The following is a 119,392-nucleotide window of genomic DNA, read 5'->3' on the forward strand; positions in this document are numbered from 1 at the left end:
CATTAAGATGGTCGATGGTAATTTTGTGATCAAATATAAATTTACATCCAACATAAATATGACCAAATCAATATGTTTGTATTATTACTTTATCTGATAAAATTAAGATGATTCACCGTCAACAAAAGTGGAGTCGCAGTGCTCTGTTTTCACATTTATTACGGGGGGTTACATTGTAGCACTCCCTCCGTCCCAAGGAAGATGACCCATTTCTTGGGCGACACGGGATTTTATGCAACTTTATTTTGTTTGTGTGTTAAATGGAGAGAGTAAAGTAAGAGAAAGGGGATAAAGTAGAGATAAAGGGATTTCTATTTTAAGTAATGGGTCATCTTGGTTGGGACAAACCAAAAAGGAAAGTGGGTCATCTTTAATGGGACGGAGGTAGTAGTAATTAAGCAATAAAATAGGTAAAACCAATTTTAAAACCATACTCTTTTTATATAAATATTGTATAAGAAAGATTAGGAGTTGTGATAAATGTCGAACTAATTTTAAAGATCAAACTATAGACCAAATTAGAGCTATTAAATCTAATTTTTTGATAAGAATTCGCTGATGTGTAAATTATTTCGGTCTTCGTTACAAGCTCATTTTACTTTATTTTAGTAGGTTTATTACTTCATTTCAGTACGTAATACCTAGAAACTACAGTATGTTTTTACTTACTTCCAATAGGTTTTGAAATAATTCAACACATGCTTCATTCGAATTCATTGAATTGGTTTTTTACTTTATTCACTTTTAAAAATACAATTCATTATATTCTAGTAGATTTATTACTTTATTTAAAATGGTTAATACTTCATTGGACAAGGTTTTTACTTCATTCCAGTAGGACTTCAAATGCTTATACACATACTTTATTCAAATAGTTTATTACATCATTTTATGTGCTTATTATACCATTCAATTAGGCTATCACTTCATTTTGTTGTCATAGCTGGAATTTCAGGACGATCACAACATCGACGAGATGGTCTTGATGTCTCCGTCCGCGAAACATCCTGCATGAATTGGAATGAAGTAATATTTCTATTGGAATGAAGTAAAAACCTACTGGAATGAAGTTAAATCCTCTTAATATTTTATGACTTATTTGTCCTGAGCTGAAGTAAAATAGGCTTGTGATGAAGACGAAAATAATTTATACATTTGCCCATCTCATCCATAAAAAACTAGATCTAAAAACCCTAATTAGTCTAGTTTTGCAATTCTGCAATAAGGAGTGGATTTGCATATAATGGGACTCAGATGACTAGTTCGGATAATTACATATTTATAACATTATTTGTAACATATGAGGATTAGTTGATGCATATTAAAACTCAATATTAGTGTATGATATTATCTATTTTAGATTAAATAATCGATAACTAAAAATAAAAAGATCAAATAATAGCAGTGAAAGGCTGGCCCCTCATTGATGCAGTGCGCTAATTAACTTAGAAGATCACGATTTATATAAATTTATTTAATGGCAATAAGAATCGAGCTCATGGTGTTCCTCCTACTACATCTTTTTACAACTAATTTTGAGATCAAATAATTGTCCATTACGGCATATTCTGTGAAATATACTTTATTGTTAGTGAAGATTACAATTAAAAATTTACAAACTATGTATATTTTAATCAAAGATGTATTATAAGTACTGTCTTTAGATTTATGGAACTAATTTAGAATGTTAAAGCCTAAATGTGGAACAGTCCACACACATTGACTTTTGCATGTTGCCTAATTTTAGAAGTTGTCACCTATAATAATAATTAAGACGACAAATTAATGCTATTGATTCCATTGAGATTTTTCGTTTTAATTTATTTCAGAATGGAATAATATTAGAGTGATATTTTCGATTATAAAATGAAAAATCAGTATAAAATCTCACTGAAAGTAATGTAATGTAAATTAAAAGTCATCCATTCGACCAAAAGCCTTATGTTCGTGCTTATGTTCTTCCTTGCAATGTTAATTTATTTATACACCAAACAAGTAAATGTAGATTTATATGAAATTAGGTGTGTATATAAAAATTAAAATCATTACATTGAGATAATATAAATTGGAGACTCTATTGTGAGTATATGATTTGTGTGTTTAGATAGAGGCTCATATGAGAATCGATTTATAATTTGTGAATGGTAAACTATTTTTTGTCCTACAATTATAAAGATCTATGACAATATTAGATAAATGTATTGATACAAATAAAATGCCAAAAATAAAAGACTCGAAAATGCTTTAAGGACTACATTATATTGAATTGGATTTTTCATGACCTTGCATAACAATATAAATATGGAAATATTTTCTTTTATTTTATGTTTGTACAGAATTTGATTTGAGTCTTTTTTATTTTCTCCATTATTATCATTGATTGTTTGATATAAACACTCCTCAAATTCTCAAATTGAGTATCAGACATTTTGATATTTTTAACTTGCAACATTGAGTTTGATTAGTTTATACATCATATTCGGGATGTTCTAAATTATAAGTTTCTTACTAGTATGGAATGATTTTATTTTCTGTGTATTGCAATGATCTTTATTAATTTGATTCTTCTTTATTTTAGTTCCTTCTTGAATCTTGTTGTCGATTCCTTGATCTATGATTGTCTCGTTCCAACATGTAACACCATGGGTTGAAATAACAACAACAACAACAATAACAATAATAATAATAATAATAATAATAATAATAATAATAATAATAATAATAATAATAATAAGGGTTAATTTTCATCAGTGGCGGATCAGGATCCTAAAACGAAAGAGGCAAAATAAAATTTAAAGAAAGCTAACGAAGGGGGAAGGGGTGTCGTCGGAAGCTATCAGAAGGGGTGTTTATGGAAAATATACGTCCAGGTAGCGGGTCGCCGATGAGGGGCGATCGCCCCGTCCTGTCCCTCCCTGGATCCGCCACTGATTTTCATATACTCCTAGTTTTTCTAGACGTTTTTTCACCCCTTCTATTTTTTATTGATTTTAAATTAATGTTATCCACTGTATTTTTTGAGAATGATGTTATTATTATTATTGATTTCAAATTAATGTTATCCATTGTATTTTTTAGAGAATGATGTTATTATTAACTCAAACCTAATTAAAGAGATTGAGAAGACTAATGGCATATCTCAAGCTCGTGATCCTCTAACTAGTTCAGATAAATTGTCAACTAATACGGAATATTCCATGAAATATACTTCATCTAAAAAAAGGATTATACAGTTAATCTATAATTGAACTGTAAATGATCGATGTTATCATGTGTAAATATTTCAGAAAAAATTCATCTTAGTTTTCAACGTAGTACAATGTAATTGAAGATAGTACATGCCTATACTGTACGTCAATCAGGTGGTCCTATATTTAGAACAACAAACGCCGTCAGATTTAAAAAATACTCCATCGGTCCGCGAATAGGAGTCGCATTCCATTCCGGCACAGGTTTTAATAAATGTTAAGAAAAGTAGGTGGAAGAAAGATAGTGCAATATGAGTTCCACTTATATATATTAGTTTTAAATGATATGTGAGTGGAATGAGTTGGTGTAATGTGGAGCCTCTTTGCTATTTATGGTAATTATGAACCGGGACTCTTATTCGTGGATGGACTAAAATCGAAAAACAGGATATCTATTCGCGGACGGAGGGAGTATTTAATAAATAAATAAACTATTATAGTCAACGATTTATACCGCAGAAATTATTAAGTTAACTAATTAATGCGATGATCATGATTAGCACTATTAATCACACAATCCAATAAACAGATTCTCAGAGTATTGTAGCAAGGCATATTAATTGAGTTCACACAACAACCATAAATATAACTGTTAGTCGCTCAAAAGACAAAAATTAAGAAAATGAGAAAATAATTATGCATATACACCTTTCTTACTATTAAAAGGACAAATTAATGCTCCTCCGTCCCATAAAAATATGTGCATTTTTTATTTTCGTCCGTTCCACAAAATTATGTGCATTCCACTATCCACTGACACTACTTTAACTATCATTTTCCTCCTCTCTCTTACTTTATCATATCATTCTCCACTCTCTCTTAACTTTAGCAATATTGTCTTAATTCTCGTGACATACTCATTGCTTATATTTTTATGGGACAGAGAGAGTACTACCTTTGTCCCGCATTAGGAGTCACATTTACTTTTCTACGCTCATTTTATAAAAATGATAATAAATAGTTAAAATGGAGAAATAGTAAAGTAAGAGAGAGAATAATATAGAACGAGTGTAGAAAAGTAAATGTGACTCTTAATGCAGGACGAAGGTAGTATCATATTTTACACATATATTAGTAAACTATAACACAAAGTCGATTTGGATAATTTTACATTATTTTCTCTATTACTTTACTAGTGTTTCGCTATTTTAATTATTTATTCATTTTTATAAAATGAGTGAAAAAATAAATGTGACTCCTAATGCGAGACGGAGGTAGTATCATATTTTACACATATATTAGTAAAATAACACAAAGTCGATTTGGATCATTTCTTTAAAGAACACTAATTCTTGGGTCCTTTTGTTTCGCTCGCGACTTCTAAATTTATCTCAAGATATGACATTTCTATCATATTTATCTAGTCTTCTTTAATCAAAGCGTAAATATATAGATTTTTTTATAGTTAAATGTATATTCTTTGGAATTAGTATTAATTAATTTCAACTTATATGATTATAAATATGTAGACAAAACACTCATAGCCCCCAACAATTTTTAAAAAATAGGACATTTTACTATTTTTTGGATGTTTAACTTTAAATGGTATTTTAGAGAAATATAATAAAAAAAAATTGTAAAATTATATTTTTAGGTTCCTAATGTGAAATGTAAAGTTCGTCATTCATTATAGAAATGATCAATTACAAGATTGAAATCCGGCTACATTAAAACTAGATTAATAATCATATTTTCCTTATAGGGATTTTGCAATAACATTACTATCATTTTTCAGCGTAATCATATCTTACACGGAGTATGATGTGATGACAAAGGAGATGTAGCTGGATTTTGTTGTCGGTGTGAAATTTCAATTACTATTTATGTTCGTGATATTATAGGTCAAGTTTAAAGTTTATGGAATTTTTTTTTGGAAAATTTGGTGATATTATTATGCGTCAATCTTCTTTATTATAATGATAAGTTGCTTTTTGTATCTACACTTTAAATTCATAACAATTAATACACTTAATTATCCCATAATTTAAACTTTAGTTGATCACTTTAATAGAATCACTTTAAAATAGCAACGCACATTAAGTTTGCCATGTGCCAGTCTAATATTTTCCAACAAATGATGCTCTATTTAAATTTTGGTTTCAAGCCATTTATAATGTAAATTAACTTTTTTACAGGCAAGAAATAAAATCAATGATTGGGCGATTTAGCCACCCCGGCCTGCTCCACTCCAATGACAACTATTTGAAAAACTAAAATCGAGGTAAATATTTCAAAATGAGGTTCTTAATTATTTTAAACAAAAATAGTTACAATTAATTATTAGTATATTTTTTTTAATCTCATTTGTCTCTCTCTGAGTTTCGTTCATTTATATGATTCCGTGGTTTCTTAACAGAAAGACAATGAAAGAAAAACGGCATGCATCATCATATGCATTATCGATCTCTAATAGTAAGTTATTGAAATTATAATAATGTGTTTTAATTTGGTGGTTGTGCTTTCTAAGTCCAACAGCTACTCAATTAAAAAAAAAAATTAAGACTATAACAATACTAATCTAAGTTAACCATCTCTAATTGCCGCGTTGCCAACACTTTGACTAATTGAGTAGTACTAGAACTTAAATTTATACTAATAAATATTCTATTTCAGTGGCATCTGATAAATATAGATTTTATTAATTTCAGGTATTATAACAGTCGTATTTCATTCACATTTAATTGTTAAAAAAAGGTAATATATAATATATCTCTTACAATCTTTAGAACTTTATGGCGAAATACAACTAGTTTGAAATTTGAATCTTGTAGAGTATAGGAAACACAAAAGTATGTATCCATAATAAAACCTTTGCTTGTTCTATTTTCTCTTCACTCTGTTTATTTAAGCATGTAGTAGTATTTTTAAAAACTTATTCCTATAATATTTCCACTGCTATGGCATGAAAGAAAAGGACTGCATATTCAAACCTGTTTTTATTAATTTAAAAGTGGTTGACATTCACAATTCCAAACACTAAATTAATTTTGACAAAACCAATCGAAGAAACGACTTGTAATAGTAAATGGGGAAAAATATTCATGATGTCATTTCCAATTTGACATACAAATTTCAAAATTCAAACATGTTATCAACCTCTCTATTTGATTGTTTTTTGTTTAATTTTGGAGGAGGGAATGCAATTCATGAGAATATATATATGGATGATCACTTTATACTCTTATGTTTTTTATATAAAGAAATGCTTATGGCTAAATTTAACGAGTATAGGATAGCAGTATAAAAACAGTTCAAATATTTTTATAAAACAAAAAAATAAATATTTAAATTAAATTTAGGAAAGAGCATTCAGTAGTTTTGTCCATTACTTACGACTTAATTAGGAGAAAATAATCAATACCCCAAGATGTGGTGAGGTCTACAACATGATTTTATTCTTCCACCAGTATGATAATTGTGTATTAGCAAATGAAAAATAACTGAAAAACAAATTATTAGGAAAATAATGATTGATGAATTGTATATTATTCTGAATATTTATTTTCTAATTATAATGTCGCAATCTATCTGGTCATTTCGACTCTTTTATTACCTTTTCATATTCTAATTTATGATTAAGTTTCAAATAATATGAGATGGCATTATTGTTTGAGTCATGCAATATGAAGAGCTATTATAAAAATCAACGAGGAACGTTAAATATTTTTATTATACTATAGGTAAAACTAAAAGTCAAACAATTAAAAAACCATAAAATGACGGAATCAGTGATGTCACTGCATTGCCTTCGAAATTGGATTTACAATAATAGCGAAATTTTTATTTTAATGTAAAATGGAGGTACTTAATTTCTGAAACGTATCAAATATAGGTCTTGATAAATAATTCAATTAGCCAGTGAAAAGTAATATATCTATTTGATTTTATCAGTAACAATGGATGATCATATGCGAATTGACGATCAAGTTAAGACATTTAATCTTACAATAAAACTTTATGATTGACACTTATTAATAATGGCATGTAACATATATTCATTTCCTTTTTTTTAGATGACTATTTATTAATAAGAATATATACCAAGAAAGTTTAATTTGGATGTTCAATTTTTGAGTAGTATAAAGAATAAAGTTTGGTCAATAAGATGAAAAAGGAAAAAAAGAGTAAAAGACCTTGCCTGTTCTAATTTTCCTCTTCTTTTCAATTAGTTTTTTCTTCAAAATACTATTTATTCCTATGATAGAAAGTGACTCCATAAATCGTTTGTTAATATATTTGATTTAATTATAAAAAAAAAAAAAAAAAACAGAAAGGGTAATACTGTTTTTATTAATTTAAAAATGGTTGACATTCACAATTTCAAACACTAAAATAGTTTTGACAAAACCCATTTGACTTGCACAATTTGTGATTAAATAGGGAAAAATTCATCCATTAATTAATTTCTTTTATGAATTAACCCATACAAATGTCAAAGCTTAAATCATGGTTCCATCACACATAATTCAGGGGTGGAGCCAAAATGTTGATTTGGGGAAGCTAAAATTTATCAATTTTTTTAAAGAAAGAGGTACCTAACAAATAATAATGGAAAATCATATAGGACCTTATGGCAATATTTATAAGAGATGTTTCAAAATCGAGGACAAACAAAACACATATAATTGTATAATTAAGAGTATTTATGTAATTTTGTCACGTAGGTTCGAGGATGATCAAATAATCAATTCAACTTAAAAAATCATTAAAAGATAATTATGTGTGGATTGGGCTATCTATTATGGACCTAGTTATGTATATCGAACATTTGATTAAATCTGATCAATTTATCAATCATAGATTCATATCTATGTGACTCAAACCTAAGTTTCCTAAACTTATTAGTAAAAATGATTTGCAATGGGGTTATTGGGGTATTCCAAAAGCTAAATCAATTTTTTTTATTCAATCAAAAGCTAATATATCGATCGAGAAACAAAAAAACAATAGAAACCCCATCCTATTGTAAAAAATGCAAAGCCCAGCAGCCCATGTTAATTTCCATTTTATGAGCTTTTCATTTTGTTGTGTAATATACTTGTAATTCGAAATAGTAATATAGAATTGTACCTATGGATGAAAAGTTTTTTAATTCTTCGAATATTATCAATACATCTTGAGCATTAATCATAAAACTAGAAATATCAATATCAATTCATATGGAATATTAATCATATTTTTGTTATAATTTTTTTGATATTAAACTTACAACAGAGAAGAACAAAGATATCGAAATGAATTAGTTATAAGATTAAAGCACCAATAATAAATGGAATTAACTAATGGCTAATTAGTATTCAAACACTAAAATGTTCTCTTGCTATAAATTGCATTAGAAAATCACGGTAAAATCTCTAGCTTGGCAACCCTACACGTAAATCGATACATACAGTATCGAACTTGGTAAATAATTACTGGGTTTGTCTCATTTATGTTTTTGATTGCTTGTGCGCCTATTTTTTAATGATGGGATTGTATAGTTATGAAATGTATAAGAATTAACATCATAGTCAAAGTCTATTTAGTAGTAACAAATTAACATTCCAAACATAAGCTTTCAAATTTGATAGAACTCACAACAAACTTAACCACTGAACACAATACATCAAGGTGAGTACAAATCTGATGAGAATGTGACACAACCACTGAACACAACTAGATACACGATTCGATTCGATTGATTCACGGATCAATCGAAGAAAACAACATAAGTAGTTTATTTAGGATTAAGACACACATACAACATTAATCACACGGTCCCATTTTTGGCACTAGTAGTCGAGCAGCAGAACACACAAGCTCTTCCTGCATTCCGACAACCGCAGCAGCCAAATAATTTCCTGTGAATAACATTATCTTCAACTGTGGCTGGGAAACTCATGCCATTCTCTTTCAAGATAAAATCATTTCCAATTTGGATATGATTGGAGTGAGGACTACTAACATAGCACCACACTGCAAAACCCATAAGAAGAGCAAATAATATTGTGCTACCTCTAGACATTCTTGCTACCCCAAAACCCTATTTCCTTCTTGTTTTTCTTTGCAAAATCATGAAGTTTCTATGGGTTTATATAGACTTTGTATTTGTTTAGTTGGATTTTTGTTATTATATAATACGTGCACAACTAAATACAAAGGGGAACCAAATGAGGTCATTTATTGTCATTTTGTTTGTGTTTGTTATTTTTACTTTTATTGTACATTTTGGAGAAATGGTTTCAGCATTAACAGTAATAAGATGCCGTTGAAACGGCCTAGTTGGAATATTCTCTTTCTAATAGTAGTACTAATCTTTCACCAAGCTTAAAAAATCAAATTTATCATCCTCCCCGTGTCCCTGAAAATTTGTCACTTATTTCCATTTTCGTCCGTCTCTGAAAATTTGTTACCTTTCATTTTTACTATTTTTATAATGGATCTCGCATTCCATTAACTCATTCTCATTCACATTTTATTATAAAACCAACATATTAAAGTAGGATCCGCCTACTTAGCACTAACTTTTTCAACTCACTTTCTATATACTCCCTCCGTCCCATAAAAGTTGAGACAAAACTTTTGGGCACGGAGATTAAGAATTTATATTAAATAAATAGGAGAGATGAAAAAAGTAGGAAAGATAAGAGAGAGTAAAGTAATTGATGGAATAAAGTAAGAGTGATTAGATATTTTGTCTTTTATTAAAAAAGCAAATGACTCAACTTTTATGGGACGGACTAAAAAGGAATACGACTCAATTTTTATGGGACGGAGGGAGTATTATATTTCTTAAAACTCGTGTCGAATCAAATGATGACAAATTATTAGAGCATCTCCAAGGAGAGAGGTAAATGGAGAGGTAAACTAATATAACTACCATATTTACCTTTTTTTCATTAAAAATCATTATCCAAGGGGAGAGATATTTGAGAAGGTATTATATTTTTTCCCATTTTGAATAGGTATCTTTATCTCTCCATCAATGGAGAGGTAAAATCTTATAACTACCATATTTGCCTTCATTTCATGAAAAACTCTTCTCCAAGGGAGAAGGTATTTGAGAAGGTATCACATTTTATATTTTTTTAATGCATTTTGTACTATTATCATTTTATGTTTAAAAAATCATTTACCTTTCGGTATACCCTTTTCCTTTGGAGTATTTCTTTTTTAGAATAGAATATTTTACTTTTTGAGAAGACATATAGAGGATATACATTTTCTATATATCTTCTCCCATTGGAGATGCTCTTAGGGACAGAAATAGTAGTAATACGTTAGGATCAGACCCGCCGAAAGGTTAGTTGTATAATCGAAGGGAGCTAGTATTTTTTCCGTCCATAAGAAATAATCATAGTATTTTTTTGTAATTTGTATTGTCCGCCAAAATCAGTATACAATTTATCTATTTATAGTATGTTTTGTATCTCTGCTATCATTAAATACATTTTGATCACTTTTTTTCTCTCTTTTTATTTTATCAATTTTTGCATTAAAAATTTTGTGCATTAAAATTTCTATTGTCAACAACGACTATTTTTCTTATATACCGTGAAATACATTTTGATAGAAGCATATTGTTGGGTCTCGGTGGCACATTAGTATAATATTGTCTGCTTTGGGCAAAGCCCTCACGGTTTTACTCTTGGTATCCCCAAAAGGCCTCATACTAATGGAGTAGTGGTAGCTCATTTATACACTTGCAAGTCTTGTTCATTCTCCTATGTGAGATATGGTTTGCTCCCTTTCAATCCTCCCCTCAAACCAAGACCACCAGACCACACAGACCACATGTCTACCCCATGTTACAGGTCACCTGGTCACCACAGGTCTTGGTCGAGACCGTCACATCGGAGAACTTGCAAGCGCAACCACCGAACCCCGAGCCATACAGGCCTAGCCCTGAACCAGGGCTCTGATACCACTGTTGGGTCTCGGTGGTGCACGCCCGAACTCCACATTAGTATGATATTGTCCGCTTTGGGCAAAGCCCTCACGGTTTTGCTCTTGGGGTACTCCCCAAAAGGCCTCATACTAATGGAGTATGGGTAGCCCATTTATACATTTGCAAGTCTTGTTCATTCTCCGATATGGGATATGTTTTGCTCCCTTTCACATATATGAAAAAGTTCACTACTGATACTGAAATACACTTTGACGGTGTCAAATGTCAAGTGGCGATTAAATAAATATAATTAAATCATTCATAATATATTACTCCCTCCGTCCATGAAAATTCGTCCCAGTTTGACCGGGCACGGGTTTTAAGAAATGTAATGGAAAGTGAGTTGAAAAGGTTAGTGGATTGTGGGTCCTACTTTTAAAGTATTAGTTTTATAATAAAATGTGAGTAGGAATGAGTTAGTGGCATATGAGGTCCACTCCAAAAATGGTAAAAGTGAAATGAGACAAATTTTGAGAGACGGACGAAAATGAAAAACTGGGACAAATTTTCATGGACGGAGGGAGTATTAAATTTCTTATAAGAAAATAGTACTACAGCATGTTATTAGTATGGACAATGGCAAAAGTTGTTGCCAGCTGATTAGAATCATAAGTGCCGGTTTTCCTTCCGACCGATCACATCCTTGATTTCATTTTCCTTTTCAGCTATACCAATTTTATACCCAATATGTTTTTATTATAACAGAAATGCCACTCAATATCGTTGCCACCAGCTTTCTCGACAGTGGGATAGAACGTGTTCTTCATCAACGGCATGTTGATCAAGCCAGTTCCACACCCACAGTCGTCGCCGGGAAATAGCAGGATATATCCTACCATATTTTGATCATGTCCCATTATAAGAGCCCTCCGTCCCATTAAATATGCAACATTAGGGAATCGGCACAGGTTTTTATATATGTAGTGTTGTTTTGTGAGTTAATGAAGAGAGAGTAAAGTAAGAGAGATGAAAAAGTAGAGATAGAGATGTTTTCATTTTAGGAAACGTTTCATTTTTAATGAGACAAATTAAAAAGGAAAACGTTTCATTTCTAATTGGACAGAGGGAGTATATTTCTTTCCGGCACGAGTTTTAAGGAATTGATGGTTGATAAGTTAAGTGGAGAAAGAATAAAGTAAAAAAGAGTAAGTGTGTTGCTTTTACCTAAAAGAGGAAATGAGTATATTTCAGTGAGACATCCCAAAAAAATGAGTCAGTTTTAATTGAACGGAAGGAATGTATAGTTATTCTAATGAAATTATAGAGTGTATTTTAAAAGAGAATTTGGCGATCCCGTTTATAGGACATAGGAGAGGACATGATCATACATACAACTATTCACGTACATATTATCCAGTACTCCAAGTATATCTAATTAAAATGATCTTTCAATCCAATGAGTATGGTCGAGTGACATGAGACTCGTTCACATTTTTGTTTTAATTCGGACATTATCATGACTGTCAAAAAAAAAAAAAGAGGTTTTTTAATAAATATAAGTAAGTGGACTATATAAGAGCCCCAAATAGTAATATTTGGGCTGTTGTTGGGCTTTATAAATGTGGGTTTCCTATTTATTGGGTTCTAACGTTCAGTAGCCTTGACAAAATATTTGATGTGCCGACTTTAACTTTTAAGGGATGGTTTCAACGTGACGTCTGATATAAAGCAATCAAAGATAATGCTCTCACTAATTGTATTAACACTTAATTTTGTTTAGGACCTTTTGTTAAATTCTCAAATAAAAATTAATTAATGATTACAAGGAAGTTATGATTTGGGAGTTCAATCAGTCTCTCCCACACACACTTTGACACCCGAATTATTTATTACATCCATCTAAAAGAATTAAATGGAACTTTAAATGTCGATACTATTTGTTGGATGAAAGAGTCATAATTTTTTATTTTAGATCATCCACCAAAATTAATCTCTTATTTTTCTGATTTTGTTATAAAACTAGTGTCATCTCCTATCAAGACTATTTTTGTATGGTTATGGTTAGTATATAATTCAGGTTTCAAAGTGTGTCTTTCACTAAAATAAATAACAATTATGATTGCAATATGACAAATGCATCAATATTTAGTACTAACATTTACATAACTCATAAGTTAAATAAGAATATTATTTGGGCCTCGTTGGGCTTTGTTTCATTTGAGGAGTTGAGTCCAGTAGCCTTAACCAGATATTTGGTGGAGTAATTCTTTTCTAAACACAGTCCTAATTTATGTTCTTTATACATAAGACATTCATAATGAGCTTCAATAATAGTTTTAGAGATATTAGAATCAAAATAAAAGTATAAAATATAACAAATAATGCTCACATAGACCAAACCAATAAGTTTGAGAGCTTTCATTTGGAAGCCCCCATTTCTTGCTAGTTTTCCAGATGAAATTTTTTTATGAATATTTACAAAGCTTATTCATTCATTCGAAATTTTCGATAAAATGAATGTTCATATAGAATTTTTAAATAATCTATAGAACTAATAATGTTAATAATAGTTTTAGATTAATTAGGATCAAAATAATTGTATACAACAATGCAAATAATCAAATAATACTAATTAACATGGATAAAAAGTTTGAGAGCTTTCATTTGGAAACCCTCATTTCTTGTTAGTTTTCTGGATTAAAAAATGTATGAATGTCTACAAAGTTTGATTATTTGATTAAACATGAGTCACGCGATGAAAATGTATTTCCTTTTCAAATCTTTAGTATATACTCCATGAGATACATTATTCATTTGTTAGGACAATGTCACTAACATACACACACTTATGGAATCTTAATTCCTTCATTTCATGCTGACGTCAGCTCTTATGTTTCTCATATGGGTAAGCTTGTTTAACGATTAAGTGTGAATTATTAAAGAGCCGTGGTTAAGTATTATTCTTATTCTATCATCATAGACTTCATTAACACTAGATAAGAATGAATTTATTGAATGAAAGACGAGTGGTTGAGTAAGATTTGGTTTTACTTGTCCCATACTACAAAAATCGATCTAATTAGCTCTAAATCATCACATGTCATGTACTATTACTTCGAAATGCAACCATCTTCCTACGTCTCAATTAAGTTGAGTCATTTATTTTCGGGATATCCCAAGTAAGTCGAGTCATTTCCTTATTTGGCAAAAAAACAAAGCGTCTAATCACACATATTTTATTCTATTCTACTTTACTCTCTTTATTACTCGTACTGCTGATTATTATAGGTCATGTTTATTGTTATATATTGTTCGATAAATGTTTTTTTTCTTAAAAACATGGTATGTGACAATGTATCTCGACTCACTTCAAGGTGCTATGATCACACTATATCTTACAATTATCCATCTCACTCCTAGATAAATTCTATTTTAACTTTATCTCATATTATATCCCAATATTATCTATATACCAATCGCTACCTAAATGGATTAGTTCTCTCTTAACATAGTATTTTGACATGAGTTGATTTATAGATCAAATGAGATTGATCAGGATGAGTTGGTTAATAGGCTGGACTTTCTCTTATGATAATGTATAAATTTTACTATCTGATTCGTAACACAAGATTATTTCATTTTATTTTTCTAATCAAATGCAATTCACGCTATCAGATTCTAAATAAAAATGGATTGTTATTCTTATACCAATCAACTGACCTAAATCTTAATGTTTGAATATTCTTGAAATATGTGCGTGATACATATAAAATTCCAGATGATTTATATTCAAAGACATTTCTATATTTCACTAACATCTCTTATTTTTCAAAAAGGACTCAACCTTCAATAATTAAAAAGAAAATATGGCATGAAAGAAGGTTTGTTATTGAAAATAGATCAAACTTTATATATAAACTAGGCTTCTCTATATATAAGAAAATATAGGAACTCTTCAAACATACACATGTATATATGTTATGTGTGAAATTATTATTATTGCTATACAAAGAAGTTTTTTTTATAGATATGAAAGTGGATTTGTGTTTAAATGACAACACCTCTTAAAGTGACACTGCACGTATCCAGCAATATTATAAACGCTATACAACAATAGTATAAACGCTACACAACGATCTATAGATTGTTGTCTAGCGTATTGGATATTGCTGGCGGAGAAAAAAAATACTGTAAATTGTTGTCTAGTGTATTGGATATTGTTGGCCGAGAAAATTTACTTTTGAACATTTTTTATGATTGTTACATGACAGCTATTTCTCGTCCACGTGTACAAATGATTGGCTAGGAATGATGGTATGATGTTATTTTAGTAGGTGTTGTCATTTTAACGCACCCATATGAAAGTGTTTATTTAGTTTATAAATATAATATCTGCTAGTACTTATTATTGTTATAAAAAGAAAATTTCACAGCAAGAGTTTATAAATATCATGTATATATCCTACTTTCATAGAAAAATTTTCTTACATTGCCGTTCGTAACAAATGATTCAATGAAAATTGCATCACAGTTTTCTGCTCATTCAAAAGAGTAAAAAATATTTGTGGTCTTTTCCTTTGATAAAATAATTAAAATTTTCCCTCTCACACGTAGATAATTAATCTGAATTAATAAATCAAAATCTTAAAAGGAAAAAAGCATTGTATTCCAAATATATCCTTTAATTAAAACATATCTCTAAATATAATTTCGCGCAGGCCATCAGATTTCACACTCCCCAAATCAGATTGCAAATTATATTTTTTTCTTAATTGCCCAAAACAAAATCCGGAGGAGTAAATTAATTATTCACATTACTTTAATTATTAATTCGATGAATGCAATTATTTCACCTGAATTTTTTTTATCATTTCTAATTTATTGATGAGAGAGTTATTTTAATTACTTGGAAATTCTAAACTCCATATAATCCCCTCTCTATCTCTCATATCCCCTCTCTATCTCTCATTGTGATAATCTTGATAATCCGTATATAAATATTACCCTAATTCTACGCCCACTCAATTTATTCACTTCCTTTTCCATCAAAATATAGTGCAGTTGACAACAGAGGGCAGATCTTGCTGCAATAATAATTCGTGCATACACAATTTACTGATTTAGTACTTAGCGAATTAAGTACAGTGTGCAAAACCAAAGACTGCACGCGCTAAGTGATATTTCATTTTTTAATTTTGCAAATCAATTTTATTATGCATTTATTAATACATAAATTATGCAAACAAAACTATAGATTTTTGTTGTATCACAATTAAATGTTTTTAAATGCACATGACTACCTAATATCACGTGCTTATTTTCACAAGCATGACTTCAAATAGAATTAAATACTGAGTCCACAGTCTAACTTTTCAGTATGGATTAATTAAATCATAATCCTATTTTTTTTTAATTCAAAGAATTAGATAATACTGCCACACTCTCACTGACTCATATAAATATCTCAAAATTCCCTACATTTCTCATCACTCACTCACTGAGATGGCTCTCGACGCTCTGACCACCGCCGCGGCACCGCCGATCAGCTTCGACGACGACGTCTCCGACTGGCCGAAATCCAAGCGCCGCGAACAATCCCAAGACGAATATCTCGCCTTCTGCCTCGTCATGCTCGCCCACGGCGGCGCCGCTCCCTCATCGTACAAGTGTAGTGTGTGCGGCAGGGCTTTCCCTTCGTACCAAGCGCTGGGCGGCCACAAGGCCAGCCACCGGGCCAAGGCTCCGGCCGAGGAAATCAATAGCTCCGCGTTGAGCCCTAGCGGGAGGCGGCACGAGTGCTCGGTTTGCCATAAAATTTTCCCGTCCGGGCAGGCTCTCGGGGGACACAAGCGGAGGCACTATGAAGGCGTGATCGGCGGCAGTGCGGCCAGGAGCCGCGTCCGGGATCTCGACTTGAACAGTCTGCCGTCGGATGAAGAAGTACTGTAGAGTGTGCTGCCGCCTTTATTCCAATAGATACTCCCTCCGTCCGCTATTCAAAAACTCAGTTTGAGTCGGTACGGATTTTAAAAAATGTGTTACACAGAAATAGTAATTGGTCAGTCGTATTAAATATTATATAGAACAAAAAATAGTATTTTAAATTGTGAATTATCCAAAAATAACAAAATATATTACTCCCTCCGTCCCAAGGAAGATGACCCCTTCCTTGGGCGGCACGGGATTTTATGCAGTTAATTTTTGTGTGTTAAGAGGAGAGAGTAAAGTAAGAGAGAGTAAATAAAGTAGAGATAAAGGTATTTCCATTTTAAGTAATAGGTCATCTTGGTTGGGACAAACCAAAAAGGAAAGTGAGTCATCTTCAATGGGACGGAGGGAGTATTACTTTTGTGGATCGTTCTAAAATGATAAAATGAGTCGATATTAGTTAATGGAATTTGTTATTGTTGTGTCGATATTAGTTATTGTGTCAATAAAATGAGTCGATATTAGTTATTAATGTTGTGTTATTAGTAGTATTTCTTTGCTATTGTTGATTTGATTGAATCAATTGCAATATAATGAGTTTCATTGAAAATTTGAGGTTGGTGAGCATCACAAACATGCAACTATAGTATATGGAAGATAAAAAGAAATCGAAATTACTCTCTATGTCCCATAGAAATTGGCCATATTTCCTTTTTCGTTTGTCCGCTAGAGATAGTCACATATCCATTTATAGTAATCTTTTTCTACTTCTTTTTTATTTTTTCATTTTATGGGCTCACCATCTACTACATAATTTCAACTACTTTTTCTCATTTTCTTTTACTTTACCAAATTACGCATTAAAACTCGTGTCAACCCTAAAGGGTCAATTTCTATTGGACGGAGGGAGTACTGTATTGGTCAGTGACACGTCTCTTGAAAATAGGGAATTATTATGATATGCTAGAAGATATACTGAAATTGTTGTTGAAAAATAGAAACCCCACGTGATAAAATCGTAAGATGTTACAAGTTGTGTAGCCACCAATTGTGTGCCTCCTAATTTATTGTTGTTGAAATATTGATCAAGTAAATTTTAGGTACTTCTAATTCTCTTTTATTGCGCTTTACATGTCACCTTTATTTAGCTGCATGTGCTCTTAGAGCATCTTCAATGGCTTTAGGCCAGCCATAGACTAACCACAGACTGACCACTCTCTCTCCCTGCCATGTTATCAGCACTAAAATTCCACCTGTTACATCATCATTTTATTCAAATAGGCTAGCCTAAGGCCAGCCACAGGCTAGCCGCAATAAAAATAATTCAAAAACAACTACATTTACGGAATTAAACACAAAATACGGAATTAAATTTACGACACATATACGGAAAAAATTCGTTAATTTTATTTAAATAAAAAAAAAAGTACATTAACTAAAAATAAAAAAAATTACATAATAAAAAAAAATCCGGGCTTCCACACACGAGCCACCGCCCCACTCAACTCCTCATTAATTTATTAAAAAAATACATTAAAAAATGTTAGTATGCCTTAAATTCGTTATAGTTTGCCGCTAGCCGAACGGCCAGTCATCGAGTCAGGGGGTCAAGGGGGGCAACGCCCCCTTGCCATGGGGGTCTGGGGGCGCGGAGAGGCCCCCGGCCCGACGCTATGACATGTTTCTGTTTTAGGTCTTAATTTTGTATTGGGTCTAGCCCGTCTTCTGTGTGCCTATTTAAAAATTACATAATTAAAAAAATTCATAAAAAAATACATTAAAAAAATGCAATAAATAAAAAAAATGCATAAAAAAAATTAAAAAATAGCGCTGGCCGATCGGCACGCTACAATGGCCGCCAGCGCATCGGCGAGATCATCGGCCAGCGCTCGCAAATCGGCGTGCGCTTGCCTATTCTCTCGCCGATTTTGCGCTGACCGATTCCAATAGTTCGGCTAGCCGACCGGCTAGCGACGCGGATCAGCTAGCCAGTGGGCTAGACGCTATTGGAGATGCTCTTATATGTCTTCTACTTGTACAGTTGTACTATAAAAAAATACTTACTCTCTCTGTCTCCTAAGTTTGTTTCATTTTATCAATTTCGTCCGTCTCAAAAAATTTGCCTCACTTGGAATCTTAACAAACATAGACATTAAATACACCCTCAATCTCCTCAACGTGAGACCCTTATTTCACTACACACCTTCATTTAATACAAAGTCAAACAATTTCTTAAAACCTATGCCGGGTCAAATTGGGAAAAACTTTGGGAGACGGAGAGAGTATCTTTTAAGGACACAAAAATTGAGACACGAACACTTGCGTTGGAAAATCTTAAAAATTTAACAATAATTTAGGACGCAAAAGAAAGTGTCCCTAAATTAAGGACAGATTAACTTCATCTTTTGCTTTTTTAGAACGTTTCTATTTGCCCACTCTATTTTTAGTTGGGACACTAACAATAAGAGCTTTAGCAATGGGAGGCGATCAATCGAGCATATGATCGGCTTCCCCATAGGCCCCTCATTGTGGAAGAGGGGTCGATCATCGCCCCATTCCACTCCCCCATTAGAGTCGTTGTATTGGCCTTGGCCGATCCCATAGGGCCGTCGATCGGCCCTCCATTGTGGTGATAGTGCCGACGATCGGCCCTATGATCGGTTTTTCGAGGAGGAGGAGGAGGAAGAAGAAGTAACCATAATTTGTATTTAAACTAATTTTATTAATTCTATTGGGCTTATTAGTGAGCCAATAATTTTATTAAATAAATGGACTATAGATTGGAGATGGTCTAGTTTAGGTTTTCATCTAGTTAATTAATAAGTTGTCACATATTTGGGATCAATTAAAATTTATTTATTGTAGTATTATTTTTATATTTTAATTTAATTAAGTTGATAACATATTAAATATAGAAGTGAAAAAAAAATTAAAACAAAATATTGATGACGTGAAAATGAAACAGAAAGTGTGATAGGCTCTTCAATTGCAGAAAGATAGGCCCATAAGAAAAAGTGTGCAAAAATGTTGACGTGGAAATAAAAAACAAAAAAAAGGGACCTATGAAAGGGCTCCTCCATTACTAATGCTCTAAAAATGCTTTTTGAAATGTTAAGTTGGTAGTATATTAAGAAACATAAATTAGCGTCCTAGATTAAAAAATATTACTAACTGTTTTTTTCAGTGTTGTTAGTCTAAATATTAAATAAAGAGATTTTGAATTAAAATTGAGGATTAGAGATTTGAGTTCAGTATATTTTATGGCATGCTCAATTAAGAGTATTTTTTTTCAATTGACTTTATTTTCATTTTTTAGAGTGAAATGATTTTTTATTATTGGGAAATATAAAACTTGGAAGCTACAACTTAAGGAGAGTTTGACTAGTATTGAATGTCAATAATGAATAAATAAATTTGTGTATATATGTCTGAACGCGCGTTTTGTGAATAAATTTAAAGTATATATATTAATTACTTGTGGAGATTAGCAAAGTTGTTAAGCTGTCTCAAAACCAAATATACTTATTAATAAATTATTATATATAGCTTAATTTGAACATGTCTGTTTATCTTTCTACCACACACATACAACACGGAATGACAAAAGCATCAAGGATTTTCCTTCAAGGAAATTAAATAGGTAAATTTTCTCTATTAATTTGATAGTATTTATTTAACGAAGCAATTGAGAGTGATGTATACGTGGAAGAAGAATTGTGGCAAGGGACAAAAATTTATTTACTAAGTAGTAGTATTTCATTAATGAAGGGCCTATTCTTATAAAATTGGTTTTGTGACATTTGTAATTTTTATTTTAGTTATATGTATTAATATGTGTAGGATATAAATGTAAATTACTACTATAGTTTTTATTATAATAAAATCAAAATTTTAGTATAATCTGGTTCAAAGATGTGATACAATTAAGAGCTTAGACTTTAGATAATCATTTTGTTTAATGGGGAATAAATATTTCCCGTTATAGCTAGGTTATTACTCTTTTGTAATTGTTACTAAATTTTCTAAATGTATGAACTTTGTTAGTTAAACGGCATCTCTATTTAATTTTACATAATTTTATGAAAATGGCTAATTGGGCCATTTTGTAATGCACTTAATTAGAAATAAAAGTTATGTTTTGGACCTACAAGTTGATTGGGCTCAAATGATGATGCACGTTAAAACAGCAACCAGTCACAAAAAATCAGTAAATAAAAAAAAGAATAACTATAAATGAAATAATGCGAGTTTTAATAGAAATAATTAAATGTAGCGTGAACGAATAAATTATCCTATTTTAATAATAAATGGAGTATATCTTATAATTGGAGAAACTGATAAGTTATGTAATAGTACTAGTAAAACTGCAGAAATGATAAAGAATTTGATATATTGATGTAACAAAATTGTAAAAAAATTAAATAGTACTCCCTCCGTCCCATAAAAGTTGAGTCGTATTCCTTTTTAGTCCGTCCCAACAAAGTTGAGTCATTTCCTTTTTTAACAAAAGACAAAACATCTAATCACTCTTATTTTATTCCATTATTTACTTTACTCTCTCTTATCTTTCCTACTTTTTTCATCTCTCCTATTTATTTAATATAAATTCTTAATCTCCGTGCCCAAAAGTTTTGCCTCAACTTTTATAGGACGGAGGGAGTAGTAGTAATTATTTCCTCCATCCACAAAAGATAGAGCACATTTATTATTTTTGGCCGTCCACAAAAAATAGAGCACATTAATTTATGGAAAGTTTTCAACAAATAATAACTCTATACATCATTTCACTAACACTACTTCTCACTAACTTTTTCTTCTTCTCTCTTACTTTACCAATTCTACGTTAAAACTCGTGTCATACACCAATGCTCTATTTTTTGTGAGTATTTAAGAACGAGAGACTATGTACTTTCGAAAATTCAAAATGTTTTTAAATTTAATTTATATCATTATAATATGCAATTTGATTTAATTTTCTGATTCTTGATTTAGTTTAATAACTATTACCGTTAAGAAAAGCACATGTAATTGATCAATTATTTGACACAAAAACTTTAATTCCACTCTTAATGAATGTAGCAGTAGTAGTAGTAGTATATCTTATACTAGTAATTAGCAACCATCTAATCATAGATCTCAATTCTCATCTACGACACGCCTCTCATTCTATATTTCTTAGTTCTTTTTTAATTCTTTGCTTTGTATGATTTTCACTCTCTGTTTATTCTGTTGTCGCTTTATGCAGTGTATCCAGATAGACATTAATGGTATCTTAAAATTTAATATTGCAATATTTAAATCAAAGAATTTGAGTGGTGGGGCTGTGGTCCCTACTTTTCTATATTAACAAATCACAAAATATTTGGCTCTAAGGAACAAAATCAAATTATACATAGACTAAGAAATTGAACACGTAAAATTATAATCCTACTACTTCATCCGTTCATCACTAATAATTTTAGTATTGAATATATATGTGTTTTAAGGAGTGTGATTAATTGAGATTTTTTATGCTAATTGAGAAATGAGATGCAATATCAGTCACTTATTTTTATTAAATGAGTCGTCCAGATTTTGCTACATTGAAAATATTTTTAGATTAATTAAATATGAAAGAGCAGAATGGTAATATCATGGTACATTTTATTCAATAAATATTTATTTTATATTTTTAATTTATTTATTTTTTATTTTTTAAACTTTTTTTATTTTTTTATTTTTTTTATTATTCAACTACATATACAATTCATGTCAACTAAACACATATAATGTCAACTATGTGTACAATCCATGTCAACTACATACATATAATGTCAATTACATATACAATTCATGTCAACTACACACATATAATGTCAACTATGTGTACAATCCATGTCAACTACAGACACAATTCATGTGAACTACACACATATAATGTCAACTATGTATACAATACATGTTAACTACCTATACAATTCATGTCAACTACACAATATAACGTCAACTACATGTACAATTCATGTCAAAAAGTATTTATTGAATAAAGTTGTTGACATTTGATGTGTAGTTGACATGAATTGTATATGTAGTTGACAAAAAAAATATTAAAAAAATATAACTTTTTTAAAATTAAAAAAAAGTTTAAAAAAATAAAATTAAAAAAAGTATTTATTGAATAAAGTTGTTGACATTTGATGTGCAAACTATTGACGATAATACCCCCAGTTGACATAAACTACATGTTATTAATATTTCATTAAATATTTTGAATGAGTGGCTGAAATTGCATCTCAATTCTCAATTAGTTTAAAAAATCTAAACCTAAAATTGAAGATAGCTAAAATTCATAGCCACGCTAAAATAAAAGAAAATTAGGATTATTAATTATGAACAGAAATAGCATGCATACGATAAAGAGAAATATTAATGAGACCATAGTACCTACATTTGCTATTGAAAGTACTCACTTTACCCAAAAACTCATGGGCATTAAGTTCATTTAACTAAGTCATGAAAAATTGGAATTTTCAAATTTATTAACACGTCAACATATATAATAAAAACATATCGTTTTGTAATTTTGCTTCACGTAATCAATATATAGTGGAAAAAATAAGAATTAAAAAGTATATATAAAGAATAATTTAAATGCTAATACAATGCTCCAAGTAATGTGTGTGACAAAAAGTCAATAGACAAAGCCGTTGGATCATAGATCCAAAAATGCACATGCCGCCCTTGAGGGGAAAATGCATTATAAAAATATTAGTCTTCACCATTGAAACATGTCCCGACAATGTATTAGTTATCTTGTTATAATCAATTTATTAAATAATTCCACCATATAATTGCCTACCTCCGCAAATCTCAAATGTGTTTAAGTGACGCTAATAAATAAAGACTGAAATCACAATCCAATTGTATTTTTAGGCCCATTTGCCATTTAATTTGTTAAAATTATGAGATTCTACACAAAAATCTTCAAAAGAAACATTAATCATATTCTTTTTTAAGTAATTGCATATCAATTCGAAAATTGTTATCGTTGCGTGTTATATTGTTGCCTAAACGAGCAATATGCAAATGTATTAATTTGAGTAAAGAAAAATATCTAGACGTAGAAAATTTTATCAATGAAGTAGATACCTCTATAACATTCTTTTGCAGTAATTAAGAGGGAATTTCAAATTTAGGTTCGACATTTTTTATTACACTACTAATCTCTAAGCCGTCTGACATTTAAATCGACAAAAAACATTGAATATATGGAGTATTAGGGTTGTGATCAAATGCTAACTTTCTTAAGTTACTGACTCTGCTAACTCATCAACGCAGGATATTAAAAATGTCAATACACAGGAGTATTATATATGTGCCATTAATACAAGCAATTGATTAGATCAAATATTGTACATTATCAATACAATTCCAACATTAACATTTTACTAATATAAATCCAAACGACATATACAAATGAAGATTTATTCGAAATCAATGCAACAAATAAAAAAATCACAAGAAGTAACAGCATTGACTTGAGAGAAAACACACAAACATTCATTCACACATTTAATTTAATTTAATCGCACGCTTAATTAACTGTAATCATGCCCGCCTCCATGCGCCGCGCCGCCGCCGTGTGGGCCGCCTCCCTCTCCTCCGTGCGGATGCGCCGCGGGAACCATGACCGGCTTCTTCTTCTTCTTGGCCAAGCAGAAGAGCCCCACCGCGAGGAAGGCGAGGAAGAAGGCGCCGCCGAGGGAGACGCACACGGCGATGATCGTCGTGTGGTCGTGCCCTCCGCCGCCGCCGCCGGGAGGCGTCAGCACGCTGGGCGGCGGGAACGGAGTGATCGGAGTGTGGGGGACTGATGGGGATATCGGCGGGTAGTGAGGGTATGGATATGGTGGATATTCCGGCGGCGACGAGTGAGGTGGATAAGCCGGCTTAGGCGGCTTCGCCGGAGTTCCGGGCTTCGGCGGCTTTCCCGGCGGATATGCCGGAGTTTCGGGTTTTGGCGGCTTTTCTGGTGGGCTAGGTTTTGGTGGGTGGGTGGGTTTTGGCGGGGCAGCCGGGCCGCCAGGTGGCGTTTTTGGCGGGTATTCTGGCGGCGCGGTTGGTGGGGAGGTGGGTGGGTGGTGGTGATGGTGGCCCCCGCCGCCGCCACAGTGTTTTTTGTTGTAGCATGGTGGGGGAGGGGGTGGGGGGCTAGGAGGAGGGGGTGGGGGTGGGCTGTATGTCGGCGGCGGGGGCGGAGGAGGAGGAGTGGAGGGTGGTGGTGGTGGTGGAGGGGAGGAGTAGTAGTAGTTATCTAACTTGATGCTTCTAGTGGAGGGCATTGTGAGCTTTGGATTAGTGATTAATCACTTTCCAAATAGTTGAATTTAAAGAAGTGGATAATGGGATTAGGGTTATGGGAAATATATATATAGTATTTGTACACACCTAAACCACTATAGGAGACTAAATGCTTTGCAAGAAAAATCAAAAGCACTTATGTAAGCTATATGCTTTTTTTACCAACAAGTGGTGGTATTCAATATACTGATTGAAGACTACTCCCTCCGTCTCCTAAATTTTGTCACAGTTTGACCAAGTATGCGTTTTAAGAAATGTAATTTAGAGTGAGTTGAAAAGGTTGGTAGGATGTGAGTCTCACTTTTAAAATATTAGTTTTATATTAAAATGTGAGGTGAGAATAAGTTAGTATGTAGAATGTGGGACTATTACCAAAAAATAGTAAAAAGTGAAATGTGACAAATTTTATGGGACGGATGAAAATGAAAATATGTGACAAAATTTTAGAGACAGGTACGAGTAATATTTTTATTGATTTGGAATTTTTAATCTTGCTTTTGTTTCCTATCCCCACTGAAATTATATGATTGAATGAGCTGTATCCACATTCAAGTGGAGGTCATCAATTAATTAAGTAATAATCGGAGTTCATTAGTATTTAGTATTTAGCTTATATATCGAGTCGGACAACATCTCATTTAGACAGAGTTCTAATTACCACGGTCAAAAAATAAATGAGAAATCATTATTCAATACTCTCTGTTCTATTTTCAATGACACATTTTTAAAATAATTATTTTATCTAATTTATTCTCTCTCTACTTAATTGACAAAACAATATAAATTTTTGTGAAGAACAAGAAATGTTCCACCGGGAATAAAATGAATTGAGTATTTTTATTAAAAAAACAACACTTGGGCCGTAGTGTGTAGAATTGATGAATAGCCACAATTGAACATAATTAACTAGGGTTAGTTGGTTTATATTAACGAGTTAAGTAATATTACAATCAGTAATTTTATATTTCGACACTTGTGATATTATTCAATAAAAAGGAATGGAGTATATTCTTAAAACTTCAAATATTATGAAACTGTTACATTATGTAACATAAATCTCAAATAATTACGTTCGTGTTTTAATTTTTTTTGCAAAGCACATAAGTATTATAGTAACAAATTTTGTTAATAGGATACAAGGTGCTTCCTCTCTTGCACTTGGGTCTAACAACTTTGTTTTTAAACATTATAATGGATCCATGATGGTGTCACAACATATATAAATAGTTGATAATTAAAGAAAATGTTTAGTTGTTACACTAGGGCACGCTGGAGGCGTAGACCAAGGTGTTAAGTAACATGTTAATTCACGTGCTTGAATAATGGGTAGATAGGGGGTCAATTTTAGTTTGAAATATATGTTGGTCAAATTTATGCAATCTCAGCATTAGCTTGCTTGCATATTATCCAATTAGGTTGATTATTACTTGAAAAGAGTTACATGCATGTACTCATATGTTATTATCCACAAATTTTAACTTTTGAAATAACCCTCTTTTGTGACCTATTTTTCCCAATCATGATTTAGACTTTTTTAACTTTATCTTAAGACTAGCAGGTAACATCTCCTCCCAAATGATATATTTGTCGATAAGTGGGTTTTATATACAAATTTTTTAAATATTAATATAGTATATCAACATAATCCTTTATCTTCCTTGTAGTTTCTTGGTCCTTCACAAATTGTTGTGTTAATTATCATTTTATTTTAGGGGACAACACATAAATATCAATCATAAGTATTATTGGAGCGTATTTCATCTTGCCGAATGATGACTCCTCTACTCGACTCTTCTTTCGTTTCTTCTATAATTTCCAATTTATATATAATTTGCATCTCTCTGCTTTTTTTCGAGTTTGTAACTAGCATGTGTACTCGTTTCTAACCCCAAAACTCCACCATTTTCTCAAACGTAGTAAAAGAAAGTAACATAATTAAAATCCTTAAATTTAATATTTGATATGTAGTTATATTGTTAGAAAACTCCATTTCCACGGTGTAAAAGAAACATAATTAAAACCCTTAAATTTAGAGATTTTTAATGTAATGATTGATCCATCAGTATTAGTAGTATTAATTAATGATAAAGGCTACCCAATAGAAGTCATGAGAATTGGCTCCATTCGTGATTTGTTTATAAATATTCAATTCAACCACTATTGCCATTGATCATTCTGTTGCTTTTGGGTTATGATCAGAGTAGCTTTAACTTTAATTACTAATCACAATTAATTAGATGGTTTAAATGAGTTCAAATTAGGCAAAAATATAGGTGATCAAACGAGAAAATACATGAAAATGAATATGCCAGACAATAATGACAGTGTTTTCGTATACGCAAACGACGTCGTTGAGAAACATATCAACTATGGTGTGATATATGCGTTATACTATAATTTTTTAACATTGTAAATAACTTTCAAATGGAAAAGGTTGGAGGTTTTAAATTTAGTTCTGCAACAAATTAATTAAAAGGTTAGACATTAATTGTTGCATCATTTCAAATCTTTTGTTAATAATTTAAAATGATAAAAAGTTCTTGCTTAATAAATCACGCAGAGAATCTACAGTTTTTATAAATGTATAGTTAATGACTTAGTTTTTTCCATGTAATAGTAGTATAAAACATTCAAGCCAAATAGATGTCGAGCTAGAAATACAAAAACAGTTCTGATTAAAAATAATATAAATATAATAAATAAAATCTTCTATATATCTTTAGTTATTACAGAAACAAATGAGCATCGCACATGTATTGAACGTCCTGTCGAAACATTCGTCAATCATCATTCACCAAAGAGTATTTCACGACAATGTTAATAGGTGCCTCCTATCTTGATATAAAAAGCGGACAATAGATGTATTGGAAATCATCTACCCAAAATAAAGTGATCTAATGACTATAGATCAAAAACCAAAAAGAATAAAACATATGAACACAACTAAAATTTGAACCAAAGCTCTAAGTGCAACAATAGACAGTTTTCTAGCTAGAGTTTAAATATATCATAAGTTGCAACGCATAGCTTATTCATAATGGCTTAATTAGTAATTACAGAACTAACACTATTTAAGCTCATTCATAATGTTTAAATATGAAAAGCATCCAATTAACAAGCTCTAACAATAAATAATGTACCGTGCATTTGATCTTTAATTAATTAATGTCATCTTTCCTTTCTTAAAAAAATACATACAAGAAAAGCTAGCTAGCCAGAAATAAAAAAGTAAAATGAATGGGTATTAAAGAAAGGACACTTAAAATTTCTAAATTATCAGATTCTAGTTTTCATTGGTGTCGAAAGTCCACTATACAATAGTCGTGAATACGTGAGATTGCTTACATTGTTTTAATTATGAATTGCTTTAATGGAAAGTTAAACTAATACGAGTACGTTACATTTTTTTCTATTTTCGAAGACTTTAATTCTTTTCTGAATAATTATTTACAGAAACGTGTTTTAAAGGAAAAAGGTAATGGAGAAAGAATAACACGTAACCATTCCAAAAAATAATCAATTCGCTTCGTCATAGGCTCATAGCATATGAATTGAATAGTTTTTATTTCAATTATTTATATATTAATGACCTCAATTACTTGCGCTTATTAAATAGTTTTGATTGAGAAAATATAAATACTCTTTTATAAAAAGAGATTGAAGATTTTAGAAAAGATGGTTGTGTTGCATTTGCTAAAATTTATTTTAATTTTATAGATTACTTTAAAATTAAAAGAGATAATTTAAGATCATATCTTTCGAATACTCCATCCGTTCGTGAATAGGAGACTCATTTCATTTCAGCACGAGTTTTAAGAAATGTTAAGAAAAATGAGTGAAAGATAGTTAGTGGAATTTGTGTCTCACTCGTATATATTAGTTTTAAATGATATGTGAGTGGAATGAGTTAATTAGTGGAATATGAGGTCTCTTTACTATTTATAATAATAGTGAACTGAGATTCCTATTTGTGGACGGACCAAAATGGAAAAATATGATTCATATTCGCGGACGAGGGAGTATCATTTATGCCTAAGCCATATCTTATCTGAAGCTTGAAAGACCAAGCAATCCAGGGATGGATCTATGTGGTTGCCAAAAGGGGAAATGTCCCACCTAAAAAAAATATTTATGCTACTTTTGTTAGTTAATTTTAATTTTTATTTGAAATATCTTTATTTATGCCAATTCTTAATTCATTAAAATATCTTTATATATATTTTTGCCCCACCTATATAAAATTTCTGGCTCCGTCCCTGAAGCAATCCTTTGAAGCTTGAAAAACCACAACTAACTTTCTAGCATTGGAATTTTGATTACCATCATGCTTGGAACAAGAAAGTCCATATCATGTGTGTGTAGGTTGATCAAGTAGTAGAAAGATAATGCATGAGTCCAAAAGTCTCAGATTTGAGTCCTCTGATGACATGTCCTTTAAATTTATATTCATTTACTCATAAAAGAAAAGAAAATCCATACGCTTAAAAGATCTCTAGTCATTTCGAAGCATCATCTCATTTGGCGCTCATACGATCATATCTCTAACTGCTTAACACTAAATCATCTAAAATTTGAATAATATAACTGAACATCATCCATAGTTAAGACTTAAGTCCATATAACTCTAATTTTTTTAGCGGTTTTACTAGTTTTTAAATGTAATCATGCCATTTTAAGGGTTTCCTTGTAGGGATGGATTATGTTGAATCACACCTGAAATTGTATAAGCTTATATCATCTAGAACTCGTACGACTAAATATATATTGTGTAGTGATATTTAGACATAATGTCTTTATTATGGCAATGCCGTAAAGTCCAAAATTCATTTTCCATATATGTTTAGGGTGTACTAGTTACGTACTAAATATTCATGTTGGGTTTTGTAATTTAGTTGTAACTAATTAATGCACTTTATCCATTTCAAAATTGGTTTATTTTCTATGGATCGATCAATGTTTGATCGTGGTTATGATGAATGAGATAAGTGGATAAAATTCATTAATTCTTGTGTATTGAACTGGTGTCATCGGTTCTAGTTCCATGGTTAAAAAATCAATGGTTCACGATTTCTTCTTATTATAATTGAACAACCAATTTCACGACAGTAAAGAATAAAGTAAGATATATTATAATAAAACTTCGATCTATATTATTCTTTTTTTATTTTATTCTTTATTTATTTTAACAGTTGTTTATCATTTTTCTTAAATAATAGTAGAAAATAAATTGATAATATTAATACTACTGTGGAATGGATGGGGTAGTATTTTTTTACTTAGTAGTTTATTTTCGTTCTGTCTACATTATTCTTTTTTTTTACTTTATTTTTTCTCCATTTTAACTATTGATTATCATTAATCTAAAACGATGGCAAAAAATGAAATGACTATACTATTGTGGAATGAAGAGAGCGGTATTTTTCTACTTAATAGTAGTTTGTTTTTGTTATTTGCTACTCTAGTACTCCTCCGTCCATGAAATATTGTCTAAGTTTGACTTGGCACGGGTTTTAAAAAATGTAAAGAAAAGTGAGTTGAAAATGTTAGTGGAATGAGAGTCTCACATTTATATATTAGTTTTATAATAGAATGTGAGTGTAAATAGTTAGTGGAAAGTGGTGACCATTTACCAAAAATAGAAAAAAAGCAAAGTGGACAACATTTCACGGACGGGTCAAAATGGAAAAACTAGACAACATTTCATGGACGGAGGGAGTACTTACTATCCTCCCGTCCCACAATAGCATGCACTCTTTTCTTTTTAGTCCGCAAGGATATATATTTTCAAAATTTGGAAACTCTTTTCTCACTCATTCTAAACTAACAATACTTTAAGGGTTCGATTGATTGTCGAGAAAGGAAAATCTCAGATAAGTTAGTAATATGCTTTTCCATATTTTTGGGGCAGAGTTAGTAATCCCATGTCAGTGTTTGATTATCTACATTGTTAACTTAGGTTTGACAAACTGGTGTTTGATAGGTGATATAGTAGTCATTGTTCCCAATTTGCATTCCCCAAATTACCCTTGTTTTTTAGCTTAGCGGGAGTCGAAAATTTTCGAAATTTTCTTCCCTCCAATTTCAGCATTGCCTTCTAGAAATCAAAAACATACCTCAAATAAGAGACTCTCGGTGGCTTGTGGATGGGGGAAGAGGCGTAGATTGACGCTCAACGCTCCACTGCATATAATCAGGCATGGTTTCGATTCACTTATTTACTCTCTATAACGTTATGATAATTCCCGGAACTTAGTCTATGTTGAAGGGTTTCTGGTTTTAGAACAGCATATTTTTGTTTCGTAAATCGTCGACTGCGGTCTGTATTGTGCACACTATATGTTTGTTAATTTGCTATGCTTCATCTGTGCCTTTCTTTTTCTACAAATTTGGGGTAGTTGATTTGTGTTGGCTCTCAATCAAGGAATTACTCACCAAGTTTCTATTCATGACATTGTGTGGCGAGCTTGATTGATTTCATGTCTGTTGTTTCTTCATCCAGAATATTTATACATACTTGGTAATTTATGTCATTCGCTAAAATAAAATGTAGAATTTTGGAGAGGACCTATGGCAGACTCGCAGCAACGTGCAAATGCTTTCGAAAGGAATACAAGTTTTCAAGGTTAGTGTAAGCATTACAAATTGGGTATTTAACTGCTTTCTCATGGTGCCTTTTATGAACGAAGAATTGTCATTGAAATATGAGTATGTTGTACAGATAGCAGTGAGTGTGGTCAAAGTAAAGCAATGAAAGGAGATAGGTCTAGGCGTTGTTGGTCAGATCGAGAGGATGCTACGCTAATAGTTGCATTGAAGGAATTGGTTGCACTTGGGTATAAAGCCGATAATGGTTTTAGAGGTGGATATTTAAAACGTCTTCATGAAGCAATGAAAAAGGAATTTCCAAGAACCGATATAAAGCCCCATCCCCATATTTACTCAAAGGTCAGTACTTGGAAGAAGAACTACTCCTCAATTTGTTCCATGCTCGAACGGAGCGGGGTAGGTTTCAATGTACACGATGATTACAAAATAGAGTGTGACGACGAACAATGGTCTCAGATTGTGCAGGTACGAGCTGTGTATTGAATAATGAATAAGTTTATAATAGGTTGCTTACAAAATTTTGATCCAATGCTAGAATTCATATGTTTCAACTGTGGTCGTAATCCATCTTTATTTCAATATGCATAATGACTTTGTATTCGATCTCTAATATTAATTAGAAGGACAACAACGCGAGATACATGCGCAACAAATCTTGGCATCTTTGGGAAGATTGGAAAGAGATCTTTGGCAAAGATCGTGCTGTTGGTGCTCGGTCAAGAGGTGCAGCGGAGTCCGCTGCTATGATGAAGGCAACACAGGAGCAGCCCAATGGATATGTGGATGGCGATTACCATCCAAGCTTGGATGAACTATTTCCCGATGAAGTAGCAGCTAATGAAGTAGTTGGTGAACATGTCATCCCCGAGCCTGGGAATTCAAGCAACACTCATGGGGAGAGGTCTGCTCAAAAACCTGTCAACAAAGGAGGTAAAAAACGGAAATCTATAGACCAGCTAGAGTGTGTCCTTGACATCATGAACAAGATGAATGACAATACAACTGCACGGCTAGATACCTTATCAAAAAGGATAGGATATGAGTTCGAACAAAGTGCTAAGCGGGAAGAAGTCTACAAGCTGCTGGGACAAATCTCCGGGTTAACAATGAAGCAAAAATTCTACACATCTGCAAAACTTGTCAAAGAGCCGGAGCTGTTGGATCTCTTCAGAAGTATGCCTGAGGATGACCGCCCTGAATTTGTGGTTTTCATGCTGGAAAGTGATAACATGATATAGCAGTCAGATCGAATGGTTAGACTGTTTTCCATCTTTTTTTGAACATTGCTAGTGCAAATGGTGGAATGGTTATTAGGTTTTTTTGATGAAGGCTCCATGATGGGCTAAACATTCAACAATATGCTACCTTGTTTTGCTTTTGTGAAACTAAATGACTTTGTAGTTTTTGTAATTCTAATGGCAGTGATCAATGTTGCTTTTGTTTACCGAAAGTTTGCATTTTATGTTTGAGAATTTGCATGTTTGAGAAAGTTACGTTTGTTTTCCATAAGGTATCTTAATATGTTTAAGAATTTGCTTAATCTGTGGGAGCAAAAAAAATCCTCAATTTGACTAAAATTTTGCTTACCTTGTTTGCTTTTTGGGAGGAAAAAAATTGGTTTTTGGAAGCAAACAAATCCCTCAATTTGTTTTCAATTTTGCATACCTTGTTTGCTTTTTGGGAGCAAAAAAATTGGTTTTTGGGAGTAAAAAAATCCCTCGATTTGACTAAAATTTTGCAGAATACGAGCCTAAACACTGAAATAAGATAAGTTACTTTTGATCATCAATTCAGAATACAAATTTCACTGGTACTAAGTCCAAAAAACAACCTTCACATATGATAATTAATACAACACAGATAACATTGTTAAACTAAGTAGTAGCTAGACAACTGTGAGCAAATAACATACTAATTCCTGCGACACACATTAGTAGTCATCCATAACCTGATCCTAAAACATTTACTCGTTTTACATAAGTCAAAAACCAAAAGGGATCAGGATTAACACAATCTGATATCTAATGCTTAGTAGACGGGAATGGGCTGCACGAAGCACATGAACTACCTGCAGGAGATGTCCATTTTCTAGCAGCCGTCGAGGCACCCAAGCAGCATGGTGGATTGGGGACAGTTCCAGTTCCAGCAGAGGATGAATTCCGATCTATATTATCCACGTCGTCGGACATGAAGAGTTTGCGCCGCACACCTTTCCCCATGGGTGCCACAGGTGAATTGACTTCATCCAAATCCGGTGAGAACACGAGATTAACACCATTCGCGTTGTGAAAAACGTGAGGCGAGTCTGATATAATGACAAGCTCTGTCATTACTTCAGGGTGAATACGTTCAGTTGTGTCCGAGACGACGATGACCTCAGTACCATCTTCAGCCCGGACAAAATCTTGAGATGTGTCTGACACATTGATGACCTCTATATCATCTTCATCTTTGACATCTTTAAGGCCGAAACAAATTGTAAGCATTTCGTAGTGAGGCTCGTCGTGATAGTAGTAGGCCCCTGCGAATGGGTCTCTCTATGGTTGAAAACAAACATCAAAACGTTACAAACTTGATTTGCATGCAAACAAAAATAATGTAAATATGTAATATAAATCGATACCTTCAAAATGTCACTCCACACTTCCTCTCTGGCTACCACGATTTCATGTTTGACGTCCCATGTCGCGCCATTGGTTGCAACAACCTCGTTGAAAGTGTCATGACGTTTCTTGAGCACTTGCAGCCGTGTTGAGAGCTCGTCAGCCCTGAAATGAACAGCATTCTCCCTTGCGAGTATTTTTGAAGCTTCATTGATTGCCACTTGCGGAATGAACTCATCCTCCCATGGATATGTTTCTTTCACACGAGTTAATGCCAACAACAGCTGTGCATCAAGCTCAAACGTCCACGGCCGTTTGTAAAAGAAAAATTACTGAGGTGGAATGTGTGTAGGCATTTGAAACTGAAGTTTGTATTGGAGAATTAGGTGGTTTAGCAGTGAATAAGGGAATAACTTAATTGATGATTTATACACAATTTTCTTCACCTAACTGATTGCTCATCTTTAATGCATCTACCACTAATTAAATTAAAGCATGGTGACAAGATTCAATCACTCACACATCTGCAAAAGCTTTCTAGAGCCATTCTCTCTCATTTAATTTGGGTTGGAGTGGTAAGCAACCACCTATTTCAGTATGCATATATCCACTCAGCCGACCTAGTCCTAAGTGCATTCATTTCTAATTACTATTTTCGATGAGATATTGAAATTCAAAGAAATTCATTAATAGTGATATTGTAGTGGAATGCAGAGTTAAATAGGAGAAGACCCAATGTCAATGCCCACATTTCATCATCTCAACTACTCGGAAGTAATGGCACAGCCTCTTCAGCTGGATCCGAATGGGTTGGTGTTCCTTAAACTCAGCCTTTTTCTAATGAAAGATTTGATCCCTCATAACATTGATCATCACTTGATTGTACGCAGGATCGTCGATGATGCATACCCTGAAAAACCGTCCTTCCTCAAGCGTTTCAACAAGGAAAAAAACATCGACAACATTGTGAGTATTTATTTGCATTTGAATTGTTTACCTTCTACTTTTAATCCACAATTCAATCGAGATAATCTGAGTGCCGACAACAAAATATACTTCATTTCAGCAACAGAAATAATCTTTCCCTCATTTATTTATGAATTGCAATTTTATAGATCTTCTAATAAAGTTCAGTGAAATTTTGCATTTTATTAGTGAAATTTTGCCTTTTATTAGTGAAATTTTGCATTTTATCATATAGCGTATACCTCCCGAATTTGTCGCTGAGAATGGAAACTCTCTCCCCTTCCGTTGTCGTTTGGTGCTACCTAACAAACGCTCTTGGGAAGTCGTTCTTTTGAACATTGCTAGTGGATGTCATTTTCGAACGGGGTGGTCCGATTTCGTCCGTGATAATAACTTAAGAGACGGTGACACATTAGCATTCACTCTTGTAAGTGATGGAATATTTGATGTCAAACGCTATTTGGCAAGAAGTGGATGTCCTCCAAGGCGTGACATTGAAGGTGTGATAGAATATTCAAACTGCTTCTTAATTGTTGATCTTGCAACTAAATTGTATTAGCTAAGTCTTTGCATTAATCGTGTTTTAGTACCAGATAGCGAGGATGAATACGATGCGCCACACTCGCCAGATATTGACACATCTGAAGACGACGAGCCATCAGATACTGAACCTGAAATAAGCACAGGGTGCTCAAAGTCCATGAGCGCGTTGGCCTTAGCCGAGTACGACCATCCAACTTTTGTTGTTGTCCCCACTAAGTCAAGCATCAAGAAGAGCTTGGTATGTTTGATGCCAAAGTATTTAATGTTCTATGTTTGTTATCATTTGTAGAACACAAGTTGATACAGTTTGTCTTCATCCATGCAGGAGATCTCTGTCGATTTCTGGAGGAAACATATACGAGCATCAGCACTGAACGAACCCATATACTTCACTGCTGAAACTGGAGGAACATGGTTGCTTGAGCTTGCGCACACTGAGCGAAAGATTTGGGTGAAGAAAGGTTGGGGACGTTTCAAAAATGACAATCGGCTAGTTCCAGGAGTTCAATGCACTTTTCAGCTTGTAGATGTCAAAGAAATCCACTTCTATGTCCATTTCGATCGCTAGAATGAACTCATGTATCGTCATTATATATATCTACTTACTTTGTATCCTAATCTATTGGCGCTTGGAACCTTTGCACAATGTTCTATTAGGCCGAGTCTTACTAGCATAAGACTCATTTTCAATATATGGAGGCCTTGTTTTAAACTTGTTTGATGGTCATCTTCGACACAATTTAGACCTGAGAGTGATGTAATTGCTAATCAGTAGCCGTTAAGGCAAAACAGATCGAAACTAATGAAAATGGTAAATGACCAAAAAAATTAGAATTGATAGCAATTTATAATGGATCAGTAGCTTCCATAAAATTAACTAGTTCATATAAAATTATGTCTATTTCAAAGTACCATCAGGAATAATATCGAAAATCCTAAAATAAAAAATGAAAACGAGTTCTGAAGTAGTACAGTTTCATCAACAAATTATGAACTGAAATCAAGCCACATTTCAGCTGCTAAATCGTCTCTCTTCTTAGCCCATGCGGTGGTAGGTTCGATGCTCTGTATGAAATCCACTCGATCATCATCAGGATCAAATCGACTGCCATCATCCCCTTGGCTATCCATTTGCACTTCGAGAGGATCAATCTCCATTTGACTGCGAATGAAATTGTGGATCAAAAAACAAGCATTGATAAGATCTGTTTGCACATCAATAGGATAAAAGCTTGCACTGCGAAGAATCCCCCAGCGCATTTTCATCACAGCAAAGGCTCGCTCTATGATGTTCCGAGCCTTGGTATGACGCATGTTGAACAATTCTGCCGGTGTCTGAGGGGCTTCACAAGAGGGTCCCCATTCTTTCAAATGGTATCTAACTCCTTTGTATGGAGTGATAAAGCCTTCACTATTCGCATACCCGTTGTCGCACAAATAGTATTGTCCTGCGTAAGACAATACTAAGCTGTAGGAACATACAAAACAAGAGTGGAACTACTGACCCAAAAATTACCATAAATTATATAATACCTCTTGGTACTTTGAAGCCAAGTGGTCTACTGAGTGCGTCTCGCAATATCCTCGAGTCCCCGGCAGATCCCTCCCACCCAGGTAACACATAGACAAATCTTAGACGGCGGTCGCATACAGCCAATGTGTTGGTGGATATTTGTCCTTTCCTATTGCGATATCTGGGAAGATCTGTGGCAGGAACACGAACGTTGATGTATGTCCCGTCCAATGCTCCTAGACAACCCTATTGAAGGAGTAACAAAAATTGAGATGGATTAGTTCAGTTGGAGATAAGCATATAAGATTCAACCAACTATTAATTGACACAAATAACCAAACCTTAAACCACTTCCACCTTGCGTCGGTGCAATTTTCATCAACAGGTTCAGGTTTCACTAGCAAAATCTCATGAAGCTTTAGCACTCCATATAAGACAACGTGCAGGTAACGAGAAACGGTTTGCGATGAGCGAATGAAATGGAAACCAACCACACGAGTTTTATTGTGGTGAGCTAGTATACCCAAGAACATTGCTACCATTTCTTCAACGGTGACCCACTTCTTGTCCACAAGACCACTGACATCCTTCAATAAACGACATAGTCGGCCGAATGTGTTCCTATCCATGCGTAGATTATCTATGCAGGCCCGATCAGTTACACCAACCAATCTGTTGATATGGTGTAGATTCGGCGAAATGCGCTCGAGCAATGAAAACCTATTCGTCCAAAACCTTCTAGTTTTTTTGTTCTTCTTGGATATGATAATGGAGATTAACATCCAAATAACCAACATATTCAACCGATGGCTCGTAATTATCTCCTCTAGCACTAGCATGAAGTATGATAGCTCTTTTCGCCGACGTGCAACCTGAAGAACAATGCAAAAATAGAGAATTATTGATTTCAATAGCTAAAAATGATTGCCACAAAAATCATAAAATTGTTTCGTCCACCAACTGGAAACCATAGCAAGATACTGGTATCAACATAGGTTTTAAGATGCTCAATCCAAACTACAGGAATATTAGGATATCAATTTATTCAAATTACAAAAATCTTTCTATTGAAAAGTACAATTCAGAATTGAATGAAATAATAGTGGAAATTCGTGGAACAAGAGGTCAACAAAAAAAATTATATCTAACTTTCGATGCAATATCAGAACCTCTAATTGCGAAATCCATTTGTGAAATTCGATAGAAAATGGTAACGGAGGGAACCCTCTCCCTTCAATGCAATAACAGAACTGTAAATGCAAAATCGATTTGTGAATTCGAACAAAAATGGTAACAGAGGGGAACCCAAACCCTTCGACACAATATCAGAACCAGAAATGCAAAATCGGTTTCTAAATTCGACAAAAAATGGTAACAAAAGGAACCCTAACCCTTCGACGACATATCAGAAACATATCAGCAAGATCGATTTGTGAATTCAATCAGAAAGGGTAACAAAGGGAAGCCAATTGAGGGGAAATAGATAAACCTTAGTCTGAGTTTGTTCGCCCGTCATTTCTACGCAAACTCTCTTCACCTCTAAATCGATCGTCCGCTTATGGCCACAACTGGAGAAACTCAAGTGTTGGAGCTCTCACTTCAATTTGGGGTGAGGACACAACGAAGAAGAAGAGGAATTGAAGGACAAAATGGTCTGCAAAGTGCCCTAAATTCTATGTGGAAATTTGGGTTTCACACTATCGGAGGGGTGTTGGTGATATTGTCTATTCTGTGAATTGTAGATAATAAACTAAATTTTACCGGGTCAAGAAAACAAACCCGGGTCAAGTGGGTAGACTAACATTCCAATCAATCAGCTAGAAAAGCCCATATAACTATCTCTATCGGACTTATTACTACCAATCAATCAAGCCCTAATTATTTTTTCTTTATATTTATCTATTATTTTATTAATTATGCATTAAAACTTATATCCAATTAAAAGTGCATATTTTTACGAGACAAAAGGAGTATTACTCATTATTCACAAATTTATTGAATTAGAATGTTCATGACTAATGTTTTTGATAGTAGATATACGATTTGAATGACTAATGTTCATGACTAAGGGCATTATCGTCTTTCTCACTGTTTAAAGCACGCGTCTATATAATCCTTCAACTACAAAATATAGGGTATAAAAAGCCCCAATTCTCCTCCCTCTCTTTCTCTCTCTACTTTCCATCACTCTGCATCGACGCCCTCACACAACTCTTCTAGATTATCCAAACAATCATCGATCAAAATCATCCCAAAAATCAACTTTCTGTATGCTTGATTTTTCCTTTAATTCAATTCGGAGGGTTTGCGTGTGTGAATTTGCGAGTTTCGTTAACTTTAATTTTACATCTTGTGTAGGGACAGTGGTATCATTAGGGGAAAATGGCGACTTTCGAGCTGTACAGGAGATCCACGATCGGGATGTGCTTGACGGAAACTCTGGATCAGATGGTTTCTAGTGGAGTGCTGAGCCCGGAACTCGCCATTCAAGTTCTTATCCAATTCGACAAGGTTCCTATTTTCGCTGTGATTAGTGGTTCAATTTCTGCTAATTATGATTCACCTACAATGCGTTATGCTTGTGTTTAGAGATTCCTTGAATTGATTTGGAGAAACCGATGATTGTATTGTAAATTTGTGACGCGAAGTTGGAAAATATCAATGAAAGGCTGAAGTTAATAAATGACGGAGTAATAATTGGATCCCGATTTGGATTAGAGTAATGTGTTGAGAGAGTGAAGATGGGAATTATAAAAGGAGATTTTACATTAATGTGTTAGAGTGGAAAAGATCTGTTCAAACTTGGGCCTCATGGAAGTTGTCGCACAAATGGAACACTCTCCTACCAATCGAATCTAAGACTGGAAAAGAGTACAAATGGTACTGATTTATGAACTTGAAATATTCAGGAATAGGCTTCAAGGTAAATGGTTAATATGTTTGGTAAAATTTTCCTCCTTCCCTCCATGATCGTCTAATGGTGACATTTATTATCAGATGGTCGAGCAGTAAAGGGATATAAATATGTGTTTGTGACTTTGCAAACATCGACATAATGCTATCCTTGTGCATGTCACTGACTAAATCTTTCTTTTTGTATTTTTGCCCCCACGATTGCAGTCAATGACAGACGCTCTGGAAAATGAGGTGAAGAACAAGGTTTCAATTAAGGTAGAAAAGACAAGAGTTTCCTTAACTCTTTCCAATATCCATGCCTTTGTTATTCTGACATTATAATTGAAGTTAGGTTATTGATGGGAGGAGTTGATTTTGTGATGTTTGCGTGTCTGTGTTTTCCTCTATTTTTTAAGCTAAACTTGTTGGTTTAATTCTCGCATAGCTTTCCCTTGTGCATCTTTATTTTCAATAGGGATGCTCATGCTTGAAGGGTTTCATAAGAGTATAGTTGTTTATAAGATCATAAACATTTTGTGTCGAGAATTTGGTTAGAACATGAAATTTGAACAATGATTCTGAGTTTTGCTAATCTATCAAGATTCAAGAATGAGCTGATTCTGTGTACTCTCCCCTAGATCTAGTAGGAGGAGGAAGCTGTTCAGTTATGTTGCTCCTCTAGTCTTCTGGGTCAGGAGTGCAGGTTTTATAAACCATATCATATAATCTTATATTGAACACTCAAACTTTTGTTGAATAGTTGATCAAACTTGATTTAAAATGCTGGTCTTCTCTTTTTAGCATGATGAGGGATCAAAAGTGAGAATGGTGGATAGGAAATCAGAAGTAAGAGTGGTGTTTAACAATCTTTATTCTATATGAGTTAAATAAATTACCGTCATTACAATTGTAAGCATAACAAGCTAACATTTATAATAACACATTAAAATAGGTCAATGACTAGGTTTTGATGGAGATAAAAGTTGAATTACTTGGTTCCACCTATTTGGCATTACCAGTACAACCTATGTACACAGTTGCTTCCTTGTCGATTTAGTTCATTGAGTTTGTGCGTCTTTGTTGAACTATTCTTGCAGAATTAGTCCTGAGAGAACAAGTAAATAATTTTACCTCCTAGGGTGCAGTTGCACCTTTGCTTGGGCTTACTTTTTTAAGTGAACTACATAAATAGTCCCTGATCTTTCGGGAATGAACAAATTTAGTCCCTGGACTTTAAAAATAGCATGGGACATTCATGAAATTAGGGTGTAATCATATTCTTGGTACTTTTTCTTTTTCTTTTTCTTTTTACATATTTTGCTACTGAAATACCCTCCAAGGCATGAAGGGCATATAAGTGCATTTATGTCAGTTTTTAATGATTGAGTGCCACCCCCTTCCACGTCACTTCTTCTTTATGTTTTTTATTCTATGAATTTCTCTCTCCTTCTTCAAAACCTAAGCCTAAAATTATGCGGCTGCAATTCTGTATTATTTGTGATTGATCTCTTTTCTATTTTGACTGTATCACATTTGATTGAAGAAATACACAAGCAAATTTAATTAGGACAAAATACATTTATTATTAATCCATGATTACAGGTGTTGCAAATCCCCGGGACTGATTTGGTTATGTTATTGTTTTTAAAGCAAAATTACAAATATCTCGAGAGTGTTTGACTGTTTGTTCTATAATGAGTAATTGTATTTTTCCAATTGCCATGTATATTTAGTTGCTGGCCTTATTTGTTCTATAATAAGCAATCGTATTTTTCCAATTGGCATGTATTTTTACAGTTCATAGAATGAAAAACGTAAAGAAGAAGTACGTGGAAGGGGGGTGCTCAATTATTGAAACCTGACAGAATTATAAATGTACATAATGCCCTTCATACCTTGTAGGGTATTTCTGTCCCAAAATATGTAAAAAAAAGTGAAAAATACCAAAAATGTGATTACACCCTAATTTCTGGGATATCCCATGCTATTTTTAAAATCCATGGACTAAATTAATTCATTCCCGAGAGATCAGGGACTATTTATGTAGTTCACTCTACTTTTTCTGTCTTTTTGCCCCTTTTTTGGAGTCCATATTTTCTCATTTTCTAGTCTCATATTTTCTTTTGTTCTGCTTTGTATTCTGTTATGGATATCTCAAGAATCTAACATTATCCCTGCCTATAAACTTTTGCATCAGTTTTTGTTATTTTAGGAAATTATTGTTGTTCTGAAAAGACTTGAGTGACTTGAGTTGGGTAGGTTTTAAAGAAACATGTATCTTAGGCTGAACCTTCTGAGAAGTGATTTTGCTTTTTGAAATTATTTGGCCAGTAGCTGTTTTTCAATTTATCCAATGACCACTGAACTTTTCTTGTCAAATTTGTCTTCAGTGATGTTTTTAGTTCTTGTATAATTTCTGTTTTTTGCTGTGTTCAGTATAATTTGAAACCATCTGCCTGAAACCTATCCATGTTATAGTTTTCTTGTCTTCGAACTACTTTTCCTTCCGGTAGTCCTAAATTAAGTATTGTACTGAAATTGCAATTTTTTCTTAATTGGTCAGTTGTCTACATAGTACATACTCTCTGTTTTGATTGATGATTTTTTAGTGTTGACAGCCTGAGTACAGAATTTCTAACATATTTTCTTCGTACATTGTTATCATTGTTGCGGTCAGCAGTACACACAACTTGGCACCATAGATTGCAATGAATTAGGTTACTAAACTTGAGCAGTCCTTGCTGACGAGCTTTATAGCTTTAACGTATAAGGGATGATTCCGGTTTTATATATACGTTATATGGATTTTTGTCCAACAACTTGGTGTCCATGTTCTTTCTCATGGAACTGCTAAAGTATGCATATATGCAGTCCAGTTTTCCGTTTGTGACGTTCGTCATGTTTTACAGGGGCATCTTCACACCTACAGATTCTGTGACAACGTCTGGACCTTCATCGTACAAAATGCTCAGATCAAGAGCGAGGAAGGCCAGGAAACTGTCGGGTCTGTCAAGATAGTCGCGTGTGATTCGAAGCTGCTGACTCAGTGAAAGGACACAAGGATGGAATTCCTATGAAGTTCCATTTTTATCTGCTTTTACTGATGAAATGGGCCTAAAGAAAAGAGAAACTTACAAAACATGGGAGTTATTCGATGGCGATGACCGCGGTGGTGGCGCCGTGCAGCCATAATAAGATGTACACTGTAATGGCTCGTGCCTTGTAATCGACCTCTCTTGCTTGGGGTTAGACTTCTGTTTTCTTGAGTGTTTTTTTTTATTTGTATATCTTGTGAATTTCAGGTGTTATCTTTACTTAGATTGGGAACTAAATGCACCTTTCCACTTGATTGGGATATATTAATGTTAATTGTGATTAATTGGTTGATTGAAAAATATTATTGTTAATTACTTAACTGTGATGTGTATTGACACGTAGAAGAAAGACAGAGATAAAGGGCATGAGTAATCGACAAAATTGTGATCCTACCTAAAAAACAATTAGGTATGTATCTGAATTAAACATTAGGATTGACCCTTTTCCCCCAATCTTAATATTAATTTATGTATGCAAAATTGCAAATACTCTTCTATAGGCTTAGTAGAGATTATGAATATGATTTGCCTTTAAAATCAATTATTATAGTGTTGCTTTTTCGACCTAATCATGTATAGATTATGTTTATGCATACTTGATCAGTAGTCTTTTAGTGCAGTAGCATTTATGTTAAGCCCAATAAAACTTTTACTAGCGTACTTTCTTTTCAAATCAAAATAAAATTTTAATTTAACTTATAAATGTTTAATACATTATATTTTTAAAGTAAAAGTTCTATAATCTGAAATCAAACTTATACTTTTTTTATTAATCATTTGAATTTTCCTGAAAAAAACATTAATGAATGTGTGTTTTTCTATTACGTTAGGAAAAGGCTACGTGTTTATTGCTACTGTAGCTATTTGTTTTAGACTGTTCATACGCATAACAGCCTTTTTATTAAATGTCACCTCTACTTCGAATTCAATTTTGTCTGTAAACCTAAAGCAGGAATGCAGAATTATTCTACTTATTTATTTTATTTCTTTATTGTTTGATGGTGGATAATCATATGAATGTCTCCATCCATGGAATATTGGATCATACTATTTATTTGGACAACGCATTAATTGAGTTAAGAATTTACAAATTTAAGTCTAAACTTTCGAGTTTATGCTAGCTATCAGATTAATAAGATTAAAAGCTACATCAATTTAAGAGTACTATATGTCTTTTTTATTCCTAATGGTGCTTACACTAATCTTGTAAAGTAATTGCACCAAATCATTAGTACTAGTAATAAACAAACGTTCAAATATTTTTTATGCATGGAACATGAAAACTCTAACATGAACTTATTAATTAATTACTCCCTCCATCCCGGATAATTCAGGTCACTTTGACCGGAAACTGGTTTTAAGAATTGTAATGAAAAATTGGTTGAAAAAGTTAGTGGAATGTATATATTAGTTTTATAATAAAATGTGAGTAAGAATGAGTTAGTGGAATATGAGGCTCACTACCAAAAAGAGTAAAAGTGAAATAGGACAAATTATGTGGGACGGACCGAAATGGAAAACTGAGACGAATTATCCGGGACGGAGGGAGTACATTACACTGAATTAAAAAGTAATTGTAATTGAGCTATAACCAATGTACAATATTTGTTGAGTATAGAGTCCAGTAATACAATTGTTTATAAATTCTATTTCTATGCATGAGCTATCACATTCTATCGAAGATATAATACTTATACCATACGACTCCCTTACTAGATGAACGCATAACTTATAAGTTCAAATTCTAAAGATTTTTTTATATAATTATTTTTACTGCAAATACAACTACTTTATAAATGGAATATATTGGATATGAAGTGTTCTCATAATCACATAAATCACTATAGTTAATTGTCACATGCATTAGCGGTGTGGTATGGGTAGCTAACTTATAAAATTGGGAATTAGGAATAATGTAGTCAAACTACATTAAATGTATCTGCAGATGCCGTTTGAAATTTTAATATTTGAAGCCTTGACATTCATCAGATCTATTCCTTTCATTTTAATAATTTATTGTACAACCAAAATTTCTTGGATTTGGGACTAATAAGTTGCCTGCAGTATTTTGATCTTTTATTTATGCTCGCTTTTTTTTTTATTGACGTCTAGGATTTGTAGGAATATCCCTAGTTCCCTACTACCATTGGTAAAATTCTCAGGTTTAGTGGGAGGTATATCCTAATAAAATTTTCTGATGATAAAATATAAATGTATGGTATATCATTAAAAAAAAAACATCCATAAATTTTTACTAAAATGGTCATAAGTCACAACAGCTCCAAATTTAGCAAACTAGTGCAATAACCAATTACATTAATTGATGAAAATTATTAATTAGATTAGAATCTAAGATATTTAATCATACTATAATCTATAAATATAATAGGTGGATGAGTCAGACATTTGTTTGACTTCATAAATATATGGTAGGAGTAATAATTAATATACATGTGTTCATTCATACAAGAAAGAATAATACATTGGAAAAGTGAATATGATCATGATAAAAGATATTTTTTTGACCGTTGTGATTTTCTAATGATCAAATCCAACATCCAATCCAAAGTATTTTAAATTTGTCGTTAGGGTGTACAACGTGAAGATCAAGCTGGGCTTCTACCATTATTATTAAGTTACATTAAAATTAGATGAAACGCACTTATTATGCACGATGAAGAAAAGAGAAATTGTTCACAAGAAATCAAGAATAGTATAAGGATTTCAAATCAATATAAATGTAAAAGAATAATCTAACTAATTCAGATAAAGGACTATACAAATTACTGCAAGAATCAAATCTTCTTTCTCAAATGTCTCTCTAGTTGCATTTGTGGCCGTTTTTATGAGTAGGAATACTCTTCCGTTCACAACACTAGTAGTCTTCCGTTCTATATCTTTTACCAATCTCTCTAACATAAACGAATTATCAAATTTTTGTAAACTTTACCGTTTAAGTGAACTATCACTCCATAGATGTACATATAGAGAGAGTAGTATGAATGGCCATTTATTTTGACTTATTTCATTTGTATTTTATTTAAAAAAAAGTAGATTAACTCATTTGATTTAAATTTGATCATTCAAGTGGAGTTTCTTAAATGAGTGGGCTACTGTTGAGGTTTTAACCTTTACCTTTTCACTTTGTCCTTGCTCATAAATGAAAAAGGGTAATTCTGGGGAAGAAAGGCTTATTCCAGCAAAACTGGTGAGCACATAGCCAGCAAAATCCCCATTTTCTTTGTTGGTGTCTGTGCTAAAAAGATTCATCTTTTCGGCCTAGAACTCAGTTTCCAGCACGCGGCCTCATTTATTTCTCCTCACATTTGCTAACCACCGCATCTTTATTCACATTTTGATTTGATTCATTATTTGAGGTGGGTTTCTTGTGTTTCTACCATTGGGTTTTGTTGGGGGTTTACATGGAGAGTGCCTTTTGGGTTCTGTCTGTTGACTTCATTCTTGAAATTTATTTAATTTAGTAGGAGTACTATATTTTGGATTCTTGCATGATTTTCACACCACATGGTTGATGGCCTTCTGATTATTTCTTCTGTTCCTGAGATTATGATTTTTCATTAATAGAGTAGTATTGTTGAAGAAAACCTATGTACTAAGCGATCCTTCCATTTTTATAATTACAGCCTCAGTGAAAATCTATACGGAGAGATGCTCATTGTCTACCGTTTTGGTGGTTGATTCATCTGATACCGAGATGCTGTTTTCCGTTGCAGGTTTTGAACTGTCACAGTAATTATAGTGCACATGTTTTATGTTTTTTTCTGATTTCTTTATGAGATTTGGAACTTGAAGCCTTTTATGAGCACTAGGATCCCTTGTTGTTTGTTTATGCATATTTTTGCCTGTATATCTTTATGCTGATTAAAGAAATAGGGAGAGAGAGAGAAAGTGAAAGATAAAGAAATAGTAGGAGGGTGGCTGGGTGGAGTTAGATTGGGTGTTAGTGGCAGCTATCTCTGGTTTTGGGGAATAATTTAGTGTGTAAGCCTGTTGGTGATGTCTCCTTTGCTCACTAGGTGCTTCCGGACTCCGTGGGCTCTGCCGCCGACCAAGGAAACAGCCTCCTCTGTAGCTCTCTTCCCATTCAAGTGATCCATTTCTTTAAAAACTCTGAATCTGTATTAAACCCCCATTCCATATCCTCTCTCTAGAAAGTGAATAAAAAGTTGCTTCTTGCCCGGTTGGTTGTCAAGATTCGGTTGCACGAAGCATTTATCTTTTCGCCTCTTTTAGATCCCATCACTTTTTCCCCTCTACAACTTCAAGAAATTGGCTATATTGAGAAAATTGGTCCCCACTCCTGCATTTATCCATTTCCAGGGATTCTCTCCTCGATTCAAGCCCTGTCGGATCGTTGGAAATGCTCGAAAGTCAATCCGGCCTAGTGCATTTTGCTGTATTCAGTTGAGTAGTGTGGAAGCATTGTGGTGTTCTTTCCCCCTTTTTCTTCAAGTATTTGGGTGAGAATAGATCTTCAAGTCTGGCAAGATGAAGTTTATGAAGCTTGGATCCAAGCCTGATACGTTTCAGACCGATGGGAACAGTGTCAGGTTAGATCTCTGCCCGTCTTCCTCTTAAGTTCGATTTTTGTATCTTCCTTTGAATGATTTTGTATGCTTGCTGAACTTATGTGAATCTTTTCTTTCTTTTCTTTTGTTTGGCTTTGTATTATATGTCTTTTCCTGTTATCTTTTTGCTGTCTCCACTTTCTATCTTTTAGCTTTTTGATGGAAGGTGAAAGTATGAAACATTGGGCTAATTCAGTCGCTATCACCGGATTAGTAAAATCATAATGGTTGTTGGTCAATTTCCACCCCCTCTTTCTCTCCTTTTATGTGTACACAGCAATATATTTGTCTAAGTCGCCGTTCTTGCTCCAAGAAGCTTTACTCTTTCCTTTTGATGTTTCTGTGCATTTGCCAACTCGAAAAAGATTGTTTATGGGCTGTATCCCAAGTTTTTAAGCTCTAGCTTCGTCCCTGTTGAGTTGGATGATTTATTAGCAGGACTTATTTCATGGCTTTCGACAATTTTTTAGGACAAATATATATAGCTTTTCAACTGAAGCTCTCGACCCATCCCCGGAAAATGCATACACAACTGAATTATTTGATGCATATGAAACCGAATAATGACTATGACTATTTTAATAGTACTTCAAAGCTTCTTGAACCATCGTGCTACAGTCACTTTCCTTTTGTGAGTGTATTCGTGAAGGTGGTGATCGACTTAAGAATATCCTAATGTTAAAACACTCTTATCTTGCAGATATGTGGCTAGTGAGTTGGCTACCGACATTATCGTTTACATTGGCGATGTTAAGTTCTACCTTCACAAGGTATGGTGATCTTACAAATATGCGAATGGAAATTATGTCTGTAATTTATTCGTTAATGCTTGTATTTATAGGCCGATCATCTATTTTACATACTACTATTACAGATAACTATGACATCAATACTGATTTTTGGCTAAAATGAAATGTGCAGTTTCCTCTTCTCTCTAAATGTTCACGGTTACAGAAGTTAGTTTCTTCGGGTAATGATGGAAATGGCGATGAGGTCAATATTGATGATATTCCAGGTGGTGCCAGCGCCTTTGAAGTTTGTGCCAAGTTTTGTTACGGGATGACTGTAACCCTAAATGCTTATAACGTTGTTACAAGCCGTTGTGCTGCTGAGTATCTCGAGATGCATGAGACAGTAGAGAAAGGCAACCTCATCTACAAGGTCGATGTTTTCCTCAACTCGGTGATTTTCAGGAGCTGGAAGGACTCCATCATAGTTGTTCAGACTGTGAAATCCACGTCCCCGTTGAGCGAGGAAGCAAAGATAATCAGCCAGTGCATCGATGCTATCGCTTCCAAGGCGTCCGTTCATGTATCTAAGGTAGATTGGTCCTACACATACAACCGGAAGAAGATTGCTGAGGAAAATGGGAACGACCCCGGCTGGGAAGCCCTCAGAAACCGAATGGTCCCGAATGACTGGTGGGTCGAGGACTTGTGCGAGCTCGACATAGATTTGTTCAAGAAGATCATCATGACTATTAAGAACAAACAAGTTGTATCTAGTGAGGTGATCGGAGAGGCTTTAAAAGCATATGCTTACCGTAAACTACCCGGCTCTGGCAAGAACGTTATCCAACAGAATGATCTGGCCAAGTATCGCAACATCTTGGACACCATCGTGTGGTTGTTGCCCGCGGAGAAGGGCAGCGTCTCGTGCAGTTTTTTGCTCAAGCTGTTGAAAGCGTCCATCTCCGCTGACTCAGGAGAGACGGTCAAAATGGAGCTGGCGAAAAGGATAGGGCGTCAGTTGGAGGAGGCTTCCGTCACTGATCTGTTGATCCGAGCTTCTGACGGGGAAGAGACAATGTACGATGTCCATGTGGTCACAAAAATACTCGAGGAATTCGTGACACGAGACAAGAACTCCATGGCCGAGATGGAAGTTGGTGGTGAGATTCAAGATATGTCGAGCCCCGTTAGGCCCGGGATTCTCTCCGAAGCTTCGAAACTGATGGTGGCAAAGCTTGTAGACGGCTACCTTGTTGAGATTGCAAAGGATCCTAATCTACCACTAGCTACCTTCACCGGGATTGCAGAGCTCGTCTCGGGCTATCCCAGGCCTTCCCACGATGCTCTATATCGCGCCGTTGATACATATCTCAAGGTAAACATTAAAAAAGAAAACCTTTGCTTTGTTGCGATACATTAGAGCGAGTTGTTGAAAATCTTGTGTGGAACGATGGCGCAGGTGCACCCCGGGATCAGTAAGAGCGAGCGAAAGAAGCTATGCCGGTTGATGGACTGCAAGAAGCTCTCCGCGGAGGCGTGCATGCATGCCGTGCAGAACGAGAGGCTCCCTCTACGCGTGGTGGTGCAGGTACTCTTTTTCGAGCAAGTCCGGGCTTCTGCTTCCTCCGGAAGCAGCACCCCGGACCTACCCAAGGCCATCAAGGAGCTCAACTCCAGCTCCTACGGCAGCTCCCGGTCGCAGACAACCAACACCGACGAGGATTGGGACGCTGTTGCCTCGTCGGAGGAGCTCAGAGCGCTGAGAGGCGAGCTGGCCTCCCTGAGGGTGGGCAACGGAGCGATGCACGAGAGGAGCAACGGGGAGAGCAAGATGAACGGGAACTCGGACAGGGCCGCCATCAGCAAGATGAAGGGTCTGATCATGTCGAAGAGGATCTTCTCCAAGATTTGGTCGAACAAGGCGGCGCAGGCGGAGAACAGCGGGTCCGATTCATCGGAGAGTCTCGGCTCGGGCATCCACGACGAGGCGAAGTCAACGCCGACGAGGAAAGGGAGGCATTCTGTGTCTTAGAGAGAGGAAAGATCTGGTTTTTGCTTTCTTTTTAATGGATCTTTCTTTACAAGATTAGTTTGGATTCTAATTAAGCGTCGAATTTAGCTTCTTGTAGTCTTAATTCTAGTGCAGTAAATGCTGTTTATTACTACTACAACTTGTGCTCTCAAAACAAGCTAGAAACTCGTTTTTTCTATAACAAATTCATGTAAAAATTTCTTCTAATAAACTCATTGCTGACTCAAAGTGGAACATTTTATCGTGGACGAAGAAAGTACCAAGTTTCGACTGCATTGGTCTACTTGTAAAACTAAAAACTCATTTCGTACGATAATACGAATTTTATTTTGTCATTTTGATATTTTCATCATTAGAAGTCTCATTTTATTAGATTCCACCCTCCATTAGCCATTCATACTTTTTGTAAAATTAATATATAAAAATGCAACATTTCACTTATTTTGGTGATATGTCTAATGTAAAATTGGATTAAGTTATATCTTAACTTGGTTTACATATAACGAGATTACTATTTAAATCAAAACGAAATGGGAAAATTTAAGGTAGAATCAATTGAGAAATATACAGCGGTAAATAGTACTGCTACTATTTAGTTTTACAGTTTTAGATTTACTCGGTGCGGTCAAAGTAATTGATGCTATTTTTCATGCGCAACGGTTGATGAAACTTGCGCGAAAAACCCCAGAATTTCTTCGGCAGCTAAAATTTTTCCAGAAATCGCTGTCAATTCTGTTTCCCTCTCTGAAATTCTTCGCATTGTGGTTCAGATTTCTATCGCAATGCACCTAAACAGATACATGCAAAACATTTTGCGGCAAATTTCGCGCTAGATCCTTTTTTGGTATTGATTCCTCACTGTGAAGCTTCGCGGTTCCAACAACACCGTTCAGGTGAATTTCCAGTTGGATTTTTTAATTTTCGTTCTATTTTGATGTTTTATTGCTGAGTGATACTGTAGATTTCGGTGATTTCCATTTTTAAGAACACATTGTGGTTTTTTTTCGTGTATGTAGTGAATGATTTGATTTTGTGATATATGTAAGCACGTTTGCTCAGCTCAATGTACCATTTTATTTTCGATTGTCGCATTATGCAAAGGCTATTTATCATAGACATCCTTCTACTGACTTTAGCCAATAACAGTAGGCCTACATCTATCGATTCTGATTTGCTTATTTAGTCGGTGATTCCCAAGCCATACTTGATAGCACTTGTCATATTTTGCTCTCTCTTAGATGGAAGAGACGAAAAATGGTGCAACGATTGATGCCTCTGCAATAATTTTGAGCATTGATGAGTTCAAGGTGAGGGCTAGTTTGTGTTTTGAGTGTATGTGTCTTGATCACTTTTACGTGAACTGCAGCTGATTCGGCTGCTCTTCTATGCGCTCTCCTGTATAATGTAGGGTGACTTTTCATTTGATGTACTGTTCCGGAAGTTAGTAAATCAGTTCTTACCATCGTGTTTAGAAGAAATAGATGCTTCTGAAAAAGCTAGTGTAAATGATGTTATGCCACGTGGTCATACGCGAACGCATTCAGAAGCTGCGAAATTCTCGGTAGGAATATCAAGTCCGTTGTTTCCCGAAGTAGATGCTCTGTTATCTCTATTCAAGAATTCGGGTATGCAGTTGATTGATCTTAGAAAGAAGGTAAGTTTCAACATAGTACTGGGTTATCGGTTTCTTTTACTTGTTCGCCTTTCTAACATTCATGTGTGCCCAAAGATTGATGGGAAACTCAACAATCTCAAGAAGGAAGTAGCAAGTCAAGATTTTAAGCACCGTAAGACACTTTCTGAGGTCAGTTGTTCTAGCTCTTTTATTGCATGTATTACGCATGTCCTTTATTGTAGAGTGGTGGCTCTTGAACTTTTTTGCTTAATGGTTGCACTTTTCTGTTTTTGCTTCTTTCTTCATGCGGCACACAGCTCGAAAAACGTGTTGAGGTCCTGTTCGATAGTTTTGCAAGGTTGGATTCCCGCATATCGAGCGTTGGCCAAACTGCTGCTAAGATTGGGGACCATCTTCAGGTGAAACCATATGCAACTCTACATGTATAGATATTCGTTTATAATTTTTATTTGATGATTGCCATGTAAAGCTAATCTAACACTTGATGCTACTTCTTCTATTGCTGTTTCACTTACTTCATTACTTATTGTCATCCTTATTGTCAGAGTGCAGACACCCAGAGAGAAAATGCCACTCAAACAATAGATCATATCAAGGTAGACTCTTTATAAGAAGGTTCAGATGTACCTCTATGTGTCTACACAATTGTGTAGCCATAAAAGCCTCTCGGCTTATGATGATTAGCAATGTCGACACCATCTTGAATAGTGCTAAGCGATCTTCATCCTGCAGTACCTGATGGAGTTTAACAGCAGTCCTGGTGACCTAATGGAACTCTCACCTTTATTCTCAGATGATAGCCGGGTATCTGAGGCTGCATCAATTGCTCAAAAATTGAGTAAGATGAAACCCTTTTATGGGAATCTGAGATTAGCAGTTTTTTTTTTTAAATCTGAGCATAGAAGTCCTTGGTATAATAAGTCTTCTGTAAATTGAAAGCCATCTCCTGTAATTTAAATCATGTTCCTTTCTTCAGAAACTTGTCATATGATTTGAATAAATCATGTCCTGGAACTGAGATAAACCTCTTATTCATGTACTGTGATTTATATTTCTTTCTTGATTACAAAAGTATGAAAATTCTGGTCACTTCTGTCACTATAGGATCATTTGCCGAAGAAGATCCTGGAAGACAAGCCATGACTGTCTCAGGAAATGCAACAGCAAGCAAAGGATTGGAAGTTGCAGTTGGTAATCTCCAGGAATATTGCAATGGTATGATTTTGTTTTTAGTTGACTGATCTACTTTTGGCTATATGAGCCATTTAACTTGAAATTACTGAGGACTTCGAGCCTATGGTTGTAGCATATCCTAGCGTAACTGTGCTTCAGAATCGGGTTCGATCGACAAAGTATATAAATTTTTAAATGAAGCTCACCGCTTGAATTCTGGTTCTTGAAGCACACATTTAAATTGAATCTAATATCCCCCCTTTGCTTAGTTTTGATTATTGGTTTTTGTTCTAAATTGTGTGCAGAACTGGAAAACAAATTGCTGTCCAGATTTGATGTAGCCACGCAGAAAAAGGATCTGTGTTCAATGGCACAATGTGCAATTATTTTGTTGCAGGTGATTTGTTCAATCAGGCGGGCAGAATGTTTTGTTGCAATAGAGCATTGTCCAAGATTCACGCTAAGGATTTTCATCATGTCTATAAAATGACAAAGAAGCTGAAAACTTTAAGAAATCAATTAGTGCAATCTGTTATCTATTTATTTTTTTACCTTTTAGGTGCTATTATCTTCATCACCTTCATTGTTACTATTGTCATATGTTTATATTATTTCTTTCAAAGGATTGGTCACTGGTCTTGTAGATTAAGATATGTGCCATTAAGAATGTCTGCATTGTAGGGTGTTATCTTAGCGACATATGCATAACTTATGTTGCTTGATTGTGTAGCTGAAATACTACTAGTGATGTCTGTATTCAGTTCAACAGGGGTACTAGTGTTATGCAACATTATGTGGGGTTACGTCCAATGTTTGATTTGGAGGTCATGAATGCTGATGTCCAAGTGGTTCTTGGTGACTCTGGATCTCAACCCATTCCTAGCAATGTTGGGCAAGGGCTCTCTTCATTGTACAAAGAAATTACTGGTATGAAAAACTCCACCTTGTCTCATGAGTTGGGATAGACAACTCATTTTGCTTTTGTTACTACTTTCTTGCAGATACTGTAAAGAAAGAAGCAGAAACCATAACAGCAGTATTTCCTTACCCCAATGATGTCATGTCGATATTGGTTCAGGTATTCTGGCTGATTGATTTTTCCATGCATTAACAAGACCTGGCTATTATTCTGGTTTGATTGAAGTCATTGATAATTTCAAAATATACTGCATTTTTTTCTGACGTCTCAAATATCTTGCATATATTTCTCAAATATGCATAGATCATAGGATATCTGGTATCTACATTATTGATTTTTTTTTCACATAAAGCGTGTCCTGGAAGACCGAGTTCCTAATCTTCTTGAGAAGCTATTGCTGAAACCATCTCTTGTTAATCTACCTTCCAAGGAAGAAGGAGGGCTTATATTAGTGAGTCCCATAAGCAGCTGGCAAATTCTATTATGTTATGAGTTCAGAATTAAAAATATTAACAATTTCCTTATAACCCTCAGTATCTGAGAATGCTAGCAGTGTCATATGAGAAAACGCTCGAACTTTCTAAGGACTTGCATAGCGTGGGATGTGGTGACTTGGATGTTGAAGGTACATAATATAAAGTTATTGAGAGATTTTCTACAACATCAACTATCTTCAGCCTCTGACTTGGGAACATATTTTTTCTGTTATGTGCACATGTACAATTCTATGTAAATTCAGGAAAAATAAAAAAGGTTTGATGTTCCTTTGATTCTTTCATCATGGTATTTATGCTTGTGTTGAATCGACTCTACTAGATCACATGTAAGAAGATAATAATTCAAAGGAGAAAGTCATGTTCAGAATATTATAAGAAATCAAGCAATCTATTTATCATTGGACACAACTGTATATTGGTATACCTTTTCTTAATGACAGAGACATAATACGATAAGATACAATGTCTAACTGAAGGAAACTTTTTATGCAGAAAATGCTAGCATAAATTAACTGTTGAATATCTTATCGTGTGGCATCACAAGAGATATTTATTGGAAAAAACAGTTCCTTCTGCTGAAAGATATTATCTGCTATATTAACAGATTCTGTAGATAGCACATTGATGAATTTATAATCTTCATCTTATCTTTCTATGCAGGCTTGACTGAGTCACTTTTTCTTCCCCACAAAGATACATATATAGATTATGAAAAGGTTTCTCTTAGGCTACTCTATAAGGCAAAGGTCCGTCCTAAACTATGGATCGCCATCTTTGTCTTCCTCTCATGCTTTAGAAAGACAGAGCCTTCTGACCTAGTGGCTATTATCACAATTCATATACTCACTAGCTTAATGCTTTGTTTTTTCAAATGGCTGTGAAAATGAAAATGCTTCAGATGGAGGAACTAGGAATTGAGTCCTCGTCCTCTGAATCAAAGGGCACAATTGGGCGTTCCAAGGGAGCATCCATTGCATCTTCTCAACACCAGATATCTGTCACCATTGTTACAGACTTTGTACACTGGAACGAAGAAGCCATATCCAGATGTACTTTATTTTCAACACAGGTATATCTGGTTCGACTGTTATTTATTCTGATATCAATTACATAAATTTGAGAATTTCTTGCTGGTATTTCTCGAGTACAAACATTAAGAGATAGAGAGAGAGTCCATTATGTGATTGCAAAAATTGTTCCATAGCTTTAAACTAATAGTAGATTATATCTTACTATCGTGCAGGAAACTATTCTTGCAGCTAACGTTCGGCTCGTTTTCACATGCCTCTTGAAGCAGGCGAGATTATCAGTCTCTTGCAGTACTCTGAATTCTTTTTGTAGGTGTCTAAGAAACTATTTTATCATCTTCTTATTCCTTTTTCTTCTTTAGGTAGGTCAATATATAACAGAAGGCCTTGAAAGAGCGAGAGAAAGCCTGGCTGATGCTGCAGCATCTAGAGAACGGTTTGTTCTAGGAACTAGTGTGGGTCGAAGAGTTGCAGGAGCCACATCTATAGTAAGGACTTGATACATTTAGCTTTCTTGAGTCTTTCGATGGTTACAATATGCAAAAATGATGTCGTATTTGCAGATCTTGTTCTTGAACTATTTTAATGTTAGAATTTTCATGGTATTATGTAGGGAGAAACTGCTGCTGCAGCTGGAGAAAGTGGTTTTAAAACTTTTATGCTTGCTCTACAGCAGTGCGGAAGTAGTGTGGTTGTTCTTCAACAAGTATGTCATTTTGCTTGCAGTCGTGTTTCTTGACTTTTATTATAGAACTTGTGCCAAATCTTACTAGTAAGAACTCTGCTTTTGCAGTTTTTTGCGAACTCCGTTTCTCAAATCTTACTGCCTGTGGAGGGTGCACATGCTGCAGCCTGTGAAGAAATGGCATCAGCAATGTCCAGTGCAGAAGCTGCTGCCTACAAGGGGCTCCAGCTGTGCATTGAAACAGTGATGGCTGAGGTGAGTACTAAAATTCTCTCCGGAAGTGTGATATTCTTGTTTTCTAAGAATTGAATTTTATTACTCCCTCCGTTCCTTTATAGTTGAGTCATTTTTCCATTTCAGGAAGTTCCCTCATAGTTGAGTCATTTCCATATATAGTAACTTTTTCTTCTTTCTTACTTTACTCTCTCTTACTTTATTCTCTCTACTTTATTCACTTTTTACTTTATTCTCTCTACATTTTTCTCTTTCTTACTCTTTTATCTATTTATTTAACACACTCAACATTCATTTCTTAAACTCCATGCCGAAAAGTTCCGCCTCAACTATGAGGGAACGGAGGGAGTACCTTTTTTACATGCCTCTTTTGGTTTACTTAGATATTGTTTTATTTGACTATTGAGTTATTGTAAGGTTGATCGTCTGCAATCAGCTGAACAGAAAGCTGCAGATTTCCGATCATCTGACGATGGCATTAGTCCGGAGCAGCGACCAACAAATGCTTGCACTAGGTGTGAAAGCTTAGTCATTTTTTACCTTGTGTATATGATGTTCAATTTAAAGTTTGTTCTTTAGGCAGCATACCAGGAATATATTGTATGGCAATTATTAGATTCCCATTTACGTGCTTTTTTTCTTGTTCTTGTCTTTCTGAAAGAGTATTTTTTTCAATTTCGTCACATTCTCGGTCTACTCTTGTCCGATTTGCTTCTATACTAAGCTCTGGTTTCTCTGCCCAATTTCAGAGTTATTGCCTATCTATCCCGGGTACTTGAGTCTGCTTTCACAGCTCTTGATGGTTTGAACAAACAGGCATTCCTCACTGAACTGGTAAGGAGATTGTTTCCTTGTAAGAAGTTGAGAGTGTTCTGGTGGATGTGATGGCTTAGCTTACACTTGATTCATAGCAGCCCGGTGATTATCGTGTTTTAAAACTATAGTGTAAATTCATTGTATGTATCTCTGAGATTCTTGACATAAACAGAGCGAAAATCTTGTTTGGCACTATTCAGTAAAGATGTCTACTGACCAATATATATTCTCTGAAGTGATATTGGCTTTTGTTTTGGATCGCAGGGTTGTTAATTGTTATATGTTGCCGAACTATTGATATATTTCATTTCATTTAGCTTTCATTCCCCTAATATTGATATAACCAATTACTTAAATAAATGAAAATAATGTTTAACTCATTTTTTTATTTGAAATTCATTAACTGATGTGGTAAAATAACATTTGAAACGGGTGATGTTACAGGGAAATCGCTTGCACAAGTTGGTAATGAGTCATTGGGAAAAGTTCACTTTCAACTGGAGGTAGTTCTTGATCTCTTTTATAATTCTTTTTATATATCTACTGAAGCTTCATATGTGATGGTGATTACATGCCTGAGAGTGACCTATAACTGTAATTTTGCATCAACAATATTCCACGAGATAAGTAGGAGGGAGATAAACATATTTGGTTCCTGAAACTTTCTTCCCGCTGTTTCTATTTATTTATTTGACTTAGTGATGCAACGAAGCATGGTTGGCATAGCTCGTATAGTAGTGAAATATCTCTAAGAGGACATAAGCCACCAGGGAGAATCTCTGATAAAATGTTGGAGAATTCATCAATGGAAGAGGGACGAGCTACATGATGATCAAGCGAAAACAAGAAACACATACGAGAGATATGCAACCATCATAGCAGCTCAACTCAACTGTCACGATGTCCAACAATAGGGGCCATGCATCCATGGGAAACAGAACTAAAATCAGCTTCACCCAAGGAAACTTGTAGGAACACACACTGAACCAAAGTAAACATAGAAATAGCCGTTTGGATCCATGATAGAGAATATGGCCAAGGGTTGGGCTTGGTGGATAGAGATAGTTGACATGATGTTCTTGCAGGCACCTGAATCAATGATGGCGAGAGCATGACGTTGGATGTAATCAGGAACAACCATGGGAGTGACACACACCCATCCTAGACCACCACTTCTTTAAATATTTAAGAGATGGATAACCAAAATATTAGTAGGAGGATTGACTTGGCTAACAAAGTATATCTAAACTAATCTTAGTATCTTGAAAATTCATAATCTTATACTCTGTAAGAAGCTCAAAGTCATAGTTGAGTAGATAGATTGATCGTGAAAATAGGAACCTTTACCGTGAATGAGCTTGAACGGGAAAATAATACTGCCCTGAGCTCCATAGGGTCAATGCATATTGAGAGGGCTCTATATTTGGTCTCATAGAGTCGATGTCTGCCACACGCTAGCCCTATGAGTTAGCTACATGATTCATTCCTGACTGTATTTTATCTTGTGGTGAGACGTGAAGTTGCAACTAACTCCCACATTTTCTTCCATTTTGACTAATGTAAAAAAATATGCAGTGGAGGACTGCAGCTCAAGCGTGACATATCGGAGTATGCAGACTTCATTCGGTGTTTCAATGCTCCTACAGTAGATGAGAAATTCGAGCTGTTGGGCATGTAAGTGAATTTTTATGTCTTCTTCTCCAACAAGTTAAACAGTCCCGTATTTACCATTTTCTCTTCATCCTGTCCGTCCAGCCTAGCGAACGTGTTTATTGTCGCTCCTGAAAGTATTTCGTCGCTGTTTGAAGGAACCCCAAGTATAAAAACAGATGCAAAAAGGTATGACTCAGGGTGTCGGATTCATAACATCAAACTGCATCGTCTCATCTTATTCTTATTATTAGTTTGTGGATTGCAAATTCAGGTTTATTCAGCTCAGAGACGATTACAAGAGTGCAAAGCTGGCAACTAAACTCAGTTCTCTGTGGTAGCCACCTCTAATCAATGCAGAAATAGGGTCTATCGTTTTTATATTTAAAGCTATGATTGTGTGATTCATTGGTGATAACAAATTGATTATTCACACATATTAACATGTTGAATACGAACTATGCGAAAGCGGAAAGGTGTTCGTGTTCATGTTCATGTGTTTTGATGAATTCCAAAGTAGGGTTTGATCGTCTTCCAAGTAATTATATGCTAAAAATAATTATGTTGTTTCCCATTTATAGTATATGTTTACTTAGGACCATAACCCCTTACTTAGAGAACGTACTTGATTTTATTGACTCTAATTTTCCTAGCAACAAAATTGAAGTTGTCTAAAATGATAATTGTGCAATAAGTCTCATAATAATCGTTTAACCCTTCAAATTTAAATTGATTATAGGAGTAACAGGGAAGTGATCAATTGCTGACTAATCATTTAATTGCTAACTACAACTAATTTAAGATCATAGGATTTTAGAAAATTTGTGGTCTATAATTTGTCACGTGTAATTTCATTTTTATTAATTAAATGAAAAAAGATTAAAAAAAACTACCAAATTAGGGTTTTGAATTAAAATGTCAATATAGTGTTTTGAAAATATCAACACAATGCTTTGAAAATGTTAACACATTGCTTATATTGACATTCTATATGTATTATATCGATATATTTTATTACTATGTTGACATTTGTGTTGTACGAAAAAATTAAAAAATTTTGAATTTTTTTTCAAATTTTGACGTCGGAAAATATGCAAGTGAGAACTCGTTAGAATCCATATGAAATTATCTTTAATTTGATATATGTTGTGCGGAAAAAATAATTTAAATCGAGAAAGTTATATACGTTTTAAAGTTTTGAGATATTTTTCAAAAGTTAATTACAACTAATTTGTTGTAAATTGACGTTAATACCTTATTAACGTTTTTTGTTGATCGTATTGACGTTTCGAGGTTGATGATCTAGACCCTTAATTTGAATAACTAATGGCTATTATTTAGTTATAGTTAGTAATTAAATATTGAGTTAACAATATAACATTCCCTAGGAGAAACATTGTAGTAATAATCCATTACTTTCTCAGTATGATATTTTCATTTTACATAGAGTAAAGACCAAAATTGGTCCTGAATATATGGTCATTTTACGATTTTGGTCTTAAACTTTATCTTTTGGATTTTTTGGTCATGTACATTTCAAATCGGAACGCAATTAGTCCTTGACTAACTGTTTAGTTAAAAACTAACGGTCAATGGATTTAATCCCGATTTTGACCAAATTAGACTTTTAATTCTGTTTTTTACTCACTAATTAATTCCTTAATTATTTTAGTAAATATTCATTTAAAATCATATCGTGTTATGATTTAGGTTAAAGCTCAAGAAAGAAAACCCAATGGCTACTTTCACAGACAAAAACCTAATGGCTCCACCAACTAGCAAGACAAGAACTAGCAAGCATACCTTAACATTCAACCTAAGCCCGGCAATAGATTGGAATGCAACCACAAGAGATTTTGATAAATCTTCAAAATGAAGGTGGGTGCTCACAAATGGAGTCTTTGTTCTTCAACAATATTCAAAGTCTAATGGCAAAAACCCCAGACATGGGTATTTATACAAGAGGATAAAAGTTCTAAAAAAAGAGAGACAAAAAGCGTTCAAAAACGCAACTCGCACAAAACGCCCGGGTCAGGCGTTTTCCTTGCCCAAGTCGGGCAAACTCTATGTAGTCGGGCGTTTTGCTTGTTGGACTGCGCGGCTTTCGTAAAACGACCATAACTTCCTCTTCCGGGCTCCGATTGAGGCGTGTAAGGTACTCACGCGAAACTCTTTTGACGATGAAGACAATGGTAGTCTTAGAAGATCATTTAGACACCATCTTGATAGGTATATTGATGTTTGAAACGAACTCTAGCTCCGGTGTGGTTTATTGGATGTCTTCATTCCTTCTATTGGTTTGGATTCACGTCATTTTGTTTCTCATTTTCTATCGACGCGTATACTATATGTTTACTTGGGACCATAATCATTTGTTTACTTGGGACCATAATCATTTATTTAGAGAACAAAATTGGAGTTGTCTAAAATGATAATTGTAAATTGTGCAATAAGTTTCACAATAATCGTTTAACCCTTCAAATTTAATTTGATTATAACGGAGTAATTCATTACTTTCTCAGTGATCAGTGTAGTATTTTCATTTTGGGATATTGGCATCTAATATCACGAAACTTTTAAAAAATTAGGTTTTTCCCACGAACTTTAAAATTGGCAAATAATATCATGAACTTTACCTCTTGTCTGTTTTTTCCCACGAATGAAAAAATTCTTCAAATAAACGGATTTTTTTCATAAGTTCTCAACAACAATTTTGAGAGCTTCAAGTTTTTCAATCTTTGAAGATAGTTTTTCTTGAAGTACACCTCCAAAATTGTTTTTCAATCTATTAAAATAACATGAATTTTTTTATTCGTGGAAAAAAACAAACAAGAGGTAAAGTTCGTGATATTATTTGCCAATTTTAAAGTTCGTGAGAAAAACCCAACTTTTTGAAAGTCTTATGATATAGATAGGGGTGTGCATTCGGGTTTCGGTGCGGTTTTTCGCCCAAACCGAACCGAACCCGAAAAATCGAATTTAGGCTAAAATCAAAACCGAACCGAAATCGAAAACCGAAATCCGAAAAACCAAAAACCGAACTAAAAAAAACCGAATTAAACCAAAAAACCGAAATTATATAAAAACCAAAAATCCAAAAAAACGAAAACCGAAAACCGAACCTAAAACCGAAAAATCAGGACAGAAAGTTTCAACAATTACAAACCATAACATTGATAATATCCATAATCTAGAAAGGCATCAACTAACAAATACAAATATGAAATCCACATTCTACAATAAAATTCATCAACCAAAATGTCTTCAACTGAAGTTGTGGAGACGACAGCGTGAAGCTGTCGAGAGAGACGTCGGCATGGTGCGTGAGACAAACCTTCTGAGTTGGGCCGGAGCTGGCCGATGGAGGGGCGATAGGCGAGGACGACGGCTTGGAGTTGGTGGTGGATTGGTGGAGGGGTTAGAGAGAGAGAGGAGAGCGGCGGATCTGTTAGAGAGAGAGATCTGAGAGCGGCGGATATGAGAGGAGAGCGGCGGATCTGAGAAGAGGGAGGAAGGGAGGCGGATTTGTTAGAGAGAGAGGAGAGCGGCAGATGTGAAACAGATTCACAAACGTGATTTTTCAACTTTCAATTTAGGGCATAATTTTGATTATAATTAAATAATATATATATATAAATAATTAAATATAATTCGGTTTTCGGTTATTCGGTTTTATTTCCAACCAAACCGAATCGAACCGAAAAACTGAAATTTTTTAAATTTTAAAACCGAACCGAACCGAAAAACCGAACAAACCGAACCGAATTTTAAATTTTCGGTTTGGATCGGTTCGGATATTCAGTTTTCGGATTTTTTGCTCACCCCTAATATTAGATGCCAATATCCCTTTCATTTTTACATATATTGGCAGCTTTTCTTTCTTCCCTTTTAGTTTTTTGTTTGTTTGAAGAGCTGGACAACTTTTGGAGATTTGTCATCTAGTGAGTTTACTTTTGAAACAGGTTTCATGTCAATTTTTGAATTGAGTTCCTGAGATTTTCAACACTTTGTATTTGTTTCGGAATCAATTCCATTAATGCATATCACTACATAGGATTTACATATTATTAAGTACTCTCTCCGTCTCCGATTAGGAGTCACACTTTAACCAGATACAGGTTTTAAGAAATGTAAAGAAAAATTAGTTTAAAAAGTTAGTGGAACGTGGGACTCATTCTTTTATATTGGTTTTATAATAAAATTTGAGTGAATTAAATTAGTGGAATATGGAACCTACTTACTATTTATGGTAAAAATGAAGTGTGACTCTTAATTGAGGACGGACCGAAATGAAAAAGTGTGGCTCTTAATCGAGGATGGAGAAAGTACTATATAACTAATATCAATATCTAAAAATCGAACTCATATTATACTAACTTTATGCATTCATATTCGTTCACATTTCTTAAAACCTAAGTTGCCAAAAATAAGACAATTATCAGTAGACATAGGGAGTATGGTGTAGTATTTTTTAGTGCATGTACATATGTTGAAGGAAAATTTTATAATCACCCATCCCTTGTAGCAGTGGACCTAGTGGTGACCACCCATCAACCCAACCCCTAATTAAAGTATACTTCCATATTTACTATTTCTCTCCACCAGTTTCTGGAAACTACATAATTACATTTATTACTCATTCTAGAAATTTGAATTCCCACCCATATTAAATTACTTGATGCAAAATGAAAAGTAGCATATACAATTCGGACTAACCAAGAATTTCTTAACAACAATACAAAGTTAGAATATTACATTTATATATATACAACACTTCTCCACATTCTCCATGAGAAACAGAGAGAGAAGTGTGCACTAGCTAGTTAGTGAGACAAAACACTGTAATATTAGATACCTTTGAGGTAGACAACAGGAGAAACCAATGTGTCACCAAAAAATACCTCCGAAGATTAGTCGTCAGTCGTCTGGCCTGTCTCGATCACCTCGGATGCTGCCTTTCACTAGGTCTAAAAGCTCGACCGATGTCACAGTTAGCACGTAGAATGCGCAGTCAGATACAATCAGTAGCTCTATCTGTCTTCGGACATGCTCTTCCGTACACGGTTATTACACTGTACTAGGTGTGTTCTTAGATTACTTTCTTTAACCTGTGATGTTTAGCTCAGGAATGAATCATCAACGATTAACGATGTCCATGACTATTCTCGGGTTTAAGGGCTCATACCTGCATGGCTTCTAAAAGGGAAATGTAGTCTGTGCATTGCTCAAGCAAAGCTCTCTCCTTTTTCATTACTTTCGCCAGTTCACTCACTAAACAACTCACTTCCTCGACCTGAGAGCCATTCGACATAAATGTGAGACTTCTTCGACACTTCTAGAATCGCTAAAATGTCAGATTTTGAAGAACGTAAGAGTACTGAGATAAGGGAGTTACAGTTGGGAGAAGCAAATATGCTGAGTTTGACATTGCTTGCATGACTTCAACAGCTGAACTGATAGCTTTCTGCAAGCTTTGGATGTCAGCCTGCCAAAAAAATCATTTCATCATTCGACTGGCCAAGCTACAATGCAAAAGTTTCGTACACAGTAAATGCATAACCAAGTTACATACGGTGGCTCCTCCGCCAACGGGAAGACGAAGAGTGCTAGCCTTCAAAGCTTCAATAGCTCCGACCACAGAAATCAAGTGGTTTTCATCCAAAGATGCCCAATCCTCCAAAAAGGTCATCTAAATTGCACGAGACAAAAAAAACCACTTCAGATATTGAAAACAAAGATGACCTACTTATTTGATGCCCACCGTCCATGAGCAAAAATACATACACGTCGATTTGGGACCGTGTGAAATGGATGATAAGTATTACTACATATAGATAATTTACCAGGCATGACATGTACACCACCTACACAGCTAGAATGTGCAAATGATCAATAAATGACACAGAATGGGGAAACTGTAAATAGAGCTTACTTGTTTTTTCAAAATGGAAGCTAGTTTCAACTTTTGTCTAAGCAACTGCAATCTGTGTCTTCTTTTAGCGACAGTATCACGTAGATCTGAGCTCGTTATCCATGCGTTCCACAGATTCTTCTGGTGAAGTCAGAAGGTTTTAGCTAATAAATTTCAGAGGCTAAATATAATTTCAGGGAGGCGAAATCAAAATTTATGCAGTACTCAAAGTTGATCATCATACTCCAAGATGGGAATCCCTTACACACTAGATTTGGTCTACCCTATAACTGAAGGAAAACACTCAAAACCTCAAAGAAGATATGCCTCAAAGCTCAAACTACTTGGTATTTCAACAGCACTATCTTTTTATGCCATTTTCAAACTTTCAACATTTCTTCAGTCATTCAATTAAAGATGATGCCTCAAGGCAACACCATCATCCAAGCCAAGCCAGAATAAGCACATTTACATGTAGCACCAATCCAAATATTTGAGATTAAAAAAAAAAAGGATATAATCCACAGAGTGTAACTGATACAGATGAGATATGGTCCCAGTTAGGCAGATCTGCATACATATCTTATGATTTAGTTGCATACTTATCTTTGTGATTTACTTCCTTATTTAAGTAGGATTTGATTTTATCTTATTTATTTCCAAGATCAGTTAATTTATTTTTATCAGGATTAGGATTACTTTTCTGATTGCAGTAGGATTCATTATAATTTCATATATAAAGGATGAGTCAAAACATCTTGGGAAAAGATCAGAGATAGAACGGTATTAGACCATGGCCTCCTGTGTACTTTCAGTTTTAAAGTTTGTTTCCAGTTTATGTTGTTGTTCGTCAGTCTCCAGCCTTTACTCTTATCAGTAAAATCCCACATTTTAAGCTATGTTCACCGTTATCTAGTCAATTTTGATTCTATATAGACATGTATTATAAGGATTTCTAAACTAGTCTGTTATTCATTACAGCCTATAGAGGAGCATTACATGTAAATAAAGCAATTTATACAAACAAGTATTCTCTCCCTCTTGATTTTTTACTATTCACTGTATAGGATTTTAAACCAGCAAAACAATTTTTTTCACATAGATATCATTAAGAGCACCATCCACAGGGATTATAAGATGTTCGATGTAGGTTGTTTTGGCTGCATTCCTGATATTTGTCACAAGATAATGCAGAGCTATTTATAAGCCCTACATTGTTGGCAAGTGAATAATATACAGCACCTACAAAGAAATAACTACAAACAGTTCATTGATCTCTTATCGTTCCATCCGCCTATCAAGAGCTTAAGAGACGCCATCTCTTTTATCATGAATTAATCCATATCTATCATGTATTATGTCAAAAACAAAAGGAACGTCTGCTGATGCAACAAAATGATAGAGAAAAGTATAAGAAGAAGATTCTGACCTCTGCACTGCGTTTCTGTACATGCAAGAACGCTTCAGTTCTAGCATTTACAAAGCGCCACTGCAAGTGCCGGTTGTACAAAAGCCTCAAAAAATGAGCATCTAAGATTTTTCTCTCCCCAACTTTCCCTCTCTGTACATCAACAGCAAAACTAAGAACCGAGGGCGTGTCAGTGAAATTGTTGTTAATGGTGCTAACAGCATTTCTGATGCGAGATGGACTATATCCCCTGGATGGAGACGTTCCCACAGGTGTCATAAGCTTGCTAGGAGATGCAGCCCTAACACTACCACGAATAGGAGACGACATTGTTCTTGGGGATGACATAATTGAACCGTTACCACTATACTTTTTCAACTTAGGGGGCACAATCAGTTTAGAACCAGGACTTGTAGACAAAGGTGAGCCGGGATCCTGCAGTCTCCTAAGACGGCTGTTAGTTTCTTGCCAAAATTTAGCTGAAGCAAAAATTCCACGAGGGCCATTTTTCCTTTGGGAACCAGGGCCACATTCTTGAACTTCTGAAGTGCTACCAGATGAGACACTATCCGAATCAGACGTGGTGAGGTCACATGGCATCAACGCCTCATTATTAACTGAATTTCCATACGGGGATCGTTGAGCCACATTTGGAAGCTCAGAGTGGCCCAAATCGAGACTCGCCCTACCACCAAGCGAAGACCTCCTCTCATCAATCATTGAGTCCTGTAGTGATCGAACAGCATTCCCAGATCCACTCAGGATACTGCTCTCCTCAACACTGCCACTACAATCCATACTCCTCGAAAGGGGATTCATCAACCGATGCCTAGCTGGCCACCTGTGCTGATCAGCAACCTTACAACTCTCTACCTGACCACCTACAACATCGGCCTTCCCCCTCGAAGGAGTACTACCCCTCCTCCTCTCCGGAGTCCCCTTCCTCACACTACTCAAATTAGGGGAAGGAGGAGCCACCTTAGTCTTACTAATAGGCAACGAAAACGCCTCCCCTTGAAACGAAACAGACAAACTCCTAGTCGAGGTCACAAGAAGCTTAGTGGCAGCTGAAACACCACCATTCTTAGGGTCAAAATCAGGAATCAAAGGCCTGGCAGCCACAGACCGCCTCCGGTCTACAGAAACAGACCTCTTAGAGGCTAATGCCGGCGTATTCGCCATAGGGGTGGGGTTTCTTGACACCACAGGCGAGGGGAACCTTCTAGAAGAAGAGGAGGAGGAGGATGAGGAAAGTGAAGATGAATTGGAAGTTGAAGTGGAAGAAGTTGAAGGGGACATGTATCTAGAAGAGACAATTCTTGATTTGGGCTTTTTGGGATTATTGGAAACCCCATTGCTGTTATCTTTTTCAGAGGGCAACAATGGGGGCCTAGTGGTTTTGGGGTTTTGGGGGTCGGTTGTTGAAGCTGCTCCAGAAACAGCAGCCACCATCATCACAATTCAAGAAGGGGAAACACACACAGAGAGAGTGTAAAGACGAGAAATTTGAGGAAACCCTCACATTTTGATTCCAGTAGAAAGAAAGAGACTTACACAGAACCCTCTTGTAATCGGCATTTCAAGATCAAGAGATCCCACTGTAGCTCAAGAAGGCGTTATGGGTATGCAAAAGATTCCACCTTTTTTGCTTTCTTCTTCTTCTTTGAATGTCAGACGCCGCAATACAGCAGCCCATCTAATTTAGGACAAAAATATGAACAATGGTGCAGATGGGTTTGCTGCAAGAATTATAAGAAAGAGAAAGTGTGTGTGTGTGTGTGTGTGTGAGAGAGAGATGAGATTTGGGAGCAAGGAATTCTTGGGCAAATTCAATCTAGCTGAATTGGATTTAGAGAGAAGTGTTGGGGAATCTTAAAATCATTCTCTAATAATACTTTTTTGCACTTTTTTTGTGTTTTAATAATTAGAACTTCTAACATTAATGAAATTTGGATCCACTTTAACATATTCTTCTGTCTATAAAATGTTTTATTTTTAATTTATTTGCCTATCAAAATTAGCTTTTCATTTTGAGTTGTCACTAAATAGTCTTATTTCTATTCATGAAAACTTTTACTAGATTTTTTCTCTTCTTTTCTATTTTACATTTTATCTATTTTTTCATTCTCTCTCCTTTGCCAGATAAGCACATTAGAGCATCCGAAGCGGTGGCGTCCGTCCGTCCGTCCGTGCCGCTGAGCACGAGTTCGTCCGTCCGCCTCTGCGAGTTGTCCGTCCGTGCCAGCGGCACGGTGCTGCTCTTAGCTAAGAGCACGTCCGAACCGCTGAGCAGCCTTACGTGGCGGCACACGATTGGCCAACGGCAATTTTGTTTCTTTTTGTAATTTTTTTAAAAAATTCGAATTTAATTTTAAAAATCATTTTTTAATTATAAAAAAAATATTTTCCCACTTCTCAATAAATTATATCCGTTTTCTACACACTTTTAATTTATTTTTCAATTTTTCCCTCCAAAATTCACTTTTTAATTATGTATTTTTATTTTTTAGAATTTTAATTATGTATTTTTTATATTTTAATATATTTTTATATTGTAGAAATATTTTTAATAATTGAAGTATTTAAATTAAATAATAGAATAGTGGGACCCTTAAGCTTGTCCTTGCGGAAGAGCACGGATGTGGGTGTTGTGCTCTTGCCTAAGGACAAGAAGTAAAAGTGGATCCAGGCCCACTTCCGTGCTCTTATTTAAGAGCACGGATGAGGATACTCTTATAAATTACGAATTGTTTTATGAGTCTTAGTCTAATATGAGTATTGTGATATTTAGTTGAGTATGTGGTCTATTCACTTAAAAGAAATAGAAGTAAATAAGATTTTTAATCATGTACCTATTAAAAATGAGATTTTTATCATGGAAGAAGGATTATATTTTAGTGAGGGAGAATATATTTTGACCGACTTCTTTGGTCTATACCAAGTCTTTATTAGACACTGATAGATGTGTCTCAACTTAAACTTTGGAATTAAATAGATGTAACAAAACTATGCCTCCTTTATAAAATATTTAAGTATTTGTTTGTATTAAGATGGTGATTATGACATTACATTTACCCACTATAGAATTTTTTTTCTCATTTTTCAGTGTATCACTCAATATTGACCAATTACTTATTTTAAATTTTTCTTTATTTTTTGAGTATTTAATAAGTAGTAGTACTATAGTATAATAATGTCAATTAAGGTGGTATATAAAAGTCTATACATATTTTTTCTATTTATGATAGCCATTAAGAAACTAATATATTTAATAGCATGATATGTGGGTGTACTATAAACACATACCTTCGCAGTTGAGATATATATTCATTATTTATACATCATTTAAATGTAAATTTATATAGTACTACTATGTGATTAATATTATTGATAGTACATACACAATATTTTTCTGACTACGTACAAACTTGAGAATTAAGATGATTCAATATGGGTAAGACTTGACACTTCTGCCCCCTCTACAACATTTTGTTACTTAGCAAAATTTCATTCACCTACGCCTAGCTAGGCATGGTCTTTAACTTTAGTTAATGAATTTGTCGATGTATGGGACATAAGAAAATTTAAAACAAAATAAAATTAAAGTAATGTTTTTGCTGTAAAACTTTGACCCCAATGGATTTCTCACATTTTTTATGCAATACCTACTAATATGATGCCACTAATAGGGCACTTAACCCAAAAAAAATAAATATGAATATAGAGCTACGGTTAATCAAATTGCTGCCGTTACAAATAAATTAAGCCATAGGGCATGAATATATTAATCTAACCTAATAAAAACCATTACACATTAGTTTCTACAAAACATATATACCTAAAAAATTGATTTTGATTCCAAATCTAGGTCAAAACCAATTTGGCCAGTAGTTAGTAATAATATGCTTTTGTCAATATCATTTATTAGGTTAGGTTTGAATGTAAGAGTTTTTTTCAATATTTGGCCGAAGTTATATAAACAAACATAGGGTTTTGATCTTGCAAAACTCAATTTTAATACAAAACACGAAATCAATATACGAAGGTCATTTTTGGTCATTGTTAGTTGATTTTTAGGTCATTTTAGTAAGAATGGCCTAAAATGATCTAAAAATAACCTCAAACGCGGATTTTATAAAATGACCTAAAATTGATTGATATGATCTTCCTTATTTTTGGTTAATTATTGACAACCGGATTGGAAAATCTCATGGTCAGGATTTGACCTGTGTTTTGTATCGAGATTAATTTTTATTCTGATCACTTTCCAACAAACATATACTCCTACTCCGTATTCTTTTTTTAGGGGAAATAGCAAACATACGTAACACAACAAAATCAATAGTTACATATATGATTGAAACATAGATTTTTTAGTGAGCTTTGTGCAGGCCAGATACAAAACACGGGCTATTCGGATCGGTAACATAGCTACCAAATGCACAAATAAACCTAGATTACTCCCCTTATCTAGTCCTAATATAGCTACCAAATGGTCCCTAAAGGTGTAACTATTGAAAAGCCACATATCAAGTGAAAATAGTAACTATTCAAATTTCAAAAGCTAAGTATAACTTAGTAATTAATAGATGGATGGAGATTCTAACCTGACGAAGTTGAAAGTTATATCTGAGGGAGGGTGTGTTCTTGCAAATACATTGACATTTTTGTTGATATATTTATACACATAAAATACAAGAAAGTTTTAACCGTTATATATTTGTGTGTGTGTGAGATACATAAAAGTGCCCAAAGAATGAGGGCACGCATTAGATAGGTATTTATATATATATATATATAGGGGCACACTAGGGTGCCACCATAGTTAAAATAACACCATACCACCAATATAGTCCGTTAGATCTCATCTATGGACGCCTAGGATTAAGTTTCGTGAAAAAACACGGGTTTGCAGTCTACTGTAATAGATATTGCAGTCTACTGTATTAGATATTGCAGTCGCGGTAAACTGCAATATTGTTGTGGTACGACTGCAATATTCAATGAACAGCACTGCAATCTGGTAACGTAAAATTAGAAATTTCCTATTTTACCCCTCCGTGTTTTTACACGTGGCAGCATAACAGGCACACGATTTTTAGATCCAATGGCCTAAAATGGTGGTATGATGTTACAATAAAGAGGGTTGTTATCTTAGTACATCCCTATATATATATATATAGGGGAGCATTAAGGTCCTATTGTCCCCTTAGTGTCTATTTCCTTCTTAATATCAACCATTAGATTAGTATGATGGACGGACTAGATGAAGCCTCACAAAATCATCCCGTGTTGCATTATTAGGTTCATTCTGTGCATTATATGGGTAAAATTGTAAAACAACCATGAATAAAAACGGCAGGAGCGAGATTTAAGCAATCCTTCCATATGCTCACTCTCTCTCTCACTCCAAACGTCTCTTCCCACCAGCCCACGATTCTCAAATCGTCTCTCCCATTTCAAACTAGGAAAAACCCTAGCCGCTACTCAAATTGAGAGACACCACCACTCCTGTCGATTTTTCACCGTGAAAAGCACAGCTGATCGACGATTCATAGTTCTAATGTGATTCCTTCGCCGCACGATGATAGATTTAACGTCGACAACAAGGCGGGTTTCAAAAGTTCCGATTTTTGGTAAGAAACACTTCTAATCGTCAATTTTCGCCATTAAAACAGTGACGATTTTGTCACACATTTGGTCGACATTTTTGAAAATCGCTACTATTTGTTCATGTATTTTTGTTTTTTGTTCATTATTCAACCTTTTAGTAAATTCGAGTTCTGAATTTGGGCTACGATCGATTTTATTTATCCCAAATACTCTTACCAAAAACGTCGTTTTTCGGCGTGAAAAGCTCCGTCGTTCGACGATTCGTAGTGCTGAAGTTCCGATTTTTAGTCGCGTGGGCTGATTGAGTTCCGATTTTCAGTCGCGCAGGCCGATTGAGTTTCGATTTGCAACAAGGTGGGTTGCTAAAGTTTCAATTTTTGAAATGGTGTTCACTATGTGGGCTACTCTTTCCATTACAGATGATTTTGTTGATTATTGTGTTATATCTCTGATTTTGGTCTAATTGGATGTAGGTATTGAACTGATTTCGTTGCTGTGTAGTACAAAACATCAATGGCGAAACGAGGAAGACCCTTCAAGAGTCAACCAACACAATCTGAAGGAAAATAGTTTCCCATGTTCTGATGCATGTTTCGTTGATTTTGCTACATTATTGATGATAAATCGTGAATTGTAACTCTGTAAAGTATGCATTACTGTCAATGGTGAGTGTTTGATGAATTGGTTTGCATATGAAACGATTGGTTCAAAACGAGAGGAAGCATTATTAGGTGGTTTACATTATTTGTATAAAACTGTGCATTATTCAGTTTAAAATGTACATTATTAAGTAATTGATGTTATGTTTTGAAGTAAAAACCTAATCTGTACTATTTTTAAAGTTTGAATCTTTGCATTATTTGCCAAATTTTTAACATTATATGTTGACATTATTATTCGGTTAACATGCATTATTATGTTGATATATTGCATTACACAGTAGAAATTTTAAATTATTGAGAATTGGTGTATATCTATGATATTATTATTCGGTTAACATGCATTATTATGCTGATATATTGCATTATTCACTGATCCGTGCACATTATTAGATACTATTGGTACATTATTTACCATACAAAGTCTTAAATGCATTAAAAAATAAAATTTAATTCATGTTGTGGTGCTATAACCTAGCCCCATGGGTTGCCAAACCCAATGGGAATGATTCAAACTCTATGCCCTTTCTAAGTGGGTACTACAACCTAGCCTCATTGATTGCTAAACCCAAAGGACATGAATTCAATTTCCTTTCAACATTATTCTCATCAATTTGTGCATTATTCACTGGGCCGTGTACATTATTAGATACTATTGGTACATTAAATAACTAAAATCGTACATTACTTTCTGCAAAATTACGAGTTGTCCAGTTGATATAAAGACGCTGCAAAAATAATTAAGCTAATCAACTATTATATTCAAGATTAAGAAAGGAAAATAAATTAATGCAATATAACTACCAAATCATGGGAGGTGTGAATTATGGATGGGAGGCGTGAATTATGGAATGAAAATAAATGGTCAATATGTCAACTTCCTTTTCTACCCTTTTTCGAATTTTTTAATATTTTAATTAAATACAAGTGGCTCTATTTTGGGCCATTAGATCTTTAAATTGAATGGCCAAGATTAAAAAGAACAATAGAACAATAAATCAAAAAAGGATATGAATACATCCCTATATATATATATATATATATATAGGGGTGCACTAGGGTGCCACCATAGATAGGATAACACCTTACCATCAATATAGTCCGTTAGATCTCATCTATGGACGTCTAGGATTAAGTTTCGTGAAAAAACACGGGTTTGCAGTCTACCGTATTAGATATTGCAGTCTACTGTATTAAATATTGCAGTCGTGGTAAACTGCAATATTGTTGTGGTAAGACTGCAATATTCAATGAACAGCACTGCAATCTGATAGCGTAAAATTAGAAATTTCCTATTTTACCCCTTCGTGTTTTTACACGTGGCAGCATGACAAGCACATAATTTTCAGATCCAATGGCCTAAAATGATGATATGATGTTACAATAAAGAGGGTTATTATCTTAGTACATCCCTATATATATATATATATATATATATATATATATAAAAGAGTGTGTGAATGTGTGTGATGCTGTATAGGATGCATCGTCACATTCAGTCTCTTTCTACCTCTTCTTTTTTTTTCCCTTGCTTTCCACGCATTCCATGGATATCCATTTCTTCTTTTTACTCTTTTATTTACAATCTTTTTAATTAGACTAGATAGTCAAATGCATATTTTAAACAATCATCGGTTATACAAAAAATAGCATTTAACTAACCATGTAATTCACAATTAAATTTATTTTGATACCTTCACGAAGTAATAAATTAGGATTTGATCCAACTGCCTGGTTTTCATATAGTGGTAGTAGTTAAGTCATTGATCACATAAAAAAGCTATTATCAACCAATTTATAAAATTAAAAAGCATCACCATAATTAAAGAATTTCTTCTAAATAAAAAAACGCATATGACAAATGTGTGCAACACATATTTTTATAATAGGATGTCGTAGAACTTAATTATGTACTAGTATTTTTTAAGCACTCATGACAATCCAATAATTAATTTTGTTTGCCCTTAACTTTGAATTTACTTTTTGATGCTTTATATATCTTCTAACAAAACCCTCTTTTAGATCTTCATATGATTTAATATTCCATTTTTTTATTGCACGTTACGAATATATATACTTTATTGTGATAGTAAATGTAAATTGTGAGTTTTGACTAATTTTGTAAATCGATTCGATTTTTATAATATTCAATTTAGGTACCTTACCAAACAAACCTAACTAAATAAACATTTCCATGATGTATATCCAATTAAATATAATAAAAAAAATTATATGACATGGATTACGATATTTATTTACGGTTCCTATGCATTCCCTGTCAAACACTTGTCTTTGTTGATAATTGCATGAATTCTTGTCTCTCTTATATACATCGCCACTTTCCATATTTCGATACATGCCACATTGCAAGCCCAATAAATTATTAAAATCGAGGGATAGATATTTTCCTTCAATATAAATTTAGGCCACTATTTGTTTGATCTAGAAATTTCCTCGAGATTATGAAGTTATAAACTCTAATCTAATTTGATTGTCATCGAATGACATCGATCTTTTTATATAGGACTATTTACTATTGGTGAATATGGTATACAATGTAACTATAATATAATTAATATTGATTTGCTTCGAAATTCAAGATAATTTATAAAATAAAGACAAAATACGTAAATACTAAAATTACGTGATTCTATCTATATGACTATAACCTTTTGAATGAGATAAATATGTAATGGAGTATATGATAGAATTGGAGATAATAATATAACAAAACTCAACTTTGGCTAAATTTTGATTTTGAATATTGATTTTTTTTCAAAAAAATACACATTAAATTGTTAATTTTATTATTTTGATAATGAGTTGTATACTTGAATATATACCAACCACATTTAATGTGTCACATTGAAAAAGAAAAACTATATATACGCAAACTCCTTAATTTATCTACATTTATTTTGTCGATCAATTAATACCAAAGAATTAAATATAAAATTAAATATAAGAGTATATTAGTAAATAAGTTTGACTAGCACTAAGAAATGAAGTGAAATTATCTAATTGGACGAAATGCGAACTAGTGGAAGATTATTTCCAAATGTTGATGCTAAGTTTAGTCATATTGTAAATGTATATAACACATTAAGCAAGAGATTCATCACATGGCAAAATAAAATAGTATCTCTATATATAGATTCATCATAACTTCTCTATCTAACTAATTTCTAGACCAACGACTTGCCAACAATATGCAATTAGTTTAGATTTCATTCCTTTCCAATCAACAATTATGTAAACACATATATATACATCGTATATATACATGTGTTATAGAGCTCATACACGTAGCATATGTATTTCCAAACCCCCTCCATTGCAAAATAAATAAAAAATATGTCAAATTTCGTTATTTATAATTCTATTTTTGATAAGTGTGGAATGGACTTTTATAATATATTTTGTGAAATATTTGACGGTTTGTCTTAATTTCAAATTGAAAACATATATATAGACGAATACGTAGTATATATATGTACTTTAACAAATGAAAATTGATTCATAAATTTTACACTACACATGCATGCACTTCCTTGATGGGTCAATATCTTAAAAGTTTGGTAGTTGGAAAATTCGATGGCATTTGACTTAAGTAACACTTGCTAAATTAAATGTGATAGTTAAATTGTGATTGATTAGAAATCAATGACTCAAAGTGATTTATAATTCAAGAAAATTGTGTGTCGTAACCACTCAAACTACTGCCCCTTTTTTGCATTATTTGTACAGTATTTTTCTTTAAGGAATGTTTGGCCGATTATGTTTATGGAGTATAAATGATTGAAAATGGTGGCACTTCATTGTTTTCAAGCTATCAACTTTTTTATTAAGTTTTCCTTTAATTAGATTTCCGCGAAAGAGGGTATGGAATCTCACTTTTGAAGTAAGATTTATGTTCAAACGAATGAATATATCATGCCAAGTCACTATCACAGGTATCTTTAACTTTTCTTAAAAAAGTATTGTGTGCAATACAATTTTCACACATAAAGATTCAGTAAGTAGCCTCAAGAAAATTGTGTTACGTAAAGTGTACTATAATACATAGTAGTACTTAAAAATTTAAAGTTAGTGTGAAATATTAAATTTCAGCTAAAGTTTATAATTTTAGAGATCAATATTCCTATAAAAGTTGTATTATTTGTCCCATTCTAAGTGGGCGGATGTCGCGGATGTAATTTGGCATGGAATTTTATGTAGTGTTATTTTGTTAGTAAAGTAGAGAGAATAAAGTAAGAGATAACGAAAAAGTAGAGAGGGTGATATTTTCATAATTAGAAATGAATTATTTAGAGTGGAACATCCAAAAAGGAAAATGGTTCACTTAGAGTGGAACGGAGAGAATATAATATTAGAATTTTCAAATAAATCGGATCAGATTGGGCCACGATCGGCCCACCATAAAATAAAATGGGATTGAGCTAGAGTCATCGGTTAAACCCTGAACCCTATTGATTCAATAACCTTATATTTTACTTCCTCCATTCCATAATAAATGTCACCCTTTTCCTTTTAGTTTGTCTCATGTTACATTTTGTTTAGATATAAATGCCATCTCTCACATTAATGGAAATATACTATTTTCTCTCTCCACTTAACATAAAAAAAAAACAACAAATCTCATGTCATTATCCAAGTGTGTCATCTATTGTTGGAAATTAAAACAACTATACATAACTTTAAGAATATAAACCATTTGATTATGTAAATTCACGATGCATTCATATTAATTGGTGATAATGAAGAATAACCATATAGGATGAGTGCTAGGTGTATTTATTCAATAAATGCAATAACTCATAGGAGTATATAACTGGGACAAGTTCATAGTAATAAAGATCTAGGATAACAACCCAGGTTGAAAGTTGATGGTTCGATATGAATAAAGTTGGCATCCTTGGAAAAAATAATGAATTTGTCAGTAGGTTTTAGGATCAAGATCTTCAGTAAAAATTTCATGGTCATTTCATACCAAATAGCATGATGATATGGTATACCTCACTACTAATTTATTGAGAAACAAAAGTAAAAAAAGTCTCACATGCCACATAAATCTAACTTCAATACATTATACAAACGGCTCCATTAATTAATTTATGGAGGTAGCATAATCCTAGTATTAGATATGGAATGGCTATATCCTAGAATTCGATACTCCAATATCTCTCTTATAATATAAAATTATTATGTGTATTGCATTTCATTCGGTCTTATCATATCATACAATACAGATAAGAAATCATCTCCAAATTTTTCATCTCCAAATTTTCTAGTCTTAAATTTTATTTCTACAAAATTTTTGTATATATGAATATAAAACAAAGACAAATATTTTTACCCATCAAATCCTAAAATAGTACTACTATCAAACAATTATAACGTGAAAGTTATGTAATAGTATGATTACTTTTTTGTGGGCAAAACGTTATTATTATATTATGAAATTAATTTACATATTCACGCCAATTCTAGGATATTATAAGATAAATATGGGCGTATCAAATTTATGATTTTTATACTATTATATGGCCATTCCATATCTAATACTAGGTCTAGGATTATGCTACCTTTCATAAATTGATTATTGGAGCACCGTTAGTTTAGTGTATTGAAGTTAAATTTATGTGGCATGTAAGATCTTTTTTACTTTCATTTGTCAATAAATTAGTGGTGCATGTTATTTGTTTTAAGTAGTTGGGTGCAAAGTGCTACAATCTAGTCATTTTACGAACGAAACAGACTTAATTGAAAGAATAAAAATGCCTTCCACAGCCCAGAACATAGAAACCTACCCAATCCAATTTTACTGTATATATTCAATTTTCAAGAATGTGGAGTATATATTGTGCTTTCCACTAATAAAATTAAAAGCAAAAATATTGTCAAATTATAAAGAAGCACACAAGTTTTTTGCGAAAAAAAAGAGGGTCCAATAAAACAAAAAATCTCATGGTTTACCATCTAATAAGAGTTTAAACATGGTTTATAACAGTCATCCATTCTTGAATAAATGGCTACCACTAAATAAATCAAAACGACCCTCTGCAAAGTCCATGCCGGAACAGTCTAGCGATACTGCAAAAGGAACGAAGACAGATGAGCATCAAGTGTCATCATCTTAAACAGAGAATCAAAGAGATAAAAAGGAAGCCAAGCGCTGCAAATACAACAAGTACCTTAATAAAGCCAATTTCCTTAGCATTGCTGCGGAAGCATTGCCTGCAGCACATCAAACCATACTTCCTAATAATTCCATGAGGGTTCCCGCAAACACGGCTGTCAAAAAATAAATTATAGTAGTTCAACACAAATTTGAGGTGCATTCACTTGCGGTCTCTCCCTCTATGTGCACTCATAAGAACCATCACGTTTATTCATAACAAAACAACTATCACTTCTCACTGATTGTATTGCAAGGGAGATAGAAGTTTTTTCCTACAGATTTTGCTGAAACCAAAAAAAAGGACTACATTCACTTCCAAAGGCTCACTCAACAAAATCAGTAGTAGAAACCACCAGAGATAGTCAGCTCTGGGATATAAAATAAGTTGAGTTGAGTTTAGGGGGATATTTTTTTCTCCAATGAAGTGTACATTTAAAGAGGCATATTGCCAGGTTGTAACTTGCAAGCTAAAAGCATCTCTAGGGCTGCATCAATTTTAAAAAACATGTCACTCAAACCTTGTGCATAATTACTATGTAAAAAGAAATTGCACCAAACAGAAAAGTAATACTACTATGAAGTAAAAACCATTCCACATAACGTCTAAACGGAGCAACAACTACAGAGGAATTCTTGCTTTCTAATGGTGACTGCTCAATGCCAAAACAAAACCACAAATAAGACTCATGAGTTGAGAATCTCGTGCCAGAGATGAGCAAAATTGTTCAAGTCTGCAAATAAATCCCATTGCATTTGAGAAAGTATGCTGCACAATTGCAGCATTTTTACCACATCAGAATAATGTTGGAAAACATTTTGGGATTTTATACATTGTTCATGTCAAAATTTCTAACAAATTCATATTTTATTTCTCCATCTTCAATCAGTATAAATCAAACAACATTCGTAGAGATACAGCAATTATCATAAAAACTATTCCTAGTCATGAATAATTTGGTGCACAACTCAATATATAAAGCTAGCTACGTTTCGTCTTCAAATAAAACAAAATCGAAGAATTGCATCCCCAATAAATTTCCCCGATTACAAGAGCAAACCAACAAAAACAAAAAGAAATTAAAGCATAATTAAACAAAAAAAAACATATAGAAATAGGAAATTATGCCGGTACCATGTGCGGGATCCAGGGCCATAGGTTTTTGGGTGAGAATTCCAGATGTTAGAGTGCCCCATCTTCCTCTCTCTCTCTCTCGGCAAGAATTAGGCTAATGAATCTGTGTTACAATGGAAAGAGTCGGATGAATTTATAATCCTGCAAACTAAAACCCTAATGTTGATTTCGAAATAACGAGATTGGGGGGCATATATGGGTCGGCCCACCTCCAACCATATAGCTTGGGCCCTGGCCTGGCTCAGGGCTTTTATTTCTATAAATTCAAACCCAGGTGTGGATTGTGTAGAAAAATACTACTCCCTCCGTCCCCGATTAAGTGTCACACTTTTCCATTTCGGTCCGTCCTCAATTAAGAGTCACACTTCATTATGACTATAAATCATAACTCAATTCACTCACGTTTTATTATAAAACCAATATAAAAAAATTGGTCTCACATTACACTAACTTTTTCAACTAACTTTTTTTTACATTTCTTAAAACTCATGCCCGGTCAAAGTGTAACTCTTAATCAGGGACGAATGGAGTATCTTTTATGTATTTTTTTTTTTCATGTACTTTTAAGATGTTGATGACTTCCAAATTTACTTTTGATTATGTTTGCTATGTCCCCTTAGATCGATTTATGTAGAAAAGGATTGATAATTTTGCATTTCTTTGATCGACAATAAACAATAATAATATCAATGAATAGCTTGCACCAACAATAGTGACACAGTTACTCTTCATTGATTTAAGGCTACAAAATTCAGTAGCAATATTTATCACACTCAATCTTCATTTTGCTCCATTGCTGAAATCCATGATGATCCCTTGCAGGTCACATGCGCGCTGCTCGCATTCTAGCTTCCCCCACCGAGCATCAACTCGTTCACATGGAAACACAACCTTGCCTAGGCTGCACCGGAGTCAAGAACTTTGTTCACAAAACTATGCCAAAGGTCACAAAAGGCAAGATGGGATACATAGATGGCTTACCTTCTATTAACAACGTTATGCGCATAGCATAACCATTGGGAGAACTCATCATGCGATCCAGCCATTACAGGGTTCGTTCTGCATAAGATGTATAGAAACATTATTTCTAATATCCGTATTTGGAGCGCGATTAGTCAAAACAGAAACTCATCTGCTAGAAACAGAAGACACTAGCAAGAGTTGAATTGCTTGTAATTACAATTTGCAGAATATGTCTATCTGGCATAAACTTAGAGACAGCAAAGCCGCGTACACAACTACTATATGTTTTAGCAGCGTAGAAAATGGAGATCGTGACAGAGGTGAGTGGTTTAGGAGATACGATGCAATGGCTAATTTCCCATGTAGGTAGCAAATGTCGCTAAACATATGCCAAAACTCAAAAATTTTCCCTTGGTCTACATAATACAATATGTCAAAATGAGAGAGAAAGAGAGCAAGTATGCACCTTATAACTTCTTTAAAGTGATCTGCACATTCCTTACAAGGATACATGCGAGATAATATCTCCATCTGCATAAGAAAAGGAGAGCAACATGATCTACGGGGAAGTAGTGAATGGATTCATATCACTCTTGAAACATCTCAAAATGAGATATCGAATTAAGAACACAACAAGTTTTAAGCTCTGAAAAAATATGTTCAAGACAACAATATTGCTTGACATTTCATCAAAGGGACAAAGCTTATTGACGAATCAACACAGTTGAAAATAAACAAGGCACAAACGAACATAGGCTCTACACCAATCCTTGCTAAGACTTGAAAAAACATACCAGTTCTTTGACATCTTTCTTCTGTTGCCTGGTCGGCTTATCCGGGTACTGAAAAACGTAAGGGATAAATCAAGTAATAGACAACAAAGGTGCAGCCTTCCCCAAGAAATGCTGAAAAGGGAAACCTTGTTCAACAACAGAAATTGAAAGGGTGGAAAGAACCTGAGCTGCTAGAGTGTGGAGAAACGTCCATGTAGCTCTTCCAAGTTCTTCTTTAGTTGTTGGGCCTGATGCTTTTCCCTGTTCAAAAGCATACAAAAAATCATTCTTGTTCAATCCAATCAGCATACAAGAAAAGTAACAACACACACAGGTGGAATTCATCATGTTCTTGTAAAAAAAACATGGATTATGGTAATCTATCGAGATTCGTGACTCTACACCATAACTTATAGTTGCTGCAAAAAGGTCCCATTTACACCAAACAAAACAAAATGAATTTCATTCAGTACTTTCACCGAACAGATGGACTGCAATGCGAAGTTCGAAACTAGTTGAACGAAGATGCTTGGAAATAGTGAAAAGGCGAGACCTTGATGAGAATTTCGGCGGGTTGGCGAGTGTGATTTGGCGTGGACAGCGTTAAAAGAGGGGTCTTGTTTCTGGGTTGCGAGGATGAAGGATCATCTGTGCGCGGGAAGAAGCGAGAGAGATTCGTCTGAATGCACTCCGAAACTCTGTCTATTCCTTTTAACAGAAGTTGTACCGGATTTTCCGACATAGCTATCGAATGGAATGCACAGCGTTAAAGATTGCAAATTTTCTATTAATCATACTCCATATCCCATTCTTGCAGTTAAAATGAGCTCCAACTATACTCCAAAACTCATCCCAAATTGTAATTTTTTTGCGTTTTTGAGCAGGAACACCCCATCTCTGGTGTAAAACTGTAGCAAACGCTAATTGCTTTTTGAATTTCAGAAAATTACAATAAAATCCATCTTGCTTTGTGTATTTTCGGATTGAGCAAGAAAATGTGTACCTGATTTATGGAAAACTTGTTGTCTGCAAAACTGGAGAAAGAAGATAGAGAAGCAGAATGGGGGAGAAGACCGAATGCAGAGAAACGAACGCGATTTAGTTTAGAATTTCTTTTAATAGTTTAATTTATATTTAAATCAGTTAAATACGGCGCTTTAGATTATTTAATTAAATTTGGAAAATTATTTACACAGTCTGGTGGGGTTAATGTGTAATTAAAATTAATATGTAGGTAAGATTGAAAAATTACTAAAAAGTAGGTGAATATGGAATATTCTTTTGAATTTGGATTTGGTGTAAATGGTTGGAGTAGAATTACTGTTTGATGTGACCAAACTGGAAAAATGGGTTTGGGTTTGGGTTTGGGTTTGGATTTAGGGTTAGGGCTTAGGGTTTGGTGCAAATGGTTTGGGATGTCCCAAACCATTTACACCAAACTCAAACTCATTCTTGAGTATACGTCACATCAAAAAGTAGTTTTACTCCAACCAATTACACCATATTTAAGTTTACACCATTTTTTAGTATTTTGTCTAACAAAATTTTGGAGTAAACATCATATTTGGTGTTATTCAATTGAAAAACCCAAAAATGGATTTGAGTTTGGTGTATAATTAGAGAAATTATCTACACTAAAAATGAGTTTTGGTGTATTATTGGAGATGGTCTTAGAGCATCTCCAACCATTCCACTAAACTCAAACCCATTTTAGTGTAAATTTTACACTAAATATTGATTTTGCTCCAACCATTTACATTAAATTCAAACCCCAAAAGAATATTTCTCACCCACTAACATTTTATACTTTCCAATCATACCTATATGTTTTATCTAAATTACACACTAACCTAATGACACTTATCAATAACTTAAATTAAATTAAATAATATAATAAGATTTATTAATTAATATAAACTTGAATACAATAAAAATACTAGTACTACAAAAGTTATCAAAAGGTATAAATAGGTTAACTAAAATTCAAAATTAAACTTTATTTAAAGATACCACTAGTATATACATTAGGTATCGTTTTAATTATTAATGTTTAACCGTTGTTTGTTATAGTACTTGATAACGTATATAGTTTGATATTATGCATTAGGCATAATATTAGCTTAAAATTAAATATTTTTTGGTCAATTTTTTAAACTAAAATAAATCAATTCTTAATATAAAATTTAAAAGCTATCAAATTATGTAGAAATTTAATAAAGCATAACTAATCAATATTAATAGGCATAATATTTCTATTTGTTAATTTAGAAAAAAAAAACGTGTGTAGCTTTTTAACTAATAAATAACATGTGTATATACTAATATGGGCCAGCCCACTAATTAATTATCAACTAAATATTAATAGAATAAAATTAGGTTTTTTTTCTATCTTCTTCTTCAGCCGCTGGAACAGTGCCGGTAAGTTTTTGTTTCTGTGTATTTTTACTTCTCTCCCTTCCCCTCTTTCTTCCTTGTTCTTTCTTATGTTAGATAAATATAAAATGATTTGGACTTGAATGTAATAAAACAAAATCTGAAAAGTTTTTTAGTATACTTTTAGTGCAAACCTAAAGATAGGTATTTTTTCTTCAAAAACCTATGGCCATGTTTGGTTGGCGGAAAATTAAAGTTGGCAAGGAAAATAATTCCTGAGAAAATGAATCCCGCGGAAAATTAAAGTTGGCAAGGAAAATAATTCCTGAGAAAATGAATCCCGGGAATATGATTCCTAATAACTTTACTTTCCTATGTTTGGACAATATCAAAATTTTGAATTTATATTTAATTTAAACACCAAACTAAAAATATACTTATCATTTTTTTTATTTATAAAATAAACAATATTGTAAAATTTTTAATAAATTTTTAATTATAAATAATAATAATAAATATATTATTATATTTATTATTACGATGAATAGTTTAAATATGGATTATCCATCATAATATATGCTAATATAATTATAATTATAATTACATGAGTATTATACTCATTTATTACAATAATAAATATAATAATTATTATACTATAATTATGTAGTAATATTTACAGATATTGTAATTGAATTAATTTTATAAATTAAAATTACAGTATGACTTTATTGATTAATTATTAAGTTATAAAATATAATAATTATTTATTATATAATTTATAGTATATGATTATATTTTAATTATTATTAATTACTATTATGAATTATTATAAAATATAATTATAATTATGATTAATTTAATTATAGTTATTTATTATAGTGAAATTAAGTATGATTTATAATTTTAAATTATTGTAATTAATAATAATAATAATAATAATAATAATAATACTCTTATATTGCATAAATATGTAAGAATCCTAAAATTGGGAAAAAGAATACCTAAGAAAAGTTAGGATTCAGAATCCTGGAAAGTTGTACTGACTTTCCTTGTTTTCGGATTCTGATTACTTTTCCAGTTTGATTAAAAACCGAAACAAACACAGGAATTTAAAATTTAAGGAATCAGATTACTTTCCCACACAGAATCCTGGCAACCAAATGTGGCCATAATGGGATTGGTTTTGCAGTATTGTTGGAGGTATTATTCTACTACATTTTAAGTTTGACAGTACTGTTGGAGATGGTCTTAGCAGTAGTATTTGAGGTTTTGGTCTTTTAGATTCAAACTAAAATTCAATGGGAATTTAGATATCCCAATCAAGAATCTTCGTTTAGTACATTTTTATTTAATTTAAATACATTATTTTATGGAGTAATTAAATAATCTCATTCTGAAATCATTTTATCATTTCTACTTTCGTTCTCTCTTTTCTAATTCTCTCTCCCCAATGAATTTCGACAAGAGTTGTCTCCTTTTCGCTTCAATTTCGGAAAACATAACTTTTGAAACGACACATGTGTTTACTTCAAATTTGGTAAGATCATATAAATAAAAATAGAAAATGATTAAGCATATTTAGTGGAGATCCACCTCGTTAGACAGAGAAAATTTTCTTAAATAATAAAGTTTTTAATTTTAAGGGATAAAACTAAAATGAAAATAGTTTCATGTCATCATCAGATATTTTTAAAGCTAAAATAATTTAAATTCAAAATATATTTATATATTATAGATATACTAAAATTGTATTATAATTATAAACTAACAAATATAAAACCTTGTAGAACAATTATAATTTCTAATGGTATTTGGTATTCTTAGATTTACGGATTTTAGGTATTTAATTTTTAGTTATTTATATATTCTTATTCAAGTTTGAATTTTCATAGTTCAGATCAATGACAATTCAAATTTTCATAAAATTTTGAGTACAGAATTTAGTAAAACATCATATATGAAATCTTAATGTTCACCTATATGAGCGGGTACAAGTGCCAACACCCGGACATCATTCTTGAAGTTGTTGTTGATCAACGACTTTGAATCCGATATGCTTTATTAGGCGTGGTTTGGTCGAAATAGGACTGACTTTATTATATGTGTTTTAGCTTAAATAAAAACACAGTTCGAAGCTGATTTTCATTAGATTAATGTGAATGCCCTAAGAGTTCTAAAAAAAAGTACTTTGTTGGTCCACTTTTTTTAGACACGATTTACTATCAATAATTTTAATATAAAATTTATAAAGTATGTGATATAAAAAATGTTGAATTAATATTGAAATTAAATAAATAAAAGAAAAAGAGAAAAAATAAAAAATATGAAAATTGGTGAATAGTGTTACTAGAAATGAAAAAAGAATTATACTCCATCAAATTGTATTAATATAATTCATAATATTTGTTTGATAAATCACAGAGTTAATATTGACATTGTACAATAATTTGTTAGTTTTTTATAGATAGTATGCATTTGTACTGTTTTTCTATATACTTTGAGATTTTTGTATGAAAGTGTTGTGTGTGCAATATCATGTCTATGTGTGCGCGCACATATAATCTGTTTATATTTGCAATCAGTGTTGTGCATGTAACGTATGTGGGAGGTGTCAAATTACACAACTACTTTAAGTAATATTTATTTTGACTTATATAATTGAGAGAATTGTAATCAGGATTCAATTTCAAATCCGTATAATATCAAATTATAGATTTTAAATTAAAGAGATTAATTTCCAATTCACACCCAAATTCCATGGATATAATTGATACTAAAATGTATTTTATGTAGTTGCTCCTAATGATTTTGAGGAAAAAAGAAAGATGAAAAGCATAGGAAAATAATTGGTTAATTAAATTCATTGTAGTAGTATCATGAAAATATGTTAGTACCAAAACTTTAGCGCCACTGAGTTGAAAATTTTCGATTTTTAGACTTTGTAGCTAAATGTCATAACCCAAACACGGCCTTAAATTCCACGAAAGAAGAGCAGTAGTACACGATTCTGTTAGGAGTGGCGAAGCCTACATTAGTTGTACCGTGTTTGGCTTGCTCTGTCCCTAAACTTTGATATTTACCAACAGAAATTGAGCTCGACTTCGGCCGCCGAGCAAACACCCAAAATCGGAACAATCAATCAACAATTCGAGCACAATTCAACCCCATCGACGACCTCTGCTCTGCCAAATCAGGTTCAATTTCTCATTCCCGTCGATAATTCAATCCGATTTCTGGGGTTTTTCCGTCCGTCGTCGAAATGTGAACTGGATTGGGGTTCTGATTCGAGAATCGTTATTTGTTTGTAATTTGCTGACATCCTGAGCTTTTCTTTCTAGTTCAATTTGATTGGGTTCGGAATTTGATAATTTGTTTTTGTCTGTTATATCTTTATGTCAATGAGTTGGGATTGAATTGCTGATCTCACTTTTGTCTTGTTTTCATTTAATTTGATTAAAGTTTATGTTAATGTTAATGTTGTAGAATAATTTGCCAATCAAAAAGATGGGGTTTTGGTGGGGAAATTTGAGAATCTGTAACTATTATTCGTAAAGCAGGGAAAAAAATTTGATCTTGATTTGATAGCTTTACATGACTTTGATTGAGCTGATCCATATGTCGGTTGATTATATTAGCATTTTAAAACTGTGGAAATTGATCATATTGGTTCGTTTTCTGGTATGATTTTTTTCGTGTGAGATGCAATGTCTGGAAAATGGGGGTTTTTTGGCTATGATTTTGCTACTGTTTTGTTGTGTGATAGTGATGGCGATCTGTTGTTTCTGTACAGTTTGAACTGAAAATGGTGGCGAGTTTTACTCGTGTGGACACGCTCGAGCTGAAAGATGTTATCTATCAGAAGATTGGACACGAAAGAGCGGATAAGTACTTTGATCAGCTGAAGAGATTTTTAAGTTTGAAGCTTAGCAAAGTCGAGTTTAACAGGAGCTGCGTGCAGACGATTGGGAGGGAGAACGTTTGTCTTCACAACAGGCTTATCCGATCCATTGCCCAAAACGCGTGTCAAGCTAGGATCCCACCTCAGAAAGCTCGAAAAATTGAAGGAATGAGTGTCAAGGTTGCAAATGGTTACCAGAGGAACAGTCTGCAATCGTTGTATGGTGATGCTTTCCCCCACTCGCCTCGCAAATGTAGATCTCCTGTCAGCAGAGATCGCAAGTTGAGGGATCGCCCAAGCCCTCTGGGCCCGCTGGGTAGGAGCCCTAGTCTCACGTGTGAAGAGACAGTCACGAGGACTCAAGAACAGCAGAGTGGAACAGAGTTGCAATCCCTCTGCAGCAGACCTCCAGTCAATGTCGTTTCAGTGGAAGACGGGGAGGAGGTTGAGCAATGTGCTGAAAGCCCCGATGGTGGGAGGTGGTGGAGCAATGTCACTGCTCCTTTTGGCGTCTCAGTTGGTCCGCGTGAGGCTGCTGGTTGTAGCTATAAGGACGGTGAGGCTTGTGAAAATCGGGGGGAGTTGCCTGATACTGTGTCTTTAAGGAGACGTTTGCAGAAGAGGCTGGCATCGGAGGGAGTCGGGATCTCTCTGGAATGTGCAGACGTGATAAACAACAGCTTGAATGTATTCTTGAAGCGAATAATCGAGCCATGTGTGTCGATTGCTTCAAACAAGGCAGCTATGTCTGGTAGATCTAAGAATGTGAGTAGTGTGCTGGATTTCCGGGTTGCGATGGAATCAAGCCCTCGTCTGCTCGGGCCGGATTGGCCCGTCCAGCTCGAGAAGATCTGCCACCACGCCTCCAAGGAGTAAAAACTCCAGTTTTGAAAATGGTAGTTGCAGAGAAGAGTGAGGTTTGATGAGGATGCAAAGCTAAAGTATGTTTGTTACTGGCTTCATATACAGATAGGTTCTAACAGCATTGATCATTAGTCACTAGAGTTTGTAGTATATAATTTTTTTGGAGTTGTTGCTTGTAATTTGTATATATATTTTTTATAATGAAAAAAGCCTCCATTTGTGCTGTTGTTATTCATTCAAGATTTAGAACCAATTTCACCATTACAAATTTATATCCCAAAAAAAAGTAGTTACATTACTAAATACAACAAATCATAAATACAACTACCTACAATTACAAGTCTACAATCATAAATAAAAAAAATACCCTCCACAATTGGAATTTTAGATCACTTTTGTCATTATCACGATCACGTGTGGTTTGCATGCTATTGCACAAGACTTAAAATCATTGGTTGTCGCTATCGGCCATGTGTGATTTGCAGGCTATTGTACGCCGCCGGCTTTGTTTAGGCTTGCCATGTAAGTCATGTAAATAGTCCATAGGTAGGAGAAGGAGTTGACCACCAATGGCTACCATATATAGATGAAAAACTAGGTCAATTTCAGTTTATAAGCTATGGAAAATGAAGATGATGAATCAAATCACCAACCTGTAAATGAACAGGGATGAATTTGAAGGTGACGAAGTCGCAAACCGGCCAATACATTACCCCATTCATCATCGTAGGAACCAAATCTCGTCTCAATCTAGCAACAATCTCCCCAGCATTTTCACCTGCAAAAAATCCCCAATTTTGAAATTTCCCACTCAATTTTGAAATTTCTCAGGTGAAATTGAATCTGAAATTACCTTGAAGAGCAGCGTTCACAGAGAAGAAGACAACAGTCATGGCAGGTCCGTACACAGCCTGCCCCAAACCGATCTTCTTCAGCGTCGATAACACATCGCGCTTCGGGAAAACCGCCGACATCAGATTGTACCAGTAATGCAGCGACGGCCCCAATATCACCATGCCGTAACCTCCCATGCGCAGAGTTCTCACCAATTCATACCGTTGCTCGATTCCCCCCACAATCGTCTGCGCGCGATTTTGAGATTTGAATTTTGAAATTACAGTTTTCAGAAGGTGTAATTGAGCGATCGGGTGAGAATTAGGGCGTTACCTGGGAGGTGATATCGGCGGCGGTGTAGATGAGGGCGGCGGTGGCGCTTTTGGTGGCGATCGGGCGTGATTTGATCGATTGGAGGTACCAGCGGACCAGGCGGAGTTGCTGGAGGGAAGACGGTGCAGTTGGAGGCTCCGAGTGGTTAGGTTTCCGGTGATGGTGTTGGAAGCGGGGGAAGCGTGCGGGGCGGCGATGGAGCCAGCTGGCGGCGTTGAGCGGCGGCGGCGATGGATGATCGGTGATTGTGTGGTTTAGTGTAGTTTTGGATGAGTGGTGTGAGCATTGAAGTCTGAGGATGGTGATTTTGGATAATGAGGCGGCCATTGACGCCGGCGAAGGAGCAATGGCAAAGAACGGGAAACGTGTTGGAACGGAGAAGAAGGAAGGCGTGTGATGTGCACGCTCCGGTCTCAAATTTACAATAACTCAAACAACAATCATAAGAGAGTATTTATACAAGTCAGGGAAATAGCAGTTGATCTGATTTGAATTTTAATTATATTTTCAAAATAAAAATTAATGACAAATAATATGCTAGAGACAAGAGAATATGTATTACTCCCTTCGCCTCAATATAATAGATGCATTTTTTTTTAAAATGTCTCATCGTAATATCACATTTTTATATATAGAAATATCACACTCTTTTTTTTATTTCCTTATTTCCTTCATAATTTATTCTCTACCTTCACAGAACACCACTTTATAAAATTTTATGCTGAATTAGAAATATTTTACTTGGAACGAAGGAAGTATTAATGACGAAAGAAGTATTAATCATATTTTCATGTTGTTGCTTAGATGGAAATTCTAGTTAATCCAACTATTCAATAAGTATTTGTTAGTATTCAGTCTATAAATAGTAGTGGTGGTCTCATTTATGAAAGATACACATTTCAGTTTATAATTGGTAAAATATAGTTAAAAAAGCGTTAATGTGATTACGTAGGATATATTAAATTAATTAATATTAATAGTGAAATCAAAATGAAAAATTAAGATTAGTTTTTCGTGGGAGTGCTTTTATTTTTTATTTTTTTGTCTCTACAAAAGAAAAGAATAGTTTCCTATAATAATATATTCACTCCATCCATTTGTTCATTTTTAATTTGACGTAGATTTTAAAAAATATTATTTTCTCCGTCCCAAGAAAAAATATTACACGTGGGATGGTACTGGATTTTAGGAGGTTTTGTTTTGTATGTTAAATGGAGAGTAAAATATAATTTTATATTCATGTGATAGAAAACATTTTTTAAAAAAGAGAAATGTGACATTTTTTGTAGGACAAATTAAAAAGAAAACTGTGACATTTTTTGTGGGATGGGGAAAGTATAAAATATAGACGTTGGGAAAAGTTAGTGAATTTTCTTTTAAAAATATGGATAATATTTTGTAGAGGGAGATTTGGAGAGGGTATACTATTACAAATTTGTTAAATTAATTTAATTTTCATATGGTGCGACGCGTGGATGAAATAACTCCCGTGAGACAACGGTGTACGGAGCCAGAACCCACACTCTTATGCCACGTGTACCAAACTAACACGTAAGTTAGTTAATTAGAAAGCGGAAGCCCATATTTTGACCTGAGTATTCAAATTTGACACGTTAAATGATAGAGTTGTTATTTCATTAACAAAACATAAAAATGATTAATAAAGGGGTGTCTGATTTTAGTCAAATGTAAGAATTTAATTTCACTTTCAACTGCGCATATTTACTTATATTAAAATAACTAAAACTATAGGGCCACCTACGATTCCATTTTTGTAGAATTGTAATCACCGGTTCTTGAACCGGCTCCTTGAATAATTGCAGGTTTTGGGTTTACTACTAATTTATTATGAATGTATTCTCTTTGGTTACAAATTTGATACTCTCTGTGTATAGCCAAATTTATTAAAGTTTGTATAACAATGTGCGACTGAACACTCAAAATATTTTTTATGTAAATCGAGAGAAATTTTTTTTATTAGGGTGTTTTTTAAATTTCATGTTTGATTTTTTTGGGAATACAATTTTCTTATGATCAAAATTTGATGAATATGACCTTTGAACAAAATTCACACAAAAAACCGATAATTTGTCTGAGGTTTTTATGTTGATTGCATTTTGCAAATTTACAACCAGCACTCTGTTAATCTATTTCATGATGAATAAATCATAACTTATAGAAATGTTACAATAGGCAATACATGTGTAGCAGCAACATTATCTTAAAAAAACATCCACTTTTTTTCCTCCTATAATCATCCTTGGTTTAGACAAACTTATGTTTGAGCCTCTACCTTTAGCATCCGAAGTCATAAGGCGCCAATCCTTTCAACTCGGGGCCGTTGAGTCTGTTGTTAGCAAAGCTGCAAATTTCATAAATTTCACTTAGAAATAACTTCGAATGCAGATGTAACAGAATCAATTCAATCCATTTCTATCAATTAGACGCATTGGATTAATCATGTGTTCTAGAAAGCAGAGTTCATTGCACCTTCTATTAGATGAACACATGTAACGAGATGTGCAACAAGAACCGGATCATGACATATTACAATTCATGTTAGGACAATCGAGAAAATGGTATCAACAACAACAATTATTTTCGTTCCTACTATATGATTGCATCAACAGGATCCAAATGGTAGATTATGATTCAAAATCAGTTTGATTAGCCTGTTTTTTAGTATTATCAATGGCAAGAATTGGATTCATTAAATGTTCGTTCTAAATTAATCATACGACAAGGAAGTATGCGTATCAAATCATGAGCACTACCCTTCATACGGAAGGGATCAACAAGAATCCTACTAGTTATCAACAAAAAAGAAATGGTGAATCTAGTACCTTTCCATTGGAAAACTTCCAAAAGGGCCATCAACCGGGATTGTTCCGCAAATATCATTATTCGAGATATCACTGCAAACAGTCAAGAAGCAAACATAAGGCAAATACCCAAGTCATTTCTCATCATCAAAGGGCACGAGAAGGTGTACTCACAAAACTTTAAGGTCAGACAGAGTGGTGAGTTCCCGCGGTATTGATCCTGTAAGCTTGTTATCATTCAGCCGTCTGCGAATTCACAAGAAAATCAAACAACTACACTCTTTAATCTACACTACAATCTACACTTAAGGTATACTCACAAGAATCGGAGAGACTTCAAGTCAGCAAAGGACTTTGGTATCTCCCCTTCAAATTTATTCCCATAGAGGTCCATGCTTATGAGATTTCCCAAATTTCCCAACTCCTTGGGGATTTCCCCTACTATGTTGTTTTTGTACAGTTCACTGCAATTAGTGTCAAAATTTCTCCCTTTATCATGGTATCAACACACAATCAATAACAACTAAACAATCTTCGATGTTTTCAAGAAAATCATTAAAAGTAGGATCTTGAGTACAAACAAGAATATCATTATAATTTGATGAAGAGTAAAGGCCAAAACTGGTCCTGAACATATGCCCATTTTATGATTTTGGTCTTAAACTTTATCTTTTGAATTTTTTGGTCCTGTACATTTCAAATCGGATCACAATTGGTCCTACACTATCAATTTCGTCAATTTTTAAACGGTTTTAACCCGATTTTGATGGTTTTAACAGTCCCATGCGGGTTAAAACCGTTTAAAAATCGGGTTAAAACCGTTTAAAAATTGACGAAATTGTTAGTGTAGGACTAATTGTGATCCGATTTGAAATGTACAGGACAAAAAAATTCAAAAGATAAAGTTCAGGACCAAAATCATAAAATGGACATATGTTCAGGTCCAATTTTGGCCTTAACTATTTGATGAATGAAAGTATAATTGAACAGAGTAATTAAAAGGGTTGAGATTATTACAGATATTTCAGGTGCTTGAGTTGACCTAGCTCAGGTCCCAAACTCCCAGAAATCTTGGAATTTCCCAAGTCCCTACAATCAAGAAACTAGATTCATCACAAACCGTTAATCATAGGATAAGAATGGAGCTTGAAAACAGAAGATCTTACAAGCGGACAACGTGGTTGTCGGAATCGCAGGTGACATGAAACCAGGTGCAAGGATTGACAAGAGTTGGATCCCAGCTTTGAAGAACGTTTGTGGGGTCAGAAAGCCTGCTTCTCAAAGCATAAAGCGCGTTTCCTGGGAAATTTAACTGAATTAGGAAAGCCCATCAAGAAAAGCAACGACTTTTGTTGATGAATTCAATCGAAAGAATTGGAATTGGGGAGGGAGTTGGATTACCTTCAGAGTTGGTGGAGAGCGCGGGAGAGAGGGAGAGGAGGATGAGAGAGAGGAAACAGTGAAAAGCAGCCATGAGAGAGAGAGAGATCAGAAGGTGGGAATGGAAAAAGGAGAGGAAGAGTGGAGTTGCAGGGGCAAGGGAGCCAATGTCGGTTGGTTGAAAGGTTCAAAATTTGAGATATTGGGAATTTCCATTTCTATGAGACGATTGGGTTGGATGGGAGGCGAGGACGAGGAAGGAGTGGAGTGGAGTGGGGTCCCACATTGAAGTTGGATACTGACGCCGATTCCACTTTCGTCATTGGTCTCACCTCTACAGCAAGTCACTCATGGTGGGCCCCCCTTCTCATCCAGATTAGATTATAAAGTTAACTACTCTCATTCATGTATATCATTAATTAAATGAGTTCAATAATAATGGTTCACTTTTATCTTGTGAATTGATTCGAACTTGATGACTCGAACACGTGATATTTTGGACAAAGAAGAGGCGTCTTACTAAATGTGCGTTTCATTGTCTATTTTGTCTACTTCAAATAACAAAGTCTTTCCGGAGGTGATCTCTTTCTTAGACCATAATTGATTCTATGAAATGTTGTTATATATATACGCTGAATATAAAATAATGTATAAAAGATACTAATAAAATTAAAATAATGCTAGAATGAGATAAATTTTAAAAATGATCATATTTGTTGAAAGACAGAGTACTTGATGTTTGGAACTTGGAATATACTTGTGTAGTTCCTTTGAGTACTGTATGTTCAACCCTATTATTGTACCATTATTCTGACGACATATTCGACCTTTTTTGTGATGTATGAAATGCAAACCACTACGGTGAAATTAAACAATAGTATTGCCACAAGATTCAAGTAATTAGCCCCCTTCACAAATGATCAATTACATTGCACAGAAAACACAATGGGGATGGTCTTAAGCCTCTCACCTCCAAAGAGAGGGTAGAAAAGAATTTCAATATTGACACCCATATAAAGAATTTGGAGTACATAATAACTTGATGCTTGCCTATGAGAATTAGCAACCAATGAGTCTAGCACAAAGTTGAGGAAGACTGCACCTCAATATTCTTCTCCTCTTCTTCAGCTTCAAGCCAAGCAGCCTTAACATGTGGATAAAAGAGCCAAATTAGTAAATCAGTAAGAGAAAACTACAAACCAATGATAAATGGAGATTTAACTACCTTGTCTCTTTGAAGCCTCGAGACATGAGGGCGCATAGAGTTTCCTAGGCTCATGCCTCCCCATGCTGCTTGCAGCTCTCGCTCCCTAGCTTCGCGACGAGTCACTGAATGTCTGATGCTGCTATCCCCTTGTTGCTGCTGCTCAGCAGCCATTTTTGCCATTTCCAGCTTTGACTTGTGCTTCACTAGAACTTGGTCCAAACTGCTTTCCATTTCTCTACCAGCGTCCTTGCGCTTCGGTTTCATTTGCATGCTTTCATCTGCACAAAATTCTAGTTTCTCCTTTTCCAGTCTTGACACATGCTTTACTAGAACTTTGTCTAGGCTCTCATAATTTGAGCCGTTTTCTTGGCTTTTTCTTTGGAGCTTTTGAACTCTAACTGTGTTTCGTTCCTCTTTCTGCACCAAGTGATCTGATTCTGAACCAGTTTGTGCTTCTTTCCTCTTAACAGTATTTCGGTTCTCAATCATGTTAAGGTCTACATTCTCTTTGCCTTGGGAATCCTCATTGGTACCAATAGGGATATCTTCTGAACTTTTAGCATCTGATGGATGACTGCTTGTCTTTTCCATTGGCTGCAATCTGTTTCTGTTCCGAGCTTCTTGAACCTCCATTTCAAGCCTTGTCAAACGCTTCACCAAATATTTATCCAGGCTAGGAATATCTGAGGCATCTTGTTTTGCACGGGGTGCTCCTCTTGATGATCTACCATTCCTCCTTGCTTCTTCGATCTCCTTCTCAAGTTTTGATTTATGCTTCGTCAGCACACTTCCCAAGTCTGGAACCGCTGCGCCATCATCCTTGATATTCGCTTTAGACCTCAAACTTGAATCATTGGTAGAAAGAAGCTTCTCATCATCAGCCCCTTTGCTTCCATCACTAGCTTCGGTTTTTCTGGCATTTTTGGCTTCTTCGATCTCTTTCTCGAGTTTTGATTTATGCTTCGTCAGTACACTTCCCAAGTCTGGAACCGCTGTGCCATCATCCTTGATGTTCTTCACTTTAGATCTCGAACTTGAATCATTGGCAGAAAGAAGCTTCTCATCATCAGTCCCTTGACTTCCATCACTAGCTTCGTTTTTTCTGGCATTTTTGGCTTCTAATATCTCTCTTTCAAGCCTTGTCAAGCGTTTAACTAGAAACTGGCCCAGGCCAGGAATTTCTTCCTCGACAGCGCCCCTAGAACTCTTCGTTGCTCTTCCACATACAGACGACCTCCTTGAGACTTTGGGACAAGGATTCTCAGTGTTTTGAACGGCCGAGCTGATTTCTGTTTCAGCCAGTGCAGCATTTAGGCCACTAGTTGCAACTATGGTTGCAAGAGAAGCCAGCTCCTCTTCTTTTAAGCATTGAAGTCGACCAAGCATCATTTCGACAATATTAGTCATATTAAACTTATCCGACTCTGGCCTTTTTCTCAGCTTTGAACTATCCTTACAGGATCCTGCTTCCGCATCTGAACCGGCATCATCAGAATCACATTCTGAAGTGATTGCTGACAAGTCATCCAAGTCAGGGTTCTCGCTGATTTTGTGCAACAATTCCTTAAACTCATCTTTGTTGATAGAGTGGCAATTTGCAAGCTTAACGAAAGCAGCTTTAACTGCAGCAGCTACTTGATTATCAACAGAAAATGCAGTTTCAAAAGTTGCTGAGACCTTATGGGTGGTTGATCCACCTGTACCAGAATCCGGTGTACCATTCATGATCACACCAGCTACCCGTGCAGCTTCCAAAGCTTCGGCAGCAGAGAGTTCTGCTTTTGATAGCTGCTCTTCTGCTTCTTTACTTTCAATCCTTTTTTGAATAAAATGATATAATTAGAACCAAAGTTACGTACAATACATACCTAATACAAATCCATCGCAAAAGGGATATACACCATACCTGGCTGCCTTAAGTATACGACACCATGATGCTTCCACCATTGCTGCCTTTCTTGCCTCCATTGCTTTCTGTGCAGCTTCTCTTATTGCAATCTTTTCCCTCAACACCCTCGAGTAATGGGGATTTGAATCCCCTAGAGTTTCAACGAGAGTCAGATGCATACCATCTACTTCCTGTGATAAGGATTAGCCTCAAATTAAATCATCTTTATCTGTGAAAAAAACCTTGGTGGAAAATAGATAAGTCAATGCAGCATACCTGAAGCATTTTCAGTTTCCTCTTCAGGTAAGGCTCCATCTTCTTCCGTGGGAACCAATTAAGGGGAGAAGTTTTACGACGAGGAGGCTTAGATATTTGAGATGTGAGTTTGTTCAGTGCATTTGAGCTAGACCTCATCGCATCCTTTACTTTATTCTGAAACACACCGGGACACAGTTAGAGAGATGCATATGTTCTAGTCTTTACGGGCAAAAACTAATCGAATTAGCATTCCATTTGTTCATAGTTTGCAAATTAGGGGAACTAACTAGCTAAACTTGTTAAATTTCAAACAAGAACATACAAATGCATATGTTAACATTACTTCTGCCAATTCTAGTTCATGGAGTATGAATGCTACCAAATAAAGATACTCATATGTTAAACAGAGGATTTTCCACACAGTGTAACCCTTTGACTGAAATTAATGTGTGAACTGTGAAGCTAATCAAACACAATTATACAAAGATATTGCATTACATAAATCCCCACATTCAATACAGTACAATTTAAATCAAGCATGCCAAAACAAGAGAAATGAATTAACAAATTATCAATAGAATTGGGGAAATAAAACCTTTCCAAGCTTAGAAGCAGACGTGGTCGACTCCTTCGGACTGCTATCTTTCTCAACACAACCCATGTCAATGCATCCAAGATCCATTTCTTTTTCCCCCAAATCGCCAATTCAGTGATAAACCGAAATAATTTTCTCAGCGATCGGCGCTATTCAGTATCAAATTAAAAATTGGCGGCGGAAAGAAACGTAATTGCAGAGATGTTGGAAAAGGCAGAAACGATGACAGTTGCTTGGGTTTTGGAGTGAAGAATTTGAAGAACCAAAAGGGGGTTTTTTTTCTCTTTCCTAATTTTTTTGCTGTGTGGTTATGATCTGTGAAGAAGAAAGTAGCCGTTTGAATAATTTTTGCAACGGTCGAGAGGATATTATTATTATACGGAATCCGCAGAAAATAAAATTTTAAAAATGTTTAACCAACATTTTAATATAGAGAACTAAGCCAAAAATAAGTAAAATACGTATTAGGATTTGTAAACTGCGATTAATACTATTATCATAAAATATATTTTCAAATCTGTATCATTTCACTCAGTTGCGATCCACTTTCTTTCTTTTTTTTTAATATCTCAAAACTTAAAATTGTACTCTACTGTTTATCTTTCTTGATTCAAATTATTTTTCACAATCAAATAATTTCAAGGTAAAATTTTAATTTTGTATGATCACGTTAGTTATTTAATATGTAAATATTTATGCATGTTTGCTTTATCACGAGAGGTTTAAATATACTTGTAGTGTATTTTCAAACTAGTATAACGCCCGTGCGATGCACGACTTATTTTATTTTCATATAGTTACGTTAATTCACCATTTACACCAAATCTAAACTCAAGTTTATAATAAACTAGTGTTAACACCTGTGCTATGCACAGGACAAAATATAGGACAATTTTTTTTTAAATAATGAAGATATATTAACTTAAAATAAAGAATATGCAGTAAATAAGTATAAAAATATATTTACAGATAAGAACTAAACAAAATAAGTATTTGAAATATTATAAAAAACAAAAAAATATTTGTAAAATTGTACTTCTCTCAAGTCACTCTGAATGAAACATTTCATATTTTTGCAAATGATAGTATTTTATTTTAATATTTGATATGAGTGTAGTATAAAATAAAAGAAATAACAAAAGAGGAGATGTGTAGATGAAATAAAATAAGTCATACAAATAAAAGAATAAAGAAAAGCAAACTATTTGAACGAATAAATAGTTCACCAGTTTCGATTAACAAAATCAACTCAACTATAACTATGTGTACTTCTAGTATTCAAATAGATTAAAGTACCCACACTTCATATATATAATTATTAAAAAATCACATAACTATTGAAAAACAAATATTTATAATAAATAATGACAATTAATAAATAATGCTCAAAACATTCATTCATCAAAATAGAAAGATAATATCATAAACCAATAAATTATTACTCTACTAAATTATAATTTTATGATATATAAAATATAGCACTGAAATTAAACTCTATTCGATTAAAATGATTATCAAATTTACAAAATTATATACTGTCAAAATCTAAATCATAGAATCCAATATAAGCCCAAACAAAATAGCCCAAATAGCAACAAAAATCAATATTCATCAAACCCTAATAAATCACTATGGTTTTAAGCGGATTCCTTATTTCATTTCCTTCTCTCTCGCCGCCTTCCCTCATCCGCCTGCACAGCCGCGTCGCCAGCGAGCGACATCGGCGCTTCCCTACCTTCCCTCATTTCCTTTTCTCTTCCCTCTAATCGGTGGAACAGCTGAACGCCGCCGCCGGACACCATCTCAGTTCCGCCTACCCACTAAACACCAGTCTCCCGCTCGCTACCTCTCTCCCTAGCCGCCTCGCTGCCTTCCTCCCTAGCCTGCACAGTCGCGTCGCCGGCGCTTCCTCTATCTCTTTCCTCTCTTCTCACCTTTCTCTCTCATCTCTCACTCTTTTTAACACTACAGCCACTGCTGCCGCCTGCTTCCACGCCGGGGATGACAGTTGGGACTTGGAGCTGTCCCGACTGCAATAAAAAAATCAGATAATTAGTCCACTAACATGGAGATTCAATTAATGATATGAATATATATAACTGTTTATTCTTATTTGAGAAGCCATTATTGTTCAATAAAAGCTGCCTTTTTTCCATCCAATAGTTGTCATTTCTCAAAATGATCAAAAGGCTAAACAAAATAGCTTCACATTTTCCCTCCAAAAAGGATAAAATTGTCTTTTCACCAAACTGTCACTTTAGATTAGTAAGATATCATATTAAATAGTAATTTTATTTCAACCAACCAACCCCGAACTCAAACTCTAATTCTAACTTATAATCAAAGTCAAAAGAATAATTATTTTTTCATACATTAACCCAACAATTATCAATAATTTATATAAATTAAAGATTAATTTGTATTATAACTTTATTTATTAATATATTAACACATTAAATATTTTCTCTATAGATATATTTACACATTAACATTTTCCCTTTGAGTACTATATCAGATTATGTGATGCATGCATACTACTATATAGTTTAAAAGATATATTAAAATAAAAATAAAATTATGTTATGTATGCAAGCTAAATAGTTTAATAAATATATTTAAATAGAGAAATAAAAACAAAATGATGATTTAATACTCATTGCGAATTAACAATCTTAATCTCGATTAATCGAGAATTAGATTGTGTGATAATCTTATCGGAGTCGACGACAACAACAATTATATCTAAAAAATAAACACTAAGACAATGTTAATAATAAACAAACAAACAACAACCACAACAAAAATAATAATAATAATAATAATAATAATATACTAAAAAGTTCATTTCCATCAACATTTTCAATCCGCATTTGATAACAAATGGTAATGGTATTAGACAAATTAACTAAAAAAACATAGTAAGATAAGAAACAACATCATACTATAGGATATGGAGAATACGTTCTAAGAAAATGACATTTGATTTGGCGTCATATCTAGTCATTTCAAAAATACACACACACCGGACTCTAATATCGGATTTGGTATTGATAGTGTTAGATCATCAAGATGGAATCGCAGAAAACACCTTCCAATAAGCCTTTATATATATATATAAAATATTATAAAATAAAACTTTCGCATCCAACAAACCTATACGTTACTCCTACTAATGGGATGAATTATAACCTTGTATTTTAATGATAGAGTCTACCCCATATTAATTTTCATAGATGTAAGTGCAAGGATAATCATGATCACCAAGGGGAGTGATCAATTGTTAACTCATCATTTAATTGCTAACTACAACTAATTTATGGTCACATGATTTTAAAAAACGTGTGGTTTACAATTTGCCACGTGTAATTTTCGTTTTTATTAATTAAATCGAAAAAGATAAAAAAAACGCCAAATTAGAGTTTTGGATGAAAATGTCAATATAGTGTTTTGAAATATCAACACAATGCTTTGAGAATGTCAACACAAATTTAGGATTGACATTGTATATGCATTATATTGACATATTATCTTAGCTGCATTGACATTAACCTGTGTACGAAAAATACGAAAATTCTTGATTTTTTTTTTCAAATTTTGACGTCGGAACATATACATGTAGTATATCGTTGGAATCCTTATAAAATTATCTTTAATTTGATATATGTTATATGAATTTAAAGTTTTGGGATTTATTTTAAAAGTTAGTTATAACTAACTTGACATTAATACCCCTATTGATTTTTATTGGAATTAATCCTATAGCCTTATTGACGTTTTTTGTTGATCGTATTGACATTTTGTGGTTGATGATCTAGGTCTTTAATTTGAATATCTAATGACTATTATTGAGTTGTAGTTAGCAATTAAGCATTGAGTTAGCAATATAACACTCCCCTGATCACCAAACACATAGATTTATTGAAAATTTTGCCGAAAATTTATAATTATTCGAATTCATAACCATAAATTATAAATATTTAAAATTAAAGCCAAACTCGCCTTTTATATACGTATAGATATAGATTTGCTAGTTCACTGCTGTGGATTAAAAATTTTATTTATAAGACGATGTTAATAATGAATCTATGATCAAATAAAAAATTGAATTGTTGAAGAAACATCTTTGAATTGGAGATTGTTAAAGTTAGACTTTTTATTTAGCGCAACACTTGGGTTAAAAACATCGTCTAATGAGAAAGGAACCATTCCAAATATCATTTGCATAAAAATTACAAAGAAAAGTGAAATTGTTTGGTATGCAGCAAATCACTAAGATGAACCTTTTGCTTTGTCTCTAATCCATTTCGTAGCCACCCACTTTTCCCCCTTCACAACAGGGCAGCTTCCGTGAAGCGAGGTCTGCACGTCGCCACAGAAAACTACGAGTGAGATAAAACTATATATACAATCAAACCGGATTTATACGGTGTGTAAACATCGAGTTCCAATCACATCAACACAGAGATAGCTTATGTTCCCCAGCCAAGAATAGATACGAGGAAGCATGGCCTTACCGGATCTATTGTTCCGTTTGGGTATAAGGAATAGAACAGAAGGCCATCTCCTCGTCTTGGCCTCACCTTCAAACCTATGCAACCCTGGTAATCATATCCTTGATTCATGTTTGACCCATTCTGTTATCAGCAATCATCTCATCAGGTATATCAGAAATTCAGATTTAACAAAAAATTTTAAAAAAATGAGAGAGAGAAGAATGACTATTGTTGCTATACCTCAAATGGGAACATGGTTTCTCCGCCTTCTTCTACATCACTCAAGTATAATAGGAAGGAAGCAACCTGAAGACAAAGTGAACATAAGCAGTGGTACAATGTATTTATGTCCTATTTACCACACAGCAACTTCTGTCCTTTTACATACTGAATTCAACAAATTAAAATTGTTGCGCTGCATTTCTTTCTCTCTATCGATCTAAATGTGGTGTCAAAATTGCAAATTAAGTGAACCGTGGTGATTCATTTAGCAACTAAATCCTAAGATCTATTATAATTTGGTGCTACAACAAATGAGCCATTCAATATTGATGTTCAAGATTTAATATCAATAGCTATCTCTTTGCAAAATGCCAGTAAGAGTTAGTTTAGCTGACAATTGAAAGAAAATGGAATGCTAAAACAAATCTTGTATATTTGACAAAACATCTTCGCGGAAGTAAAAGTGACAAAGTTCATTCTCGAAAGGTATGATGATCCATATGAATGTCAAGAGTCACCTATTGAGTCAAGACACACTAATTAGCATAAAGTGATAGCTCGGGTTAGACACTACGTACCCGTTGGCTCTTCAGTGGGCCATACTCTGCTGGGTTAAATGAGTCATAGTGAGATACATATCTTTGGTCCACTTCATACCGCAGAACATTGAAAGCCTGCAATATGGAGATATGCGACTATCTCAGATATGACCTGTAATAGAAACCTTATCCTTTCAACTTTAAAGTCAAAGAAATTAGGCATACATAATGTTGCACTTTCATAGCCAAACTTCATAATTAATGATTGTATATTATCTTTTTAAGAAGTCATGCGACGGAATAGTGTCGTATTACTTCTACTCTTTTCTCATGGATAAGAATTGAGATTATAGTGATTACTGATTTGTAAGAGACCAATAGACTTTTCATGCTTTTGAAATTAAGAGCATTAGGAAAGTGCTTGGCATAATGAAAACTAGGTAACCTGCCTCTCCGTGATTCCTTGGTAACATAGTTGCTCTAGCAATTTTCTCCTCAACAAACTCCAAAGTTCCTGTACTGTCTTCTGATGCACTAAGGAATGCGCCGGAGCTGTGAAAAAGGACAAGCATATATAAGTACCAATAGCTGTAAGTTGCGTGAATAAGTAGATTCCGCTATTAAGATAGGACATGCAATACAGCTATAAATGAAGTGGATCACTGGTACAGTCATAAGTGAAGTAAATCTTGTTTGTGATTAGTGCAGAGCTGACATGTTGATGCTCCTAAACCTGATTTGTAAGAACACACATGAAACATGTTTCTCCTACTGTGCAGATTTGTGAGGTAATGGTCATAATATGCAGTTTATTTTCGAGCATAATGATAGAGACCAAAAAAACTATCCAAAATATACAGCACGGGGGTGCGCTTATACTAATCTTCAATTTAATTGATGGAATGGTTCAATTTGAACTTGTTTTATCATCGAATCCCTCAAATACTCAATCACATGTTTTCTCAATCTAATCTACTACTATTTCACAAAGTAAACACCCCGAAAATGTTTAAAGACGGATACCTTGTCCGAACACCCTTTGTGCTCTCGGCAGTCTCTCCCTCACGCAGGGCAAGAGACGATGGTCTGAGCTTTTTCTTAGCCCGTTCAATTATATTTTGGCACTGCTCATCCGAGGCAAAATTAGGAAAATAGACAGCCCGTGGTCTCCAACTCAGGACCTGCACTAGCATAGGAACTTCATTTAGGAGAATATCCCTATAATCTCATCTTCAATACCAAATTACCAGAATTCCGTTTCTCATTCTTCCACAACCACAGCCATTAAACTAATTGCTGGAAGAAAAAAACAAACAAACAGAAGCAATTGACTTTATTCCCGCCGTAGTTCACACACTTTCTAACTAGAAGTGAAGTTTATCAACATTTGGGAGCAATTTTCCCTATCATAAAGGAATAGATCAAAGATCCCAAGCAAGGTAAATCGTAATTGAACATTCTCGAATGCAAATAATTGAGTAATTGACACTTGAATTGAACCTGAAATGGGATAGAATTGATGGAAGAGTCCCCACTTTCACCATGAACCATGGAATCCCCTTCATCATGTCCAATTTCTTCAAGCAATTTATGCCTGGATCCACCCCTATTCACATCCTGCAAACAATAATCAAACAATTCAAGCATCCACAAACACAATTACGCAGCGAAATGCGGTTTTACCTGAGATATGATGATCGATCCGAATAGACCAGCAAGGAAGAAACATAAGCAAAGAAGGAAAACAATCGGCAATGTTAGGTTTGACTCCAACCCCAAAACCCTTTTCCCTCTGTATTTCATTGTTGAATTGGAGATTGGCCTCCAATCACTTGCTATACGTGCATAGGATTTAAGGGTTTTGGCTAAAGCTTTATTGGAGATTGAAAGGCAAAGTCTTTATTTGTTTTAGCTTTGTTAATGGCGGGAGAATTTGCTTGTTTCTGCATCAAAACAAGATTTGAGGAAATTTCATGATTGAATAATTGTGATCAACGTCGTGATGTCGAGAAAAAATAAGCAACAAGACAAATTGCCAAAATTCAACATTTTGACTTTTTTTTTTACTATGTACGAGCTAACTAAAATTGATATCCCCCTTCTGCATAATATTTTAATGCAATTTTATTTTAAAAGAATAAAATTAAAATTAAAATATTTCCATTTTTAATAACTAAGTCATTTTACTTGAGAAAAAGCAAAAATGAAAATGAGTTATCTATAGTAAGATCATTACTACTTGTATAGTTGTGGTCCTATACTTAGTGACGTATATTTGCGGTCCATATACTTAAAAGTATAATTTTTTTTATGCATGTTTTAAGGGTTTTTTTTCATTTTTTGGCACCTTTATTATAAAACTAACATCCCCCGTCTCATAATAGATGACACATTTAGATAACGACATGAGATTTTAGAAAATATTATTTTTTGTATTAAGTGGAGAGAAAAATAATGCTTCCTCTATTCTACACTAGTGAAAACATTTCTTTTCAGCACACAATTTAAGAAAAATTATTTTTGGTAAGTTAAATAATTGAAGAATAATGCAGAAAATGAAAAATGTAGAGAGATGAATAGAGAATAAAGTAAAAGATACTAAAGTAAGTGAGAAAAAAATACTTTAACTCGTAATAAAAAGGAAATTACTCAATTGCTATGGAACATATAAAATATATTTATTTGAGTATAAGAGAACTTTTTTTTAAAAAAATAAATGCATTACAGTGAGATACTCCCTTCGTCCCCAATTAAGAGTCACACTTTCTCATTTCAGTCCGTTCCCAATTAAGAGTCACACTTCATTTTTTTTTATCATAAATGGTAAGTAGGTCCCACATTCCACTAACTCATTTCACTCACATTTTATTATAAAACTAATATAAAAAAAGTGGGTTCCACATTCCACTAACTTTTTCAACTAACTTTTCTTTATATTTCTTAAAATCCGTGCCCGGTCAAAGTGTGAATCTTAATTAGAGACGGAAGGAGTATTTATTATGAGACGATAGAATATATAAAAACATGATGCATATTTCATAAATTTTTTCATCAACTTTCTTTTTACATTCATAAAATCTGTGGGAACTTAATTTGAAATCCTAAAATGTAGTTGAGGCAGTTGAGATTGAAGAAATATAAAATTAAATAAAATAAAAATTATATCATGACGTTAGATATAAAAAGACAGAAACCCTAGAGGCCATAACTCATATAGAATTGCACCCCCTTTCTTCTTCAAGCAATTTTCTGAATCTCTACCTCCCTTCACCACAAAGCTGCGCTGCTACTTCTTCATAGGTATTTCTATCCATTCTCTTTACTTTTTAAGTTCTAAGTATGTTATTTAGTTATTAATAGAAAATCAAGTTTTATATTTTAGGTGATTTAATCACCAAGTACTCCACATTTTATATTAAGTCATAAAATCCACAATATAATTATCGATTATCTCCAGAGATAAACAACTATCTAGTATGTATTGTTGATCAGCTAAATCCTAATTTATCACATCTGTAGGAGGGACGTGGCTGCACGCTCGGCCACCCCTGCCACGCGCCGCTCATCTCTCCGCAGCGGTGTTCGATCCACCACCTCCGATCAATTCATTGGTAAGTTCTAATTATTAAAACCTTTTTAATTTAGATATTACTGGCTTGTTGCATATCAATTGTTTGTGAAGCAACATGTATTAGTAAAATTTGAAGGCTTCCTAATCGAGAACAACTGACTTGCTTCAACAAATTAGGTGAAACAGCGGCTTCGACTCATACTCTGTCTTCTTCAATTCGTTACTTCAGAGATAATGGTAGCATCTTTGATTTTGGGTTCGCTCGATTGGGATGGAGGAAAAGTGGGATGATCATTTATTCTTTTGGTATGGGAGGTATTGGAAAAGGCATTGGGCTTTGGACCGCATTCTATGACTACAACAAGCATTCCGTTTCAGCTCGGGCAAAAGGAGACTATTGCAAGCCTTTTGGATCATGCGGAGTTTCCCGAGCACTTGATGATGGAGCAACCGAAAGACGGAATGTAATCTAGAAATTCTTGGGTCGATCCGACGGTATATGACCTTCCATGAGCTATTTCATCTTCGTACATAACTGCTGTAACAACGTGAGCAACACGGAGCCGTCAAAAGAGATCACTGCCGAGAGGAAGTTCTCTGCCAACCGGGCAAAGAGACTGCCGAGAGGAAGTTCTCTGCCAACCGGGCAAAGAGTTTTCCTATAAGGAACCCTGTCTTGCGCATCCTTCAGAAGGCATGCGTTTGCTACCCATTCGCCCGCGTGGAGCATGGTAGCGTTATTAGAGACGAGCTATTCCTGTTGTGGCAGATCTTGTACAGACAACCAACTTTGAACTTGGGTCACTTCATGATCAAGCATCTTGAGCGGGCTGCGAAGAAGAAGAGGACCTTGTGTGTTAGTGCGGTGGTAGCTGCCATAGCCCTCCATCTGGGGTGCAACTTGAGACAAAAGGCTGGAGATCACTTTCCACTCCCCAACTCCACCACCACTTATATCCACGGGCCGTAGCAGAGGGAGAATTGGTTGATGAACAGTTCGGCCCACCGCCAAATCACACCAAGGAACCAGGCCGGGCGTTTTGCTGCAGCAAACCAGGCATTTCAACGGCGCCAAAAACTTGACTCGAATTATTTTTAACACGAGAAATACCCGCAAGTGTACGGAGCTAGTGTAGTTGACATACTTGGACGCTAACGGTGAACAAGACTCGGCACGCAATCGAGTTCATCACTTTTCAGCTGCGGAATACCATACACAATATGCCGTTAGCACAAATTAATGAGATATTTGGAATCACGGGGGTAGTGTCCAAGATGCCCTATGAGTTCAGCCACAGTACAGACAGGTTCTGGCAGGAGATCACGGGCGAAAGGAAGTTTTCTGCCAACAGAGCAAAGAGCTCTTCCATCCGGAACCCTGTCTTACGCCTCCTTCAGAAGGCATGCGTCTGCTTTCCCTTCGCCCGAGTGGAGCATGGGAGCATCACTAGAGACGAGTTGTTTCTGTTGTGGCAGATTTTGTATAGACAACCAGCTCTGAACTTGTGCTACTTTATGATTAAACATCTAGAACGGGCCGCGAAGAAGAAGAACGGGACGTTGTGTGTTGGTGCGGTGGTAGCCGCCATTGCCCTCCATTTGGAGGTGCCACTGAATGGCATGATAGCCGACGTTGGTGAAACGCCGAGCCCGTTGTTGGACATCACGTTCTTAAAGAGAACGGTTGTGATCGCCTCGGACAAACATGGCCAAATCTACTTAAAGCAAAAGGCCGGCGATCACTTCCCACTCCCCAACTCCGACACCACTCATGTCCACGGGCCGGAGCAAAGGGATAACTGGTTGATGAACAGTCCAGCCCACCACCAATTCACATAAGGGAACCCACCCGGATATGTGGCGAGCCCGGGGCCAAGCGGTGATGAAGGAGCAGATGGAGATGAGGAAGAAGAGGACGAGGAGCATGAAGAAGCACCGAACCCAACAAAGAGGAGGAGATGGGGCCGAGACAAGTACCTCACGATGGAGGAACCGTGGGGTGAGGATTGAGGAGGATGTTGTGCCATCAACAACAGGCTGGACAGTGTGGAGCTGAGTATGCAGCAGCTGCAACAGAACAATGACGCTCAATGGGCTCAGTGGCACCAACAAAGCAATGAATAGCGGGCGAACATCAATGCCCAGTTTGAGAATTTCTACGCCCAGTACGATGAAAGATGGGCCACTTTTGTGCAGCAGCAGTAGGATTTCATCGTCGCTTGGCGACCACCTCATCACCCGCCGAATCAGTAGAGGTCCGCTCCAATTCCACATTCTTTCAAACTTGTTCTTGCCTTGGCTTGTAATAAGTTTGGTGGGTGTCTAGTGGAACTGGGTCTTTTTCTCCTTTCCCCTCTCCCTACTTTGTGATTCCCTGTGATGTAACTTGTGGTGATTTGAGTGATTCTGGCATGTACCCTAATTTGATATGATGGCAGCTTATGTGGTGATGGTAGAACAATTTCTTTTCTTTTATTTGATTTTTTTATCTTTTTGGTGTCTACCTTTTGTGTGATATTGTGTGTTTTTGTGGTCCAGTCTTTCCTTGGGTGAAATTGAAATGAGAAATGGGTGAGTTGGCAAGATGAACTAAGCATGTTTGTTGGATGAGTTGCCTTTGATGATTATGGTTAAAATGTTTGCGAAAACTTGTTGATTTAGCTAAGTGACTTGTGTTTCCTATTTGTGATTTGCCTAAAGTGAATTGCTCGTTGTCTTGTCTATTGCCAAAAATTACCTTGTGAGGATTGAGACCACCTCCTTTTCTAAAAAAATATGTGTGATTTTTCATCAACTATGTTATATGTCTCTAGAACTTGCTCGCGGTCTGTTTGAATCTGCAAAGTGGTTATAGTGATAGGAGAGGACGTTAGGTCATCCTTTGGAACTTTATCTTAATCTTGAATCAAATTGCGAATCATAATCCTTTGCTAGCTTGTTTTGAGCTTAAGCCTTTTTCTTTGATAGCCAAAAATATGGGTTGAATCTTTGTTGGGTCATAGGAAAAGGAATTTTTGGGAAAAGGATAATGTTGTAGGAAAAAAAAAAAAAAAAAAAAATGAATTGAAATAAAAGACATGCAAAGCTTGTAAAAATTTGAAAAAAAAAGAAAGAAAGAAAGCAAGCAAGAAAGAAAAGGAAAAAGTATGGTTTCGATTGAATAAGGAGGTTGAGTTGAGATTGAATAAGAGTGGTTAAAGTGGTTGAAAAGTAAGAGAAGCACAAATACTCATATATTACAAATCCCAACAAAAGACCATTTCCCATAACAAATCTCAGAAAAGTAAGACTTTGTCGAACTTCTTCCTCTCATCCGGTCCTCACTTATTGAAATTCTCAAGCAAAAACTCCTCTAAACTTCGTCTAGCTTATGCCTCCAATTTTTTTTTTCTTTTTCTCTCTTTTAATATATGTATTTTTATTCTCTAAACTTCGTCTAGCTTATACCTCCAATTTTTTTTAAGCAACGCCAACCCCCTATATATGCTTCCTAATTTGTTGATTGACACTTTTGAGAGTGAACTTAACAAATCAATAACATTGGAGAACTTTTTAGGCTAAGAGGGTTAACTAGGGATAGAAATATAGCACTTGTGAAGGGAGGAACAAAGAGAGCCTAACGTCATCTCCTAAACTCACATTCAGTATGTAGACTTAATATGATCGGGAGCAAGTTCTAGAAACAACAAGAAGTAAATGATAAAATCACACTGAAATGAATGTTTGGCTCAAATCTCACTCGGGTAATAGCATGAATCAAGGCAAACCAAGCAATTCGTTACTTGTGCACATATTACTCAAACTCTTAGTCAAAGACATGATAGCTTAAAAGATGGATGATGTTTTTATCATTAACAACTAGTCATTACCCCAAGAAACAAAATTCAAACAAGTTCAAATTCAATTCCAACTCAAAGCATTTAGTCACAAAACAACTAATCAACTAAAACATCAAACTAAAAACCAAAAGCAAAACGAACTACGCAAAATCCACAACAACCTAATCCCCCAAACTTATTCCGAGCAAAGCGAAGAATAAGTTCAGAGAAAAGTTGTGAATTTTGAGGGGTTAACAAACAAAAACATAGATAGAAAACCTGGTTGGGTTGCCTCCCAACAAGCGCTTTTGTTTAACGTCGTTAGCTCGACGTCTCCAAGCTTTGTCTACAAGAACCACTCGATCTCGGGAGCGATCGACTCTAATGGTCCTCCGAAAACAATGTGTGTGTGAGAGCACAAACACAAATTAAGCTCGGATTAGAAAACAAAATTAAAATAAAATAAAAACAAATAATGTCTAAACTAGCAAATTCAAAATCTTCAAGATATCAAGCTTAGAACTTAATTAGTCCCCGGCAACGGCGCCAAAAACTTGACTCAATTTATTTTAAACACGAGAATTACCCGCAAGTGTACGAGGCTAGTGTAGCAATAAACAAGTATGAGTATCGTATCCACGAAGACAAATTGTGTAACTCAAGTACCACGAACCGATTTTGACTACTATCTAGAGAATCCGGAAAGGTTGGTTTTGATTTTGAAAAACAATTAAACATAAACAAGATAAAAACACGCAACAAAAGACGAGTTTCAAATAAGAGAACAAGGTAGAGCCTTGGATCCAACTACAACGAACACGACGTGAACAACTCAAAAACTTTGATTACCCATTTGAAGTCTCTAGGATTACTAGGAAAGCTGCCAGTCTAGACTAAGCCCTTTCTCGAGTGCATTTAACCAGTTGATTAATCATTAATATTGAAGTCTCCTTCTAATACGTCACAACTAACTCCTTAAAACAAAAGGCTCAAGCCCTCACTCTAGAATTCCTTCTCTCGAATGCAAATTATCTAGGTGTTGTTCATTCTTTTATCAATCCTAATCAGGTATCTCTCGATTTGTGACATCCCTAACCCAAAACTTGCATCATTTTACATATTGATATATTTTTATTTATCTTTGCAATTTATATTGTTAGTTGTCTAATAAATAATAAATATATATTGATACTTAAATAAATATATATATATATATATATATATGGTATATACGTATATTACATAACTATTGAAAAGTATAAGTGTGTGTATGTGTAATAATGTGAATTTGTGTATGGAAATATAGTATTACACGTCAAAATGTGCATGGAAATTTAGTGAGTATATAGTACAAGTACTTATAGACGTACTTATAATATAAAATATAGGGGAGTGATCAATTGCTAACTCATCATTTAATTGCTAACTACAACTAATTCAAGGCCACATGATTTTAAAAAACGTGTGGTCTATAATTTGCCACGTGTAATTTGCGTTTTTATTAATTAAATAAAAAAAAATAAAAAAAAATGCCAAATTAGGGTTTTGGATGAAAATGTCAATATAGTGTTTCGAAAATATCACCACAATGCTTTGAAAATGTTAATATAGTGTTTCGAAAATATCAACACAATGCTTTCGAAAAATACGAAAATTCTAAATTTTTTTTTTAAATTTTGATGTCGGAACATATGCATGTAGTATATCGTTGGAATCCTTATAAAATTATCTTTAATTTGATACATGTTATATGAATTTAAAGTTTTGGAATTTCTTTTAAAAGTTAATTATAACTAACTTGACATTAATACCCCTATTGATTTTTATTGGAATTAATTCTATAGCCTTATTGACGTTTTTTGTTGATCGTATTGACATTTTGTGGTTAATAATCTAAGCCTTTAATTTGAATATCTAATGGCTATTATTGAGTTGTAGTTAGCAATTAAGCATTGAGTTAGCAATATAACACTCCCCATAAAATATATATGTATGCATTTGGATAAAAAGTTGCATGCATTAAATAAATTGCTATTTACGTTTTGATTACTACGTTTCTTATATTATTATTTGTGTAGTTTACGTGTTGCATATTTAACTAAGGATATGACACTTGTACTTATGACATTCAATTTAATTAGTATGAGTCGGTAAAATAGCCGACGTATATTTGTGTACAAATATGTATATTGTTTATCATTTGGAAAGAGGAAAAAGGGTTTGAGAGAATTTAGAAAAAATACAAAAGTAAAGAGAAAAGTGTTGGATCGAGATTATAAATTAAAAGTTGGAATCAGGAGCTCAATAAGTTTATCTATCTCTTATAAGGTGTGTATAAATCACACTTTTCATTTTACATATTTTATGTGCTTCTTTGCTAGGTGTTAAATAAAGTGAATAATTTAATTATATAATGTGACTCTGATATAATTATGTGTTATTTGATATAGATGGTGGAATATTGTATGGATATGTGATTGGTGCAATGGATATATTTTATGTATTGTAAATGAATTATATGATAGAAATATGTAATTGGTGAAATTGATGTATTTACACATGATTTTGGAATTATTTGTGAATTATATGATTAAAGAGGATATGTGACGGTCTTGCACTGGATCTGGAAAAAAAAATATAGAGGGACCTTCGGGTCAAATACAGAGGGACCTTCGGGTCATAGAGGGACCTATGAGTCCAATTACAGAAGGACCTTCGGGTCATAGAGGAATCCCGGACAGATACCAGGCTTGATTTGTCACAGAATAATAAACTGAACAGAGTGGCACGTGCATATGTATATGGAATTAATTTTAATATTTGTTGATTATTGTTTTATATATTGGTTAAAGAGTATGTTTGATATCTGACATGTGGGATTAAAGGTAAGGTTTATATACACTGAGTTGTGGCTCATATAAACCACTAATATTTTTCAGGAACAAGATATCTGTGAAATTATTCGTTGACGTGGGTCAGAGGAACTCCACATGTTATCAGGGTCGGCGGCTGACACGTTTTGGCAACCTTCTCCTCCTCATCATTTTTTTGCATTTTAATAAGTGTATGGTATATAGAGTGGTGAGAGGGTCCCACTACGGTTTAGAATGTTATGAAATATGTAGTTGATAAATGTTGATTTTTGAAATGATATAATATGTGCGTTTTATGTACTTGAAGCGTGGGTTAATTTATTTAATATTTAAAATTTATTTATAGTAAGTGCATATGTCATAAAGGTTGAGGTGTGATACGATTACTCAAAACTAGGTCAACAAACCAATTGGTAGCTAATCAATTGAATTGAAAAAGCACAAGAATGAAACAAAGAAATCACAAGAGCATAGGTAATCAAAAGTCCTTGAATTAATCAAAAGTGTTCATTGTAATCTTCACCAAATCTCTACAAAAAATTTAGCTATTCATATTCAATGCAAATTCACAAGAGAAATCCATAGAAAGTGAATTGAACATAGGAAAACTAATATAGATACTCCCAAAGGTGAATTGAATGGGCAAATTGTCTTCGTCTTCAAACTTGTTGATGAACCAGACCTTTTTTCGCTTCAATCTGCTCTCAAACGTGGAAACTGCTTCTGGGGTGTGTGGAAAGTATGCTGGAGTCGAACCCTAGGTGCTATTTATACCCATGGTGAAAAATAGAAGAAAATCAGTGCACGAGCTAATCGCTCGGCCGAGCGATTTTTAAATGAAGAAACGCCCGACCAGGCGTTTTTCTTGAACCGCGACATTGCACAAAACGCCCGACCCGGGCGATTTCTGAATGAAAAACGCCCGGGGACAGTGGATTCGCCCGCTCTGGAGACGCAAACGCCCGGCCTTCTGTGAAGAAACGCCCGGCTTTATGCAGTGAAACGCCCGACTTTCGGTTTTGGTGCCCTTTTCGCCCGTTTCCACCTGTTGTGACTACAAAAACTCGACAAACTCATCAAAACACTAAAGTAGGGGATCATAGATGAAAACTCAAGTAATGTGACATAAAACACTTAATTATGCACTTTCAAACATCCAAAACACTTGCTAAACTACGAGATTATCAGTAGCATAAAACAAGTAAGAGTATCGTATTCCACAGAGACAAATTGTGTAACTTAAGTACCACGAACCGACTTTAACTACTATCTAGACAATCCGGAAAGTTTGGTTTGATTTTAGAAAGCACTTAAATATAAACAAACTAAAAGTACCCAACAAAAGATAAGTTTCAAATAAGAGAACAAGGTAGAGCCTTGGATCCAACTACAACGAACACAATGCGAACAATTCAACAACTTTGATTACCCAATTGAAGTCTTTGGGATTACTAGGAAAGCCGCTAGTCTAGGCCAAGCCCTCTCTCGAGTGCACTTAACCCGTTGATTAACAATTAATATTGAAGTCTCATTCTAATACTTCACAATTAACTACTTAAAACAAAAGGCTCAAGCCCTTACTCTAGAATTCCTTCTCTCGAATGCAAATTATCTAAGTGTTGTTCATTCTTTTATCAATCATAATTAGGTATCTCTCGATTATTCAAAACTAGGTGAGCAAACCCAATTGATAGCTAAGCAATTGAATTGAAAATGCACAATAATGAAACAAAGGAATCACTAGAGCAAAGGTAATCAAAAGTCCTTGAATTAATCAAAATCGTTCATTGTAGTCTTCATCAAAACTCTACTAAAGATTTAGCTACTCATATTCAACTCAAATTCACAAGAAGAATCCATAGAAAATGAATTGGACATAGGAAAACTATAAAATACTCCAAAGAGTGGATTGAATGACAAATCGTCTTCGTCTTCAATCTTGTTGATGATTGTGACTCTTCGTCTCTTCAATCTACTCTCAAAACCTTTGAAAAACTCTTATGGGGCGCGTGGAATGTCTGCTGGAGTCGAAGCCTAGGTGCTATTTATACCCGGGGCGAAAAATAGAAGAAAATTAGCGCATAAGCAAATCGCCCGGCTGGGCGATTTTAAGTGACAAAATGCCCGTCCGGGCATTATTGTTGAACCTCGGCTTTACACAAAACGCCCGACCCGGGCGATTTTCCATGGGAAAATATGCCGGGGGACAGTGGATACGCCCAGCCTGAGCGGCAAAACACCCGGCTTCATGCAGTAGAACGCCCGGCCTGGTGTAGTAAAACGCCCAGCCTGATCTTTGGCTGCTGTTTCGTCTGTTTCCACCTGTTTTGACTACAAAAACTCGACAAACTTATCAAAACACTAAAGTAGGGGATCATAGATGAAAACACTAAATTATGTACTTTTAAACATCCAAAACACTTGATAAACTACGAGTTTATCAAAGATCCATGGGAGATGCACTCTCTTTCAAATGGTGGAGCTATATCAGATGTAGTCCTCCTCACGGAGATCGCTGCAGGGATCAGAAGCCTTCAACTTGGATAGGTTTCCCAGTGAGTACAGATGCAACAATGGCAAGAGGATAACCTCCTATGGAGGGCCCAACAGGAGTCCCGATTGGACTATTATGGGACTCTGATACAGCAGCCGCGCCCGCGCTGCAGACTTAGGGTGATACTAGATGGGAGGAGCACCTACTAGGTGAGGTTCTTGCCATGATTCATTTTTCTTATTTGAGGACAAAAAAGAGTTTAAGTTTGGCGGAGTTGACAAACTCATGTTTTAACCGGTATAATTAGTGTGTTGAGGTGTTAAATGGCGCATTTATCACTCGAAATTGTCTATGTCCAACAATTACTCTATATTTTGGAGTTTATCCGTCAAATGTTATGGACCAAAAAATGATAGTTTAACAAAGTTCGCAGACTAAAAAAATGTTCCATCTAAATGAAAATAAAGTGAACTACATAAATGGTACTCCCTCCGTCCCATAGTAGACATCACACTTTCCTTTTTAGTTTGTCTCACAAATGTCACATTTCCTATTTTAGAAAAAGTTCTCTCTCACATCATTTATAAAATTATATTTTCACTCACCACTTAACACACAAAATAATATCTCCTTAAATACCGTGCCATCTCTCAAGTGTGACATCTACTATGGGACGGTGGGAGTACTTGAATTATGAGGTTTGCTTACAAATGATCTCTGAACTTTAAAATTATCATGGATAGTTGATAAGACTCGTTTCATGCATTGGTTTTGGGTTATAATTCTGTGCATTTGGGGCGCTAATCTGTGTTTCTGAGTTCAGGTGCGTAGTAAATCTGCCGGACCTAGGAGTTGTTACCAGACCTGGCGGATGCAAAAGTGATTAAATTGAAGTAAAAATCAGAACTCGTCGTTCGGACCTGAGAGAATTAAAAGCTGGGGACATGAGCAGAATGGAGCATGAGCAGATTATTCTAAAAGAGTCTTATTCAAGGGCAAAAGCGTCTAATTACCATAAGGATACCCTTGGGATCAAAGCCTCACATATATAAAGAGCTTAACCTTGAAGAACAAGACAACCACTACTACACACTCTTAGCTCAAGCTCTTGTTCCATTCCTTAGTTCCACACTTCAAATTTCTCATTTCACTTGCTGCGCACTTGGAGATGGAGTGATCCTGGCTACCGTCGTGGTTCTCGTCATTTTGCTGTTGTGTAACACCGCCTTGTGATGGCGAAGAAACAATATTTATCTCGCTTTGTTTAGTTTACTTTTGGTTTCAAGTACTTGTTGGTTTTTAGTTTCATAACTCTAGTTCTTGCTTTGATCTACTGGATTTGAACCTATTTCTCTTTATTATGGAAGTTTGTGTTGGCTTTTGTTGGATCTCACAGAGTTGATGTTTATTTCTTGCTTTTTACTTTCGGTCTTGTTTATCATTGGATGTTTGGAGCTGATATCTGTTGGTTTGTTGTTGGAGGTTGTGAATTTACGTATGGAGGTGTTTGGATTTGTTGAATCGTGGTGGATTTGAGTTGGAGTTTCGTGTATCTGGTGTTTGTTGTTTACGTTGTGCATGATTATGGATATTTACTTTCTGTTTCTGCATTCTCTAGGTCCAGTGGCGTAGATCTGATAGTTTAGGCTTTAATTTATCGTTTTAAGCTTAGATCTGAAGTTTGCTATGTTTTCATGATGTTTAATGCTCTGTTTTATTTGCTATTCTCGTTTGATTCCCGAAGAAGATGAAGTTGTTTGTAGTTAGAACCAGATCTGCTTTTGTCAGTACTTTCTGCATATGTACTTTGCTTTTTATGCATGTTCTCCAGACCCTGTCAGTACTGTCTGCATTGTATTTTTACTTTTCTGCATGTTTTTCCAGACCCTGGTAGTTTAAGGAAACTTGTCCCCACTTTTCGCTTTATTCCTGTTTGTCCAAATTAGGAAAGTCCATCTAGTTAGGTTAACTTCAGTTGTCTTAGAACTTTTAAAATATCTCATTTCTCAAGGTCATGCATGTTCCGTACGTTCTCATTTCTTAGACGCAGTAGGTAGAGTAGAGTAGTTTAAGTCTCTCAGACCCAGTAGTTTTAAGTTCTCGACCCACAAATTGCGTGGCAGCAGCCAACCCCCCTTTTCCAAAACATCCTCAAATGCAGTTTCGTAACACATTCGTCCTCGTGGGATCGATCCTTTACTTCCCTGCTAGTTGTAGTATAGTGGGTTGAGGTTTTGAAGAAATGGAATGCACCCAACGACCACTGTCTGATAGTTTCATGATCTTCTAGCCTCTGAAAGCTAGTCGAATCCTCTGGACCTGTTAGATTGAGAGATATCACACATCGCACTGTACGTCTACTCTAAGCTCTTCAATAGTCCCTAGACTTGCGGGAAATTTCATCCATTGTACTTTTTTCACAATTTGGCCTATTTTCCCACCGAAACTATCCCTAGTGCATAGAGGGCATTTTTGGATTGCCATAAAATTGAGATACCTGGTAATATATATGACATTTTTTCTATCTCTCTAGCATTAGATATGATGTTTTCCCATAGCCTGAGTGTTTGACATCCCTAACCCAAAAACATGCACTATTTGCATATTATCATATTATATTGTCATTGCATATCATATTGTCATTTATATTACAGAAATATTAAGTGTGCCATAGAGAATATATTTATTTTTATGAT

The 119,392-nt window shown here is 34.5% G+C and overlaps 11 protein-coding genes, 1 long non-coding RNA gene and 2 pseudogenes across 21 annotated transcripts; 7 read left to right on the forward strand and 7 right to left on the reverse strand.

Moving 5' to 3' along the window:
- The first annotated feature begins 16,617 nt into the window (after positions 1-16,617).
- On the forward strand, positions 16,618-17,064 carry LOC125220601 (zinc finger protein AZF3 pseudogene; annotated as a pseudogene).
- Positions 17,065-32,271: 15,207 nt separating this feature from the next.
- On the forward strand, positions 32,272-33,227 carry LOC148933882 (uncharacterized). The gene is made up of 2 exons (XM_089067001.1): positions 32,272-32,454; positions 32,610-33,227. The coding sequence occupies exons 1-2, from the start codon at positions 32,272-32,274 to the stop codon at positions 33,225-33,227; spliced, it is 801 nt and encodes a 266-aa protein (XP_088923127.1).
- Positions 33,228-39,751: 6,524 nt separating this feature from the next.
- On the forward strand, positions 39,752-43,904 carry LOC125218449 (transcription initiation factor IIA subunit 2). Its single transcript, XM_048120119.2, has 4 exons — positions 39,752-39,882; positions 39,973-40,125; positions 40,735-40,785; positions 43,419-43,904. Exons 2-4 carry the CDS (start codon positions 39,997-39,999, stop codon positions 43,557-43,559), a joined length of 321 nt encoding a protein of 106 aa, XP_047976076.1. The 5' UTR covers positions 39,752-39,882; positions 39,973-39,996; the 3' UTR covers positions 43,560-43,904.
- Positions 43,905-46,701: 2,797 nt separating this feature from the next.
- LOC125223005 (phototropic-responsive NPH3 family protein NPY2-like) lies at positions 46,702-51,095 on the forward strand. 5 transcript variants are annotated; one of them, XM_048125948.2, is made up of 6 exons: positions 46,702-46,812; positions 47,249-47,338; positions 47,642-48,175; positions 48,894-48,963; positions 49,115-50,299; positions 50,384-51,095. In XM_048125948.2, the coding sequence occupies exons 3-6, from the start codon at positions 48,114-48,116 to the stop codon at positions 50,954-50,956; spliced, it is 1,890 nt and encodes a 629-aa protein (XP_047981905.1). In that variant the 5' UTR covers positions 46,702-46,812; positions 47,249-47,338; positions 47,642-48,113; the 3' UTR covers positions 50,957-51,095. The 5 variants fall into 5 exon arrangements, with proteins under 5 accessions (XP_047981905.1, XP_088919438.1, XP_047981904.1 ...); XM_089063312.1 differs by having other exon boundaries at positions 47,946-48,175; XM_048125947.2 differs by lacking the exon at positions 46,702-46,812 and adding an exon at positions 46,819-46,981.
- A 482-nt stretch (positions 51,096-51,577) lies between these two features.
- Positions 51,578-60,089, forward strand: LOC125223760 (exocyst complex component SEC10b-like). 2 transcript variants are annotated; one of them, XM_048127047.2, is made up of 25 exons: positions 51,579-51,849; positions 52,195-52,263; positions 52,365-52,610; positions 52,686-52,760; positions 52,889-52,990; positions 53,138-53,188; positions 53,325-53,430; positions 53,697-53,807; positions 54,071-54,162; positions 54,527-54,692; positions 54,767-54,843; positions 55,037-55,135; positions 55,219-55,309; positions 55,842-55,927; positions 56,080-56,250; positions 56,425-56,478; positions 56,572-56,697; positions 56,823-56,915; positions 57,003-57,149; positions 57,546-57,643; positions 57,878-57,962; positions 58,389-58,447; positions 59,520-59,618; positions 59,700-59,783; positions 59,869-60,089. In XM_048127047.2, the coding sequence occupies exons 2-25, from the start codon at positions 52,195-52,197 to the stop codon at positions 59,933-59,935; spliced, it is 2,454 nt and encodes an 817-aa protein (XP_047983004.1). In that variant the 5' UTR covers positions 51,579-51,849; the 3' UTR covers positions 59,936-60,089. The 2 variants fall into 2 exon arrangements, 1 of the variants encoding a protein (XP_047983004.1); XR_016137380.1 differs by lacking the exons at positions 58,389-58,447; positions 59,520-59,618; positions 59,700-59,783; positions 59,869-60,089 and having other exon boundaries at positions 51,578-51,849; positions 57,536-57,643; positions 57,878-57,889.
- Positions 60,090-64,265: 4,176 nt separating this feature from the next.
- Positions 64,266-68,778, reverse strand: LOC125223413 (QWRF motif-containing protein 2-like; annotated as a pseudogene). Its single transcript, XR_016134735.1, has 6 exons — positions 66,935-68,778; positions 65,527-65,646; positions 65,167-65,283; positions 64,990-65,079; positions 64,780-64,887; positions 64,266-64,702 (listed from the first exon to the last, which is right to left on the reverse strand). The product of XR_016134735.1 is annotated as a QWRF motif-containing protein 2-like (transcript).
- A 10,358-nt stretch (positions 68,779-79,136) lies between these two features.
- LOC125193083 (small ribosomal subunit protein uS14z/uS14y/uS14x-like) lies at positions 79,137-80,655 on the reverse strand. Its single transcript, XM_048090808.1, has 3 exons — positions 80,499-80,655; positions 79,380-79,479; positions 79,137-79,278 (listed from the first exon to the last, which is right to left on the reverse strand). The coding sequence occupies exons 1-3, from the start codon at positions 80,558-80,560 to the stop codon at positions 79,270-79,272; spliced, it is 171 nt and encodes a 56-aa protein (XP_047946765.1). The 5' UTR covers positions 80,561-80,655; the 3' UTR covers positions 79,137-79,269.
- A 514-nt stretch (positions 80,656-81,169) lies between these two features.
- Positions 81,170-83,337, reverse strand: ERV1 (Erv1/Alr family protein). Of its 4 annotated transcripts, none has more exons than XM_089058859.1 (7): positions 83,238-83,337; positions 82,788-83,161; positions 82,418-82,495; positions 82,256-82,303; positions 81,928-81,992; positions 81,480-81,557; positions 81,170-81,399 (listed from the first exon to the last, which is right to left on the reverse strand). In XM_089058859.1, the coding sequence occupies exons 2-7, from the start codon at positions 82,974-82,976 to the stop codon at positions 81,279-81,281; spliced, it is 579 nt and encodes a 192-aa protein (XP_088914985.1). In that variant the 5' UTR covers positions 82,977-83,161; positions 83,238-83,337; the 3' UTR covers positions 81,170-81,278. The 4 variants fall into 4 exon arrangements, with proteins under 4 accessions (XP_088914985.1, XP_047950772.1, XP_047950771.1 ...); XM_048094815.2 differs by having other exon boundaries at positions 82,788-83,154; positions 83,238-83,335; XM_048094814.2 differs by having other exon boundaries at positions 82,788-82,978; positions 83,238-83,329.
- A 4,241-nt stretch (positions 83,338-87,578) lies between these two features.
- Positions 87,579-89,604, forward strand: LOC125192688 (uncharacterized). Its single transcript, XM_048090316.2, has 2 exons — positions 87,579-87,801; positions 88,398-89,604. The coding sequence occupies exon 2, from the start codon at positions 88,410-88,412 to the stop codon at positions 89,379-89,381; it is 972 nt and encodes a 323-aa protein (XP_047946273.2). The 5' UTR covers positions 87,579-87,801; positions 88,398-88,409; the 3' UTR covers positions 89,382-89,604.
- On the reverse strand, positions 89,568-90,984 carry LOC125192689 (uncharacterized). Its single transcript, XM_048090317.2, has 4 exons — positions 90,537-90,984; positions 90,223-90,451; positions 90,023-90,147; positions 89,568-89,942 (listed from the first exon to the last, which is right to left on the reverse strand). The coding sequence occupies exons 1-4, from the start codon at positions 90,861-90,863 to the stop codon at positions 89,856-89,858; spliced, it is 768 nt and encodes a 255-aa protein (XP_047946274.2). The 5' UTR covers positions 90,864-90,984; the 3' UTR covers positions 89,568-89,855.
- A 1,676-nt stretch (positions 90,985-92,660) lies between these two features.
- Positions 92,661-94,982, reverse strand: LOC125192606 (leucine-rich repeat protein 1-like). Its single transcript, XM_048090234.2, has 7 exons — positions 94,760-94,982; positions 94,525-94,657; positions 94,376-94,447; positions 93,679-93,822; positions 93,533-93,604; positions 93,380-93,451; positions 92,661-92,898 (listed from the first exon to the last, which is right to left on the reverse strand). The coding sequence occupies exons 1-7, from the start codon at positions 94,830-94,832 to the stop codon at positions 92,832-92,834; spliced, it is 633 nt and encodes a 210-aa protein (XP_047946191.1). The 5' UTR covers positions 94,833-94,982; the 3' UTR covers positions 92,661-92,831.
- A 665-nt stretch (positions 94,983-95,647) lies between these two features.
- LOC125219139 (myosin-2 heavy chain-like protein) lies at positions 95,648-98,989 on the reverse strand. Its single transcript, XM_048121021.2, has 5 exons — positions 98,687-98,989; positions 98,110-98,265; positions 97,852-98,024; positions 95,964-97,761; positions 95,648-95,882 (listed from the first exon to the last, which is right to left on the reverse strand). Exons 1-5 carry the CDS (start codon positions 98,771-98,773, stop codon positions 95,814-95,816), a joined length of 2,283 nt encoding a protein of 760 aa, XP_047976978.2. The 5' UTR covers positions 98,774-98,989; the 3' UTR covers positions 95,648-95,813.
- A 3,825-nt stretch (positions 98,990-102,814) lies between these two features.
- LOC125223213 (putative prolyl 4-hydroxylase 9) lies at positions 102,815-105,933 on the reverse strand. The gene is made up of 8 exons (XM_048126245.2): positions 105,624-105,933; positions 105,441-105,557; positions 104,964-105,121; positions 104,390-104,492; positions 103,980-104,075; positions 103,420-103,485; positions 103,201-103,320; positions 102,815-103,045 (listed from the first exon to the last, which is right to left on the reverse strand). Exons 1-8 carry the CDS (start codon positions 105,741-105,743, stop codon positions 102,956-102,958), a joined length of 870 nt encoding a protein of 289 aa, XP_047982202.1. The 5' UTR covers positions 105,744-105,933; the 3' UTR covers positions 102,815-102,955.
- Positions 105,934-107,122: 1,189 nt separating this feature from the next.
- Positions 107,123-110,014, forward strand: LOC125219255 (uncharacterized). Its single transcript, XR_007176098.2, has 3 exons — positions 107,123-107,240; positions 107,460-107,551; positions 107,689-110,014. It is a non-coding gene; the product is annotated as an uncharacterized LOC125219255 (long non-coding RNA).
- The last annotated feature ends 9,378 nt before the right edge of the window (positions 110,015-119,392 follow it).

Source organism: Salvia hispanica, chromosome 1 (assembly GCF_029641045.1).
Source record: "Salvia hispanica isolate PSC_SH4W2 chromosome 1, Shi_PSC_v1, whole genome shotgun sequence".
NCBI classification, from domain to species: Eukaryota; Viridiplantae; Streptophyta; class Magnoliopsida; order Lamiales; family Lamiaceae; genus Salvia; species Salvia hispanica.

Coding starts and splice junctions, on each gene's coding strand:
- LOC148933882 (XM_089067001.1), top strand. CDS start 32,272: ATGAAAAAGGAATTTCCAAGAACCGATATAAAGCCCCATCCCCATATT. Junction 32,455..32,609: donor AATGGTCTCAGATTGTGCAG/GTACGAGCTGTG, acceptor AATATTAATTAG/AAGGACAACAACGCGAGATA.
- LOC125193083 (XM_048090808.1), bottom strand. CDS start 80,560: ATGGGGCACTCTAACATCTGGAATTCTCACCCAAAAACCTATGGCCCT. Junction 79,480..80,498: donor GGCCCTGGATCCCGCACATG/GTACCGGCATAA, acceptor ATTTTTTGACAG/CCGTGTTTGCGGGAACCCTC.
- LOC125219139 (XM_048121021.2), bottom strand. CDS start 98,773: ATGGATCTTGGATGCATTGACATGGGTTGTGTTGAGAAAGATAGCAGT. Junction 98,266..98,686: donor CTGCTTCTAAGCTTGGAAAG/GTTTTATTTCCC, acceptor GGTGTGTTTCAG/AATAAAGTAAAGGATGCGAT. Junction 95,883..95,963: donor CGAGGCTTCAAAGAGACAAG/GTAGTTAAATCT, acceptor CCACATGTTAAG/GCTGCTTGGCTTGAAGCTGA.
- LOC125218449 (XM_048120119.2), top strand. CDS start 39,997: ATGGCGACTTTCGAGCTGTACAGGAGATCCACGATCGGGATGTGCTTG. Junction 40,126..40,734: donor TTCTTATCCAATTCGACAAG/GTTCCTATTTTC, acceptor CCACGATTGCAG/TCAATGACAGACGCTCTGGA. Junction 40,786..43,418: donor AGAACAAGGTTTCAATTAAG/GTAGAAAAGACA, acceptor CATGTTTTACAG/GGGCATCTTCACACCTACAG.
- LOC125192688 (XM_048090316.2), top strand. CDS start 88,410: ATGGTGGCGAGTTTTACTCGTGTGGACACGCTCGAGCTGAAAGATGTT.
- LOC125223760 (XM_048127047.2), top strand. CDS start 52,195: ATGGAAGAGACGAAAAATGGTGCAACGATTGATGCCTCTGCAATAATT. Junction 52,761..52,888: donor ACCGTAAGACACTTTCTGAG/GTCAGTTGTTCT, acceptor TGCGGCACACAG/CTCGAAAAACGTGTTGAGGT. Junction 57,963..58,388: donor AGGCATTCCTCACTGAACTG/GTAAGGAGATTG, acceptor GTGATGTTACAG/GGAAATCGCTTGCACAAGTT.
- ERV1 (XM_089058859.1), bottom strand. CDS start 82,976: ATGTCGGAAAATCCGGTACAACTTCTGTTAAAAGGAATAGACAGAGTT. Junction 82,496..82,787: donor CCGCCGAAATTCTCATCAAG/GTCTCGCCTTTT, acceptor GCTTTTGAACAG/GGAAAAGCATCAGGCCCAAC. Junction 81,558..81,927: donor CACTTTAAAGAAGTTATAAG/GTGCATACTTGC, acceptor CATCTTATGCAG/AACGAACCCTGTAATGGCTG.
- LOC125223213 (XM_048126245.2), bottom strand. CDS start 105,743: ATGAAATACAGAGGGAAAAGGGTTTTGGGGTTGGAGTCAAACCTAACA. Junction 103,486..103,979: donor GCCCACTGAAGAGCCAACGG/GTACGTAGTGTC, acceptor CTTTGTCTTCAG/GTTGCTTCCTTCCTATTATA. Junction 103,046..103,200: donor CAAACGGAACAATAGATCCG/GTAAGGCCATGC, acceptor GGCGACGTGCAG/ACCTCGCTTCACGGAAGCTG.
- LOC125192606 (XM_048090234.2), bottom strand. CDS start 94,832: ATGGCTGCTTTTCACTGTTTCCTCTCTCTCATCCTCCTCTCCCTCTCT. Junction 93,605..93,678: donor TTGAAGTCTCTCCGATTCTT/GTGAGTATACCT, acceptor GTGAATTCGCAG/ACGGCTGAATGATAACAAGC. Junction 93,452..93,532: donor CTGTCTGACCTTAAAGTTTT/GTGAGTACACCT, acceptor GACTGTTTGCAG/TGATATCTCGAATAATGATA.
- LOC125223005 (XM_048125948.2), top strand. CDS start 48,114: ATGAAGTTTATGAAGCTTGGATCCAAGCCTGATACGTTTCAGACCGAT. Junction 48,176..48,893: donor ACCGATGGGAACAGTGTCAG/GTTAGATCTCTG, acceptor CTTATCTTGCAG/ATATGTGGCTAGTGAGTTGG. Junction 48,964..49,114: donor TTAAGTTCTACCTTCACAAG/GTATGGTGATCT, acceptor TGAAATGTGCAG/TTTCCTCTTCTCTCTAAATG.
- LOC125192689 (XM_048090317.2), bottom strand. CDS start 90,863: ATGGCCGCCTCATTATCCAAAATCACCATCCTCAGACTTCAATGCTCA. Junction 90,452..90,536: donor CCGCCGATATCACCTCCCAG/GTAACGCCCTAA, acceptor AATCGCGCGCAG/ACGATTGTGGGGGGAATCGA. Junction 89,943..90,022: donor TCATCCCTGTTCATTTACAG/GTTGGTGATTTG, acceptor TATATATGGTAG/CCATTGGTGGTCAACTCCTT.